Below are 144179 nucleotides of genomic sequence, written 5' to 3'. Positions count from 1 at the left end.
TTTTTATGTATGGAATCATCAAAATTATCAGAGGTTTCCGTGGTTCTAATTTTCCCTAAAATTTCTTGTTAATAGTTATATGTATAGAACATGAGGGATTTCACTGTTTATCAGAAGTGTTTCAGTGGGTATCAAAGTCAATTCTTAACATTCTTTTTTCTTGGCAGGGTCCCCAATATGTTTGTACCACTTTCTGGACTTTTGTTTGCACCACCTGTAGTGGCATACAGTAAGTGTTAGCCTTATCTTGAGTTTCTTAATTAAAATTTTCATACTTCTAACTATCTTCTCCCTAACAAGAAAGAGGTTCTAAAGGGATTGAAAGCAACTGCCTAGTTCAGTTCATTTATGTATTACCTGGTCCATGGATCTTCATATTTCAGTAGGGAATTCACTCATAGGGTGAAACCGGTATCAATGGCTAAATTTAGTGAAGAAGAAGTGAATGCTCTTCAAGCAGCAGGAAATGAGGTCTGTATGAATAGTCAGTGAGCGATGTGGTCACATTTCTTCATGTTTTCATTGCCTAACTTATTTCCCATTTTTTTGCAGCGGGCAAGACAAATTTATTTCAAAGCATGGGATCCTCAACGTAATTCTTTACCTGATGGCAGGTTACCAAGCATCTTTCATTTTTTAAGTTTTTTATGCCCCATTGGGAATGTGTCCCAATTCTCATATGTTTGCTTTCAGTAATCTTCATCGGCTCCGAGATTTCATCAAGCATGTCTACGTGGAGAGGAAATACGCTGGGGAGAGGCGTGATAGGCTTCCGAGTGTGAGATTGGTAATGCATTTTTAGTATGTTATCGTTACTTCTATCTACTCTTTTTGCCAATATTCACCATCTTATAATTTTAGAAGTGATTGGTTCGAGAAGGTTGGGACACATTAATTTTTACTTCTGGAATAGTCAAACACATTTTTGGGTGCTCCACAGTCAAAGGCCACTCCATTGTTTTTATAGATTCTTGTACATATTGTATAGGGGCACAGGGCGGGTTCCCCTGAAAGCAGGAAGGTCAGTGTGTTTAGTGGTATATCCAAAAGTCCACTTTATGAAGATAGACATGAATGGAGTTCTAATGAGGGATCTAGTCCTGCTGGAAGAAGTGATGCTGTTAGGGGTTACTATAATGAGAGAAGTAGTCCTCGATTTGCCCAAGAAGATTCAAGATATGGAGGTTTCCGTAGAAACCCTCTGTGTATCGAGATTGTTGATAACAGGCTCCGATCAGATGGTTGTGGAAGTGCCAGGAGACAAAATAAGCACATCTTTTCACATAGAGAACCTATGGCCCGAAGCGGGTCATCCGACCATCAAAAGAACATGGATAGGTCCGTTTCTCCAGTGGTGCGCCCAGTTAGAGATATTTTGGGGGAAAATGCTCCTACCCTACAGGTGGGTGAACATTCAAAAGCAAATGCTGGGAGGGATCCTGATGGTTCCGCTATAAACCAGGTGACGTTGTTGCTAACTTGGTATTTCCTTTCTATTTTAATATGACTTGCTAATGGTGTTCCCTTAGAGGCTTGTCGTTTATTATTATTTTATTTTGTTTTCAAAAAACATTATAGGTTTCTTTTACTTAACCACGTACAACGATCATTCAGAAGTTCAGAACTAGCAAGTGCACCATGTGAATTTGCAGAAGGCATAGTGACTACTTAGAAACTATGCCAGACCCTTGGTACTTTTTCCCTTATCATTAGAGTTTTGTTCTCTTTCTCTTGAAAGGGATGGATGTAATTTAGCTACGAAACTCTGCATAGGATTTCATTTATATAGTATATGAATGCTTATATAAATAGATTAGTGAAAGAACTTGTTTCATAGAGTAAAATTTTAAATTGTGCCCGTGAGAAGCCGTGGATTACTTCTTATTTGTAGTTTTGCAGTTTGAATTTTGTTAAATGCTTTCATTAATTTGGCAGCCTATCATATTCTATTTTCATGTGGCTGTTTAGAACATTCTTTGCAATTAACCTGTTATTTTGTTGCTTTGCAGAAGATTGCATCATCTGGTGGCATGGAAAGTTTGATTGATTTCAGTACGGATTCTGAGCCCTCTAATGCTGTGGCAGCACCAGATATGCAGCAAGTCCCTCCATCACATGACGCTGGTGACCAGTCCTCAGATGAACTCTCTTCAAAGGACAAAGCACCTCCTGCCTCCAGTGCAAATTCTCTGGAATTTTTACTGTTTGATCTGTCAACTCCATCTGTGGAACCTGTTGATAATGTGTCTGCTGTGCCAGGTACCACAGGTGCTCCATCTACTGCATCTGGACAGAGCATTTCAGTGGACAGTGTTTCTCCAGCAGCAACTGCAGAACAGATTTTGGCATTGACAAGTATTGGCTTTTCAACAATGCCACCAGTTATAAATGTCCTACAAAAACCTTCCAATGTAGGCCCTCTTCAAGCCACAACTCACATTAATGGTGACTATAGAGTCAAAGCTCCTGAGGGGCAGCAAAAGCATCAGTCTTCTATGTTCTCTGTTTCTGATAATTGCTTTACTTCACAACAAAGTAATACAACAGTTGAAGCATCACATAGCCAGGTGATCATTGGAGTTGATTAGAAGTTGGTGAAAACTAAATAAACATGAAGAATATACCCTGTGTTTTGTATTAAAATATGTTGTGAACTCCATTTCAGTTGCTAACCCTGTTGCTTGGTGTGCATATTTGCAGCTTGGTACTTCATTGCTTATGCTTAATGCCCAACAATCTTCCAATGTATCAATTGAACAATCATTTCAAGGCCCCTCAAAATCAGCTGAAGAAACAAGTTATGAAGTTCGAGCACGGTCTCTTTCAGCAGAAACAAAGTCTAGTGGAAGAAAGGAACTTCCGGAGGTGATGGTTTTCTCTTACATTGTCTCAGATATTTATTAATTCTCTTAACAATATATGCTACCATCTTTGCAGGACCTCTTTACTACAAGCTATGCGTCAGCCCCTGCAGCAGTTCCAGGGTGGCAATATGGTCTACAGCATGGAATGGGATTTGGCATGCAGTATTATCCTAATGCAGTGGTATCTCTAAGAATTCGAGTTCTGTAATTTCTCTGTTAATTTTTGCTCTTTTTTTGGATATGTTAAACTGTATGTATATGTTTACAGCATGCAGCAGCATTTCGAAGCACTGCAAAGGCAAATCCATTTGATCTTAACAGTGAAACGACTCCAGAGCAAGCCCGATCAGTAGGCACCACACATACAAACTTATTGCACACCTTGATTACTGCTTTTTTAACTTTTAATTCTTTTTTTAAAGATAAAAGTTGCCTCTGCTCCACTTTCTGCACTTTTAGTTCCCTTAATGAAGTGATTTCTATTCAGTTGATCATTATCATTTTATGAAAACAATAGTTTTATATAATAAAAGCTTTTTGATTGAAGGTTTCAAGAGTTCTTATTTTTGTTTTGATACAATGACATAGCTTCTATTTCTCCAAAAGTATTAGAAATATTTTTTGTATCTGAATGCTCTTTCTCTAGCCTTCAAATGTACATTTTTAATTGTTATTTGTTCTGTAGTTTCCTTCAATGGCATCTTTGCCAGGAGGCCTCCCTAGTGTTCAAGCTCCTACTGGCTTGTCTGATACGACCAGTTTTGATGCCCATTCTTTAGGAATGACATCTCATTCATCATATCTTGCATCTTTGATGACTCCGGAGTCACCTTGCACATTGGCTATGCCTTCTAGTAAATTCACTTACTTCTCTTGGAATTCTGCTAAATTTTCCTCTTAATATGGTTTTATTATGCTTATGATGAATTTATGATCTTAGATGCATACATGGGAGATCAACCACACATTGGTGTGCCACCTTCCAGGTGACATTTCTTTCTGGCTGTCTTATATTATATGCATGTATCACATGATCTTAGACAGAAGTTAAAAGTATGCCACTGTAAATAAATATTGGTAAGGTCTTAAAGTTGGATGATACTTTCATGTAACTGGATATCTAGGGCAAAAGCTTTGCTGACATCTTATTGCCGTTTTCCTCTAGCTAGCATGCATGTTATCTAAGCTTAATAAAATGCTTTTGTTCTAAATGTCATCAATAGAGTTTGTAAGTTAATAACTTTGGGAATCAGTCCCTTGCCCTTTCCCTCTCTCTCCACCACCCTGTCTTCTCTCTGCGTGTTATGAACTTTTCTGGCTACTTGTGATATGATTTTCTCTGTCAAAATGAAATGATGTTAAGATTTTGGATTGTCATTGTAGACCACAAGTAATTGGCAGTGATGAATTTAGTAGGGGCTCTGTCTGTACAACTCAGGAACCTACAGGTGGACACTCAGCATCTAATTCTCCACTCTCTTTTCCTAAAATGGGAGCAAATCCATTTGGATAAAGGAATAAAAAAGTACCGAGTCCTGCTTCCATTTTGTACTTTGAGCCTCCAAAATCCCAAAGCATAAGTCAGACTTCTTTCTGGTTGAAAAATCGAAAAGAAAAGTTGCATGATTGATGATGTCTTCTGACTTCTGTATCATGGATCAAGAGTATCAAAGATGATGTGAAAGAAGCATATGAAATTGAGCATTCTGGACCAGGATACATTCGCAAGAAGGTTAAATCCATTTTGTAAACTTCTCGTTGCCATTATTTCTTTCCTGCCTGGTTTGATCTCCCTGCTATAGTATTAGCTCCTTGTCCTTTTCATTAAGTGATTATAGTTTTTCAATTTTTCTATCTGCTGTAGTTACCAGTTTGTATTCATATAGTTTCATAGTGAATGTAATCCAGCTAGAGAGTATTGCTACATCACCAATGCAATCACTCTCCCTAAAATAGATAATTTAAAATCGCTGATTAGATGATCTCTGTTTTGTTTGTATAGTCAACAATGCTGGGTTATCAAAAAGAATACAATAGGGTCCTCAAATTTGTCAGGGGAAGGCGTACCTTTTTCTTAAAAAACAAAATAGATGTATGCTTACAGCTTAGATTGACTTTGGCACGATGAACAACCAGGGGAGGGCTGTCCCACGCAACATATAAACAGATAGGATCATGGAGAATATGCTGTGCATTGGTTTTGACTTTCATTCTCTTCTTGCCCTCATTCAGGGTTTGGATTTTGAAAGCCAACAAGGAGAAGGATAGAAGAAAAGCTTATTAAATAGCTAATAAGGAAATTCAATGAAACAAAATACGCTTCTAGAGTTCTTTCAAGCATTCTTTACACACAGCTTAACTTTACAACATGGTATTATTATGGAGTACCAGGCATGCACACCGTAGAACAGGGCTGATCTCTGCTCAGGTTGCGTAACTTAAGAAGCACATGCACTAGCATTCCACACACAAAGCCAAGTGCTGCACTTGAGCCCACAAGGGAAACAGCTGTGCATATTAGCATCACAAACGATTCTTCCTTTGAATTCATGTCCCTGCAAGTCATTGCTAGTTCAATCCCTGCAAACAACAGCAAAACACCCAAAAGACCAACGGGAAACTGGTGCAAAATCGTCACCAAAGAAGTTCCCAATATCAAACCCAAGACCAACTTGGCTGCCCCAAGAATGGCTACACACCCACCACTCCTGCCTCCAAACTTGTACTGCCCAGCTAGCCCACCTGCACCATGGCAGCATGGCATGGCACCAAACCAGCACCCCACCAAGTTCATTAGCCCGACAGTTACTGAAACTGAGGTAGCCGAGAATTCCCTTCCTGGAAAAAGATCTGATGACAATTTGCAGACCGCAATCACTGAGTTTAGTACTGATAAAGGCAGTTGAGGAATTGTACCCTTGATGAATCCTTCCTTCCATGAATGACTAGTTATTTTCACAACCTCTATAGAAGACGGTCCAAATTTAATGTCATTCACAACTTTAGGCCCTCTTATGAATGCCAAAACTACACCTAACAAGAATATGATAAAAGCTGAAGGAATAGTAGCCATTACTTTCCTGATTTTTTTTCTTCTCGTGTTCCTTTCTTCAGCAACATTAGCCTCTCCTTCATTTCTTTCTTCACCTGCACCGTTAACAACAATTATGAAACAAGCACAAACAATTGCCAAAACCAATCCATCCAATCCCAGCCAATGCCTATCCCCTTTAGATTTTGACTTGGAAAAATCCTGAACGTTTCTAATGTACTTAACAGCAGTCATAGCAAATGACAACCCTTGTGACAGCTGAATTCCCCTAACAACAGATAGAGGTATAAGTTTGTACACTAGCTGCATCAACCCCGTAGCACCCAAAACCAACAAAATCGCACCAGCACAGATTCCAGCTGCCATAATTTCCGGGATATTAAAATCGGAACCATTTGATATAGCTACCGCTGCAATCGCCTTCATCGGTTGGACAGGCATCGGAACACCATAAATGGCGCCGGTGACAATGTTGTAGACACCAGTGAATATTAACGTGGTGCCCAAGTTAAGGTCCTTGGCAAGTGTCAAGGCCAACACAATAGGAATATATGTGCCCAAGTCTCCCATGGCACCATTCAATTCTGCCCATTTGGATTGGAAAACTAAGTTTCTTTTCACTTTATCAACTATGTTGGTCGGTGAAGGGTTGCTGGGAGGGTTTTCAGTCAAGTGTTCAGCGGTTCGGCGAAGTGGGACTTGGGGGCTTCGAGACTCCATGGCTGTGAAGTGTATCTGTGAATGTGCGTTTTATTTATACAAGCAACTCGGTAAACGTTGACCATCCTTTTGGTTCATGAGAGGCCGATAGTGAACCGAAAATATGAGCCGCTCCTTATGGCGTGAAGCATCTTCTGAACAGCGGCCTTGAAAACCACAACATATTCTAATCACAGTTGTAATGTAAACGAGAAGACATAAATGCACGTGCGCGCCGTGCATAGGTAACAATTACGTGGATAACACCATTTCAGGTTGATTTATTTTTCGTTGAGGGAGATTTGGATAATTTTTGAGTTTAGAATGTTTTAACTTCAAGTTATTTTAAAATTGACACTTAATTATTTGAGTTTGTATCATTTCAAATTTAAATTATTAATTTTAAAAATAAAATTAGTTTAAGTTTTGAATTGTTTTCGAATAATCTTTTAAAACAATTTAAGTTTAAATCATTTTGATTTCAAATTATTTTAAATTTAAATAATTTTTTAATTAAGATAGTTTAAAATTCGAATTGGGGTGGATCCAAGTAATTGATTTTCTCTAGAAAAACCCAGTTAGTGGAGTGGAGTGGAGGCACTTCCGTTTATGAGAGTTTCTTTCCTTATGAAAAGAATTTCCATTTAACATAATATGGAATGTGATGCTCACTTCATCGATGGAGACATAACATGAAGCAATTCTATTCTTGTGAATTTCTCTTAAACAAACAAATAAAAAAAAAAAAAAAAGGTTCTCGCCTTTCATCTTCCCTGCAAGTGGGATTTCATTGGTGGGTGATGACGGCAATCAGAATAAACTTATCAGAATGTGTATGACCTCTTTCAATATTGCTTTGAATTTTCCAAGTGGCCCTTGGCTTTCAACAGAGTCGGAAATCAAGTGTCTACAGGGGAATATGCCAGTGCATCAATGACTCCCCCCAATGTGACATTTTCCAATAATTCACCAACTTTTATGAATATTAATATTTAATTTTTTAAAAAATTTAAATTTAAGATATTAATGTTTAAATTATTTAATATTATTAAAATTAAACAAAATTTAATAAAATCATCCAATATAATTTAATATTTTTATTTATAAATTGAATAAATCTTAATGATAATTAAATAAAAATATTTCAATCATTGAATACACATTTACAAATATACGTTTGGGATGTTTTACACAAATTGACTAATATTAATATTTTTATAGCGTTTTGGTAAAAAATTATGATATGTAAATCTTTTTTGAAAATTAGAGCTTATTAGTATTATAATATGTGGTTAAATGTTTGAAAAATATCATTATTGATATTTTTTTATTTTCATTTTCATTATTTATTTTAATATAAAATCAAATTGTATTATTGTTTTGTAATCAACTCCTATTTATCATTTTAATACTCAAACAACTTCATCATTGATAGTAGAAAATATTTTCCACGTGATAATTCAAACAATAAAAACAATTTTCGATGATTTATCTAAACAATAGAGAATATTAAATTTTACTATAAAATATTTTATAAAGAAAAAATTTTATTCTATTTTTCGATTACCGAACAAAAGCAATGGCGAGAAAAATTATGATTCAAGGTTAAGCTTAAATATTGGGCTAATTAAAATTATCTAGTTTATGTTTATAAATACATTTTTGTATTATTAATGCTATTAACAGCTTTTTAAAGATTTGGGGAAGGAAGATTCAAATTTTACTCTTTAATCTTGCATCAAACAATAAATTAAATACTCATGTGCAAGCAATTAAGTACAAGTGATTCTAGGAGGGATAATAGCAAAAAATTAGCTAAGGTTGGTGAGCATAATCCGAATAGTTTGGGATTGGAATCTCGGAATAGATTTGCTGATTTGACAGAGAGATTTTCGGATAGTGCTAACGAAGAAGTTACTGCGACCTCCAAGCAAGTTTAAACTTAAAAACGTTGCTAAGCCTAGTTTACAAAGGAAACAAGATCAACTAGGAATAGTCAACTTTAAGGTAGTGGAACCCGTGATCATAGATTCACATGGAGAATTGTCTAAACTTACCTTTCAGGCTGGCACTTCTTTGGTGAAAGCCTAAAAGGTGGTCAAGTTCGTAAGACTAGGCCCAAGAGTAACATGGGCTCTAATGTTAAGCAAGCTGGTATCAAAATGAATGAGGGTGGTTTATCATAAAAGCCTTCTGATATTAACTTTGGTGGTTTTAGTCCAATCCTCCATCGTACTAATACAAGCCCAAATTCTCTCCCTAAAAAATATCCACCGTCTTTAAAAGCAAGTGTAAAGAAATAGGTGGGTTTGACTGGAACTGATGAAAACATAATGATGGACTCTACAAGTGAAATAGATACAGCAAACTTGGCTATGAAGAATGATTTGGGGAACGGTGGGAATTTGCCACCATTAGTAGATTTACAGATGCTTTTAACAACGTTGGGAGTTTTTTATTTTCTTAACAGTATCTTATGTCCATATTATTTTGGAATTGTCAAGGTGCAGTTAGTGTTGAGCTTCTGCGGCATGTACAGTAACTGGTTACTGTTCATAGGCTTAATATCTTAGTCATAGCTGAGTTTAAGATTAATGGAACGGAAGCTGAGAGGGTCATTAGACAATTGAATTTTGATTTTTGTACTGGAGTGGATGCTAGAGGATTTTCAGGTGGTCTTTGGGTGTTATGGAAAAATAGCATTGGAGGTCTTTGAGAAAGCAGGGCAATTTATTTCTATCCTTATCATGGATGGTGGAGGAAAACGTTGGGCCTTTACTACTGTATATGCTAGTCCTACTCATGCTAACAGGATGTTTCTTTGGAATTATTTGAAAATATTTGATGAGTTTGATCAAAATCCTTGGTTGTTATGAGGAGATTTAATCAAATTATCTTTAATTTGGAAAAGCAAGGGGAAGTGTAGGAGAGCTCAGGAAGAATGGAAAATTTTTTAGATGTTTTGACTAATAAATGCCTTATTCATCTTGTAGCGGTGGGATGTTGGTTTACTTGGACTAATAACCAAGGCGGGGAAAATCTGATAAAAAAGAGACTGGATAGAGCTTTATGTAATACAACATGGAGGAGCAAGTTTCCTAAAGCTTTTGTGACTAATTTTTTGAGAGTCCAAAGTGATCATTGTCTGGTTTTGGTTAATCTATATAGAAGAACCCCTATTAAAAAAGGATTGAGACCATTTCGTTTTGAAATGGCTTGGCTATCTCATGTTTCTTTTTTAGACTTCATTAGGAGTATATGAAAGGAGGGGAACAACCTTCATGTAAATCTCAAGGATTTTGAAACAGTTGTCAAGGAATGGAATGTGTCTACCTTTGGCAATGTGTTTAAGAAAAAAAGACGTTTGTTAGCTTGTCTAAATGGGATTCAAAAGGCTTTAGAGGTGCAGCGTAATCCTTATTTATTTAGACTGGAGGAAAGTCTTACCTTGGAGTATAATACAGTGCTTTTGCAAGAGGAATTGATTTGGTTTCAAAAGTCACGATCGAACTGGGTCCAATTTGGTGATCAAAATACCAAATTTTTTCACACGACCACAGTAATTAGGAGGAGTCGAAACATGATTAGCACTTTGAAAATAGCAAATGATAGTTGGTGCAATGATCCTTTGGAACTTAATTCTTTGGTTATTAATTATTTTATGCAACTTTACCAAGAGAATTCGATTACGACTAATATTGATGATATTTGTCTTAAGTCTCGGTTTGACTTTGATGAGAGACAAATATTGGAGATTGTTCATATTCCACAAGAAGATGAGATTTATAGAGCTCTTCGTTAAATGGCCCCCTTCAAGGCTCCAGGCCCTGATGGTTTTCAGGCAGGCTTTTACCATGCAAATTGGGAGGCTGTGAAGGAGTCGGTTTGCAAGTTCGTCAAAGAAGCTTTTATTACAGGACATTTTGATGAATCTTTTAGTAAGGTGCTGATCGTGCTTATTCTAAAAGTGGATAACTGGGAAAGGGTATCACATCTTCGTCCAATTAGTCTTTGCAATGTCTCTGTGAAATTGATCTTGAAGATTATTATGGGTAGGCTTCGACGTTACTTGAAAGATATTATTTCTCCTACTCAGAGTAGCTTCATTCCAGGGAGAGGTAGCACTGACAATATAGTTGTGGTTCAAGAAGCTGTTCATTCTCTTAGGAGAAAACAAGGTAAGATATATGGCCTTATAATGAAAATAGACTTGGAAAAAGCCTAAAAGAAGATTAGTTGGGATTTTCTTCGTTGGATGCTAATTGATTTAGGCTCACCTTCTACTTTAATCTCTTTAATCATGTTCTTTGTCACTTTTACGAAAATGAATATCATATATGGACTGAGGAGATGACTTCGTGCTTTAAACCAACTTGCGGTCTACGTGAAGGATACCCCTTTCTCCCTATTTATTATGGGTAGGCTTCGATGTTACTTGAAAGATATTATTTCTCCTACTCAGAGTAGCTTCATTCCAGGGAGAGGTAGCACTGACAATATAGTTGTGGTTCAAGAAGCTGTTCATTCTCTTAGGAGAAAACAAGGTAAGATATATGGCCTTATAATGAAAATAGACTTGGAAAAAGCCTAAAAGAAGATTAGTTGGGATTTTCTTCGTTGGATGCTAATTGATTTAGGCTCACCTTCTACTTTAATCTCTTTAATCATGTTCTTTGTCACTTTTACGAAAATGAATATCATATATGGACTGAGGAGATGACTTCGTGCTTTAAACCAACTTGCGGTCTACGTGAAGGATACCCCTTTCTCCCTATTTATTGGTCTTATGCCTGCATAAGTTATCCATCATGATTGATGATGTAGTTGAGGATGGTAGTTGGCAACCTATAACTTTATGGGCCGTCCTTATCTCATATTTTTTTTGAGAGAAAATTGTGAGAAATGATCTTTCTTGATAAAAATATTTTAAAAATAATTATCAAAATAAATTTAACTGTTTTTAGTCATATTTAGTTATAACTTGACGAAAATACCATTTAAACTATTTCAAATAAATTAAACTATTTATCACAATTTCTCCCCATTTTTCCTCATTTGTGCTTCGGATTTCTCTCTCACCATCCCAATCTCTCAAATTTTATCGATTTCTCTATTCGACATTCGTCTGCTATGCTTCCGATTTCTCTCTCTCACGTTTTCAGATTTCTCTTTCTTACGCTTTCAAGGCACCAAGCAATGATTTTGACATACTTGGATGGGTGGTTGTTTGGAAAATTTGATTTTTAGGTATTTTGGATAAAACTAAAATGGTAGAAATAATCACAAATGTATGAAATAGCTTTTAATTGAATCAATTCAGGACCTAGATATCAATAAACTCAAAATTTTGAAATTTATAAATCTAAGTTTTCAAAGAATTTTTTTTATTTTTAGTCAAAGTGGGTGTTTTAGATAAAAAAAAACATTTGTATTTTGATTTATGAAAACATGTTAGAAACACTTTAATCGATGCCAAATTGTAAAAAAAAAAAACAAAAAAAAGAAAAAAGTTGAGAAAATTTGAAGTTTCACAAGTTTTTGTACATGGCTTGTCATAGGCTTTTGTATATGGTGTGTCACACGCTAACCATGACTTGTCACAAGCTTTTGTACATGGCGTGTAACACGCTAACCATGGCTTGTCACAAGTTTTTGTACATGGTGTGTCACATGTTTTTGTATATGACGTGTCACACGCTAACTATGGCTTGTCACAAATTTTTGTACATGGCATGTCACACATTAACCATGGCTTGTCACAAGTTTTTGTACATGACGTGTCACAGATTTTTATACATGGCGTGTAACGCGCTAACCATGGCTTGTTACAGATTTTTATACATGGCGTGTAATATCATAACGTGTAACTTCATTAAGGGTAATTTTGTCAAACTTGACTAAAAATAGTTAAAACTATAAAGTGGGTCATTTTTAAAAATATTTTATCTATAAGGACTACTTTTTAAAATACCTTTTTTTTTTTGCAAATGACCTTTGACTCTTTGGAGAGGGTTCAACTAAACAAGGCCAAATGATGATAAGTGTCTAAATGATTTTTGTTCCTTTTCAGGACAAAGAGTGAACTTATCGAAATCTAAATTTTTTACTTCAAATAATGTCCTTTCCTCGGTGGTGGAGGAAATGAAAACTGTTTCGGGCATGCAACATATGGATGATCTTTGTTATTATTTTGGAGTTCTTATTCTCTCTGAGAGGGTTGAGAAACATACTTATAACTACCTTTTAGAGAAGGTCAAAAAAATATTATCATCTTGGAAAGCTAATTAATTATCATTAGCAAGAAGAGCTAACTTGGTTCAATTGGTGACTAGTACAATTATTTTTTTTTTGAAAGGCAGTATTTATTAATCACAAGAGATCTCGCAAGAGGAGATTACAAAAGGCACTTCAAGAATGCCATGCAAAAGAGTAGCAGATTACAAAAAAAGAGATCTGCTACTTCCAGCATTGAGGTACAAAGCATGACAAACAGAGGATGAAGTGAGAAATCATATTCAAAAGAAAAAACATAGGGGTAGTTGAAGGTTAACCAAAATAATAAAGCCTTTGCAATGGATGAATAGTTCATGTGCTCTCCCCTTGTTGGTTTTGAAAGTAGGCTTTGAAGTTTGAGTCTCTTAATACCCCTGCTTTGGCCAATCCGTCTGCAACCTTGTTGGCTTCCCTCATTACATGCTTGAAAGTGACTCTTGTGCTTTTACGCAAGAAAGTTTCAATGGCATTCGAAATATTTTTCATCCGCCACGGGACTTTGCAGTGGTGTTGTGCCCAATTGGTAGCATTGGCAGAGTCGCTTTCCATAACTAGAGAATGAGTGGCAGCCTAGGGAGATGAAAAGAAGAAGTTGATTCCTTCCCGTATGGCATAAGATTCAGCAAATTTTGAGTCCTCGATTCCAATGTTTTCAGAGAATGTTCCCCGAATGAAGCCATGGTGGTCCCTAATCACTCCTCCAATACCAGCAGGTCTAGGTTTGCCTTTTGCTGCTCCATCTGTGTTGAGTTTAAGAGTTCCAAGTGGTGGAGTTGACCAATTGGTAGCCATTCTTTGGTTCTTCCTTTTAGTGTTGATGTTGGAGCAAAGAGGCTTCATGAGACATAGGTCAGCAGGAACATGGCCAAGTTCCCATTTCCCTTGACACCAAAGCATGTGGCGTAAAAGGGCGATGTCTCTCATTTTGTTTGGACTAAAGCTTTTCCCTCTGAAAATAACCTCATTTCTACAAAGCCAAAGTGTCCAAAGTGTTGCAAAAAAGAGCATTCTCCATGTATCTCTCTTGCCCGTAGGCATGGGAAGTTCAAACCATACCCTAAAAAAAGACAAAACATCACCAGGTTGAACCCAAGTGATACCCCATAAGCAACGACAAGAAGACCATGTTTTCCAAGCAATGGTGCAATCAAAGAGGACATGAAAGGGAGTCTCGAGTTGAGAGGTGCAGAAAGAGCAATTAGCGTCATCAACCGCAAGAACTCCCCGATGCATCAAAACAGATTTGGCAACTATTTTCCCATGGAGGGTTTGCCAAGAGAAAGTTTCAACTTTCGGGGGAGCGTAGCCAATCCAAACATTTTTCCAAAAACTTGTAGAGCTAGGGGGGTACCATGGCTTGCTTTAATAAAAGAGGAAGGAGTGTAAAGACTACTAGTAGTTTTCTTCCACACCACTATATCTTTGTCAGTGAGGTGAGGTTGAAAATTCTTAATGAAGGTAGTGAAATCTCTCCACTGATTTTGCTCCCAGCTAAGAGGCTGCCTTCTTAACTTAACATCCCACCTCCAAATTCCTTCGACTTAGCTTCCTAATTTAGCAATCGTGGCTTTCTTGCTTATTGCCAGTACATAAATGCGTGGAAATTTGGTGGCCAAAGTGGAGTCGTCAGCCCACAAGTCTTCTCAAAAGCGGATGGTGGTGCCTTTACCGAGGAGTGAGCAAACCCTTTGGTTACAAGTTCATGATATTTGTTTGCTGGGTCCATTGGCTTCATGATGTGATTCCAAAGGGAGGAAGGCTTGTGAGGTTTGTCAATAGGAATCAAACACTCCGGTTTCAACTTGTTTTTGGCAGATACAACTTGCCTCCATATCCTATTAGGCTCATTTGCATACCTCCAAAGCCATTTGTTGAGAAGAGCTCTATTTTTTAGCTCTAAATCAATGATTCCCAATCCTCCTTGAGTTTTTGGGTTACTAACAGTGGACCAGTTGACATAATGAATTTTCTTTTTCTCAGAAGAACTAGACCAGAGAAAGTTTCTTTGAATAGCTTTAAGTTTTTGTTTGACCATGGTTGGAAGACAAAAAATGGAGAGGTAAAAGAGAGGGAGGCTTGAGAGGACTGAGTTGATAAGTGTAAGCCTGCCTCCCATAGAGAGAAATTGTCCTTTCCAGCCAGCTAATCTTGAATTAAATTTGTCAATGATGGGCTGCCAAGTTCCCATTGAGCGAAGATTAGCTCCTAACGGTAACCTGAGATAATTCGTGGGGAGGGTTCCCACCTTGCAGTTGATCATTGAAGCCCAAGAACTCAACAGAGAATCATCGATACCAATGCCCATTAGACAGCTCTTAGAGAAATTGATTTTGAGCCCTGAAACTGATTGAAAAATTCGTAGAATCCTTGCAATATTTGTAATCTGATCAGAGTGAGGTTTACAAAAAAGTAAGGTGTCATCTGCAAATTACAGATGAGAAATAGCAATGTTAGAGCTCCCAATGTTGACTCCTTCAAAGACTCCCAAATTATTAGCCTTGTTAAGAAGGATGCTAAGAGATTCAACAACAATATTGAAAAGAAAGGGGGAAAGAGGACATCCTTGCCTAAGTCCTCTTTGAGTAAAAAATTGAGCAGTATGGGTGCCATTCACAAGGATTGAAATGCTGGCAGTAGTAACACATTGCCTGATCCAACCTCGCCATCTTGGACCAAAATTCATGAGCTGCATGATTAAATCCAAGTAGTCCCATTCAACACTATCAAAAGCCTTTTCAAAATCAGTTTTGAACATGAGACCGTTTTTTTTGGTTTTTTTCATATAGTCAATAAGCTCACTAGCTATTAAGCAACAATCAAGAATCTGCTTCCCTTTGAAAAAAGCAAATTGGTTTTCACCAATGACAGATCCGATCACCACTTTGAGCCTGTTAGCAAGAACTTTTGCTAAGATTTTATAGATGCAACCTATAAGGCTTATGGGCCTGAAGTGAGAGATCAAAGTAGGACTGCTTATTTTTGGGACCAAGGTAATAAAAGAAGAATTTATATTTTTGTTGAATTTTCCGATGCTGTAGAAATTTTCCATAAAAACAAAAATTTCTTCTTTGAAAAGTGGCCACTGTTTCTTAAAGATCTCCATGTTGAAGCCGTATGGGCCAAGAGCTTTGTTCCCATCACACTTTTGAATGGCTAAACAGACTTCTTCCTCAGTGAAAGGTGCTTCAAGGTTGCTATTTTGGTCAACACTGAGTTGTCTAAATTGACAATTAAACTTTTTAATTTTCAAGGTAACTTGCCTAAGAAAAAAGGTTTTGAAGTGACAGAGTACCTCATTTTTTATGCCGATGGGGTCATAGATAAAGGTCCCGTTTCTCTGTATCTGATGGATTGAGTTCTTTCTCCTTCTATTTGAGGCTGTAATATGGAAAAACTTGGTGTTATAATCACCTAATTTAGTCCATTGCAGTCGTGATTTTTGTAACCATGATTGCTCCTCTCGTTTGTACAGGTGCCAAAGTTTTGATTAAGGTTGGTGTGGTTGGCTTTTTCAGATACAGAGAGTTCCCTCTTTTCTGCTTCTTTTTCCAAGGTATCAATGTCGTTCTCAAGGATGGTGATCATTTTTCCATCTTTAGCATGATGTTGTTGTTGCCAAGCTTTCACTGAGAGTTTAAGCCTCTTCATTTTTCCAAAAAGACCACCAAAGCCACTATTTTCTTGATTGATCGAATCCCATGTGCTTTTCAAGAAAGTGACAAATTCCTTATTTTCGAGCCAGTGAGAAAATAGTCGAAAGGGTTTTAGACCCCAATTCCTTTGGTCAACAATGAGTGTGATGGGATTATGGTCAGAGAGGGATATTGGGAGTGCCTTCTGTAAAATCGCAGGGAAGTTGAGGATAATGTCGCTGCTGATAAAAAACGATCGAGGCGGCATTTGGTTGGGGCCTCCCTATTATCTATCCACGTAAACAACCCTCTAGAAAGGGGAATATCAATAAGATTCATATCATTGATAAAATTAGAGAATTGAGCCATACCAGTGAAATTCAAGTTGTCTCCTGTTTTCTCATCAACAGTCTTGATGATATTAAAGTCACCACAAACACACAGAGGCCCCGTTATTTGACTTTTGAGCTCTAAAATTTCAACCCATAGACTAGCTCTTTCCACTGAGCAATTTGGTGTGTAGATATTCAGAAACGAACATGGGAAGTTGACAGGTTTAATGATTCCGGAGGTAAGGATATATCTTTGTTGGACTACAACAGAAGAGGTCTCAAAAAAATCTTCTGACCAAATGGTAATGAGTTCACCTGCCGCACCTATGGAGGCTGCCATCTCATAAGAAAACCTCTCTTTTTGCCATAAGGATTTGACAAATAAGGGGTCTATAGTGTTCCTTTTTGTCTCTTGTAAGAAAAGTATTTCTGCTTTTTGGGAGGTAACAAGCCTTTTCACTACTTTTCGCTTAATCCTCGATCCTAAGCCCCTGATATTCCATGAAATAACATTAATCATGGTGGAAGAGTGGGGAGACGCTTATCACACTTGGCGAAATCATTTAGCCTTGTTGGTGGAGTCGACCAGAGACTCTGAAACGTATTGGATAGTTGTGTCATCATCATTTTCAAAGACAAGCCCCAGTAATGAACATATGTTGAGCGTCTTTCTTGTTTCTTCCAATACAGAGGAGTTTCTCTCTGTTTCACTTGTTGAACAGTTTTCCGGTTCTATAAGGTTACTTGTCTTCGTGTGGGATTTCCTCTTTTTCTGTTGTTTCCTCCCTCTGGTTTCTTTGCCTGGATCCCTTTTTTCTTTTACTTTGTTCTTTTCTGAACCAAGACACTTTTTGAGTTTTCTTGACTTCTTGAGTTGAAGAATGACTTTTTTGTCCTTTTTTCTCCCTCTTATTTTTGCCCGGAGTTTTGAAAGTGGCGTAAAGTCATCGTCTAAGGAGTGGAGATCCTGGGCATACGGGTTGAGTGACACTACTGCTTTATCTTTTACTGAGCTACCTCGTTGGGTTTTCAAGGCTGTTGTCTTTTTGGATTGCTTTGCTTTTCTGGTTGAGTTGGTTGGGTTGGTGGGCTTGAGCATTGGCCATGATACAAAGTTAAATATCTTTTGGCTTGAGTTGTGTGATGGTGGGTTTACTTGTGTGGGGCTATTTTGTTAGCTTAGTTGGTGATAGGGTGGAGACTGCAAACTAGAAGCATGGGTGGGACTTTTGTTTTGTAAGTTGATTGGGGGAGCCGTTGTGGTGCTACTCAGTGTTTTGATGGGCTCGAGATGGACAATTTCCCTGAGGCTATCAGTTCTTGTACAGTGTTCACTCTGAGTTTTACAAGCTGCTCTACTCGAGCCTTGCTGTTCTGACAAGTCCCATCCAATAGACCGTTGCCCACTGTCACTGTGCTGCTTGGTTCGAATTAAGGGGTGAGATGTCGTTGGAGCTTCGCCGAAGCTATGGGGTTTAGGAATGTCTTGCACATCTTCTTCTTTTACATGGACCTTGTAAACTCCTCCATTTGCTTTGAAAGTAACTGAGGTGGGAATAATAGTGGTTTTTTTGACAGAGATGAGCATTCGAGCAAAGTCGTATCGTCGACGGTGGTAGGTGTCCTCATCTATCATGATGAAGGAGCCACATTGTTCCCCAATTTCACTGAAGAGTGCTTCAGTCCATAGGTTGATCGGGACACCATCAACTCTTAGCCATGTTAGCCTCTCAGCATGAGGGGTTGCATTTTTTCAGGGGACAATGGATTCGAACCGGAGGTTAAGCCATGCTCTGTGTTCTTCGGTGCAAGCCTTCAGGTCTTCCTTGAGACAGAAGGTGAGTAGAACGTTTTTGCCCCCCATCGGCTTGCTCACACATTGATATCCTTCCTCTACAAAAATCTCTTGAAGGATCTGGTGGTGGACGTAGCTTGATAGTGTGCCTACAGCACTGCGGTTGAGCCATTCGAATTCTTCTTGACATACCTCAATGTAAAAGCTAGCTTGCTGTTGTGGTGGTTGTGGTGGTTGCGATTGTAGGCTCCTTTGTAGGACCTGGAGATAAGTTCTATCATCTCTTGGTGAGCTTGGCCTTGTACGGTATTTTGATGGTGATTGTGCTGGCTGTCTGCTTCCGTTGGCTTGGCTAGGTCGTCTAGTATGGCTTGGTTGCGCTCTTACCCTTCTTTGGTCCCATCCATACTCAGCTTTTTTGACAATAATATAATGCCCATCGAGTCTCCTTCATTTCCATGGGTAAAAGCTCTGTCCATCCCCCGTAGCTCTTTGTACCTGACAAAAGCGAAGGTGGTGACTTTGTCTTGGCTTTGTCTGTTGGAGATGAAGACGACCCTTACTTTTCCATAAGCATCAAAAACCTCTTTGAGTCCTTACCTGGTGATTCTTCGACTCAAGTTCGAGATGTAGATTGAGTGGAGAGATGATTGCCAGTCACGGTGGGTAGTTTTTAGTGGGGGGTTTATGGCTTCTGGGTATGAGTGTGCAGGTGGATATTTGAAGGCTTGGTTGCTTGGCTGCGTTGTTTGTCGCGGCGTTGGAATGGCATAGTTTTGCTGGAAGATGTTACCTTGGGGTGGGGCCGGTTGGAGGTGTTGGGTGTTCGAGAAGGATGAGTTCAGTGCATGATGGAAAAAGGTTGATGGGGCCGGTGTGAATTGGTGGTGGTATGGTGGGGCCGCGTAGAGTGGTGGGTGGTTGGTTTGTTGTCGGTGGATGTGGGATTGGTTTGGGAGCATGGTTGGTAAAAATGGATCTTGTTCGAATGCAAGGCTTTTGGTGGAGAAAGGTCTGGCTGTGGAAGTAGAGAGAAGTGACGATGGATCATTCATCGGAGCTGGTATAAGACTGGAGCTTGTTAGAGCAGGGTGATACTCCCTGAAGATGTTGGCTAGACCAAAGAAATGGGAAGTACAAGGGGGAGTCAATGAAACTGTCTAGGAAGTAGCAGAGAAATAACGCAGCTAGCCTTTGGCTGATTCCATCTTTTTGACTAGTACAATTGTTAATTGTACTATGCAATCAACTAAGTTGCCAATTGGAGTTGCTAAAGATATTGATGCCTTGAACAAAAATTTTCTATGGGGTGCTATAGATGATAAGAAATAATTCCTATGGTTAATTGGGATATGGTGTGTCGTCCAAAGAAAATGGGTGGCTTAGGGATACGAAAAACAGTTGAAATGAATAATGCTTTATTATCCAAATTGGGTTGGAAACTTGAATACGGTGATTAAGGATTGTGGGCACGAATTCTTCGAGCAAAATATTTGAACGGTGAGCCTTTTACTCGTTCAATCCCTAAGTCAAATGCTTCTTACACCTGGAAAAGCATTTGTTCAGCAAAAGAAGTGGTCAAATAAGGCTGTTCGAAACTAATTGTCAATGGGAGAAACACCAAGTTTTGGCATGAAAGGTGGTTAGGGACCAAAACACTAACAGAGGTATGTGAACTATCTATGAACCACCTATCTCATGAAGTTGTAAGTGATTTTATCGATGAAAATGAGAGATGGATAAATGAGAAGTTAAATGTTTTACCACAAGGTTTGCGTGACTAACTATCTTTGGTGCGTTTGCATCCCAGTAAAAAAGATTAAGTCAAATGGTCACTTTCTCCTGACATTAATTTTTCGATTAGTTCTTCATATTCATTGTTACAAAACCATGTTGCAACCTCTTTTGCTTAGTCTCAGATATGGACCACGGGATGGCCACCTAGAATTCGTCACTTTTTCTAGTTAGTTGGAAATAACCGTATCCTTATAAAGGAGGCCTGTCTTCGAAGAAAAAATTCAAACACTTCTCGATGTCCAACATGCGATGCTGAAACAGAAGATATATTACATGCCTTACGGGGATTGTTCTGAATCCTAGGCCATTTGGAGAAAGTGGCTCCATAGTGCTCACCTTGACCATTTTAATGGTCTTTCTTTGCAAGATTGGATCTTTTATAACTTTAATAGGAAGGATGTTCTTGTAGAAGCTAACATTTGCTGGCCCACTCTTTTTGGGTTTACTTGTTGGCATATTTTGAAGCTTAGTAATAAGTGTCTCTTTGAGGAAGGATATCAATGGACATCCAATGCTAGTTTTGCTCTAATTGCAACTACAAGGGGTTACATGGAGTTTCAAGTGGGTTATTGTTCTTCTCTTCTTCAATAGTTGAGCTTTATTACTTGGCAACCACCTAGCTAGAACTTTGTCAAGATGAATGTTGATGCAGCTGCCACTTCCAATCCAGGAGAGCTTAGCATGAGAGGCTTATGTCGAGATAACTGTGGATATTGGATTTTTGGGTTCACAAGTAGACTTGAAATGGGCACTATTCTAAAAGCTGAACTACATGCTATTCATATAGATCTTAAACTAGCTTGGGATCATGGATGTCGATGGATTGTGATTGAATTGGATTTTACAATTGTTGTCTAGAAAATTCATCAAATAATCCAAGACAAGGATCCTCTTTCACAAATTATTTACTTTATCCAGCAGTTATTAATAAGAGATCGGGTATGTTCGGTACATCATATTTATAGAGAAGCAAATTTTGGTGCTAACTTTCTTGTTAAGAAGGCTCAATTGGGGGCATTTGGTGTTGTTACACGGCTATCTCTTCCAAATGGGTTATCTCCTTTGCTTCAAGATGATTTAGTTGGTGTTGCTAGACCTAGAGCTGTGATAAATCAAACGGTTTTCGCTTGTATGTAAAAAAAAAAAAAAATACTCAAATGCAACTTGATATATACTTTAAATCATATAATTTTTAAAATATTAAATTTAATTTGTTAATGATAATTGATTTAGACTTTTATATAAATTTTATATTTAATATATGATGAGATATCACAATTGATTTTTAGCAAATTGAAATATTTATGGTCTATTGCAAATTATATAAATATTCAAAATTGTTTTTTGGATAAATAGTTTTATATTTTTTTTGGTGGAGACTTAGTGAAGTACATGCTGATACTTCCTTGTTGACCCTAAACTTGGACAAAAATTGAAAAAGAACTTTGATTCTTCCTCTTATCTGTCCTATAAAATATTATAGTTTTTTATATTTTAAATTTCTTTAATAGAACTTTTATTTACTTTTAAATCTAAAATGAATGTTTTACTTTTTATTTTCAAAAACAAAAAAAAAACTGTACTTAATTAATAAGTGTATATTAATCTAAGTATACATTAATTTACTAACAGATTTTATGGATACTCACTAAATTGATTTTCTTTTCTCACTTTTTTCACTGAACTTTAATTTGTCTTAATTTAATCAATGAATTTTTTAATTGTATCCAATATAATCATTTTAACAGGTTCTGTTTAAATGAATAATTAATGAAAATAAAGTAATTATTTACATAATCATGTCCTTTAAAAATTTATTATTTTTTTCTTTTTATTTTTTATTTTCTTCGTTATATTAGTAGATTTTTCATTTTAACAAAATTAAAAAAATAAAAATGAGTGGCAAAAATTAACATAAAGTTTTAAATGACATGATTGTTTAAGTGATTATCTATTATGTTATTATTTATTTGAATGAAATTATTTAGAATGATCCCATTTGATATATTTTAGAGTAAAATCTACTTACTTTTTAAATTTTGATTGAAATTATATGAAAATCTATTAATTTTTAAAATTGACACTTAATCTCAAAATAATATTTTTCGTTAGACAAGTAAATCTAACTGTTAATCAATCATCAATGTTTCTGTCTACTTACTGACAAGAAAATGATAAAATGTTATCCTTAATTAATTTTTATAATTATAATTATATAATTTTATTATTTTTTTATTAATTAAAAAAAAAAAAACTCTTCAACCCCTTAAGAGTTCCCCAAGGGAGCACTAATCTGGTGCTCCCCCGATGCTCCCGTTTCTTGGAGAGCTGGGAAGCACCGATATGTACTCTTTATTTTTTTTATTTTTTAAAAATATAATGATAATTTTTTTAATTAATAAAAATATTTTATTTTTTTATTATTTGTGTTAACAGTATTTATAGTTTTTGAGTGAAGTATCTATTTTAAAATTAATGAATTTTTATATAATTTTGATTAAAATTAAAAAAATAGGTTATTTTATCCAATATTTTTAAAAAATTAATGATATTGAGCGAATTAAAATTTAGCCAGTAAATTTAACAAAAAAGTAATAAATTTGATTACTATTCCAGGAGGGCCGGAGACAGGAGCCCCGACCTCGAGAGAAACAGAAAAGACAGCTTACTACATTCAACCGAAAAATCACAAAAAAAAAAAAAAAAAAATCCTTTTAAGTAGCTCTTACAAAATTTCCCTCACGATCACTCTCAAAGGTAAATTTCTTAAATTTTAAAACCAGCTTTTCATTTCCACGTTGGGTTTTTTGTGTTTTTGTTTTTGATTCAATTTTCTCCTCCTCTTCTTCTTTTCTTAAAGTTTTTTTTTTGTTTTTCTTTTGTCATTTTTATTGGTTTTTACCTTGTGGGTTCTTTGAATTTTGCCTTTGAGTGTCAGAATTCAAGCATTTTATTGGTAGGGTTCTTTGTCAAATAAAGTTTTTATTATATCTCCCTCATGGATCAAGTTAAGTTAATCTCTTAAATGCATGAGCTTTAGTTTCTAATTTATAGTTTTTTTTTCTTCTTGAATTTAGTGGAGGAAAGTAAAAGTTTGAGGAATTATTCAATCTAGAGGAAGCATGAAGGGCCATGAATCAAAGGTAATTATTCAATTTCTTACTCAAGTTACCACTGTTTACTAGCAATGTCTTCCAAAGGCCTTTTCGTTTTAAATTTGAATCCTTTTTTTGGTCTTAAATTATATCGTGAATAAGTAGTTTATTTGCTGATTGTAACCTGGCTACGCCATTCTGTGTGAACACATCTCACCCATGTAATCAAATCGAAAGGAAGTAAAAGTTTTCTTCTTCTGACTTTTATGTTATCCGAAACACTTACATTTAGTGGAAAGGTGTGGTGCGAGGCTGACATGAACACTACTCTTGAACAAAATAAGATGTTCAAGTGGAAGGATTCATAATCATTAATTGGTTGAGCGATAAATTAGATAGTGATGTTATAGTTTACTTTGTGAACCATTAGAAGATGATGAGTAGGATAATTAGATATGGATAAATTGCCTTTCATTTGTTAGAGTCCTGCTTTTATGCTTTTCCTTACATGAACTTTTTATTTGTTTCTTTTTTTTATTATTTTATTTAGATCCCAAGAATGGAGGACATTCTTAACCTTCCGGTGCAAGATCCTCCTTGTTCAGAGTTTTCTGCTGCTCACATAAAGTGGGTAAAAGTGGAAGGTGGTCGCCATGGTGGTGATGATATTGCTTTAATCCCTTTTGCTAGAGTAGATGATTTTGTTAAAGGAGAGTCATCTAATGCAGAATGTCCTGCTAGTTTCCGCATTGAGTCGAGGAGGAAGAGATCTGAAGGGAGTATCAGCAAACCAAGGGTTGATGGATATCTTGAGTATACACTGTATGTTGCTGATTGAACTCCATTTAGTAAACAAGACTGCTTGATTTTATGTTTCTTTGAAAATAACTTTCTGATAGTAGCTACTTAAAGTGCCTCTCTTTTTGAGTTTCGTGGTTATCTTCAATTTATATTATATGTTGTTTAAGTAATTTACAGCCTTTCTAGTCAAACTTTGTGCCACCAATCAATAATATACTTTATTTTTTTTCTCTTTAAAATTCTTTGTCAAATGAAAACCAGTTAATATATAATACTTCTTGAATTGTTTTTATGACAATAGTTCTTCAAAATACTCTTCCGTTTTTCATCATCAAAGGCTGCAGATGTTGTGCAAAACTTGTTCTCGTCTCATCATAGCAGTCGTTTCATAATCTTTGATTTTTTTCAGGCCATCTATGCAAAATATTAATATATCTCTAAGGCTAGCAGTTTTATTCATGCCGCAACAAAATTTATCAGGAAAATTATTTCAGTGTATCATATTTTATATGTGCATGTGTTGGTGGGTGTGTATCTGTGTGTGTGTGTGTGTTTGCCTTATCTTTTCTTGCAATAATGTTTTTTTTAATGCTAATAGCCCATCGTTAGGCACATTAAGTAACATAGAAGCTAGTCTGGTGATTTTGCAGATACTGGTGTTCTTATGGTCCTGAAGATTACCGAGATAGCGAGTCTGGTCTTGGGGATGTCTCAAACATGAAACCTGCCACAGGGAAGGGAAGCAGGCCAGGGCGACGCCACATGATGAGAGGTTGCCTTTGCCATTTTACTGTAAAACGCTTGTACACCCGCCCCCTCCTTGCCCTTATTATATATAATCAAAGGAAGCATGTAGATAAAACAGGGGCCCCTTGTCATGGGATACTTGATCAGGATGCGGTGGGGACAAGAGCTATGTATGCTCCACGAATCTCAGAGGAATTACGCCAGAAGGTGATATCTATGCTTTATGTTGGAATATCTTTGGACAACATATTTCAGCATCACATGGATGTGGTCCAAAGGCATGGGGGCCCACACAACCGAGATGATTTTCTCACACGAAACGATGTTCGCAACATTGAAAGAGTTATTCGTAATACATCACATGAACTTCATATTGATGATGAATGCAGTGTAAAAGTATGGGTACAAAGGCATCAAAAACATGTTTTTTACTTCCAAGATGCTTCTGGTTCAGAACCCCTTATTTTGGGGATACAGACAGATTGGCAGCTGCAACAGATGCTTCACTATGGACATAATGGTTCAATAGCTTCTCATTCTACCTTTGGCTCAAAGAAACTTAAGGTATTCTTTTAAATATACCTTATATACATACATATGTGTGTGTTTGTGTGTAAAGAGAATGATTCAAATCTGATTGCCAGTCTGAAACAGAAGTGAGATTTAAAGAATGATAAGAAGGGAAAGATCACGGCTTCACAAGATCTCTTTATGCTTCACATCTAGGATTATGGTTGTTTGGCACAATTCCAAATAAAACAGAACAGCTGGTATAATTCTCATAAGCTTGTTCGCTATTTAGTGAAAGTTGTTTCATGCTTATTTATACAGTTCTAGTAATCTTATTCTCACAAGGATCTAATATTCAATGTAAGGCACTACCAAAATTGACTTAAAAGAACTCTAAACCATAAATAAAACTTACTATATATAAGGAAAGCTTAAAATAAGTTCCTATACTTGATATCTGTAATTCCCAGAAAATCTAGAATTACTGGAATCCTTACACTTGTGGTTGAGGAAAACACCAAAGAAAATGAAACCTGTGATTTTCAAACCTAAAGAAATACAAAGGTAGGATATACCTAAATAAGTACAATATCAAGCAGAGATAATAATTTCAGATTTTTGTTATGCCGTTTAGGTTTTCTATTCTTTTATGTGTCCATTGTTGCAAATATATTGGTTGGAAACTGTTTGAGATAGACATGTTATATTCGTAGCCATTGTTGCTTAAACTGCAGGATGCATAACTGTGTTATCATACATATAGCTCAATTTCTTTATGTTTATTATTGTTTCAAATGATTAAGACCTTATACTTGGTGAAAATCCCCTCCATTGACAGTATCCCTTATCCACTTTACTCGTCTTTGACTCATCCCAAAATGCAATTCCTGTTGCTTGGGTGATTACCTCTGCTTTGGTTGGTCAAGATGTTCATAAATGGATAGGTTTCCTTTCTGAAAGAATCCGGGCAAAGGACCCTAGATGGAGAGTCAATGCCTTCTTAATAGATGATCCTTCTTTTGGGATTTCAGTCATAAGGTAAATTTCAATTTGACATTTCTAGTTTATTGCATAATTTTGATTTTATGAAAGGAAATGTGATATATATGTTGCCTATTCTCAGAGATGCTTTCCAGTGCCGGGTTCTATTGTGTGTCTGGCGTGTTCGCCGTGCTTGGATAAGGAGTCTTTTAAAGAAGTGCTGCAACATTGATGTGCAGCGAGAGATGTTTAAGCATTTGGGTTGGATTTTGTATTCCTCAAGAAGCGGGCCAAATGCTATGGATGCAGTTGAAGAATTCTTGGAAATATTTGTTGATCAATCTGCTTTTATAGATTATTTCAAGAGCCGATGGTCACCATACATAGGTGAGTGTCAATTGGTTGTTGACTTTTTATTAATCAGCAACAAATCTCTGTTCTGCTGTTTATACATGAATCTTAAACTATGTTGCTTCCATGAAATGCGTAGTAGCACTATATAAATGATCGCCATTTAGCATTAACGACGGTAATTGTTGACAAACTAGAATGTTTTGTGTTGTTATTTCAAATTTCTGGCTTAACATGCTTTCTTCTCTTGCAGAATCATGGGTTAGCGGCATAAGGTCCCTTCCGGTAGCTGGTCCAGAGCCCCATGCTGCCATTGAGTCCTATCACCGAAGATTGAAGTACAAGCTTTTTAATGAGCAACATGCTAATTTCTGGTCTAGAATTGACTGGTTAATCCACGCTTTGACCACAGAATGTCACTCCTTATATTGGTTAGAACAATACACCAGAGAAACAGGATATTTTCCAAATTTTAGAGATGAATCTTTCTCAACCAATGCTTGGTATCAGGCCCTCCACATACCAAATGTCGATGTCATATTGGATGAGCAGAATCTCCAGCTTGCAAAGGTCATCTCCCAAACAGACAGAAACCTGGCTTATGCAATTTGGAACCCTGGTTCAGAATTTTCCCTCTGTGATTGCGACTGGTCAAGTCTGGGAAATCTCTGTAAGCATGTCATCAAGGTGGCAATGATATGTAAAAACCGGCAGGTTGCAAGGCCATTGTTGTCAGCTCAAATTTATAGGCAGACCTTGCTTAGTCTTCTGCATAATCCCCCTGATGATCCTGTTATTCTTGATCATGCTATTCTGTGTGCAACTCGCTTGCAACAGGATATCAAAGGCTTGGAAGACTTGTCTAACAGTGGGCTACTCCAGCAATCGCCTCCTGAGATTAATTCTCAAGTAGCAGATAATACTCTCGCAGATAATACTCTCTTTTTTCCACGTTCTCATTGATTACAGCATCCTAAAAAGGCAATTGAACACTTTCGGTGAGGCTGTGAAGTTATAAGTTATCTTCTGACAATCTAGCTTCTGATTGAGGAAGAATGCATATTATCATGCTTGGAAAAGCAAACATGAAGTTTTAAATGTATGGCTTTCAAACTCCACCTACTTGAGGTACTGTATTTGCTCATGCTTCATGTTGCTTCTGTTTTTTTTTTAGTTTATATTGTTCTGCCTCTCCATAAGAAAAGGGTGAAGGGTGGCAAGGGAGGGGGGGGGGGGGGGGGGGGGGGGGTGGAGAAGAAGAAATGGGAGAATTACATTTTAGCCGACTCCCACTATTGAGCTTCTCATGCATTCTTTCATCTGGACAGGTTTTAAGCTGTTCAGCTGCCAAGGTCTATATTGTTCTCTATTCTCCTTCCCACAGCAGGTATTCTTTGGGATTTTCTCATCTTTTCTGCTAAAAGTTAACTTTTTTTCTTTCTCTAACCATACTGCAGTGACATAAAGTGGAGGGTCATTGGCGAATTATGTTTGTTTTGGAAATTTACTGGGACTTTCTCAATGGTAACAACTAGATTTACTTCTTCTTCTACTGAAACTGCTGCAATCAAATCGTATAATCTTTGTGTCTTAAATCTTTTATTCTGGCTTTGGTCAGAAAAGCGTATGAAAACCTTGCAGGTATGGTCGAGCAGTGTTCTCAGGTTTAATATGACAAACTTGCTTTATTAAGCAAAAATTGTCCCACAAAAAGTATGTTCTCAGGTCGTCCTGGTTTATATTCATTTTCATTTTGTTTTTTTTTTTTTTGAAAGGTGGAATATCAACTTTCATTACTGAGTAGGGTCAAAAAAGAGGAGAAAATTTAGTTGGTTCATGACAAGTTTAAATATCCAGCAAAATGAAATGAGAAGTTTCTAAATGTCAAATTTAACTCTTTTAGTCCATGAATTGGATATGAAAATCATTCCAAGCAACAGAGATGACAGAAGACTTATATGTTTGTTTAGTTAATCTGAGCTTATAAATATGTGTATAAGCTGAAGTTTCTGGCTGAACTGTATTGTTTTTAGATTGAAAATTACTTATGCCTTTTTAGACACTGTAAGGTTTGCAGTCTCATTCATTGAAACCTGAGGTCAGGTTGTTTTGAATTGATTATATCTAATCCTTGGTATTTGAAGGCATGTTAGTTTTTTGGAATTTCCATTGTCCTATTTGGGATATTTTCATATCTCAGATTCCTAATTCAAATATTACACTCAACCATGTGGGAGTGGAGTCCACTATTTTGTCCCAGCAAAGTTGATCCGGCTACCAACTGAGCAAGTTCCAGAGTAGGAATAGAACAGAAATTACTTGTAAGAATAAGTTTCTAGTGAGTCATGACTGTAAAAGTCTTGAGTGGTTTGAGATTGAAATTTCTGGTTATCTTATGCAATCAGACTTGCTTAGTCGGATTGAAATATGTAATTCGATATTCTTTAACAAGGACTTATCTCGGGTCGCACATATTTGCTGCTACATTTTCAACCAGGTACCCAATTATGGGAATATGTCACGGCTCAGGTCAAATGAGGATTAGGAGTGCATACTGGGTGTGCGCATGAGGAGTCTGAGGCCCATGGAAATTCTCTTTCCATTGGCCAGGTTGATGGGAAACCTCTATTCGTGCCTAGGGGCCCAAAGCACACAGCCTGGTTGTCCAGGCTCTTCAGCCACCCGCACCAGCAAGCAGACAGTCAGGCACAGAGGGCCAGAATTGTGAAACAACTACTGGGAGCCTCGTCTTGCAATTTGAATGCCACTAGCCGTAACTCACACTCTCCTTAGTCGTTACTCACATGGAGCCTCTCTTAGGTACATTTTTGACTTGTGTAAGTAGGGACATATGTGTAGAAGGCTTTGCCTGTATAAGCTCCAGCGTAAATCATTGTATAGCTGATGAAACACTTATAATCCAAAGGCTTTTTTGCCGTCAACTTTTCTCTCAGTACTTGTGTGGTTTGCTTGAAGGCTTAATCATTGCTTGCGTCTGTGTGTGTGATCTGTTACTTATTGTGTTATTTTCAAGTATCCTCGTGATCTTGATTGGTTTTTGGTAGGTTATAGGCTTATTTGGGCTGGATGTAAGCGTGATTCAGGGCCAGGGCTCAAAGCCGCACGGAGCAGCTTGTGACGAATACAAGAATCGGGGATTTTCACTCCAACATATTAAGCACATAGTACATGGATTTTAACCTTCTTTAAATCCTGTTGCTAATGATTTTGACGTGGGTCTCATATTTATAGAAGGTCAAGAATCAGACAGGCCATTGCAGTAAGTATAAGAGACATGGTCCCAAACATGTGCAGTTACACATAGGTGCATTTACATTTGTGCATCTAGACTTGATTACAAGCACATGTTGATTAGTTGTACTAGACAAATATGCAGCTATATGCATCAAAGCTTGCCGACACGGTAATGAATTTGTTACCAGTTTAATATAATCCTTTTCTTTTTCTAAAAAGTATCATTTAGCCTGTAACATTCGACACCCCCAACGTGGCCTCTTTTTATGCATGGTGGTGCTGGGTCCTGGCGTAAGGGCTATATATGTATATTTGCCGCGGTAGTTGATAGTGCTGTCAGTCAAGTTTAGGTGATGTCTTTATTGATTTTTGTCGCACTCCCATGGCCTTATCTTATGCTTCGTTCGATGCTCTCCAGGAGAACCATGGATGAGTCGACGTTGCGTGCTACGCTCCCCTGCCATCAGCCTCAAACGACAAGAAAAGAAGGTCCTGCCGTTCATTCTTTACTTCCTTCAGAGTTGTTTATATACATTGAAAATATTAGTAATTCTCTCGAAGTTGCGTTTTCGTTTAAGTTACCAGCAGTATGAGGTTCAAGTAGCATGGCCCATGCTTTCTGAAATTGCTGTTTTATTAGTCGACACTCGAATATATATTTGAGGCATTCATAGAGCTGAGGAAATTAATTTATGACATTGTGGATTAATTATGATAATAATTATTCTCACTCCTGACTGCCTAGGGAGACTTAAAGGAAACGGCAGACACTTTAGGGTGGTCGTGTTCTTTAGACGTGAGTACGGAAGAAAGTGTAATTAAAAGAAGGCAACTGTAAAAGCTTGCATGTATCAGCGGAGTGGGGACATACAACATCTTTCCAGTTGAATTGAAAGAAACAAAGAAAGGGCCATAAAGAATTAAAGATATATAACAGAATCAGATCGGATTAGAAGATCTTTGAGCATTGACCAATCCTTCTTTTAATGTTGTCTAACAGAAGAATGAAAAGGCTGTTAGCAACTACAATTCTCATTCTTGGTCTGCCTTTGCAGCTGGATCATGTAATTTTATGGGGGGTGAGAACTACCTGCTCTGCTCGTATGCATTTTTAATCTTAGCATTAACCATTGGTCACTTGCTTTGCAGACCTTCTTACCATCAACAGCAACAACCATAGTTTCAGTTTCAGAGATGAGAAGAAACAAAGTAACTAATTGGAATTCTAACAAGAATAAAGTTTTCTACATTCGAGCGACATTTCATACTTAATCTCGAATTAGCTGCAAAATAATATGACTTATGGAAGCAGCAATCTGACATTGAAGAATATTGCTACAATGCTAGAAGTTAGAGGTTCCTTTCTTTTAATCATCCTTCACGCTTCAGCTAATTAAGCATGCTAGAATCATGAGTAAACCGACAAAACAGTAGCAGCGATGGTGCTACCTACTGAATCTGCATGTCATAACAGTTCGACCATCTCATCTTTATAATTACATTTTCCTGCAACCTTCTTCTCTCTATATCCTGCATCTTATTAACAATAACAGCCTCCAAAACACACACTAACAATGCAGATTATCCTGGGAAAAAACGTTCTCCCTCACGCCTCTCTTTCCCAATTACTCTAAAACCATTTCCTAGACAGCAGCGAACACATGATCACAGTCTTTCGCTCTAGCTTCACGTGTCTTCTTCTTTGCATAATTAAACATGTGTCCATTTTTTGAAGCTCTCGAGAATAAGGTGCGAGAAGAAAATCTCTCAGAAAGAATTAGTAGAATGGAGGTGGTGGTGGAGAAGCATAATCTACCCCTTCAATTGGTGGCAATGGGCCATAGTACATGGGACTTAGCGGTGGTGTAGAGGGTTGAACTGGTGGTGGAGGTGGAGGTGATTGTAATTGCCAACATGGTGGGGGAGATGGAGGTGGAGGTGGGGTTACGCATGGAGGTAGAGGTGGTGGTGGTGGTGGTGGTGGTTGTGAATTCAGTGGGGGTGGTGGAGAGTATGTAGGAGGTGGTGGTGACGGCGACAGTGGCGGTGGTGGTGAATTAGTTGGAGGTGGAGGAGGTGATTGTAGGGGTGGAGGTGGTGAGTTGAAGTAGAATGGACTTGGAGGAGGTGGTGGTGACGGCAACAGTGGCGGTGGTGGTGAATTAGTTGGAGGTGGAGGAGGTGGTTGTAGGGGTGGAGGTGGTGAGTTGAAGTAGAATGGACTGGGAGGAGGGGGTGGTGGTGGCGGTGGAGAATTCTGTGGAGGTGGTGGAGGAGAGTAAATACAGGGTGTTGGAGGAGGTGGTGGTGGCTGTAGTGCAGGTGGAGGTGATGGCGGAGGCGGTGGTAATGGTGATAGTGGTGGAGGGGGAGGCGACAAAATTGGTGGTGAAGGTGGTGGTAGAAGAGGCTTTGGAGGAATTACCTGACGGCATTTAATGACACTACAATCTACGGGCCTAGAAAGAAACACTTTACATTGTAATCTTGATCTCTGAACTGGCCTGCCTCTTAAACAATTCCTCCTATCATCAAATTCTTCCAACGCCAGGCACACAGGAGGCTCCCCTGTGAAAAAGTTGTAAGCAAAACTAAAATTCCTCAAGTTTGGCAACGAACACACACTCTCAGGAATAGTTCCTGAGAACATATTGTGTGCCACATTTAGCTGTTCTAAGCTCACCATTTCTCCAATCGAATCAGGCAATTCACCCATGAGTTTATTATAGCTCACATCAAAAACTGTCAAATTCTTCAACAAGCCAATCTCTTTTGGAAAGCATGAATGCAACCCATTGTTCATCAGAATCACTTCGTTTAGAGTTTTTGACATGTTACCTAGGCTCATAGGCAAACATCCGTGGAACCTATTGTTGGCTAGAACTATAACCGACACAGGTGAGTTTCCCAGGTTATCAGGAAGTTCAAAAGCAAACCTGTTATGGTTTATGAATATGGCATCAAGATCTTTATCAAAGAGAGCTTCGGGTACCTTACCTTCAAACTCATTGAACCTAAGATCAAGAAACTTAAGGCTAGGCAAACGAAGAACAACGTAAGGAAACTTCCCTGCAAAGCGATTATTGCTGAGATCAAGCTCGAAAAGATGCTTCAGTTTCTTAAAACTCCAAGGGACCTTGCCACAGAACCTGTTGGAGTTAATATGAAACAATGCAATATCTGTGAGGAGTCCTAGCTCTTCTGGGAGGTAACCGGCAAGGTCCCCGTGATTCAGATCAATGCCAGCAACAGTTTGAATAGATGGGTCATCCAGAGCTGGGGAACAGAAAACTCCAGTGTAGTTGCACACATCGGATCCCACCCAGTTTGACGTCAGGTTCAAAGGATCTGAGATAATGGCCTGTTTCCATGCTTGTAAGGCAACGTAGGCACTCCTAAGCCTGGAGTTGTCAAAGGTGAGTTGAGAAGGAACTGAGTCAAACTTACCTCCAGAGCCAAACTGCTCTCTGTAATAAATCAGCTGTCTTTGTTTGATAAAAGAAGCTTGGGAGTCTGTGAGGGCTGTTGCATGGCTAGATGTAGAGATTTTATGGGCAGTAGTGAAGGAAATGAGAATGAAAGAAACGAAGGATGCAAGAATGTTACTAATGTTTTTCTTCATCAGACACAATTGAACATGTATGGGAATTTTTTATTGTATAAAAAGATTGGATGTTTCTGTCCTTTATCGTTTTGTATGCCTTGTTTGGATCTGAGAGAGAGAGAGAGAGGGAGGAAGGGAGAGAAATGGTGGAGAAGGAGGAGATCTTAGAGCTGGGAAAATGGGGTTGGTTAGATTTGAGAATTTTTGGAGAAGCCTTGGTAGTATGGGAAAAATAAATGAGTAGAGTCTGTCAAAACTTTATACAGCTAAATCACTGCAGAAAAGTAAGCATTCATATTTCACATGCTTAGCTTTCTCTCTCTCTCTCTGGATCAGTTTATTAAGAAGCATTTGGTGCTTTTCCCTTGTATCATAACGCGGCTTTCCCTCCTGGTCATGAGTTGAATAACACTATATTTAAGTTGGACTGGACACTGAGGACCAAGGATTTCACTTCCATATCCTTCCGTTCTTTATACCATCTTTAGGTCAAGTTGGAAGCCCACATCAAAATGCCAAAGTCCTATGTATTCAATGACTTTATAATGCAAAGATATCCAAAACGTTAACCTCTTCTTATAAATATTGGTTAAAAGTAGATTTGATAATTTTAGATACCATACATTACTACAACACAAGAAGACACAAGATTAAATAAGTTCGAGTTTAACCTTAATTTATTTCGTATCTGACACATTTAAAATTCATTTAGTTAATCGTGTCAATCGTGTTATCGTATTTAAACGTGCATACATGACAAGTTTATCAACTTGTTAAAAATTAATAATCAAAAAATTATTTTAGTCTTACCTAAATAATTTTAAATAATTATTTTAATAAGATTTTTAAATTGTATAAAGATAATAATGTAATTATGTCATACCCAAACCCTAATTGTAAATTTTGTTTTGTTATATTTAATATTATTGTTATTTTGTTTTGTTATAATTGTTTTTATAATTATTGATTTTAAATTTAAATAATAAAATTATATTTAATTGTAAATATTTTTATGTAATCGTGTTATTAATCGTGTCATGTCATATATTGATACGTTTAACAAAAAGTATTAATCGTGTCTTGTTATATGGTTATTAAATATATACGTGTACGTATTTTAAATTTAAAATACGAATAGCATTCGTGTCATATTTGTATTTAATCTTAACGTGTCTTGTATCTAATCGTATCTTACACGTTTAAGATACGAAAATATTAATTGTCAAATCTAATTAAAAGTAACATATTTATAAAAAAAAAAACCTTTGTTTTTAAATATAATATCCTCTTAAAACATTAAATGAAAAAATAATAGCACTTAAACTAGTGTACCCAAGATTGATGGGAAAGTAAAGGGCATTAAATGAAGAATAAATACAAAAAGATAAAGAGAGAAAACCCCCCAAACAAAAAAAAAAAAAAAACCAAAGAATATTGAAAAAAGGGGGATTATATTCAGTAGTAAATGAAATGTTAAAGATGTTAGGTGGAAATGTAAGTTAGCGAAAGGTCCCATCCCACGTACATGGTTGTTTTCTGCATTAAGGGCATCTGATAAATAAATGGTTGTAGCAACTGTAGCAGCGGGTAAAGCCTCGGCAAGTAATACTAGTGTTTGAATTTTCTCTGAGACTGAGCCAGTGGCAGTGAATGATTCATGGAGCCTTTGGGGCAGCGCCTTTTTCGGACAGTTGCCGCTTCTTGCTCCCTTTCATCAACCAAACTCCTATTTTTTTATAGTCTTTGTTCAGCATCTTAAAGGAAATATTCAATGATCCAGCAATATTAATTATTAGTGAGTAAAAACTACCCTTAATATACCTCAATATCTAGATACATTCCAAGTATGGCTGATTTTACCACCAATTTTCTCTGTGTGACAGGGCAGAGGGTCATATACTTTTGGTGCCGTGGTCCCTTCAAAATTTTTGAAAATTTTTATTTATTATATGTTTTTTAATAATCTTGAAAAAAAAGTATATTTATGGAATATGGTTTCTCAAAATTTTTAATTTTTTATATTTATACTATTTTTTAATGCTCTTTTCAAAGTAATTTTTTATTTAATAATTAATATAAACAAAAAATAATAAAATGATCTTACTAGTTTTATACTCAACTTTATTTTAATTTTTAAATTTCTCTTCCCCACCTCTCTTTTTTTTTTTTTTACTTTACTCTTTTCTACGTAACTTACATTGAAACACATTTTTTACTTTACTCTCTTTTTAACTTACCACTAAAACGTACCTTGTTCTTCAAAACGAATTTATGATCATCGTGCTTATCTCAAACATAAGCCATGTCAATCCATTTTTAAGAAGTATCTTTTATCAGATGATGATGATCTTTGTCATTTTCAAACTTTCTTTTCTTATTTTTTTTATTTACATGTTATATAAAATTATTATCTATTATAAATTTTTTGATTATTGATTAAATTTAACATATTAATTTCAAAATATTTAACCCTTTTTGTCATCTTTAACTCCTAATAAAAGTTGGCTAGTTTTACCCCTGTTTGTGTTGGAAATAGGTTAAAAAAAAAAGACAAAAAAAATGAAGAAGAAGAATATCAATATGGCTATGAATGACTGACCACTAGCTAGAAATATAAACCAAATTAAGGCTTCTTTGAAAAACCAAGTACAAATAATGAAGTTGGATATCACAAATTAGACTTTAGTTAGAGATATGTCCATAGAAGGAAAATTGCTAAAATTTGTTGGTTTAAAATATTAAGAGTCAACTACTTATATATCACAAATTTGTTGGTTTAAAATAGTTGTCCTCTCTAATATTGTATACACGTTCTTCACCAATACCTTCTTTGTCTTTTCTTTTTTTTCGAAAGTTTCAAGATATATTAACGTTGGCAATGTTCACTTGTTGTGTAAAGTTTTTATAATGTCATACGGTCATTATTTTGGTAAATTCTACAACAAGATTAACCTTATTATAAGGCTATAAATAATAGTCATTAGATTTAGAGGCTTTTATTTCGGTCATTGATCAATAAAAAAAATTGCAACATATTTACTTATCAAACAGGTTAAGCAAAAAACTTAAATAACCTTTAATAAACAAAAATAAAAAATCTAGTACATACTTAAAAAGAAGTTCTAAAGGGGTTTCCTCATTTTACCATGTGTTAGTTAAAAAGGTATCCATGCCGAGACTTGAAGAAAGGGTTTCAAAACTCTTGGGACATGCTTGGTTGGGGGGAATGGAATAACCATTCCTCCCCTATTCTCATTATTGCGATAAAGCTGCATTTGGTTTAATGGAATGGTTATTCTTCAAATAACCATTTCAAGAGAAACTTGAATAGCCATTACTAAGGGCCCCCTTGGTAATAGCTATTCCAAATTGTTGGAAATAAAAATGAAGTTGATTAGACAAATATACCCTTTACAATATAAAAATTACCTTATAAAAAAATACTAAACTTATTTTTTTTCTCTCTCTTCCTCACTCCTTCTCTCTTTAAAGCACAAAAGACACAATTTTTTACTTCATTTTCAAAAAAAGGGAAATGAAAATATTTAAATATTATTTAATATATTAATATTATTTCACTATAATAAGTATTATAAAGCATATTACTTAATATTATTATTTGAATATAATAAATGTAATAAAGAATATTATTTAGTATTATTTAAATTTAATGAAGAATATATTTTATCTTTTAATATTAAATATTATTTAATTATAATAAAAGGTTTAATTATCTTCTAATACAAAATATTATTAAATTATAATAAAAATATGTTTGTATTTTGGTGAAAATATTATTTAATTATAGTAAAAGTTATTTTGATTTTGTTGCTCAGAATATTTTTATCTTTTAACAAAATAAATTCTTTAATTTTAATAAAGAATATTTATTTCTCATCATAGTTTTTTTTTGTTTTTAATTAAAAAATCTTTAAATTTTAATAAAGGGTATTTATATCATTTACCCATTATTCTTTAACCATTCTTAAAATTAATCCTGCCAACCAAATAATAGAATAAGTAATAATAGCAATTTTTATTCTATTCCATTCCCATGAACTAATCTATATAATAGATATTCTTCCTCTATTCTATTCCCTTAGAATGACTATTCTATTCCCTTAGAATGACTATTCTATTATCATTCTATTCTTTCCAGTGAACCAAGCATGCTATTGGAGATTAAGCTAGGTGCCTAACATGTGATGGTTGGGAGTCAGAGGGTTTTATCATAGATTTGTTGGGTTTTCCATCTTTAGATAGGTAAATTATTGGCTCGTGTGCAACGTACAGGTCTATTAATTAAAAGAAAAGAATTAACAAAGAAAATAACAAAATTTTTATGAAAATTAATCCTTTACATTTATATTTTCAAGCAAAAAATATTAACCATTCAAAAATTTTTAAATAAATATTAGAATAAAATTTAACTTTAATAAATAATAATTTTAACTATAATTATTTTTAAATTTATTATTATTCATACATAAATTAAAATTCATAAACCGTAAAATACTTTAAACTCGATAATAAAAATTTAAATGTTTAAGTTTCACAAAAATTATATTTATTTTGACTAGTTATGTTAAATCTCACACGTTTACGTCAATATTTTGACATTGCTTGATTCAACTTTATAATTTTTCACGCTAATTCTTAGTGCTTTAAGTCAATATATTTCAACTACTAATTTTCGCTATAATTGTTTTTATCCTTACTATTATTCATTTAAAAGAAAATTTTTCTAACTTTTAAATACTTTAAACTCAAGAATATAAAATTAAATATTTAATTTTCAAAAAATTATATTTATTCGATATATTTGACTTGTTACATTAAATCTCACTAGTTTACGTTAATATTTTGATATTGCTTCGACCTTTATGTTTTTTTACATTAATTCTTACTGTATCAAGATTTTTCAACTGCTAATTTTCACTATAATTATTTTTATCCATACTATTATTCATTTATAAATTAAAATTTGTAAATCATTAAATACTTTAAACTCAAGAATATAAATTTAAATATTTAATTTCTAAAAAATTATGTTTATTTGACATTATTGACTTATTACGTTAAATCTTACATATTTACGTCAATATTTTGATAATACTTGGTCCACTTTTATAATTTTTAACGTTAATTCTTAACGATTTACGTCAGGATTTTTCAATTGCTAATTTTTACTATAATTGTTTTTATTCTTACTATTATTCCTTATAAAATTAAAATTTGTAAGCCATTAAATCCTTTAAACTCGAGAATATGAATTTAAATATATAATTTTTTTAAAAAAATTATGTTTATTTGATATAATTAATTTATTACGTTAAATCTCATATGTTCATGTCAATATTTTAACAATACTTGTTCCATCTTTATATTTTTTGGGTAAAATACATAAAGTTCTTCAACTTTTAGTCATAATTTCATGCGGGTCCATTAGTTTTCGAAATGAACATCTAGCCCCAAATGTGTAAATGTCGTTAACACTTACATAAGAAATGTCTAAAATATCCTTCTTCATTTTTTTACTCTTTATTTTTTTTCAATCAACCAACGACATTTACTTACCTTGGCTGTCACGACTCGGAACTCTCATAGGGCCCGTGACAACAGCTACGACGTCCCGATAGACACTCATTACCTCAAATGCCTATCGGAACCCCGCAAGACTTAGCATCAGCTTCCGCATCTCCCGGTAAGCAACAATTATTAAATCTCGCATTTCAAGAAATCATAAGTCATTTCCAAATCAAAACAATAAAATATTATTTTTTGACTCACAGGGGCATTTTCGTCATTTTTCTTCAAAAATACTGAAACTCGTCAAAAACATGGTGCAAAAGCTAAATATGTTCGTACATACTTTAAATCAGATAACTGAAGTATAAAATTACTTTTACAATGACACGTGAGCCCCCAACTGACCAAGAAGGTGTAGGGCTACGAACCCTTACTTTCTAGGATGCAACTCCGAGATTAATTTTCGTCTTAATCAACTATCAACAAACTGTCCTAAGCCTGAAAAATAGATAGGAAGAGGGGTGAGATTACATAATCTCAGTAAGTAAACAATTACCATCAAAAGCATCTAAAGCCGAGTAGATGGAGACAATATAAAAACGTTATATTTCAATAATGTTCATAGCGCAAAATTCGTTTCAATCTATACCAAACAATTTATTTTCATCAAAATTTCCCTGGCTTATGAGTTTCTTAAACTTGGCCCCTGCCAAAATCATTCTCTCGGTTACCTTCGTCAATGTATCCCACTGAGACCGCCAAGGCTGTTAAATGTTCCATACCCATAAACATGTTTTCGCATCTGATACATAACCGTTCCTTGACGTTGGTTGAGTCTCACTCTCACGTGGTGGTTCGAACGTGAGGTGCACTCAAATCTTACCTCAGGAGATACTTCATCCAACATCTCCCCTCGGAGGTAGGTATATAATTGGGTTACCGTGCCCCTTTCATAGGCAGTCCACGAAAACCCCCACCACTGCAGTGACCGTTTAATATACCACCAGACCCATAAAATTTTCAGTAGCATAATATGACAAATAAAATTTAATCCAGTCTATCGAGACCAATCCAAAATTGTTCATATATTTCATGCTAACCCTAAAAATTTAGCCATCATGCTACCATAGTGTCATAAGCCACAATTTCAATAACATATAAAATCATAAATTCAACACAGTCTCCATATACTCAATTTTTTCAAAACAATATTTGATTTCAAAATCAGTATAAATCTCATTTTTATTAAAAAACATTTTAATTGGAAAACATAATATTTTATAATTTAAACTCACCATTTAATAAAAGTATCAAACAAGTATAATTACTCTAGATATTTAAGACAATAAGTTGTCCACTCACAGTATTAGGAGTAGAAATACTCCTATTTTCAATCCGCGGGTGCAGTTCTTTACCCATTTTTAATGGCCCACCACTTAGCCATAATCCATGACATATATTCTAATTAAATTGTGTCTAACAGTCATAAGCTATTTCAGGCTTGATATATATGCATGATATGAAATGAAAGATGCACGGGTAGCCATCTAGACCCGGTATTGGCCTAAGTCGATTTTTTATTCGATAAATTGGCCAATGCGTCCAATTTCACTCCAACTTGCTCCATTTCTTTTCCAATCCCTCAATTCACCAAAAACTATTATATCTGAATCAAATCACCTAGAATAACATCCCATTCTTCTTCATTATTCACTTAGAGAATTCGGCTATTGATGGACTGTCACGACCCGAAACTCTCATCGGGCCCGTGACAACAGCCGCGACGTCCCGATAAGCACTCATTACCCAGAATGCCGATCAAAACCCCGCAAGGCTTAGCATCAACTTCCGCATCTCCCCGGTGAGCGACAGTTATTAAATCTCGTATTTCAAGAAATCATAAGTTGTTTCCAACTCAAAATAATAAAAATATTATTTTCTAACTCACTCGGGCATTTTCGTCATTTTTTTTTTGAAATTTTGAAATCCGTAAAAATGTAATATGTAAGTGGAAACACGTATTTCATGATTTAAATTAAATTTTGAAGTCTAAAACATTCGTTTAAAGTAAAATTATAGCTATTTGAATATAATAAAAACATTAAATAAAATATTCTATTTTCTTAAAACACAATATTTTCAAAGTCTACCTAAAATAACTCTTGTAGCGTCAGAGTAAAATAAATTTATTCATATAGTAATAAAGATAATTAAAGTATGAAATTTCGTTTACAGTGACACATGGGCCCCCAACTAACCAAGAAGGTGTAGAGCTACGAACCCTTACTTCCTATGATGCAACTCCGAGATTAAATCTCGTCTTAATCAACAATCAACAAACTGTCCTGAGCCTGAAAAATAGATAAGAAGAGGGGTGAGATTAAATAATCCCAGTGAGTAAACAATTACCATCAAAAGAATCTAAAGCCGAGTAGATGGAGACAATATAAAAACGTTATATCTCAATAATGTTCATAACACAAAATTCGTTTCAATCTATACCAAATAATTTCTTTTCATCAAAATTTCTCCGACTTATGAATTTCTTAAACTTGACCCCTGCCAATATCATTCTCGCGGGTACCTTCGTCAAGGTATCCCACTAAGACCGCCAAGGTTGTTCAATGACCCATACCCATAAACATGTTTTCACATCTGACACATAGCTGTTCCTTGGTGTTGGCTGAGTCTCACTCTCACGTGGTGGCCCGAACGTGAGGTGCACTCAAATCATACCTCAGGAGATACTTCACCCAACATCTCCCCCCGGAGGTAAGTATATAATTGAGTTACCGTGCCCCTCTCATAGGCAGTCCACGGAAACCCCCACCACTGCAGTGACCGTTTAATATACCACCAGACCCATAAAAATTCTAGTAGCATAATATGACGAATAAAATGTAATTCAGTCTACCGAGATCAATCCCGAAAATTTAGCCATCATGCTACCATAGTGTCATAAGCCTCAATTTCAAGGACATATAAAATCATAAATTTCAACACAGTCTCCATATACTCAATTTTTCCAAAATAATTTTTTATTTCAAAATCAGTATAAATCTCATTTTTATTAAAAAACATTTTAATTGGAAAACATAATAGTTTATAATTTAAATTCACCATTCAATAAAAGCATCAAACAAGTATAATTACTCTAGATATTTAAGACGATAAATTGTCCACTCACAGTTTTAAGAGTCGATGTACTCCTAATCCCAGTCTTCAAGCACAATTTCTATACTTTTACCAGTGTAATTTGCTCACCACCTATCCACAATGTACAATACATAATTCACCACATCAATGCTTGACCATTATAAAATCAATTCAGGCTCGGTATATATGCATGATATGACATGCAACTTATCCGACTACTGCTTAAATGCGGTGCTAACCTAATTTGGTCTATTACCCGATTAAATTACTAATACGTCCAATTTAATCTCAAATTAATTTTTTTCAGTTTCTATACCTCAATTGCACCCAAATTGACTTAATGTCCCTCAGTGTGGTGCAAATTATCAGTCTCGATAGCAAATTACGAAAATACCCCTAACTTCCTAAATATACAAACATTCTATCGAGCATGTGAATGACATTATAATTATTTTACAAAGCAGGGTTTGACAACACTACCCCTCTTAAAATAAAATTTTGTCCTCAAAATTTCACTTATCAACTCAAAGAAAAGGCGGGGTATTATCTTTTATTCGATGCTCAACTTCTCCTGTTATCTCCTTTATAGGGAATCTTAATTCACTAAAAATCATTCTTTATTTTAGTTAATCACAATATCAACCCCACATATGTGTATATGCTTTATAATCCCATTTATGCATCCAAGATCTATCTTGATTTAATCATCGCATACGATGCAATATCATAATTCCTCAGAGTCATCCCTTTGTCCTTAATCATCTTTCGTGCCTCTATATTGCTTTGTATCCTTCTTGTATTTCGACATCAATTTATTGCTTAAGATTTAAGTTCATTTGAACTTTGTATACCTCAAGTATTTTGAGTTCTAATTTCCACAATATAGTAAGAAATTCTTACAACCATATTCCATATGAACTCATTTACTATATTATTCTTGAAACCTTTATTTACACGTCCATCACTTGGTATTTACATCCCCTATCACTATTTTACACCTTCGTCTAACTTTTCACTCACTTTCTCCAGATCGGACTCGTGCTTCATCTTCCGTTACAACGAAAACTCTTGTTGAAGAACGAGTCAATGGCCTCAAAGGTGGTTGTGCTGGGGTGTTGCTACCCATTTCAGATCGTACAGGTACCCCCTGCCTCGGGTGTACTCTAGAGAAATCTCTCCTCTGCATATCCGTATGAGTTAATGGGGATGGAGCAACTACCGTAGCCCATCCTAACTGTGGGCAGTCACTCCTAATGTGGCCCGACTGGTCACAATGAAAGCATCTTATGCCCCAACACTCCCCAACATGATATCTCCCACATTTTTCGCATTTATTTGAACCTCCAAAACTCTTCTCGGAAGTACTACTCATCCCAGACCTACTAAATCTTGGAGGTCTCTGCTGTAACTGTGAAAGTGGGGGTCGAGGAGATATCACCGGAACAGAAACAGTACTCTCAGAAGCAGATGTGTCCTTACCTCTTTTGGGCAGTTGACTAGAGGATACATTCGGGTTTCTCCTCTTTGCAAACTCAGCTCGCATTCTCCGATTTTCATTCGTGAGTTTTTCGGCCCTTAAAGCCATCTGTACAACTTCTTTATAAGGCTCCCGGCCTGTCACAGTCATCCTCTCTCTGATCTCGTTACAGAGCCCTTCTTCAAAATAACTAGCTTGATCTTGCTCAGACTTCACCAGGTCTGGCACATATGACATCAGCTCGTTAAAACGAGCCTCGTACTCTTCTATGGTCAAATTCCCTTGCTGTAAACTTAGGAATTCTCTCTTCTTCTCTTTTTGATGAAAGTAGGTGTAGTATTGACCGTCGAATTCTTGTAGGAAGTCTATCCAAGTCAACGGAGTAATGGAACGTGATTTTACCGAGCTCCACCATGTACGAGCCCTCTTCTCTAGTAATCTTGTGGCCACCATTAATTTCATATCATCATCCAATTTCATATCCACAAATGTCTCCGTTACCTGAGTAATCCAATCTTTAGCTGCAATTGCATCCAAATCACCAACAAAAGAAGTGCAACCCAGCTGCCTAGCTTCCTTAAGCTTTTTGAAAATGGAGACATCTGGCACTGGTGGTGGAACAAGAGGTGATGGTGGTGGCACTAGAGATACTGCTGGGGGAACAGTATGAGGGACTTGACCAGCTTGAGCTTGGCCCATAATGACATTAAGAAAAGCGGCTAATGCCTGAACTGCCTCAAGAGACATGTCAGGAACACTAGGAGTAGCAGTAGGTGGTGGAGGAGGTGGAGGAATCTCAGTAGGCTCAGCAGAAGGTGCTGCTCGAAAAGTAGGTGCAACAGACTCCCCTTCCACGGGATCTGGCTGACTAAGTCTAGCACGGCCTCTTCCCCTCCCTACTGACCTATAGAAAGGTGGATGCCCACGTCGAGGAGGCATGGTACTCTACAATAAGAAATGGAATAGACTTAGATGACTTTAAATTCTATATGCAACTAACTCGATATAACCTAACTTAACATGACTTACTTAACTTAACTTAACTTGGGCCACGCAGTGTCAGTGTGGATTTCTTAAAACAACTCTAAAATAAAAAACTTTGAAATCCAAAGCTTTAAAATCAAAATCTTTGATCTTTAAACCATGCTCTGATACCAATCTAATTGTCACGACCTGAAACTCCCATTGGGCCCGTGACAACCGTCGCGACGTCCCGATAAGCACTCATTACCTCGAATGTCGATCGAAACCTCGCAAGGCTTAGCATCAACTTCTGCATCTCCCCGGTGAGCGACAGTTATTAAATCTCGCGTTTCAAGAAATCATAAGTTGTTTCCAACTCAAAACAATAAAAATATTATTTTCTAGCTCATTGGGGCATTTTCGTCATTTTTTTTTTAATTTTGAAATCCGTAAAAATGTAATATGTAAGTGGAAACACGTATTTCATGATTTAAATTAAATTTTGAAGTTTAAAATATTCGTTTAAAGTAAAATTATAGCTATTTGAATATAATAAAAATATTAAATAAAATATTCTATTTTCTTAAAACACAATATTTTCAAAGTCTTCCTAAAATAACTTTTGTAGCGTCAGAGTAAAATAAATTTATTCATATAGTAATAAAGATAATTAAAGTATGAAATTTCGTTTACAGTGACACGTGGGCCCCCAACTAACCAAGAAGGTGTAGAGCTACGAACACTTACTTCCTATGATGCAACTCCGAGATTAATTCTCGTCTTAATCAACTATCAACAAACTGTCCTGAGCCTGAAAAATGGATAGGAAGAGGGGTGAGATTAAATAATCCCAGTGAGTAAACAATTACCATCAAAAGAATCTAAAGCCGAGTAGATGGAGATAATATAAAAACGTTATATCTCAATAATGTTCATAACACAAAATTCGTTTCAATCTATACCAAATAATTTATTTTCATCAAAATTTCCCCGACTTATGAATTTCTTAAACTTGGCCCCCGCTAATATCATTCTCGCGGGTACCTTCGTCAAGGTATCCCACTGAGATCGCCAAGGCTGTTCAATGACCCATACCCATAAACATGTTTTCACATCTGACACATAGCCGTTCCTTGGCGTTGGCTGAGTCTCACTCTCACGTGGTGGCCCGAACGTGAGGTGCACTCAAATCATACCTCAGGAGATACTTCACCCAACATCTCCCCCCGGAGGTAAGTATATAATTGAGTTACCGTGCCCCTCTCATAGGCAGTCCACGAAAACCCCCACCACTGCAGTGACCGTTTAATATACCACTAGACCCATAAAAATTCTAGTAGCATAATATGGCGAATAAAATGTAATTCAGTCTACCGAGACCAATCCCAAAAATTTAGCCATCATGCTACCATAGTGTCATAAGCCCCAATTTCAATAACATATAAAATCATAAATTTCAACACAGTCTCCATATACTCAATTTTTTCAAAATAATATTTGATTTCAAAATCAGTATAAATCTCATTTTTATTAAAAAACATTTTAATTGGAAAACATAATATTTTATAATTTAAATTCACCATTCAATAAAAGCATCAAACAAGTATAATTACTTTAGATATTTAAGACGATAAATTGTCCACTCACAGTTTTAGGAGTCGATATACTCCTAATCCCAGTCTTCAAGCACAATTTCTATACTTTTACCAGTGTAATTTGCTCACCACCTATCCACAATGTACAATACATAATTCACCACATCAATGCTTGACCATTATAAAATCAATTCAGGCTCAGTATATATGCATGATATGACATGCAACTTATACGACTACCGCTTAAATACGGTGCTAACCTAATTCGGCCTATTACCCGATTAAATTACTAACACGTCCAATTTAATCTCAAATTAATTTTTTTCAGTTTCTATACATCAATTGCACCCAAATTGACTTAATGTCCCTCAGTGTGGTGAAAATTATCAGTCTCGATAGCAAATTACGAAAATACCCCTAATGGGTAAAAATTCGTATTTTTGCTCCGAAAATTCCCATTATTTTTCTAGACTCATAATTCATCATTATTCATCATAATTCCTCAAATAAACATCAAGATCATCAGCCAATATTCCCCTAGAAAATTCGGCCAATAATGTTAATGGAGGAAAATAAATTCTTTTCTTGTTGTTTTGTTCCTAAATATGCTAAACTAACTTAAAACACTAACATAACTTAAAATCAAATTAATCTAACAAGTTTCTCTCTCCTAACCCATTTTTCTAGAATTGAATTCATCCTCAAATCACATGATTCAACCATGAAAAATGATGAGAAATGCATGGAAATGATAAATCTTAAGCTAAGCTTGAAAAATCATACCTTTAAACACTTGATTCCTTGAAAAATCACACTTTTTCTTTGAATTTTCTCACTCTAGGGTTTGTTCTTATTTCTCTCTCTCTCCTGCTGGTTCTGGCTGACCATCCCAATGAAGAATTCTGGAATTTTCAAGCCTTTTAATAGGCTTAATAAAATATTATTATTTTATTTACCTTTTGAATATTTTATTATTTTATTTTTTTCTAGCCATCTTTTTTACTTTCTTTTTCTACCACTCAATCCTCTTCACTTATCCATGTCTTCCATAAAATTTCTAGACTTTTCCAAAATTTTGGTGAAGTAAATTTTTAAAAATTACACTTTTGCCCCTGTAAAGTGAAAAATTACATTTTTACCTCAAAAACTGAAAAATTGCCCATAGACATATTTTTCATCCCTTATACTCATACCATTCTCCAATTTGTCAAATGTGATCTAAATTCTCTCAAAATCTCAAATTTTGTCCGCAAGTGGAAAAATTACAATTTTACCCCTAGATAGTGAAAATTCCGGTTTGACTCCGAATTGATTCTCGAACTCCTAATTACCATTTTGAGTCATCCCTGAACTGTGAAACTCTTAATTTCACCTTAAAATTCCTATTTGAACTAGTTCGAGGCTTAATCGACTTAATGATACCATTAGGGGCAATATCGTCTTTTAATGATTTTTCAAACTTCCTAAATATACAAAAATTCTATCGAGCATGTGAATGACATTATAATTATTTTACAAAGCAGGGTTTGACATGGATACCAAACCTTTGGTGGTTTTCTTCACTTGTTTTCATGCTACACATCATCAATCACCTAAAAACACTAATATACCTAAAAATCAAACAAATCCAAGATCATTCTCTCTCCATACCCATTTTGACCAGCTATGAATTCACCATGAAAGCATGCTTTTCAACCATGAAAATTAAGGAAAAATGCATGGGTAAGGTAAATCACTAGCAAAATCAAAGAAATTTTACTTTTGCTTGATCAAATCCTTGAATTCCAACACTTTCTCTTTGATTTTTCCCACCTAGGGTTTGTTCTTCCTTGGTTTCTCTTCTCTTCTGGTTTGGCCGACCACTATGGGAGAAATGAGTTGATTTTTATGCCTTTTTATAAAGAAACAATAAAAGAATAAAAGAATGACACATGACATTTCCTTATTGGTTCAAATTTTGAATATTTGACTTTTAATTCTTTAATTCTCCACCACACATTTCTCATGTTTATCCATTTCCATGATGAATAAAATCCCTTGGTCTTGACAAGTGTTTGGGGTGAAAATTTACCATTTTGCCCTCCAGGTGGTAAAATTACCATTTTGCCCCTACACTATAAATTATACCGGAATTAAAATTTTTCACTTCTAAATCTCAATCAACTAATGTTTATTGTTTTAAAAAAAATTATATGTATTTGACATAATTAACTTGTTATGTTAAATTTTAGACATTTACGTCAATATTTTGACAAGACTTGCTCCACCTTTCTAATTTTTTACGTTAATTCTTGACATAATTCACTTGTTATGTTAAATAAACATAAATTAATTTCTTGGAAAATTAGACATTTAAATTTATATTCTCGGGTTTAAAGTATTTAACGATGTACAAATTTTAATTTCTGAAAGAACAATAATAAGGATAAAAATAATTATAGTAAAAATTAGTAATTAAAAAACCTTGATGTAAACCTATAAGTATTAATATTAAAAATTATAAAGGTGGAGTAAGCATAGTCAAAATATTGACGTAAACGTATAAATTTAACGTAAAAAGTTAATCGTGCCAAATAAATATAAATTTTTTAGAAAATAAACATTTAAATTTATATTTTTGAGTTTAAAGTATTTAATAGTTTACAAATTTTATTTTTTATAGGAACAATAGTGAGGATAAAAATAATATAGTGAAAATTGGTAATTTAAAAACCTTGATATAAAACTATAAGAATTAACGTAAAAAATTATAAAGGTAGAACAAACATTGTTAAAATATTACTGCAAATATGTGAGATTTAACTTAATAAGTCAATTATAGTAAATAAACATAATTTTTTGAAAAAACTAAAAACTTAGATTTATATTTTCGAATTTAAAGTATTTAATGGTTTACAAATTTATTTTACAAAGGAATAATAGCACGGATAAAAACAATAATAGTGACAATTAGTAATTGAAAAACCTTGACATAAACCTGTAAAAATTAACGTAAAAAATTATAAACATGGAACAAGTATTATTAAAATATTAATATAAATCCATGAGATTTAACATAATAAGTGAATTATGTTAAATAAATATAATTTTTTTGAAAAGTAAATATTTAAATTTTTATTATCGAGTTTAAAGTATTTAATGTTTCACAAATTTTAATTTATAAATGAATAGTGGTAAGATAAAATAATTATAGTGAAAATTAATAGTTGAAAAACCTTGACCTAAACCTATAAGAATTAATGTGAAAAATTATAAAGGTGGGACAAACATTGTCAAAATATTGACATAAATATTTGAGATTTAACGTAACAAGTAAATTATGTCAAAATTAACATAATGTTTTTGAAAAAATAAACATTTATATTCTCAAGTGTAAAGTATCTAACAGTTTACAAATTTGAATTTATAAAGGAATAATAATAAGGATAAAAATAATTATAGTAAAAATTAATAGTTGAAAAATTTTGACTTAAACCTGTAAGAATTAATATAAAAATTTATAAAGGTTGAACAAACATTATCAAAATATTGATATAAATATGCGAGATTTAACGTAACAAGTGAATTATGTCAAAAAAATTAATGTTTTGGAAAAATAAATATATAAATTTATATTCTTGAGTTTAAAGTATTTAATGATTTATAAATAAAAGTTTATAAAAGAATAATACGATGGATAAAAATAATTATAATGAAAATTAGTAATTGAAAAACCTTGACATAAACCTGTAAAATTAACGTAAAATATGATAAATGTGAAACAAGAATTGTCAAAATATTGACACAAATGTGTGAGATTTAACGTAATAAGTAAATTATGTCAAATAAATATAGTTTTTTTGAAAATTAAATATTTAAATTTATATTCTCGAGTTTAATGTATTTAACGGTTTACAAATTTTAATTTTTGGAGGAATGATAGGAAAGATAAAAATAATTATAATGAAATTAGTAGTTGAAAAACCTTGATGTAAAGTAGTAAGAATTAACGTAAAACATTACAGAGGTAGAACAACTATTGTCAAAATATAGACATAAACATGTGAGATTTATTATAACGAGTTAATTATGTTAAATAAACATCATTTTTTGAAAAAATAAATATTTAAATTAATATTTTCGAGTTTAAAGTATTTAACGATTTATAAATTTTAATTTATGAATGAATAATAGTAAGGATAAAAATAATTATAATGAAAATTAGTAGTTAGAAAACCTTGACATAAAGTAGTAACAATTAACGTAACATTATAAAGGTAAAACAAGTTTTTCAAAATATTAACGTAAACATGTGAGATTTAACATAACAAATGAATTATATTAAATAAAAATATTTTTTTAAAAAAATAAACATGTAAATTTATATTCTAAAGTTTAAAGTATTTAATGGTTTACAAATTTTAATTTATAAAGGAATAATAGTAAGGATAAAAATATTTTTTGTGAAAATTAGTAGTTGAAAAACTTTGATGTAAAGCAATAAGAATTAACATAAAACATTATAAAGGTAGAACAAGCCTTATCAAAATATTGACGTAAACATGTGAGATTTAATGTAGCAAGTGAATTATGTAAAATAAATATAATTTTTTAAATAATAAATATTTAAATTTATATTATCGAGTTTAAAATATTTAATGGTTTACATATTTTAATTTATAAATGAATAGTAGTAAGGACAAAAAAAATTATAATAAAAATTGGTAGTTGAAAAACTTTGAAGTAAAATAGTAAGAATTAATATAAAAAATTATAAAGGCAGAACGAGTATTGTTAAAATATTGATATAAATATGTGAGATTTAACATAGTAAATCAATTATGTCATACAAACATAATTTTTCCAAAACATAAACTTTTAAAGTTATATTATCAAGTTTTAAGTATATTACGGTTTATAAATTTTAATTTATAAATAAATAACAGTAAGGATAAAAATAATTATAGTGAAAATTACTAATTGAAAAACCTTGATGTAAAGTAATAAGAATTAACGTAAAAAATTATAAAAGTAGAACAAGAATTGTCAAAATATTAACGTAAACATGTGAGATTTAACGCAATAAGTCAATTATATCAAATAAAAATAATTTTTTAAAAATTAAACATTTAAATTTATATTCTTGAGTATAAAGTATTGAACAGTTTACAAATTTTAATTTAAAAACTAATAATAGTAAAGATAAAAATAATTTTAGTGAAAAATAGCAATTGAAAAACCTTGACGTAAACTTGTAAGAATTAACGTACAAAATTTTAAATGAGAACCAAGTATTGTAAAAATATTGACATAAACGTATGAGATTTAACATAAGAAATTATTAAGTTCAATAAATATAATTTTTGAAAAATTAGACATTTATATTTTTATTCTTGAGTTTAAAGTATTTAACGATTTATAAATTTTTATCTATAATGAATAATAGTAAAGATAAAAATAATTATAATGAAATTTAGCTATTGAAAAATCTAGACATAAACCTTTAAGAATTAACGTAATAAATTATAAAAGTGGAAGAGACATTGTTAAAATATTGATGTGAATGTGTGAGATTTAACGTAACTACTCATAATAATAATTTTAATTGAATTAAATTGCTTACATATAATTTTAATATTAAAAATAATAATATTTTTTTATTAAGGTTAAAATAGAATAAAAATGAAAATTAAACAACATTGAAAATAAAAAAGATAAGATTAAAAATTACATATATTGTTAAAATCAAATGGATAAGTTAATAAATTGGGATGATTTTTTTATCCCTAAAAAGTAAGTTATTTTCAAAAGTAACCTTTTTTTATTTTAATTATTTTTAGTTAAGAAAAAAAGATTTTTGAACAAAATTACTCTTAATAAAATCTTTTTATATTCAAATTACAGATCTGAAATTTGAATCGATTTAAAAATGATAACTGGAATAGCTCCTGTCACGACCCGGAACTCCCATCGAGCCCGTGACAACCGTCGCGAAACCTTGACAAACATTCTTCCCCCGAATGCCTTTCGAGACCTCGCAAGGTTTTTGTACCAGTTTTTCCATTCCTCTCTCTTTTTTCTTTTTTCTTTTTTCTTTAATAATAAAATAAAATAAAAATATTAATTAAAATAATATATTTTAATGTAAAACAATATATATATATTTTTGAAACATCAAAAATTAATTTTCTACACATAAAAAATAAATAAATTTATATATACTGTAAAATAGAAAATTGGAGTATGCAATTTAAATTACAATGACACGTGGGCCTTAAATAACTGAGAAGGTTTAAGTCTATAACCTTACTTTCTAGGATGCAACTCCGAAATTTATTTCTCGATGCAATTGACAGTCTACTGCCTATTCTGAGCCTGAAAAATGTATAGGAAAAAGGGGTGAGATTATAAAATCTCAGTGAGTAGACAGACATTATCAAAATAATCTAAAACTGAGTAATAGGAGACAATTAAAATAATTCATCCCAACTTATATAAATAATTGGATTTCATCCAATTACTCAACATGACTTATGTACTTTTCAAAAACTTGGCCCTTGCCAAAAATTCATTCTCGGGGATACCCCGCGAAGGCATCTTACCAAGACCGCCAAGGTTGTTTATTGTCACACACACAAACAAATTTCACCTCTGACAACACAGGCGTTCCTCGACGTTGGTTGAGTCCCAGTTTCACGTGGTGGCCAGCGTGAAGTGTACTCAAATCCTACCTCGGGAGTTATCTTACGTGCCTTTCCAATCGAGGTAAGCTCAATAATTGGGAACCGTGCCCCTCTAATTAGGTTGGCCCACGGAACTCCCGTCACTACAGTGCCCACTTTATAATCCACCAACTAATAAAATCACAATAATATGACATAGCTCACTTAACACATTCAAGGCAAATTAATGCAGTTCACATATTCTTTAAATCATAAAAATAACCAGTCATACCCACATTTATCATAAGCCATTTAATGTAAAATCATGGATAAACAACACAATCATAGTATAGGTCTCCAATTACTCTATTTTTGAAATCATTATTAAATTTTCAAAATTTTATAAAATTATTTTATAAAATCTCATTTTCCCATAAAACACAATAATTTTCCAATTAAATCATTTTTCCATAAAATCACACAATTAAATAAATCTACTCTAGATAATTAAGACGATAGTAAGTTTACTCACTATACTAGGAGTAGATATACTCATATTCTCGGTCCTCGGGTGTAGTCTTTTACCCGTATCAGATAGCTCACCACCTATCCACAATACATGACACCAAAAAATTCAATAATTTGTGTCAAATCAATATATATTATTTCAGGTTCTTATCCATGCGTATGCACTAGATAGGGTGTGAAATGTTTGGACAATCGCTTAATCACAGTGTCCGACCTAACTCGCCTATACACTGTGTAAATTTCTAAAATCTCCAATTCCATCCATTTCAATTTTAATTATCCAATTATATCCACAATACCTCAATGACTGTGAATGTGGTCCAATTTATCAGTTCGGATCATAAATTACGCTTTTACCCCTAGTGGGTAAAAATTACAATTTTTTTGCACCAAAAATTCCCATTTAATTTCCAACCTCATAATTCATCATGTTTCCATCTAATTCTCTTAAAATAAAGTCAACCTTATCCTCACACACCATTGGCTAGATTCGACCTAGAGAAATTCATGGAGAAAATGAATAGTTTTCTTGTTGTTTTACTCATAAACATGCTAAACTAACACTAAACACTAACATAGTTTAAAATCAAATTAATCTAACAACTTTCTCTCTCTAAACCCATATGATCTGATTTGAATCCATCATCAAAACACATAATTTAACCATGGAAAACAAGGAGAAATGCATGGAAATGATAAATCTTAAGCTAAGCTTAAAAAATTATACCTTTAAACACTTGATTCCTTGAAAAATAACACTTTTTCTTTGAATTTTCTCACTCTAGGGTTTGTTCTTATTTCTCTCTCTCTCCTGCTGGTTTTGGCTGACCCTCCCAATGAAGAATTCTGGAATTTTCAAGCCTTTTAATAGGCTTAATAAAATATTATTATTTAATTTACTTTTTAAATATTTTATTATTTTATTTTTTTCTAGCCATCTTTTTGACTTTCTTTTTCTACCACTCAGTCCTCTTCACTTATCTATGTCTTCCATGAAATTTCTAGAATTTGCCAAAGTTTTGGTGGAGCAAATTTTTAAAAAGTACACTTTTGCCCCCGCAAAGTGAAAAATTACATTTTTACCCCAAAAATTGAAAAATTGCCCATAGACATATGTTTCATCCCTTATACTCATACCATTCTCCAATTTGTCAAATGTGATCTAAATTCTCTCAAAATCTCACATTTTATCCGCAGGTAGAAAAATTACGATTTTGCCCCTAGATAGTGAAAATTTCGGTTTGACTCCGAATTGATCCTCGAACTTCGAATTACCATTTTGAGTCATCCTTGATCTGTGAAATTCTTAATTTCACCTTAAAATTCTTATTTGAACTAGTTCGAGGCTTAATTGACTCAATGGTACCATTAGGGGCAATATCGTCTTTTAACGATTTCTCGAACTTCCTAAATATACAAACATTCTATCGAGCATGTGAATGACATTATAATTATTTTATAAAGCAGGGTTTGACAACACTACCCCCCTTAAAATAAAATTTTGTCCTCAAAATTTCACTTATTAACTCAAAGAAAAGGCGGGGTATTATATTTTATTCGATGCTCAACTTCTCCTGTTATCTCCTTTATAGGGAATCTTGAGTTTCTCCTCGTATTTATTTCCAACTCAACTTGAATACTTCACTTATATCTATTATTACCCTTTAGAATTTGATTAGCAATAATCCTCTCGATCATGAGTCTTTATGTCATTTAGGATTATACTAAGTGGTTTCCAAGATAAAGAGTCTACGCAGCCTCCTGTCTATAATTGGTGCTGCAATCACTGACTATAAACAAGACTCTATGTCAACTCCACTATTCCGCTGTTTACCACAAGAGTTGCTTCATTTAGTCACTTTTCATTCAACTGAGTTAATACAAGAATTATAAATCCTCTTAGTAATCCTTTATAGTACTCATTTTCTATGCCACCGTCGTAATCCTTTATTCACAAATTGGTTACTTAACATTGATGTCCCTTCTCATTAATCTCTCATCCTCTTTATTTCTTAAGATTTGACTTTGATCAATACATTATTGATCTTAATACTCCACAAAGTAATTTATTTCAATGTAGTTGTTGGAATCTACTTAATCAAAACAGATCTTTTACTTTTGGAGTTACTACCTTAGTCATTCTCAACGGCTTGGCTCCATTTTTAGTCTATACCACAATTAGCAAAGTAAATTTTCTATCACAGATGCATGATCGGGATACTGACCCTAACATATCTATATTATCTATGTGATATGCCACCGTCATCCTTTAGGGCATATTTCATTACCAATATTCACATATCTTTACCATGATAATTTCTCAAATAAATTAAAACTTATTGGGGAAAACATACTTTACAATTTATATCTCCCTCTATAAGCACTCCAAAAATCCTTATGTCCTATGTCCCACCTTAGGATAGTCTTCCCATATGGTTCAATAGATCACAACTTCATCACACGCCTAATGATTCATTATTGATAGTATCCCACTATTCTCATAGTCATAATCGATTATATTCCTCATCTTAAAATTTTACGGTATAACCTTCAATTCCCTCCATACTCAAATTTATAATCCTTGACTTAACTCCGTTAACTGGTAATCAATTCATAGTACTGCAAGGTTTAATCGTTATTAAATCTAATAGTTGCTGGAACCATTAATGGCTTTTTATTTCAACCTTCAATACTTTTTAAAATAATCGATCTTGTCACTAAGATAATTATTCATCCTCAATACTTATATTACTAATCTACCTTTGTCATACTAAAAGATTTTTATACTCCTTCTAGATTATTAAGTTCAGGACACCATCGGCTTTCAGCAGTAAAATCTGTTGGTCCCTCACTAACACTCTGTGAAATATCAGAATCACTATCCCCCCTAGACATGTTAAGTGTAATCCAACACACTTTAAAACTTATATGAAATCAAATGAAAATCACTTAATCTCTTATACACCCTACAAACAAACAAGTCTCTATATGCAGACTCATGCATTCTATTTGACATAACTTAACTCGGGGATACGCAATGTCAGTGTGGATTTCTTAAAACAACTTTAAAATTAAAAACTTTAAAATCCAAAGCTTTAAAATCAAAATCTTTGATCTTTAAACCACGCTCTGATACCACACAAATTATCACGACCTGGAACTCCCATCGAGCCCCTGACAACCGTCGCGAAGCCTCAACAGACATTCTTCCCCCGAATGCCTTTCGAGACCTCGCAAGGCTTTTGTACTAGTTTTTCCATTCCTCTATCTTTTTTTCTTTTTTTTAATAATAAAATAAAATAAAAATATTAATTAAAATAATCTATTTTAATGTAAAACAATATATATATTTTTTTGAAACATCAAAAATTAATTTTCTGCACATAAAAATAAAATAAATTTATACATACTGTAATATAGAAAATTGGAGTATGCAATTTAAATTATAATGACACGTGGGCCCCAAATAACTGAGAAGGTTTAAGTCTATAACCTTGCTTTCTATGATGCAACTTCGAAATTTACTTCTAGATGCAATTGACAGTCTACTACCTATTCTGAGCCTGAAAAATGTATAGAAATAAAGGGTGAGATTATAAAATCTCAGTGAGTAGACAAACATCATCAAAATAATCTAAAGTCGAGTAATAGGAGACAATTAAAATAATTCATCCCAACCCATATAAATAATTGGATTTCATCCAATTACTCAACATGGCTTATGTATTTTTCAAAAACTTGGCCCTTGTCAAAAATCCATTCTCGAGGATACCCCGTGAAGGCATCTTACCGAGACCGCCAAGGCTGTTTATTGTCACACACACAAACACATTTCGCCTCTGACAACACAGCCGTTCCTCGACGTTGGCTAAGTCCCAGTTTCACGTGGTGGCCAGCGTGAAGTGTACTCAAATCCCACCTCGGGAGTTATCCTACGTGCCTCTCCAATCGAGGTAAGCTCAATAATTGAAAACCGTGCCCCTCTAATTAGGCTGGCCCACAGAACCCCCGTCACTACAGTGCCCACTTTATAATCCACCAACCAATAAAATCACAATAGTATGACATGACTCACTTAACACATTCAAGGCAAATCAAAGCAGTTTACATATTCTTTAAATCATAAAAATAACCAGTCATACCCACATTTATCATAAGCCATTTAATGTAAAATCATGGATAAACAACACAATCATAGTATAGGTCTCCAATTACTCTATTTTCAAAATCAGCATTCGATTTTCCAGAAAATTTATAAAATCATTTTATAAAATCACAATTTCTCCTAAAACATAACAATTTACCATTTAAATCCATTTTCCATAAAATCACACAATTGTATAAAACTACTCTAGATAATTAAGATAATAATAAGTTCACTCACTGTACTAGGAGTAGATATACTCTTATTCTCGGTCCTCGGGTGTAGTCTTTTACCCGTATCAAATAGCTCACCACCTATCCACAATACATGACACAAAAAAATTCAATAATTTGTGTCAAATCAATATATATTATTTCAGGCTCTTATCCATGCGTATGCACTAGATAGGGTGTGAAATGTTTGGACAATCGCTTAATCACAATGTCCGACCTAACTCGCCTATACACGGTGTAAATTTCTAAAATCTCCAATTCAACTCCAATTCCATCCATTTCAATTTCAATTATCCAATTATATCCACAATACCTCAATGACTGTGAATGTGGTCCAATTTATCAGTTCGGACCACAAATTACGCTTTTACCCCTAGTGGGTAAAACTTTCAATTTTTTTTGCACCAAAAATTTCCATTTAATTTTCAACCTCATAATTCATCATTTTTCCATCTAATTCTCTTAAAATAAAGTCAACCTCATCCTCACACACCATTGGCTAGATTCGGCCTAGAGAAATTCATGGAGAAAATGAATATTTTTCTTATTGTTTTACTCATAAACATGCTAAACTAACACTAAACACTAACATAGTTCAAAATCAAATTAATCTAACAACTTTCTCTCTCTAAACCCATATGATCAGATTTGAATGCATCATCAAAACACATAATTTAACCATGGAAAACAAGGAGAAATGCATGGAAATGATAAATCTTAAGCTAAGCTTGAAAAATCATACCTTTAAACACTTGATTCCTTGAAAAATCACACTTTTTCTTTGAATTTTCTCACTCTAGGGTTTGTTCTTATTTCTCTCTCTCTCCTGCTGGTTTTGGCTGACCCTCCCAATGAAGAATTCTGGAATTTTCAAGCCTTTTAATAGGCTTAATAAAATATTATTATTTATTTACCTTTTGAATATTTTATTATTTTATTTTTTTCTAGCCATCTTTTTGACTTTCTTTTTCTACCACTCAATCCTCTTCACTTATCCATGTCTTCCATAAAATTTTTAGACTTTTCCAAAGTTTTGGTGGAGTAAATTTTTAAAAATTACACTTTTACCCCGGTAAAGTAAAAAATTACATTTTTGCCCCAAAAACTGAAAAATTACCCATAGACATATTTTTCATCCCTTATACTCATACCATTCTCCAATTTGTCAAATGTGATCTAAATTCTCTCAAAATCTCAAATTTTGTCCGCGAGTGATAAAATTACGATTTTACCCCTAGATAATGAAAATTTCGGTTTGACTCCGAATTGATCCTCGAATTCCGAATTACCATTTTGAGTCATCCCTGAACTATGAAACTCTTAATTTCACCTTAAAATTTCTATTTGAACTAGTTCGAGGCTTAATCGACTCGATGGTACCATTAGGGGCAATATCGTCTTTTAATGATATCTCGAACTTCCTAAATATATAAACATTCTATCGAGCATGTGAATGACATTATAATTATTTTATAAAGTAGGGTTTGATAGCTCCACCAAGAGAAAGTGTAACCATAGTTGTAAGCACGAGGAGGAGAAGAACGACAAGTAGTGCAGCCTCCGAAGGGTTGCCAAGACTATGCTTAAGTTGTACACAAATGATGGACCCGGGCTTAAGATCTCCCCATATGTCTTGCTTGTCATGAGCATTGTTTTCATTGCTTTTGTTGCCGTTCTTCAATCTATTTATTTTCAATTTTGCTTTGATGGATTTGATTTCTCTATTCTTTCTTTATAATATTAGTATATTTTAATTTTTTTACTAAAAAAGTAAATAAAATAACAAAAAACTTAATTGTCCAAAATAGAGGATTTTGGATAATATATTTTTGCCTAAATCCATTTCATCCAAGCGACGTTGAATAATTTTTCAATACATATTCATTTTCATGTTAAATTCTTTTTTATTTAATCTTTGTCGTGGAAGTGTTTAACTTCGAGAGTTTATATTCTAATGAAATACAAAAATAGAGAACAAGTTACACGTTATATTTAAAAAATATTGTTAATATATGCCATGTTTAAAAAAATATTATTATAGTTGAAAAAAATTTGTTACATGTTTTAATTGCAAGAGTTTATGTTGTAGTGAAATACAAAAAAACAAGTTACATGCCATATTTTATAACAAAAAAAAAACAAAACTATATTGCAAGCCTAAGCGGATGTGACATGTTTTTAGTAGAAGATGTTACACACCAAAACTTCACTAGCAAGTGTTACATGTCAAAGCCAAAGCTTCATCACCAAATGTTACATGTCAAAGCCAAAGCAGAAGATGTTACACACTAAAATTTCAACAGCAGATGTTACATGTCAAGGTCAAAATTTTATCACCAAATGTTACACACCAAAGCCAAAGCACTAAGCCAAAGCAGAAGATGTTACACGTTAAGGTCAAGGTTTCAGTACCAAAGCTTCAACACTAGATGTTATATGTCAAAGCTTCCTCTTTTCTATTGATGTTACACGCCAAGGCATGAATAACTTTGTTACATGCTAAGGCATGTTCTACCAGACTTGAATCACTGAAAAACTCAACACCAATAAACTTGAGAACTTATTGTTACTCTCCATACCATGCTTTTTGGTTTGTAGATCGACGATAGAGGGTTTTGTGAATGTAAACTAATAAATCTAAGAATATGTTATTACTTTCTATATTATACTCTTTGGTCTATAAATCGATGAAGACTTGGCAAGATGATGAAAGATAGAGAGAGATTGTGATTATGGTAAAATTAGAGAAAGTTGGATAACGAGAGAGAAAAATAGAGAGCGTAGCTGAATGGGGAGTGCAACAGACTAATGGGGAGAGAGAAAAATTGGGAGCATTTAATTTGGGTTTGTTTGAAATAGTTTTAAAAGCATTTTTTTCATCTCATGGCTAAATTTGGCTAAAAATAATTAAATTTATTTTTATGGTTGTTTTTGAAACTGTCTTATTAGAAATGTTATTTCTTACAATTTTCTCTTATAAATTAGTTATGTTGTTTACTTGTTAACTTATTAAACAAGTTTTATTATATTTTTTAAAATTATACTAATTGATCGTACAATAAGCTTAGTCTTACTATAGAATTCAACATTTTATTTTACTTCAATGTGGATTCAACGTTAATAAGAAATTTAGTGTAATAAGATACAAATATTGAAGGCTTAAAGTCAAATTTATTACTATACTATAATTCAATATTGAATTTGTTACAACATAATGTTTAAATAAGTTTTTGATTTATTTAATAAAATTAAATCAAATTTTTATTCTTTTATTGTATTTAATCAAACTCTATATTTTTATTTTGAATTAAATAAAGTCTTATAATGAAATGTTGGCTAATTGTAATTAGTTAAAATATCAATTATTATTTTATACTTAAATGATATTAATATAGAAGGTGAAAAATGTCACATAATTATGTTATCATATTACATCATTTTCTATTATGACATATTAGTATGTCATATCAATACCATGAAGTATAAAATAACTAATGACATTTCGAATAACAATAATTACTCACATATTACTCATAAAGGCTTAGTTGGTTCAAAGTAAAATATAAGAGATTGATTGGATGTTATAATAGAATAAAGGTTTAGTTGAATTTTTCTAAATAGTTCAGTGGAATATTTTAATTTTATAATTGAACAATGCATAAATATTAAATTTATTTTGATTCTTTTAGAATTTTATATTTTTAAAATTAAGAATAAAAGAAAACTAAAAAAACTTGAGGAGAGCGAAAAATGAGGGGGGAGAAAGGAAAGAGAGAGAAAGAGAATGGGGAAGGACGAAGGGAGCTTCTTACACACCAACCAGTCGGTCTTAAGTAGATTAATTGATACATCTGGTTTGAAGTAGATCGATGTCGTCTACCTCAAGCTTTCCCTTTTTCCCCTTTTTCCTTGCTCTTTTCTTTATTCGCTCTTCCTTTCCCTAGCTTTCTTTTTCGTTTATTGACTCACTTCTCTTGTTTACTTTTATTATTTGTTTTTCAAATTTTGAAATTTTTGAAAATTTAGATTTTTTTTATTTTTTATTTAATTTTATGGTAAAATATCCTCATTCTCTAACTTTTAATCATAATTTTATACGGGTCTATTAGTTTTTAACGTGGACAATCCATCAAGCCCAGCCCTAAATTATCTACCATGTTACACATGAGACTGATAGAGTGATTGTATAATTGAATAGTCCCGAAAGAATATTTAAAAGTCGGTATTGTGCTTAGAAGTACAAGTAAGTCGATTTATACCTTGAACTAATTAAAATAGGAATTTTAAGGTGAAATTAAGAGTTTCACGATCCAGGGATGACTCAAAATGGTAATTCGGAGTTTGAGGATCAATTTGGAGTCAAATCGAAATTTTCACTATCAAGGGGCAAAATTGTCATTTGGCACCTGAGGACAAAATGAGATTTTAGAAAAGATTTTTTTTGCCCCATTTGACTTATTGGAGTATGATTTGAGTATTAGAGTATGATTTGAGGTTTAAAAGTGAAAAATTTTAATTTCGATATAAGTTGGAGTATCAGGGCAAAATCATAATTTTGCCACCTCGAAGGTAAATCGGTAAATTTTACCTTTGCTTGATCAAATCCTTGAATTTCAATACTTTTTTTTTTATTTTTCCCACCTAGGGTTTGTTTTTCCTTGGTTTCTCTTCTCTTCTGATTTGGCTTTTCACTATGGGAGAAATGGGTTGATTTTTTATCTTTTTATAAAGAAATAATAAAATAATAAAAGCATGACACATGGCATTTCCTTATTAGTTCAAATTTTAAATATTTGACTTTTAATTCTTTAATTCTCCACCACACATTTCTCATGTTTATCCATTTTCATGATGCATAAAATCCCTTCGTCTTGACAAGTGTCCGAGGTGAAAATTTACCGATTTGCCCCTGGGATGACAAAATTATCATTTTGCCCCTATACTCCACATTAAAGTGAAAATTAAAATTTTTTCACTTCTAAACCTCAAATCATACTCCAATACTCAAATCATACTCCAATAAGTCAAATGGGGCCAAAAAAAATCTTTTCTAAAATTTCCATTTTATTCCCAAGTGACAAATGACTATTTTACCCCTAAATAGTGAAAATTTCGATTTAACTCCAAATTGATCCTCGAACTCCAAATCACCATTTTAAATCATTCATGGACCGTGAAACTCTTAATTTCACCTTAAAATTCCTATTTGAACTAGTTCGAGGCTTAATCGACTTAATGGTACCATTAGGGGCAATATCGTCTTTTAACAATTTTTCGAACTTCCTAAATATGCAAACATTCTATTGAGCATGTAAATGATGTCGTAATTATTTTATAGAATAAGGCTTGACAACACTACCCCCCTTAAAGTAAAATTTTGTCCTCAAAATTTCACTTATCAAACTCAAAGAAAATGTGGGGTATTTTCTTTCATTATTTCCACATACTTCCTGTTTATCTCACAGGTATGAAATATCAATCTTCTTAATCATATTAATCCATCTCGTACAGTTTAACCATGCTATAGATCATATTTCCTTGATATTATTTCCTCGACTATTTTCCAGAGTCTATTATGTTCACATAGTTCAATTTCTGATAAAATTTCTTATCATTGTACTACCTACATCACTCATCATATATTAAGTTTGAATCTTAATTCACTAAAAATCATTCTTCATTTTAGTTGATCACAATATCAAACCCACATATGTATATATGCCTTATAATCCCATTTATACTTCCAAGATCTATATGCAAATGCATCCTATTCAATCTAACCTAACTTACCCTAACTCGGGGCCACGCAGTGTCAGTGTGGATTTCTTAAAACAACCTTAAAACCCAAAGCTTTAAAACCAAAATCTCTTATCTTTAAACTATGCTCTGATACCACTTTAATTGTCACGACTCGGAACTCTCATCGGGCCCATGACAACCACTGCGACGTCCCGATAGGCACTTATTACCCCGAATGTCGATCGAAACTCTGCAAGGCTTAGTATCAGCTTCCGCATCTTCTTGGTGAGCAACAATTATTAAATCTCGTATTTCAAGAAATCATAAGTCGTTTCCAAATCAAAACAATAACATATTATTTTCTCGCTCACAGTGGTATTTTCGTTATTTTTTTTCGAAAATATCGAAACCCGCCAAAAACATGGTTTAAAAGCTAAATATGTTCATACATACTTTAAATCAAATAACTGAAGTACAAAATTACTTTTACAGTGACACATGGGCCACCAATTGACCAAAATGCATCGAAAGCTGAAAACTTACAATTTTTGCTGATTCAAGTCCAAATGAAGGTCCTTATCAAAGTCAGCTAACTATGGAATTCCCTGAGCCTGAAATATGAGGAAATGAGGGTGGTGAGATTATAAAATCTCAATGAGTAAACAAATACTATCTAAACTATCTAAAGACGAGTAAATGGAGACGAATTAAAATATTCTTTTCCAATATATGTTTCATAACATGAATATTCAGTTTACTCAATTAATCAACATGGCTTATATATCTCACAAAACTTGGCTCCTGCCAAAATCATTCTGAAATACCCCATACTTTGATATGGTGATAAATAAAGTTGATCGAATGCAAATTGAGGTCAATTAAAATGTTTAGAAGTGATAAAAGACGAAAGGAGTAGTTTAGGATAAAATATTCCGTAAGTGAGAAAATAATAATAAAATAATAATAATTTTATCGGAGGAGAATTTGTGAGATAAAAGGCGATTTGGAAGTCAAGTGAGGCATAATAAGGTATTTTGGGTACCAAGGAGACAAGATAAAATTTTTAGAATAAAATAATATTAAAATATTAATATTTAGCCGGATGTCGAAGTCAATCAAGAAGAAGGATCATATAGTTGATCCAAGTGGGGGAGAAGATGACAAGCCCGACTCTATAAAAATATTTGTCATGACATACATGTGATGGATAGCATGTTTGCATGCTAGGAGAGTCCCGAAAAATTTACAAAAGTCGGTATTATACCTAGACGTACAACAAAGTTGATTTAAACCTCGAACTAGATCAAATAGAGAATTTACGATGAAATTAAGAATTTTAAAGTCCCAGAATGGTTTAATATGGTAATTCAGAGTTTGAGGTCCGATTTGGAGTCAATCCAGAAAATTGACCGGTTAGGGGCAAAATGATCATTTGCCACTTGGGGACAAAATGGGAACTCTTAGAAAAGATTTTTGGCCCCATTTGACTTATTGGAGTAAGATTTGAGGTTTAGAAGTGAAAAATTTTAATTTCGGTACAATTTGGAGTAAAAGGGTAAAATGGTAATTTTGCCACCCAAAATCAAAAATTTAATTTTTGAAAGGATTTTGATCAAATTTAATTATTTGGAGTGTGAAATGAGTATGAGGAGTGAAAATTATGCATTATGGAAAATTTTCAATTTTTGGGGTAAAAATGTAATTTTTGAAAAGTTCAGGGGCAAAAGTGTAATTTTGAAAAATTTGCTCCACCAAAACTTTGGAAAAATCTGAAAATTTCACTTAAGACTTGGATAAGTCAAAGGGAATGAATGGTGGAAAAAGTAAGACAAGTGGATGGCTAGAAAAAAAAATGAATTAATAAAATATTCAAAATATGAATAAAATAATATTATTTCATTAAACTAATAAAAAAGGCATAAAAAAATCAGCCCATAACCCATTCTTCTTCTTCAACATTCGGCCAAGCAAGAAACAAGAGAGAGAAAGGAGAAAATAAAACCCTAGCCAAGAAATTTAAAGGGAAAATAGGTGGAAATTCAAAAATCAAGTGAAAAAAAGGTAACATTTCTTAAATTTGTCTTGTGCTTTACCTTTCCCATGCATTTCCCATCATTTTCCATGGTTGAATCATGTGATTTGAGGATGAATTCAATTCTGAAAAATGGGTTAGGAGAGAGAAAGTTGTCAGATTAATTCGATTTTGAGCTATGTTAGTGTTTAGTGTCAGTTTAGCATGTTTATGAGTAAAACAACAAGAAAAATATTTATCTTCTCCATGAATTTCTCTAGGTCGAATCTAGCCAATGGTATATGAGGATGAGGTTGACTTTATTTTAAGAGAATTGGGTGGAAAAATGATGAATTATGAGGTTGGAAATTAAATGGGAATTTTCGGTGCAATAAATTGAAATTTTTACCCACAAGGGGTAAAAGCGTAATTTATAGTCCGGACTGATAAATTGGACCAAATTCACAGTCATTGAGGTATTGTGGATATAATTGGATAATTGAAACTGAAATGGATGGAATTGGAGTCGAATTGGGGATTTTAGGAATTTACATCGCGTATAGGCGAGTTAGGTCGGACACCGCAATTAAGCGATTGTCTAGACATTTCAAATCCTATCTAGTGCATACGCATGGATAAGAGCCTGAAATAATTGATGATAAATTGACACAATTTACTGAATTTTGTGTCATGGATTATGGATAGGTGGTGAGTCAATTGTTTTGGGTAAGAGACTGCACCCGAGGGCAGAAGATAGGAGTATTTCTACTCCTAATACTGTGAGTAAACTTATTATCGTCTTAATTATCTAGACTAGTTTTATACAATTGTGTGATTTTATAAAAAAATGAGTTTAAATGGTAAATTGCTATGTTTTAAGAGAAATTGTGATTTTATAAAATGATTTTATAAATTTTCTGAAAAATCGAATATTGGTTTTGAAAATAGAGTAATTGGAGACTGCCTGCTTGTGTTGTAAATTTATGGTTTTAAATTGAATGGCTTATGACAATATATGAGCATGAATGGCTAAATTGATTTTGGTGTCAGAATTATTTGTATTGTGTATTCAGCCTTGAGAGGCTAGATTGTGATAAATTGTCATGCCATGCTAGAATGAATTTTATTGAATTGGTGGAGTATATATTAATTATTTACTGCAGAGGGGGTTCCGTGGACCAGCCTATTAGAGGGGCACGGTAAACTCCATTATATTATTACCTCGAACAGAGAGGCGCGTAGGGTATCTCTTGGGGTAAAGCTTAGGGTTCACTTCACGCCAAACCACCACGTGAAGGGAACTCATCCAACGCCAAGGAACGGCTGTATTTTTCTCAAACTAAAAATATATTTTAAGTGTATACAAAATTTTAACAGCCTTGGCGGACTCGGTTGGATGCCCTGCGCAAGGTATCACCGAGTATGAGTTTTGGCACGAGCCAAAATTTTAAGAAATTCATAAGCCAAGTTGATTACTTGATTTATATGGATTGATTTTATTTGGTTGAAATGAACTGAAAGGTAATGAAATTACAGTATGATGACTTATTTTAATTGTCTCTATTTACTCGGCTTTAGATACTTTAGATGGTATCTGTTTACTCACTGGGATTATAAAATCTCACCCCTTCTTCCTATATATTTTTCAGGCTCAGGACAGTTTGTAGATAGTCGAGTAGGACGAGAACTAAGCTCGGAACTGCATTATAAAAAGTAAGAGTTCACAGTCTTACATCTTCTTGGTCAATTGGAGCCCACGTGTCAATGCAGATCAAAACTTATATTTTGGTTATTTGTATTTCTATTCATACAATTTTTATTTTACTTTCATGTGCGAAAAATTATTTACGAATATTTCTATAAAAATTTATTTTATGAGAAAATAGAATATCTTATTTATTATTTTTGAATAGTACTAGTTGTCAACAATTTACTTTCAAATGAACGTTTTAGATACTTAATTGTTTTTAAATCATTAAATATATATTTTCTGCTTACCTACTACATTTTTAGCAAGTTTTGAGATTTTTGACAAAAAATTACGAAAATACCCTTATGAGCCAAAAAAATAATATTTTATTGTTCTTATTTAAAAATGACTTATGATTTTTTTGAAATGCGAGATTTAATAACTGTTGCTCACCGGGGAGTCGCGAAAGTTGATGCTAAGCCTTGCGAGGTTTCAATCGACATTCGGGGTGAAGAATGTCTGTTGAGGCCTCGCGGCGGTTGTCACGGGCCCGATGGGGAGTTCCGAGTTGTGACACATTCTCACGGTTACCTTCGTCAAGGTATCCCACTGAGACCGCCAAGACTGTTAAATGTCCCATACCCATAAACATGTTTTTGCATCTGACACACAGTCGTTCCTTGGCATTGGCTGAGTCTCACTCTCACGCGATGGTCCACGTGAAGTGCACTCAAATCTTTACCTTAGGAGATACTTCATCCAACATCTCCCCCCGAGGTAAATATATAATTGAGTTACCATGCCCCTATCATAGGCAGTTTACAAAAACCCCACCACTGCAGTGACTATGAATTATTTTATCTACCACCTGATTTATAAAATCATTATCTGCATGACATGGTAATTTATCGCAATCAGCCTCTCAAGACTGAATACATAGTATATATAATTTTGATACAAATACCGACTTTGCCATTCATGCTCACATATTGTTATAAGCCACATAATTTAAAACACAATTTATAACACAAGCAAGTAGTCTCCAATTACTCTATTTTCAAAACCAGTGTTCAATTTTCCAGAAAATTTATAAAATCATTTTATAAAATCACAATTTCTCCTAAAACGTAGCAATTTACCATTTAAACCCATTTTCTATAAAATCACACAATTGTATAAAACTACTCTAGATAATTAAGACGATAATAAGTTTACTTACAGTTCTAAGAGTCGATGTACTCCTAATCCCAATCTTCAAGCACAATCTCTGAACTTTTACCAATGTAATTTACTCACCACCTATCCACAATGTACAATACATAATTCACTACATTAATGCTTGACTATTATAAAATCAATTCAAGCTCGGTGTATATGCATGATATGATATGCAACTTATCCGACTACCGCTTAAATGCAGTGCTAATCTAATTCGGCCTATTACCCGATTAAATGAAAATTGTGTCCGATTTGGATCCAAATTGCTCCATTTCATTTCTAATACCTCAATTCACCAAATATTATTCAAATAACACCAATTTCAGCATCAAAACCTTCCCATTTCTTCATGGAAAAATTCGGCCATTACAGTGCACTAACATCGTGATTTTTTTTACCTAATTTTCCCACCATTATTCATCATTTTCTAAGCCATTTCTCTTGAAATAATAACAATCCATCACCCACACACATTAAGGAAGATTCGGCCAATGAAGATACATGGGGAAAATGGATTCTTTTCTTATTGTTTTGCTTCTAAATATGCTAAACTAACTAAAAACACTAACATATCTTAAAATCAATTCAATCCAACATCTTTCTTACTCCTTACCCATTTTGACCACCCATGAATTCATCATGAAAACATGTAATTTAATCATGAAAATTAAGGGAAAATGCATGGGTAAGGTAAATCACTAGCAAAATCAAAGAAATTTTACCTTTGCTTAATCAAATCCTTGAATTCCAGCACTTTCTTTTTTATTTTTCCCACCTAGGGTTTGTTCTTCCTTGGTTTCTCTTCTCTTTTGATTTGGCTGATCACTATGGGAGAAATGGGCTGATTTTTTGCCTTTTTATAAAGAAATAATAAAATAATAAAAGCATGACACATGGCATTTCTTTATTGGTTCAAATTTTAAATATTTGACTTTTAATTCTTTAATTCTCCACCACACATTTCTCATGTTTATCCATTTCCATGATGAATAAAATCTCTTGGTCCTGACAAGTGTCTAAGGTGAAAATTTACCGATTTGCCCTCGAGGTGGCAAAATTACCATTTCGCCCCTATACTCCAAATTATACCGAAAATTAAAATTTTTTTACTTTTAAACCTCAAATCATACTCCAATACTCAAATCATACTCCAATAAGTCAAATGGGGCAAAAAAAAATCTTTTCTAAAATTTCTATTTTTTCCCTAGGTGGCAAATGACCATTTTGCCCCTAGATAGTAAAAATTTCGGTTTCACTCCAAATTGATCTTCGAACTCCAAATCACCATTTTAAATCATTCACGGACTGTGAAACTCTTAATTTCACCTTAAAATTTCTATTTGAACTAGTTCGAGACTTAATCGACTTAATGGTACAATTAGAGGCAATATCGTCTTTTAACGATTTCTCGAACTTCCTAAATATGTAAATATTCTATTGAGCATGTAAATGACGTCGTAATTATTTTATAGAACAGGGTTTGACAAATATAATTAACTTTTACGCTATAAGAATTATTTACCGATAGCTTTATAAAAATTATTTTACAAGAAAATAGTTTATTATATTGAATATTTTTATTATATTTAAATGATCAAATTTTCACTTCAAATGAACGTTTTAGATACTTAATTTGTTTTTAAATCACTAAATATATATTTTCTGCTTACCTACTACATTTTTAGTAAGTTTTGAGATTTTCGATGAAAAATGACGAAAATGCCCTTGTGAGGCAGAAAATAATATGTTATGTTCTGATTTAAAAATGATTCATAATCCTTCGAATTACGACATTTGATAACTATTGCTCACCGGGGAAGTGCGAAAGCTAATACGAGAGCCTTGCGAGGTTTCGATCAGCATTCGGGGTGAAGAATGTCTATCGAGGCTTCGCGGCGGTTGTTACGGGCTCGATGAGAGTTCCGGGTCGTGACAGCTCCCTAGGGAGAATCGATCTTGGTGGTCTTGGGAGAACTAGATTTGGAACTACCTGAGAAATTCGATCGGATCTGAGTCAAATTCGGCCACGGAGTGGGCGATCAGGGTAAGGAACATTGACTAGTCTAAAAAAAAAAAAAGAAAGATATTTTAGACATTTCAATTTAGATATTAACATCATTTAACTGTTTGGAGCGGAGTATCTATTTTAAAAAATAATGGACCCGTATGTTATTATGATAAAAAGTTAAAGATGATAGAGTATCTTGCCCTTAATTTTAAAATTAAAATTAAAATTTTATATTTTAAATTTTTTTCTATTTTTCATTTTCAAATTTTTCAAAAAATTTCCATAAGAAAAATTTTAAGAAAAAACTTATTTTTTAATTTTTATTTTTCAAAATTTCTTTTATTTCAATTTCAAAAATAAATTTTTAGAAAAAAATAAAAAGCAAGATTATGAGGCATTTTAGATATGGGGCTCAATTTTATAGGTTTCTTTTGCTAGTTGCGAACTAATTAAGGAAAGTACGTCTGACTATCCAATTTGAGTTTTTAAATTTTTGATATTATATTGACAATTTTATTATATTTCTGATACTCAATACATAATTTAAACTTATATTAAATTCTTGACCCAAAAATATTGACTAATAGGTTTTGGGTATTTGAATTAATGATGTACCATTTTTTTTTCCAGTTTGTGGAAAATATGCCTCAAAGCCTTTCTTTTTTCTTGTAAAAAAAAAAATTTACTTATGTAACTTATTTCCTGTTTAAGTTCATGATTATCATGGAAAGCATTATTAATTTTTTAATCAAATTTAATCCGTGACGGAACCAAATCATGATTTTGTAGCATTTTCTTAAATTTTAAAAATATCTGGCTGTGAATCTTTGCGTAAAAGTTAGAAACCACACAATGATGAGAATCAAAGATAAAAAAATTGGATTAAGTTGTTAATCTGCCACGTGTGATATGATTTCGTCTCGGAAAAAACCTAAATAATTGATGCAGACATGCAGTCTTGATTATCATACAAGTGCTTACGTGTCAAATTGCTATGAGTGCTTCAGTATTTTATAGTATCGACGGTCCGGATCAGATTGGAATCCAGCATGTATGTGTGTATGGTGGATGAGATAGCGTTGGAAAATTGAGGGACGGATCATTTTTACTAGATATTTTATGATGATATAATATCGTAATAATCTCTCCACGTCAGCCACGAGCATTTTTAGCCTAAAAATCCGATCACCAGTTCAGGTTGTCTGGCTGACGTACACGTGTCTTCAATCTAATACCTCAGCCATATTTATCAACACGTGTCCTAACTCGCTCGTTTTTGCAGTCACATCAGACCACGACCGTTCATTTTCCCTTCATAGTTGAAACCGTCCTACGGCACCGACAATTTGACAAACGCGTTATCCTACGCCCAAACTCAGAGTAAGCAATAAAATCCACCCTTCCTTCTTATAGAGAAACAATTTTCGTTTGTCCAACGATTGATAATTAGAGTGCAATTTTTATATAATGGTTGCCTTTGCACTTGATTATTACTCTTTTAATATTAAAATAGAGGAATGAGATATTTTGAAGTAACAGAGGGGTGTACACGTCATTTTGACGTGTAAGTTGTCGACTACGACAGCGAAGACAATGACGAAAACCAGTAGGCTAACAGCTATCGCTTTCGGATTTCATAAAGAGCAAAAATTTTCGAAGTCTCTGGAAATCGAAGAAACCGATGTTCTCTATACTCTCCAACAGCTATATAAAGGCTGTGCTTTGGTCACGTTTTTTTAACGTTCACATTATCATCATATTTCTGTAATAACCAAAAAGAAGAAAAAAAAAGAAAGACTCTGTTTGAGAGTCTGAAAGGATATATTTGCGATCGGACGTTCTCATCGGGATCACACCGTTGTTGTTAGTCGGATCGGGGCGATTCTCTGGAATTGAAAGTTCGTTATTTTATAAAAATTTGATTAAGTTAGCAATTTTATTTTTTGGTTGTTGTTGAATTATTTATTTAGGTAATGTGTCAGGTCAATGTTATTATTGAAAATAGTAATTTGTTCATTTTCTTTCTTAGGTGATTCAATGTCTGTTTGGTTTCTGAGAAAATTGGCTGAAAGAGAAGGGAAAGTTGCTTGAAATCATGCAATTCCTTTTCAGGAAGAAGAACAGAAATGTTTTCGAAACATTTTGGGAAAAAAATAATCTTGATGTAGGAAATTATGGTTTCACGTTTCTTTATCTTTCTCTTTAGATTACTTAATAATCAAGCAGAGTCATAGGATGAAGAGAACTGATTGGCTTAATATGATCTAATTGGGGATCAACCGTAGTGCACTAATGATAGATGATTGAACGAATGGCTTTTATTAGCATAAGATCGTGAATTTGTGATTGATTGTAAATTTTGATTGAATTTGCTTATGCATGGAATATGGTGTGTAAACAAATATAGTTGTTTTTGCTGCCTGATTGATTTGGGGTCATGGCTGTCTTGTTTTCGCTGCTGCTGCTGCTGTTTTCTTGTTATTGTTCGTCTTGTTACTGCTGCTAACTTCTGTTTGCAGTGCTAGGTAGGAATTTAAGTTTAGGCGCAGAAATTTTATCATATGCTGCTTGTTTTGACTGTATAGGTCAATTCTGTTTATTGGAGTGTTTTTTTTTCTGTCCCTTTGTGTGGAAGTTATTTGTGTCTTTGCCATGCTAATTTTCATTAAAGCGTGTAGTTGTTTATAGTGGTTATTCAAGTGTTTCCTCATATGGTGAATTATGTGACCGGCTGTTTAGAGCCTTTGGCATAAGCATAGCATGCTGGTTGCATTTGACTGTGAAGGGATTACGAGCTTAGATATTACTCGTTGCTAAGTAATACCATGGATTAACTATCAAATTATGGTTTTTTATTGTTATTATTGGTATATGGGAGTATACAGCCAACTCATGTGAGATGCATCATTAAGTCATCCTCATGGTTCATGTGATAAAAGCTCTTGAAACTTCTTCCAAAAAAGAAAATGATATAGTTTTGTGTAGTATTATGCCATAGGTCTGCAATAGGATGTAGAATGGGGAAAAACAAACTTACATTACTCCTTGTTGTTTCTGTAATTGACCTGCTATTTGCTTGGTAGCCAATTTTTCTATTGTCTAAAACATAGATGTAATTTCTTTTGGGGTTTGAATAACTTCGGTGTCTTCTTTGAACAAACAAGAATGATAATAACTTTACCATGACAGTTTAGGGGCCACTTTGGAAAGTTGATCTTCTGACATATTATGATATTTTCCCTGGGCAAGAAAGTGCCATAAAAGAGAGTTTTGAGATTGACACAGTTAGGTGTATGTTGAATCTATAATAAAACTTGTGTTTACTTCATCACTTGGAAAGTGTGTTTACTTCATCACTTAAGATAACCAAGGACACCTTCACTTTGACTTCTCAATTTTGAATTTCAGTTGCTCCTGCAGCTTATAATTGGAATTTGTTAGGAATTTGCATGCAGATATTTGTTTTTAACATTAGCTGCAGGTGTTGAAGATGCTAAAGGTCAGTAAACCCCTTAGTATTAGTTGGTTTGCAAGGCTTTCTTCTGCAGAGATTCACTATTTCTACAAGTTGTGGAATTTGTTAATCTACTCAATCGAGGGGCTTAAGTGTGTGGGTTGCTACACTCTTCTTTTATATCTCAGCCAAGAGATACCTCTCCAAAGTTGCCATTGTCTATTCATTTCTTCATCATATTTGAACCTTAACAGGATCAGCATGATTTTGGTAATGATAAAACACATGCTTTTAGGTGTATGGTCACTTCGCTGTTCATTCTAGGCATATTTGCCTTCTAAACTTTGATATTCGAATCTCTTGAAGTGTGGCAATAACATATAGATAACGTCATTGCTGTGTCCTTGTCCTAAATTATGGGGTTGGCCTTTTCGTCCCCTGAGCAACGATTCTTCTCCAGTCTCCGTAGGAGGGTGGATGTAAACTAACAAGAAACAACAGAGTCTCTTGTAGTGTGGCAATAACACATAGACAAGGTCAATAACCTATACACAAGGTCATTGCTGTGTCCTTGTCCAAAATTATGGGGTCAGCCTTTTTGTCCACTCAGCTACAATTCTTCTGCAGTATCCTTAAGAGGGTTGATGTTAACTAACAAGAAATAAAAGAGATTCTGCTAATAGGTGCTGTACTACCATCGCCCTATCTTCCTAGATATGAAGTATTTTAATTAGTGGTGAACTACCAGCTGGTTTACTCATGATTGCAAATCTTCTGGTAGTTTGGAGATCTCTGTCTAGAACTTGATTTTGGGACACAAATAGCTAAGTTGAAATGAGCTCAATTTTATTTGAAGATACACCTTCTCAAGTCCTAAGCAAGGGAAAGAATTAAGTGATGAGTAAGTACAATTGTCAGAGGAGACTTGTTGCAGAAATGCTGATGGAGGTAGGCTTGTCCTTATGGACAATAATAAAGCACGTTTTTGCAATCAATCACTCTCTTTCCCCTGCTTTATTTTGCATTATAGAACAAGTTTGATTCTGTGATCTATTGCTTTTACCATAGGTTGGGCGTCTATTGGTCGTTTCCAGTATAGTTGGATTTGGGTCCAGAACTTCAAGCAATCAAGTGATCATGCAATGCTATTGCTTTCTATTCACTGCTGGAGGCTCTGGAGTTCCTCAGTGCTGCATTATTGTTTTTTGTGTGGGATTGTAGTAGTTCTACTTGTTTTGATGAATCCTTCTCTTGGAGTAATGCTGATTGGAGCTGTTCAACCTTTCTTGGATTATTTTGTTGCTGATTTCGATTGGTCTGCAGCAGTATAGAAGAAAGCAACAATGTCATGGAGTGTTTGCTTGGCTTGTTCGAGCCACTAGATATGTTTAAAATATTAGGATCTTTGCTAAATGAGTTACTATCTGCAGGTTTTCTAGACTTATTACCAGCTGTTAGATAGATTCGGTTTGATCTGGAGATATCCTTTTCAATGGAGGAAGTGGAAATTAAGCATTTTGGATCTGAAGAGCTTGGCTGTCAGCAACAGAATGAAACCTGCAAAAATGAAGAAAAGGCAGGGGGGTCACACTCGCAGCAGTCTGGTGGACCTTGTATGCTCAAACAAGAATCAAATGAGGCAGAAGCTACTGAATTGCTGGAGAAGGGGTTTATGGAGTATGGGTAAGCTCTAATCTCTTGCTTCACTTTAATTGACTTTCATTCAGTTTTCATTCTTTTCTTTGTTGGTTAACATCATGTACTGTTATTTCCCCCCTTTTTTCACCAGCTGTTTACATTATCGAAGAAGGTGCCGGATTAGAGCTCCTTGTTGTGGTGAGATCTTCGATTGTCGCCACTGTCATAATGAGGCCAAGGTTAGTTCTTACCCTTAAACATTTTATAGTTAACATTAATTGTTATCTATATAAAATTGTTGTTTGAGAATGCTACTGTTAAGGAGGATACATGATGAGGATAAATTAAGTGTTTATCATGCAAATTTATTTTATTGTGTCATGATATCTTTTAAGGTTCATGAAATTTAGATATTGATGTGCTTTTATTGAAAATATAGTATTTGCTAGTTATGGCCATGATTCTTTTCTAATATGGAACTGGCAAGTTGAGAACTATTTTATCCTATTATCGAAAAAAAATCATTTCTTATTATTATTTTCAATAATATTAACATGTAAGTAATTTTTGATTATGTACAGAACAATATCAATGTTGACCAGAAGCTCAGACATGATATCCCACGGCATCAAATAAGTCAGGTATTTATATCCACAGGTTCAGCTTTGTTCTTTCTACCCCATGGTTCCTGCAACTCTTTTAGTTGTATTGGCTGACATCTCCATCTCCATTGTAGTAATGCTCCATGTTACTGACATTTCTTTTATTTTTCCCCCTTACCTTTTACCAGGTCATATGTTCACTCTGTGGCACAGAACAAGAGGTAATTTAGTCTCATTCATTTTATGGGTATTTCTTTAAGCCTTTTTTCTAGAGGAAATATGTCAATATTACTCCTTGAAACTTTTAAGGTATTCATGTGCGGGAGGAATGATGGTATTTCTGATGACAGGAAAAAGTAACTAGCACAATCTAGTGCTTCGTAAGCTTTTTATATGTAGTTTGAGTTCGCCTAAGCATGTTTGCTTTTTGATTTCAATTTTGAACAGGTCCAACAAGTCTGCATTAACTGTGGTGTATGTATGGGAAAATATTTCTGTGAGACCTGCAAATTTTTTGACAATGATGTAAGTGGATAAACAGTTATCTAGTGTAGCAAAAGAATGTGAATGTTGGGTTTTCAATCTTTAATGTTCTGCGACTTTTTTCCTGTTGTCTAAGCTTTTTATGTTTTTGCACAAACAGTTCATAGGATACAAGAACTGGTATACTAATAATCTTTTCACTATGCAGACATCGAAGAGACAGTATCATTGTGACGGTTGCGGAATCTGTAGGTATGGTGTTCATGCCGGTTTTGTACGCCTTTATGTTTTACGTGCAGTAATGGTTTTTTGTTTAAAAAAAAAAAATTCACCTAGAGCAGTCATTCTCATGTGGTATGTTGACTATTTCTTTATCCACAATTTGAAAATTGTAAAGTAGAACCTCAATGTGATTGGGAGATGCTGACCTTGCTTTTAAGCTCAAAGTGCCGTTGTTTTCTTCGTATTCTTTAGTTGACTGATTTAGCAAGATCGTTTGGAAACTACTCCCCATATTTCTCCCCTCCTAATTTCTGTTGACTGTTTTTGAATTTCTAACTGTTTTAGAAATTGTTTATGAAATTATTATCTGTATTTCTTCCCTTTTCACTGTTGCTGTTTTTATTATGTCACTGCATTTGTCAGTTAATCTTGTAATTGTCACAATTAAATAATAATGTTATTTTCTTCCAGAATTGGTGGACGGGAGAACTTCTTCCATTGCTACAAGTGTGGTAAGCTAATCTGAATTTATTTTATATAAGTTTGCGTTAAAAGCTGGTTGGGTATTTGATCATTACTAATATTCTTGTCTGGTTCTTTTTTTTGTTCTTTGTTACAAACAGGTTGCTGCTACTCAATTCTTCTGAAAAACAGTCATCCCTGCGTGGAAGGAGCAATGCACCATGACTGTCCTGTATGCTTTGAGGTAACTTCAACGAAACATTCTCCTATTAAGTGTGTGATTGGATGAATAAAAGTCATATTTATTAAGTATTAAATTGCTTTCATATAACTGAAACCCCAAATTTGGATGTGCAGTTTTTGTTTGAGTCAAGATATGATGTAACTGTTCTGCCTTGTGGACATACCATTCACACAGATTGCTTTAAGGAGATGAGGGACCATTTCCAGTGAGTTCTTCAGCTCAAGCTCAAGTTTAATTATTTTGGTTACTGCGTTTTAATGTCCTTGACTGCTATGCTAATCACTGCAACAGATATGCTTGTCCTCTATGCTTCAAGTCGGTTTGTGACATGTCAAAGGTTTGGGAGAGATTTGACGAAGAGATTGCAGCTACACCAATGCCAGAACCGTACCAAAATAAAATGGTTTGTAATCTCAATATCATTGTCTGTTTTACATAGTCTGTCCTTTTGTGTATAGTATGAGAGCTGAGAGTGCTGTCAACTAACCATGTGTCTTGTAATAAGAGTATCTCTCTTTTTTGAGGGCAAAGAATGACATCATGAAATGATTTAGTTGAGATTTATTTTCATGGAAGTATCTCCTTTTAGATTTGTTCATCCTCCAAATTTTAATTGTGATTAACAGGTTTCAATCCTTTGCAATGATTGTGGAACGAAGTCAGAAGTTCAGTTTCATGTCCTGGCCCGAAAATGCCTAAACTGCAAGTCATACAACACCCGGCAAACAAGGGGCTGAAGTGGCAAGAGAAGTTGCTGGAAATGACTTGCTGATATTTTTTCTGCATTGATGCATCATGATTGGGTTCTCATCAAGTGCTAAACATCATGGCCACATTCATGGAGAGAATTGTTGTCCTTTGGGCATGCATTCTATCGGAGTCATAAATTTTGTATTTTACTTCCCTTGCCACCATATTGCTTGTATGTTCGATGTCTTATAGATAATTGGCAACATCATTGCTGGTTCACATAGACAATATATTTTTCCTTTTGGTCCTTGTTAGATTTCCCTTTTGTAGGACAGATGGCTGTTTCATCCTATTAGGTAGCTAGTTTACCATTTCATCCATGGTCCATGGAATTGGTGTTGAAAAATCCATTCCAGTCATCTTAAATTTTGTCTAAAAGGGTTCAAATTCTCCTGATGTTGTGTGGGAGGAGCATTCGTTGTGAATCGTGATTGTCTGATAGTTATGGATTACTTTTTGAGTGTCACCTTTAAACCTTAGGCTTTGAGAGCAGAAAATTTGGGCGCGGGTATGTCTGAAAAGTTTAGTATGTTCATGTTACATGACAAATTTGTGACTGCTTGTTATCTTGCTGGTTGCTGGTATTGGTTTTCTGGAGCATGGGATGTTGCAGGCTGGTGTTGTGTGGCAGTCGGTTTCTTTAATGTCAATATTGTTGTGTTCGGATTTGAGGTTGAGCCCCATCAGGATGAGAACTTAGAATTTATTTTTGGTTGCATCAGGACAATGAACGTAACTTTTCTGTTTCATCGGCTGTGTTGGTCTTTTCTGAATTTTACGCTTTTTTTTTTTAATGTGTTCATCCATCTTAAGTTTTGTTTCTGCTAATAATGTGCTTCGGTTCTGAGGATTCCAAGAATTGAAGCAAGAGACTGATTTGTATTCTGGCGTTTATGTTTTTTAAAGGATACGAGTTACCTGATACGAGTTTCTAATGCATGATTTCTGCTTATACGACTAATAAGTTTTTGCCATTTGGATTTTGGCTTTCAGGTGCTTTACAGATCTGTAAATGGCACAAGTAAAGCTTCATGTATAAGCAGTTAACATTGCAGAGCTATGAATCTTGTTAGCACAGCACAGGAATGTAACCATTGATCACCTATAAGAGATTACTTGCTATCAAAGTTTGTCTAAATCTCTGACGAGGTACTACATTTTGAGGGTATTTTTGTATCTTGGGCCACATTTGAATAAATCCGGATTGAAGATTCAAAATTAAAAAGGGACAAAAGTAGAGAGCATGGTTTGGATTCTTTACAAAGAAACAAAATTTTAGTTGAACTAGATTTTGGGAAGGTAAAATCACCTGTTGGGACGGGGGTTCAATTCAGGAAGTAAACATACTGAACACCAAAAGCAGCTAAGCTGCTTTGAAATAGAATAGGAAATCCTCAAACTAGTCAAGCTGATTTCCTTTTCTGTAATAAAAGCTACAAGCAATTGATTTTTGATTGGCTTTTTTTGTTACCTTTTAAACAATTACTACAAATGTACTTGAGCTTTGCACAAAAACACAATAATATATGTTGTAATAATTGTATTTAGTTAATTTTATCAAATATTAAAAATAATTAAAAAATAATATTTATGAGACAAACATCTTACTTTTTGTTTCATCTTCCCATTTAAATCCCTGCAGCTTCCTTTCTGTTTACATCTAAGTGGTCTTTCTACCGACTACCAAATCTTTTTTTCCTATTTATGCAAGTACCATTACTTACACCAAGTTTTTAACTGCTTAGGTCGTTATCCTTCCACAGTCCGCCACGTGTCAACTAAAGAGGATCACGACGTGTTCTTCAGTATTCTCCTTAAATCAGTATCTTTCCACAACTTACCATGTGTCATCTAAAAAACGTTATAACGTGACCTACCTGAAAGCATCTTTGAATCTTCCTTCTATATATGATATAGACCACCAATTAGTACGAGACATACATGTTCAACTTGACAAGAAAAATCACATTCATCTTTAAATTTAGAATGGTACAACCACCGAGCAAGGAATTTTTGTATTGATGTTAAAAGAGCTTCATAATCCTTACCTAGGTGCCCTTTGCTTTTGGCATTCCCATCTCGGTCGAATCACGTCCTCTTACCTGCATTACCTTGATGACTAGTACAATCACAACACAAGCGTTGGCGTACAAGTATTTCTAGGATATTCTTCTTGGTCTTTCTATATAGTCTCATTTTCATCAACTTGGGGATATTCAGGGACAATCCTCTTCCAGAACCAATGTTTCCTCCACAGAAATATCATTTCTTCAATAGGAACTCCCTTGGTTTCAGGCAAGAAAACGTAAACAAAAAGGGTCATGACAGTGATCCAGGCCCCGAAGAATAGGAAGATCCCAAACTTGAAATGACAAAGCATGGCAAGGAAACACTGAGCTATGATGAAAGTGAATAGAAGATTCACAGCCACTGTAATGCTTTGTCCCGCTGACCTGGTTTCCAATGGGAATATTTCACTTGGTACAGTCCAGCCTAATGGACCCCATGACCATCCAAAAGCCAAAACAAAGAGACATATCACAATCACCACCAATATTGAGTAACTTTTTGATAGTTCTTGGTTTTCCCCAAACTTCAACCCCAAGATTATGGCAACTATAACCTGTTTCAAAGGGAGATAAGAGAATCATCATTTGTCTTTCTTGAGTTACTTTTATAGCTTTTAGGAGAAGTTGGAATTTATTATGTGATGACTTCAGTGAAGCTCAATTATTATATTTTCAAGGGCAGAATATTAAGATCTCTTACCTGACATATAATCATTTGTATTCCACCACTGATGAGTAAAACTCTTCGACCCAATTTATCCACTGTTGCCATGGAAATGAATGTAGATCCAGCCAGAACTGCTCCTGTGAGAGCTGAAGAGTAGAATGCAGCATTTCGTCCAAATCCCATGCTTTGGAATAACACTGGAGCATAAAAGAGGATGGAGTTTATGCCTGTTAGGATCTGGCATGTTGGCATGCAGATTGCCATGACCAATTGTGGCCTGTTCCTTCTCTCAAGGATGTTTCTGAAGGGATGCTTGATTGAATTTGCCAACTCACTAGCATCTACCATGTCTTGAAACTCTGCATCAACATTATCTGTTCCTCTAATCCTCACCAGGACTTTTCTGCCTCTCTCTTTTGATCCCCTTTCAATTAAGCTGTTAGGTGTCTCAGGAAGACAGAATCCTCCCACCGTCATCAAAAAGGCTGGTATTGCTGCTAGGCCCAGAGAGAGCCTCCATCCCCATGGTTCAAGCTTTTGAGTCCCATAATTGACCATGTTCGCTGTAAAGATTCCAAGGGTAGTTGCTAACTGAAACATCATGTTGAGGCCTCCTCGTAGATGACTTGGTGACATTTCTGACAGGTATAGCGGAACAGCCTTCATAATAAGCATGAAAAAGCATGGCTCAGGAATTCTCAGAAATATCTACTATACTATTATATGGTTAAATCTCTCTAGGATCAATACACAATAACAGACATCGAATCATTGCCTGCAACCAGAAGCAAATCAATGCTCCTATTCAGACAAGTAGACAAATCCTATGCTTCAAAGAATGGGAAGGAAAATTTTGGTCTTTCCAAAATCCTTAGTAAGTTCATTCTACAAGATGAACAAGGAAAGCTTCAAGTGAAGCAGGTTATTACCTGGTTTCCAAATCCTATTCCAACACCAAGCATGATTCTACCCAACAGGAGCATTGCGATATTGACAGCTGCGGCATTTAGAGTTGCTCCGATAAGAAAGCTGATTCCCCCACAAATTATACTTGCACGACGGCCGTACTCCCTGGTTATAGGAGATGCCACCAAGGATGCAACTAGACCAGCTAAGTATAGAGAAGAGGTGAATGCTGCCAGCCCTTGGTTGTCGTACTTGCAGTAGTTGTTTTCGTGGGCATGCTGCTTCTTTATGTACACCGAATGGAAAAACTTCCGCAGAAATCCATTCATGGAAGTCACTCCACCTGTGAATCATTGTCATGACATTAAATAGAATATCATTGACAAAAAGTCTCATAATATTTTGTTGGTTTCTGAAAAACTTTTCTGGCTCTGCAAATTCTTATACTAATAAGTAAGCACAAATGGTGCACACCCTTTGTCAGTTTAGTTTTTCTGGTCTATTTTCATGTTCACTCGGGAAGAAACAAAGAGGGTCATATTTTTTTAATTAACAGTAGATTCAAAGTGTGGAATTCAATATCAGAATTAATTGCGTGTTCAAGATGAGGCCAAGGACTGTTCAAGTTTTAATCTACTCCTTAGAAATTGTATTGAATTGAAGTTGCCTTCAACGCATACAGAGGCTGAGGTTGAAGTTTCATTGGCCTTTGGAAATAGAACAGGTTTAAAACATGAATTGCACGAACTAAATCAATTTTATGTTCAAAAGTCTATCTATTGTTTGATTCCTGATCACAAAATTATCTCCCTGGAAGTCTAGATGCTCTGTTGAGCTCCAGATATGGTTTTTTTTTCCGGTGCCTGGAAACCTAACAGGGTGAAACAGAACAATTGTGTTTCCATTCCTGCCAAAAGATGCAACTCTTGAATTTAAATATGATAGTTGATAGATAACGTTCTCCTTCACTTCTTTATATTACCATCGACACCAGATTTTCATTCTTTGATGATTTCTACATTTGCTTCTCGGTAGGTTCTTGGTGAAGTGTTGGTAGATTTTCTCCTTAAAATGAACGCCTGAACAACAATCTAAACAATTCTATCTATAAAAAGTTTGGCGGACAAAACGAACAGTACCTGAAATTCCAATGTCATATCCGAAGATTGATCCTCCAACAGCTGCAACCATGCATGCAATAATCACATGCAAGGTAACCCTCCCTTGGTACAGCTCTGCTCTCTCCTTGGCCACCCCGGTTGGAGCTAAAGACCCTCCAGCCATGTTTGAAAGCTTCTCTTTTCTTCTTCCCAGAGACACCAAAAAACCAGATGAAATAAAAGAGGATAGCCCTTCGAGCCTTGTGGTGTAAATTTTTCTGCCTGCCTCTTGTTGAAGATTTTGAAGCTGATTATAACGGTTGACTGAAGGGATACAGCCTCCCACTTGACCTTCGAAATCTAGGAAATAAATTACAAAGTGTTTATATCAAGTATCTATCAAGGAAATTATTTATTCATTTATTTAATGGACATGGCAGTATTATATATATATATATATATGGAGATTATGATCTACAAGGATATTTAGGTAACTTGCCGTTAAGTTTGTCATTTTACAATCTTTTTGTCTTTATTTGAAATTTCTATTTCTATTTCTATTATTTAGCAAAGAAGAGAAAGAAAAAACGTTCCCTGACAACTAAGGCAAGACTCATACCAGGCAAACATTCTATTTCTAAGAAACAAATTTCACGTGTAGATAAGATTGTCACAAAAGGTAAGAAGATATTATTAATTTTGGTAGATAGAAAAAATCTGACAATCATGGTCTTGATTGCCAAACAAGTGATCATTGGGAATATATCTATTTCTGGTAATTAGCATTCTTGTGATGCCAAGTGAAGCACCATGACCATCGTGCTTCTGGGTTTTTCAGTCATACCTTTCTCGACTTTCTGACTGAGATGAAATGAACTAGTTGGATCGAAAGAAGACGCTCTTCCTTGTATTTATCTGCAAAAGAAAAGGGTCACAGTAAATCTTTGTTTCATGGGTCTTTCAAGTGGGAAAATACAGGAGAATAGAGTGACAAACTTGAAGAAGAGAAATCTCTGGTTTCTCATAATATTTGTCAAATGTTGCCATGGAACAGGATCCTGTAAAACAGGAATATAATTTGAATAGTATTTATAGGCCGAGATGGAGATGGTTGCCTATGGTAGTTGGAAAGTTAGATCAGAGTTAGCAGATACACCAACATCCAACTCAACTTTTTTTTTTTTTTATTCTTAACATGATCAGATACCCAAATTCTTGATCTTATACCAAAAGAAACAAAGGACAAATATATACTTGTATGTATGAATAATCTCCCTTATTTGGCCTTTAAAGGATACTAAGAGAAGAGACTGAATCTGGTCAATCATGTTCATGTAAAAAACTAAAAGGCAATAAATATTATGAGTAGAAGTGAATATGGTAGCATCAGAATGACATTGATTTTTCAATGATTTTGACGGTTTGCAATGAACTGCCCGTATGTGTTTGTTTCATATTTGATTCGGATTCTCGTATATTTTGTCTGGATTTGAGCCATGTTGCAATGCTGCTGCCTTAGTGCCTATGCACTATAAATATATGTATACCTGCAAGTCAAAAGGGCACAGGCTTAACTTTCTCTTGCTTGGTAGAAATGCAATACATTGTCTTTGTTATTATCTCTGTGTCGTCTCGTTCTTTTTCGTTTTCTCACTAAATGCACGTAAAGAAACGCATCTCTTATCATCCAATCAGGCAATCACTGTTACTTTCATTGACAATGCAATGCAATGCACCTTTACTAGCCAGATGAAAGCAAAAGGAAAGCCCTTTTTCTAAATCCTGCGTAATGAACTGGCAATTGTACTGAATATCCGAGGAAGAATAAGTGGGAGTTTTAGACTTTTAGAGTTCACCGAATTTCCTAGCTAGAAAGAAAGAGAGACAGAGCACTTTATCATGTCTTGTATATTAATACGTCACTCTTAATAGAATCTTATTAGGAATTGAATTTTAACTCATTTAATTAAGGTTCAATATATAGTTAGTGCAGGATTCTCATTACTTTATACGTATTGATAATTTTATATAAAAAAACATATAACAAAAATTAATGAAAAGTATTTGAGTATTTGATTTATTAATTAATATATTATTTTTTATTAAAAAAGTTAAAATTTAAAATTTTTTATTAAAATAAAACAAAAGTTAATGAATATTAAGTTTGACCCTTTACTCGGTCATTAAAGACAATATTTAAATAGTCTAAAGTAGTGGGCCAACATTTAATAAGCACCTGAAATGGGATTGTATTTAGCTACACGCTTCACACTTTCAGCCGAAAAGGTCGCAGCGCTTACAATTATTACCACGACGTGGATTGTTAAAATCATTGAATAGTCAGACAAGTTGCAATCCAGAGTGGGTCCCTTTTTTTAAACTGCATTAGCATGACGAGAGAATTTCATCAGATTGGGAGAATTCCTACCTAAAGTCTCACTTCACTTAACCCTAATAGCATATTTGGTTGGGAGAATGACTAAGTCATTCTCACTTTATTTTTAATAAATTTTTATTTTTTTTGGTTGAAAAATGATCCAAGGAATAACCATTCTTATGAAATGGTTATTCTTCAAAATCTTTCAAAACCAAGGAATAGCTAATACCACCATATCTCATGGTATTAGTTATTCCATGATTAAGGAATAAATTTAAAATTAATAAAAACAAAAATATCTCTTACAAGTTTGAACATTTACAACTTTATTAATATAAAATATTATTTTTCTCTCTCTCCTCTTTCTCTCACTTGATTCTAACTTTTAATAAAATATTAATATTAAATTATAAATAAAATATTAATATTTAAATTATCAATTATTAATAAAATAAATTATAAATTATTCCTATTTAAAAACAAAATAAATTAAAAATAAATAAACATAATATCATTTAAATTAGATAAACAATATTAATAATTAAATCATCAATTATTAATATTTAAATAAATTACCAATTATTAATATTTAAAAAATAAAATAAAAAATTAATCATAATAAAATTTAAATTAAATAAAATATTAATATTTAAATTATCTATTATTAATATTTTAAATAAATAATCAATTATTAATTTTCAAAAATAAAATAAAATAAAATAATTTATCATCATAATATTTAAATTAAATAAAATATTAATATTTTAAAATATAAATAAATATTAATATTGAAATTATCAATTATTAATATTTTAAATAAATTATCAATTATTAATATTTTAAAAATAAAATAAAAATTAATCATAATAATATTTAAATTAAATAAATGTTAATATTTAAATAATTAATTATTAATATTTTAATTAAATTCTAGATTATTAATATTTAAAAAATCTAATAAAAATAAAATGTCACATAAATAATAAAGGGTGTTTTTGTCTTTTTATTTTCTATTCCTTTCTTATTTCAAAATTATTGTTACCAACTAAACACTACAATAAGTCATAATAATTATTTCTGTTCTATTCCCTTTGTCATACCAAACTAAGTAATAACTATTCTATTCTATTCCCACCTCATTCTATTCCCACATAATAATTATTCTATCTCATTCCTGTCTATTCCGCCAACCAAACGTGCCATAACTAGCCTTACTTTATTCGTTGTATTGTAAAGCAAGTCGTTTTTTTCTTTTCCTAATAATTAGGTAGTGTTGGATATTTTAAGATGTAATTATAAATAATATGATTATAAAAAAAATAATATTATAATGTATGATATATAATTAAAATATAAAAAATAATATTATAGTATTTAATTTATAAATATTTTATCAAGAATATAATATCAATTTTTAGAATTAGTTTTATTTATTAAAATGTAAGTTTAATATATTTATATTTTTTATTATTAATTTTAATAGAATATAATCTCTTAAATATATTTTTAATGTTATATATTTTGTTTTTATTTTTTATTATAATTTTATATGTTTTATTTTTATTTCTTAATATAATTTTCTATATTTAATTTTTTAAAAAAAGACAATATAAATTTTATTAATAATTACTATCCATCATTTAATAAAAAATTACGATGGAGAGTGATAAAGAGATATCTTTCGAAATTTATATAAAAAAGTTATAATATTACAAAATATTTTTAACAAAGTAACAAAATTAAAAGATAAAAATATCTTTAATAATATTATAAAGTACAATACAATAATTGTAGTAATTTTGAACTGCAATCACATTACATATATTGATTGTATATATATTCTTGCATTACAATTTATATTACAATAATTTATTACAAAATAATCACTTTAATGTAATTTAGTTAAACACATTAAAAATATATATTTTTACTTTTCTCTTACCAAATGTTACTTATGGTAATGTTAAAATTTGATTCTATTTTTCAACCTACACGGTAAGATATTCCAAATCCATATAAGAAGAGTCATAAAAATAGGGTTCTTTCATGGAAGCTAATTACCATATTTAAGGGCATATAAAATTACTTTTATGCCCATGGTCTAAAATATCCCAGCAGAGATTATATACGCAGCGTTGCCATTTGTTGCATTTGTCGATTAAGCATTAAAAGAGAGGGAGCATAAGCTTGTGAACGCAAGTTTCGTGTCCACATGGAGATGGAGCCCATTTCACGGTGAAGGCAATGCAGAACTCAGACGTCTTGCCAAATAGTAGTAAGTGCCAGAATCTTTAAACTTTGTTTAGTAAGAAAAGATGGAAACTGGCAATGGGTGGTGCTGGAGATGACTCAGCCTTAAGGGTTTCGGTCAATAAAGTCCAAATTGTTTCGGTTAAGAACGAAGAGTTACTTTTTGAGCAGAAAATATATATGTTCTTTTTATCGAATTAAATACTTCAGTCAACTCAAGTATTACAGCAATATTGACTCAAGAGTTATATTTCTTTTGTTAATAGCGCATGGGTATTCTTAGATTTTATTTGAAAATAATTTCCTTTCGAGTATTTAATTCGTTGATTAGTACATCATTACTGTTTTAAGGAGTAGAATTTGAATTCTTCTCTCAATTATAAAAACAAAATTTCTCTCAAATAATTTTAAGTATGTTTTTTTTTTTATCGTATTAACCTAATGAAGTTTTACATTCAGAATGTTTTCCGTAAACAAGAAAATGGAATCCATATCTTTCCTGCAATTTCTTCATTGTTTGAACTTCACCAAACCTACATTGCAAGACAATAATTTTGGAAATTTTACTGGTCTGCGGCTGTTTTTGTTTTGAGTTATTCTATACATTATTGTCCCACTTGGCTCTGCTTATTTTTTGAGCTGCATTCTTAACTTTCAATCTCCTCATCGTCATAATATTGATTACATACTAGTTAACCATTGTTTTTCCCTTTGACTCTGATTTCCTCTTTTATTATACAATGGCTCTGACAATCAAATTGCATGATTCTGCTAATTTTAATATTTAAAGAAAAGATGCCTTATTAAGTAGTGAGCAAGAACCCAAATTATTCCATGTGAATTCCTTGAATCTCAACTCCCACTTGCATTTCTTGCTTTGTATACCCACCCATTTCTTCATATGATTTGTCAATGTCAATGGTAGTGATAAGGTTGTTAATAGTATTACAGTAAAACTAATTTTAAGATATCTCATCATTCTAGGGATTGGTTATGATGCAGGTTTGATCTAGGACAGATAACCATTCTAAAATAATTTTATGTTACTAAAACCAAATGGTCTAGTTATCATAATTTCACTCAAGGTTACAGCCTGCCTATCATCAACCAACATACATATTTAAGTTTCCTCCTCCCAAGAATATAAAAAAGAAGGGGCAAAAGATAGCTGGACTGATATGTGTTAAAGCAAAACAACCGGCTTAACCTGTACCCTCAAGCATTTGTGACGTCCCAGCTCATTCCTGGAATGAAAAAATTGGAATATTGGATGGGATAGGATTGCAAGACAGTCCAAAGAGTATAAGTTTTTTTTTTTTTTTTTTTGTTCTTTTCTGTAATACTTACTACATATACAAACTTGCTTGTGATGTGTTGTACCTCAGGGCGTTGTGGTTAAACAACTTCTGTTGTACTCAGAATACACCACTCAGAAAACCCCTGCAACAGAAATATTTAGATTGGTCGATATCAAGAGATAGTAATTGCAGTTGATATACAGAATATGGACGTTGATCTTACCAAATTCCAGAGGCTTTCTTATCTTTATTCCTGCAGAGAGAAATCCAAACGAAATGATCACATTAGGACTAGTAAAAATAACAAAGACAATATGGAGCTGTTCCTACCATAATAGATCATGAATCTTACCTTGGTTTTCCAAGGAAGGCATCATTAATTTCATCAATGGTTGGCCTTGCTGTAAATGTTGATAATGGAATGTACTTCTCCTTCCCAGATGGTTCATCCACCCTCTTGTGCAGTTCATAAACAGATGGGTAAGTCATTCTGCAATTATGAAATGACAATGGTTTAATAAAGATATTTCCACTGAAATATTTCCAGGATAAAATGTTTGGAGATAAAGTAACATCCAGCATTTTCCTTAAAGCACAACAATGACATCAAATGTGCGCTAACAAGGGCCATCAATCCAATTGGAGAGCAGAAGATTGGATTTCTATATGCAGTCGCGCTGGCAAAACCTCTAACATAGCCAATATACTCCTGTCCTTTGTCAGGCAATGAGAAGATATGTCATAATAGGAAGAGGAGACGAATAACCCACCCAGTAGGAATAGAAGAACGCCATGAGATCACTTTCTCCATAGATTTCTCTTCCATTCTAAATTGTATACTTTCGACCAACTTGGAACATTCATCAAGAAAAAAAATACAGTTGAAGACTTTAAATCTCTATTGGAAAATTGCTCGAACCTTTTTCTTAATTAGAAACTATAAATTTCAATGTAAACAATGATAAAAATGCTGATTTTGTGCTTACACAATATGTTTATTTGCTATTCATCTCTTTAAGTGTCTAGTTTCATTTCACTAGAAACACAGAAGCAATGGAGAGAGACTACTTTCTATTTGAGCCACAGAGCAATGAAGTCCCCGTTAAAGGCTTTTATTCAGAGATGAGGATCTAGGAGGTATTAACACTCTCCAAGTGAGTTAGAACATTAAGATAGACCTAGCCCAATGCCAAGAATAAATTACACTGTTCTTGGATTTCTACTAGTTTTCATATATTATGCACTTTAATTCCAACAACTTACATAACAAATCAAGTCCACAACCAACTTCTCTATTCCATTTAATCAATTAAGCTGCTAAATTAGATAAAGCTAAAGCACATATCCAGATGATTATTGGTTTATAAAGCGAAAAAGTGCAAAGTAGAATATCCTTAGCACCAGATATTTATAGATATATCCTGCATACTGTGTCTTCATATGTTTGTACTGGCACAGTTCTGCAAGAAAGGTTAGACCAATCCAAATGGCCAAAAAATTCACCAAGCACCAGTCAAAAATCATACAGTGTAGAATAAGATAAATGAGAATTTGGCTAATAAATAACCCTACCTTATTGCACCCATAATTGGATACTGGGTTCCAGCATAATAAAGAAGCCTGAAAAAGTAGCAACTTTCAAAGGAAGCTGCATACTCCAGTCTCTTGTCCCGACCCATAGTCTACAAAGAAAAAAAAGGGTTAAAAACTCAACATTGGTTCCTGTTAACATGTCTCATTAAATATTTTGTACTACAATATTCAAAGAAACATATTCAGAACATATTCATGTTTTCTTAAATCCATTTGTTTTTATGAAATTTCAATCATTTTTCCTTTTAAATCCAAAAACATACTGATCGCAAACAGAATTAGAAAAGAATGTCTTTCTGGGAATATCTAATTGCAAAACGAACCCAAAGAAAGGTTGAACTTACTTGCATGATACCACTTGAACCTGGAAGATCCTATATTCAGAGAATTCCAAAAATACACAGGTCAGAAATATAAACGAATACCAATCACCCTATGCAGCCTATTCTTCATCTACTTTAGGAGTTGACCAAGATGGATTTTTGGTCTGGTATGGAAAAATGCAACAATATGTTTTCCCAATGAAATAGCAGATTTTGAAATTTGAAATGAAGTTCAAATACTTTAAAGTTGCGGGCCTAGCACTGCATACTGAAATCATTTAAATGATTTTTTTTTCCTCAAATCTGTAAGTCTTCAAAGGAAAATACAGAAATATCACACCACCTGAGCTACGGATCAGGTAATGAGGGTTGATGGTTTCAGACTTGCATAAAGATCTAAGGTTCAAATCCTTGTCTTTTTTGACGTACAAAATCATTCAGCAAAAATATTCATCTAAGATCATACGAATATCTGACCTTGAGTCTAGGATTGATAAGAATAACTGGCCGGTTCCCAGCAGCATCAGTCATAGCTTTTAAATCCTATACGGTTAGCAGCAACATTACTTAGAAACTAAAATGTCAAGTAGAATGCTTTTAGAACAGCATAGTAAAACAATTAGTCTCCAGATTCTTACATCTATAATGCAATTCCCTACGGCATTTTGTGGAGCCACTAAGATGAACATGTCATCTTGTTCATCAACCTCTTTGGCACCTGTCATTGCAAATAAAGAAAACATTAAAAATGAGAATCATTTAAATTGTGCATGTAGAGGGATACTCCAATTGATCTATAATCCTTCCTATATAGTATTCCACAATGCTACTGCAGAAGGGATGAGATAAGTTTTACAAATTATAGCAGATCTTATTGGTATGCTCATCTTTGTAATATTCATGGCATTTTACTATAAGTTGTTGCATTACATAAGGAGACTGCTACCTATTTAATTTCAGCAGAAATGCCATTCAAACAAATTGAAAAATGTGATTTAAGGACAATCAATCACTTCTGTTGGAACACAAGCATTTATGTATATCACTTGATAAACGCGAGTCAATGTAACAAAATGGTTACTCGTAATAAAGAGAAAGCATGGGTGGAAAGAATTTTCAAACGTTCAATGTGATTGTTGTCTACAATAAGTTTTTGCAACATAATCTGGAGAAAAAAAAAGCACGTCAATCAAAGATCAAAAAAATTAGCTAAAAATACCAATGCTCCTTAAGTATCTCTATATGATACACAATGTCTTATGGAGTTTAATATGTGCTAAAAATCTGACATATAAGGGCATATAGAGATGAAAAGTCTCAAGACAAAGACTCGGTTAACTTCTTACAATGATAGCCACTATGCATATTTTCAGAATTTGTGCAACCATAAGAGAGCAGAGGCAAATTTAAAGCATATACCAATTAACCGAATGACAGTAATATCCACAAGGGATCAAAATAGTCAAATGGATGGACATATGCGCATGCTCACTAAATCTCCTACATGCAGATTGCCAACAAGATGTGATCTCTGGCAGAAACATAGATATTTGCAAAACAATCATATAAAAATAGAGAATAAACCTTGGCATTGGCAAGGAGTATGTCCTCATACCTATTGAACCAATCTTGATAAATGTTCCCATAGCACCATAATCACCCCAATCCATGAATTCCAATATCTTCCGAGTACCAGCAAGTTGCAGGGGCATTCCTGCAAGTGCACCCTCTCCCATAGAACCTTGAACACAAACCTGAAAGACAAGGAGAAGTAGGAATGTCTGGATAAATACAAGAAACATTATCAGATTTATATCAGTAACTACAAAAAGTACCTTGACACGTTTTCCATCATCAGCAAATGAAAGAGCAATAACTCGTACTAGCTCCATTAGGGTACCTATTCGATACACATCCTGTGCATCATAAGATTGGTTAACCCTATAGAAACTGGGGAAATTAGAAAATAAAATATATATAAAGTTAACCTCTCACCATTTCTGGATTCAGCTCTGGGATATTAATCTCAACCTGTTGATATAAAAAGAAAATTTCAACAAAATTAATCAGCTCCTCTGGGATAGATTTCTGAATGCTAAAAGTACCAAAGGAATGTAAGTTCATCGCAATCTCTCTTCCATCAAAAGCTTCATCTCTTAGTTAATATCATGCTAGTCCAATAAACAGTTGCTCCTATATTGTACTGCCGGTAAGCTTTTTGTACATGGTATCAAGATGTCTTATGTCCTTCGAAGCAGACAAATTCTGGCTCTGCTTGCTCCTTTGTTCTTCCTGGACCCTTCCAGGTTTTCCTTACGGGATAATTAATAAAATTATTATTCTGATTAATCAAAAAAAAATATTGAAGAGCAGGAGTTATTAGTTGACTTTTGGTGATTTTGCTACAACAACAATCTAAACCTTTTCGCATTAGCTGGGGTTGCAAAAATGGATTCTATTGTGCCATTATTCTCTATTTAGAGCCATACATAAGAAGCTCAGTGAAAGTGAGGTCCTTCTTGATTGCTTCCACCGACGCCTTCTTTTGATCTTCCTCCCTCCTTTTTAACATGGTCATCCTCAATTAAGTCACACATTCTTACAGAAGCACTTATAACCTTTTTTTTCACAAGCCCCAACCATCTGAAAAATGTGCAGATGATTTGTGGCTAGTTTGAAGAATTTCTGCCAATGATGAATGCCCCTGATGTATCTCCCAAGCCCAAACCATATTAATCAAGTGGACGCATAATAGATGGGAGTTTCTTTAACTGGACAATAAATGATGCAGGAAAAATAGAAAACTATTTCACACCAACCGATATGGAGATGGGAGGAAAGTATATTATTCCATTTACAAAAGTAAGTACATCTATAGACAAATTCTCTATCAGTATTACTCAAAAACTAAAGTTGCTAAGCCTCAGGGTAAGAACCAGGACAAGCCATGTATAATCAATGATTATGTTTGCTATGCATTCACTAAGTAGGGAATCCTTATATATACCTTAGTTTTTCTCCTTGCAAAGAGAATAGGATTCAGTTGAACAATAAAAAGAAAAGTGCTAGTCAGGATTAAAAAATGTACAATTGAAAAGAACTGTTACTAGTCACCTGATAGTCATAAAAGTCGTTGTGATTTCTATGGCGAGGTAATTTAGTCCAAACAAATCAAGTAATAATATCTGACCTTTAGTCGAGTTCTTCCATCATTGACAGCTCTCTGTGTGGCTTGTAGCACATCATCATAGAAATAATTTCTTATTTCTCTTGAGTGAGGAATATTATTCAATCTAGTAGGAATGCCTCTCCATTTATCCTGTCAAAAGCTAAAGAAAGTAAGAAATGAAATTTCAATTTTGAGTGAAAATGATTCTTTTTATTTCTTAGCCCATGACTAAGCTATACAAGGGATATCCATCCATTTCCCATAACCTTCCCTTCCCTGGTGAAGGCAGGATTTGATTCCTAATTCTTAATACAAACAAGGAACCATTATACTAAGCTAATTTAAGTAGAAAATTTGGGATCCAGAAGTATTGATCACCACTATGTAAATAGTAATTATAACAATTTACCCTGCTTGAAGATGCCAGATTTAAACGGCTCTCAGTTTGAAGAACTGGTTTCACTGGAAATAAGAAGGAAACAGGAAAAAGTCAAGACAGATAACAGAGGCTTTTGTTAGTTAAAGGCACATAGTATGACTTTTCTATGATCAGGCTCAAACAAAAGTTACTCATATGCATGGTAATCATTAAGTGATCTACACATTAAAAAGTACCTGCAAACAACTTTCCTGGAATTGAAATTATATATGAGGAAATATGGTTAACATGTTGGTAATAAACTTATAGAACAAAATCATATAATGAAGTTGAAAAGTGTCAACAGTAGGTTAAGGTGTCAGTACAGAAACTGACATCAAAGGAGTAGAAGTAAACAAACAAGTATGACAAACATGGATCTCTCAGCATATATATAGAACAACTGGCAGAAGATATCTAGTTTCAACTTAGATAGCAGCCCAAATCAAGGGTAGAAAGTGATCCCATGGACATTAATCTCAATTCTAGCCACTGAGACACTGACCTACCTTAAACCATAGAAATCTCAGTATAAGCATATTCTTAAAGAAATGGAGGGACAAACAATGATTAAAAGCCTTATTTGCTATAAATACAAGTCCATGGATGAATAATTGATATTCAAGAAAATGCCATCTAACTTCTGATGTGATCAAGGTTAAATTACCCTCAGGTGCTTGGATATAAGCTTTGCAAAATTGTATCAATCCATAACAAGGAAACAGAAAGGTCAAAAGAAAACAAGTCTATGTAGACACACATGGGAAAAAACACCATCAATATTTTAGAAGGGAATTGAAAGGCCTCTAATCAATGGTTCTTCCAAACATAACAGGTGTATCCCTTAGTAAAAAAGATAGTGCTACATAGGTTGAAAATATTTCTGGCTTAATCTATAGGAATTGATAGTGTGATCCTAAGCTTAGCTCAAGCAAATAATGCACCTCAAATGAGAAATTCAAGAATCTATTGACAAAAATCTTTTAAATTATGCAAAACTTTTCATTTTCAGAAAGCCTTTGATAAAGCCTAAGAAGAGTAGGAAAAGACTCCAGCAAAAAGACAGTTCAAAGTATCATGCGCTTCAAAACCTGAAATTTGTTTTCACTTACCTGATTTTGCTGTTTTATCCTTCTGCACTTGAGACAGCAAGGAGTCTATATCTTCGAAAATGATCTCTTTTGAACGGTTTCCATCAATCTGTGGGGAAACGCAAAACTGATACACATAAGCATAATAAGCATAGGAGGAAAGTAATCCTAGAGAAAGTATTTGAATATCTCAAACCTTGTTCGTTATGCTGGTGTATGTGGATGAGATTGCTGCTGCATTTTTCTTGTATACTTCTAGTCGTGACTTCACCTAAATAAAAAAAAACAATAATGGAAAAAGGATGGGGCAGATATTAGGTGGCTAACACAGAGCATTAAGGTAAATTACGTTTCATGAAATGAAGCAAACATGTATTAAAGAAATAAAGTGCATGCAACAACAGCATTATCTTCAAGTAACTCAGTGCATAAAGGAATTTAGAAAAATTGCAACAGCATATGAAACTCTGAAAAGTAAGTACTTTATCGGACTCGATTCACTGGAAAGTTCTACAGTTTATTCACATAGTGATAAATGCAGGCATTACTTCTACCTAGTTTTATTCATAAAAGTTTCACGGTCAAGTCGTGCTCCATGTAGGGTTCTTCAGGTTTGTATTGTTTAAAATAAGCCCACAAGATTTCAACTTTCTCCATGTCCATGCAGTAGTGTGAAAATGATGCATATGTAAATAACCATCAGTACATGCTGTTATGAGTGCTTCTGCAAGTTCCCTTACAATGCATATAACAGACTTTTATGGGTGTACAGGGGAATCATTTAAAACTGAATAAGTTTTGTCTAATGTGAAGTGGAGTCCCTGCTCCAAGAATCTCAGACAAACCTCTTGAAATAATCTATGTGATGATGAATACTAAGCCAGATATATGTTGACCATGCAATAGTATGCGCCAGGTTGTACTCATACAACATCTTGACACTCTGCATCTAAGCAAATGAAAAGCAACAGACTGAAAGCATGTACATGACAACAGTAATATAGGATCATACTTTCTCCTCTGTGTCATCAGCACGGGTAACCAATCTTGCTTTAATTTCATCTGAGTCAGGAGGGAAATTTTTTACATGGTAAATTTTCCCTGTCTCTGGGTCTAGCCTTCTACCAACACATCTGTCGATTAGAATTTCATCAGGAACCTGAATATTAAGAAATAAAACAAATGTAAAAGGCATACTTTTTAGCAATAGTTGTCTAGCTAATATGAAATTCAGTAAACATGTTAGAGATTGAAAAAGATATGATCACTATTCACTGCTTGAGTTAAAATTTTAAGAGGCAATATTAATAAATTATATAGATGTAAAAACAATACCTCATAGCATTAGATTGAGATCTTATGCAGACAATTAGCCACTTCAAGAATAATATCACAATTACCATCAAGTAATTTGATGGCAAAGTAACAATATAGCACATGAGTGGTTGAGTGGAAGGAGGCTGTAAAATCGCTTGTTGGACCAAAGGTTTTCAAGCACTATGGTGGAAGCTTAGTTCCTTTCTTCGTTGTAAATGGTTGGACTTAGGTATGTCCCCAACATGGGACACTTAAGTCGTTTCTTCCTATCTTTTTTTTTTTTTCTAAATTCTCTACTACTAAGCCTTTGTGCAAAGTCCTATGGTGGTCAGTATCTCAAGAAACTTGCCATTGGTAGGATTCAATAAAGTTCAAACAACTTCTGACAAGTAAAGCAGAACCAACATGAGTGTATAAGAAACATACATCTAATACAATATAGATATCTGGTCTAACACTCAATTCTTCCAAAGCTTGTGCCTGCTCAAAACTCCTTGGATATCCATCAAGAAGCCACCCTTTCTCCTTAGCATCTTGAAGTGATAATCTGGCTGTCACCATCTACAAAATATAGAAGTATATATTCAATTCTTTAACCATATAAGGAAGGAAAGAATGATTTAATTGGGTCATTTATGTAGTACAGCCGTAACGATTTCATCCGGAACCAGCTTCCCAGCATTCATGAATTCTTTCACTTTATTTCCAATTTCTGTCCCAGATGATACTTCATCTCTTAAGAGATCCCCTGTTGATATATGCACCAATCCAAACTGCCAATATGAAGTAAGTAGAATAACTGTAACATTTGAGAAATTAAAAAAATGCTGCATACATTGTAAAAATTCAGTAAAATATTTCACTTAGTTTTCTTTAAATATATCATTCAAGAAATCCACACCGCAGGTTTCTTCTCATCAAAAAGTGCAAAGACAGCAATCTATATTTGCATATGGGAGATGAGGCGTCCAGAAGGATGTGCAATTGTCTTGTTAAGGGATTTTGATATTCTTGGGACAGGATATGTGGGTTGCTATGGGATTAAACTGAGTCAGGCTATGATGTGTCTTAGTTTGATTCAAAAGCAAACCTTGATTACTAGACTGTATATATGCAAGCCTCTCTGGAATGTATCTCCTTCCAGAGCAGTGTTGTCTACTACCATAATTGGTGGTTTTTGTAAACTTCTAAATGCAATGAAATTATTATTGACTTTCAAAATATAGATATATATATATATATATATATATATATATATTCCACCCAATTAGATGCAGAAGTCTTAACCACGTAGAGCTAACCCGATAGGCAAACAATATTATCTTCAATATAAGTCAAGAAAAAGAAAAGGCAATCATCAAATTTTATTGCAAGAGGCTGCTCTAATCAAGCCTTCACAAAAACTAAAATCGAAAAACATTAGAATAGACAAGGTGCGCAAAACCTTATTGTTTAGCCTTCTCAAAAACTAAAATCGAAAAACATTAGAGTAAGTTACCTTTTGTACAATCAATTCACACTGGGTGCCTTTACCTGATGCCGGGGCACCTGATATCATCACCTTCAAAGGTTCACTTTTTGAACAACTTACCCTCAATCCCTGCCGACAAAGGGAAAGAAAACGTATTAAAAAGAGAAGCAAGGAAAAGAAAATGAACAAACATGTATTTTTCTTTAAAAAAAAGAAAGGAAAAGAACCCATTTTTGTAAAGTGAAAGACCTTAAGTTTTGGGTTAATCCTGACATGGGTTTTGCTATGGAGACCAAAAGAGAGAGGGGAAAGATAAGAATAAGAAGAAGAATAAGAAGAAGAAGAGGAGGAGGAGGAGGAGAAAGAAAGAAAAGAAGGGTTGAGAGAGGGAGCTGGAATGGCATCATAGGTAAGTGGGTGAAGAGAAGGGAGCGAAGCAGTGGTAGTAGGAGTAGAAGTAGCCAACATTTTCCTTTTGCTGCTCCGCTTGCCAATGGAGAGAGGAGTGACAGAGAGACGAAAATACTTCGAGAGGCTTTGAAATGAAGTTGAAAAGTAGTTGATGCTAACGGATCAACGGACACCATACGTTTTTTTTCTTCTCCTTCTTTTTTTGCCTTGCTGGCGTGCCCCTGCCCGCCCCGGGCTAGGCTTCAGTGAAGAATTTTAAGCTACATCACTTTATTACTTAAATACATAAATCTATTTGAATTTAATTTTAAAACATTTTAATTGTTTTATAATACAATAAACTCCATAGCATGTTCATAATTATTTTATATTAAACTAATGTAATTTATGTGATGATAAACGACAATAAATCTCGTTAATAACAAACTTAGAGGTTAAAATACAATTTCTTCTTTTTCTTTTTCTTTATTAAATAAAAGGGGGAATGGATGCAAATAGTAAATCCCATTTATGAACAAAGCCATTTGATCTTTCTAAGTTAAAACAGGAAGCCTAAGACTGGAGAAAACATATGGCAACCTTTTAGACAATGAGTTGCAGAGTTCAAGGCTGAAAATGCCTAGATTATTCATGGATAGAAGAAGCAAGCTAGTTTCTTATTAGAGGGGCAGCAAGAGGTGATGATGAAGCGGTGGCTATCTCTTTCCACGGAGATTGCCTCATGCCTAAGCTAAGCAAGTTGAAGATATCAATCGCTGCTGTCAAACATTTCGGGCCAAATTGCTTCTCGTCTCTTCTTCGGACCTGAACTTTGTTATACTTGTCTTGGCCTCCATCTTTTTCTACCTTACATATAATTATCCTTTTCTACCTTAAATTGTTAATCATATCACATTAGGTTTCTGAAAGGTTGATCTAATGTAGGAATCTTTTTTTTTTTTTTTGAAATGCTAATGTAGGAATCTATTATCCATGTTTGTTGTGATTATTCAAGATTCTTAGGTTCGACTAGTTGAGGTACCGATTTGCTCATGTACCTAGATGTACGTAAACTTGTATATAAAAGGATTATGATCATTAAGTGCACTTCTTCATGAGGTGCCTTTGTGGCATCATCACCACAAATATGCCCACCAAGTTTTGTCCATGATGTTGCCATTAATTTTGGAGGTGACCCCATTTATTTCTTTCATGTTGATTTTTAGTTTGCAACTGCTTAGTTTTTTCCCATTGGGAGGTAAAAGCTATTGCCATTTTACTGGTTTCTTTTGTTTCACAAACATGGTTGGCGATCTTGAGTTCTTATTTATTTATCATATAATGTGAATGTCATAACTTTGTGACATTACTTCTACTTCTGCCCCCTCAACCCTGGCAGCTGCTTCTTTTAGCTCACAGCATACCAACCTACGTGTTATGAAGCTTAGACTTAGGCATGTGTGTTGTGACTGCAGTTTCTTTTCATTTCAGACACTTGCAAACTAATTAGTGGTAATTTACAAATACAGATCTGAATACTAGCAGTTCACGGGAAACCCCATGAGTGTCCCTTTACCAAGATCCAAGGGCAGTATTCCTATCTTGGGAAGTTGAAAGCATTTTAGAGTTAAGCCCAGTGGGGGAATGGAGAGTACTATAAGAACAAAAGAAAAAAGTGATGAACTGTGCTCATTGCATTCCGACTGATAAAAGTTTGGACATAGAAGTAAATAGTATAAGTACCACAGATAAAGTTACCAACACAACCTAGATAGGCCTCCAATACATCAAAATGCAAATACAGACTCGTATTGCATTATCATGCATCATAGAGATCTAATAAAGAATTAAGCAAAACTGGGCGAAATTATTGTTATTACATTTACCAAAGTCCCCTAACAAAATAAACGCTCAAAGTAACAAGTAAAAGAGGATTGACTAATGTAAAGGATGAATTCTTTTCTCCTGAGCCTCTTCAATGTACCATTTACCTCTTCAAATGTGCCAATTCTTGTGTTTGGAGAAGTTTCTTCAATCTAGCTTTACTGAAGAGAATAAATAATGTACGAACCAGAAAGAAGAAAGGAATCCAATTGTGCCTGTTGCAAACATGATTGCGAGGACCATGAAGAGAGAATACCCCAAGTACAGAGTAGCGGAGACAGGTCCACTCAAACTCTTAAGATCAAATATGAGATAGTTTATGGAGTACAAGAAGATGTAGATGGCAACTGAACCAGAAGCAAAGAAGGATTTCCACCACCATTTCCAGTCCTCCACACAGAGATGCATGTAGGTCAACACTAAAGATACTTCAGCACAAACCACAACAAGTAGGACCAGAACAATGAACAGAAACCCAAAGACATAGTAAACTCGCCCCATCCAGATGCTAGACATAATGAAGAAAAGCTCAATGAAAAGAGTACCGAAAGGTAGAGTTCCAGCACCCAGAACTAACAGCCAGGATGGGTACTTCTGGGCTGGAATTTCCCGAGGGATCTGGTTGGTTCGAACAGGGTATTCAATATGAGGTGCCTTAGCCCCAAAGTATCCACCAACTAGGGTGAGTGGAACAGAGATACAGAACCAAAGTAGAAGTAGAATAACAAAGAGAGAAAATGGAATAGCTCCTGTGCTGTGACTTCCCCATAACAGGAAATTCAAAGTGGTTAGAATCAAAAAGGCAATACCAGGGAAGAAACAAGCAGCCTTCCAAGCAACAGAAACCCATCCCTTGTGGTCACCGCAGCCAATTGTTCTCCAAAGACGAACTGCAACATAGCCAGCTACAATACCAAGAATCATGTAGAAAAATAGCATACCTGTAATAAGAGTTCCACGGGATGCTGGTGACATAAATCCAAGAGCAGCAAACAATATTGTCACAACTGCCATCCCAAGGATCTGAACTCCATCCCCAACCATAATACACAGAAGAGCAGGATTGGATGGGGCACGGAAAACATCCCCAACAACAAGCTTCCACCCAGATAACTCCTCATTCATCTGTGCTTGGGCCTCCTTGTCAAGCTCCTCATATCGGGTCAGATCCCGCCTAACAGTCCTTAAGAAGATTACAAGGACTATACCAGCAAGGAAAGTGATCACCATAAGAGAATTCAAGATTGAGAACCAATGAACTTTGGATCCCTCCATCTTCAGATAAGCATCCCAACGCGATGGCCACTTGATATCACTCTCCTCAAAGACAACCTCATAGGTGAAGACAATTGGCTCACCTTCCTTGATAGGCATCGACACAGTAGTCGACTCACATTTGATTGGAGATGGGTATTTTTCATACATGTTCAAGTTCTTAACAGAGTTACCATTATGCAGGACACTGCAAGGAACCACCTCAAACCCAACAACCATATATCCAGGCACATCCGATCCCCCATTGCCAACAGTGGGAATAACCTCAGCAGCATCCCCAGTACCCATCACACGTGCCACATTTGTTTCCTCATACTTATGAACAAGCACCTTAAATTTCAAATGATTAAACACATAATACACATCCTGAACCTTAACCCCAACAGGATACCCGGTCCACCTCAACATAAAACCTTCTTTCCTAGTATACCTTATAGCAGGCAAATTATCGAGAATCAAGTTAACCTGATACATCTCATCTATCCTCTTCTTCAACAACTTAAAATCATCAGCTGATAACTTGTTAGATTGACACAAGAAGATCTCGGTCTCATTAGTGTACATCTTAAACCTATACGGTGAGTTCTCAATCCGATCTCCCATGAGAAGCTCACCAAGATTCTCAGCACTATCCTTAACACCCTCTGTAGGCTTACAAAAGGGTAAACTGTAATAGCTAAAGGGCATTTCGGTGTCAATGGAAGTGAGGGAATTCACTTTGACAGATAAATAGTCCCCAACCACATATTTGTGAGGGTAACTACCAGGAAGATAAAACCCATATCCAGATTGAAATAGCAAGCAAATTGTCAACACCCAGATCCCAAAATTACCCATTAAGTCCAAATTTTGTCAGATCTGGGAAAACCCAGATCCAGAAATGAGTTTTCTGTGTGAGGGATTTTGTGTTAAAAAGAGGTTATAGCAAAAAAAAAAAACAAAATCTAGCAGTGCAACTAATATAGAAGAAATTGTGTAAAGGAAGGATGAATCTGACTGACCTCTGGAAAGAAATTTAGAATTGCCTGAGAGAAAGACGCGAAGACTCTCTATGAAGAAATTTCAACTCCAAACATAGAGATCTTCAAAATATTTAACCGAAATTTCGAGAGAAAGAAAGCAGCAATGGAAGGCACGATAACGGGTTTTATATGATTGGCTTTGTGCGTTTCGAGCTGACAACGAGTCACCGACACCGTATTGAAAGGTTTTTCATTTTCATTTTCTCTCCCCTTTTTTGGAGCATTCTTGGTTATTTGACTATAATGCCCCTATTTATGTATTTAGGTGCCAAATTAACTTCTACTTTCTACCATTAAACATTTCCATATAAATTAAATAAAAAAATCCCATTTTATTACCAATTTAGGAATGTTTAGTACATTTTCTAATCAATTTTAAAGTAAAAAGTAAGTAGAAAAAAAATTAGAAGAGACTAACAATTTCTTTGGTGTAAGTCTAAATTTTGAATTTTGTGGTCAATTAGTTTGCCCCATAGATTTGATCAAATATGGGCATCCCCATCCCCACTATGTGGACCAAACTTTTCTTTGTGGGACAGATTATTAGGGTGAATTCCATAATATGTCAATGTGTCATGTACGTTCAAAATCAATCAGCCAGCAACACATGCTTAGACAAATATGGTTGCTATGCCATTGACTAAGGCATTCATTCTTGTCAAATTACAATGTACTTCTCTCGTTATTATTATTATTATTATTATTATTATTATTATTATTATTATTATTATTATTATTATTATTGAGAATGAAAGGCATTTAATGACGCTAATTATGATGCAATTAATGGACAAAATAGACAACTTTTAGATAAACACAAGAATATAGAGGGAAGGTTAAGATTAGATATATGATTGTGTTAAGTATTGATATTTATTATCATGTGCATTATACGTGAATATTTATTTATTTTTAATAATAATTATATATGAATAAAAATATATCTTTTAAAATACAAAGTTAGAAATATAAATAATTCAAAATTTGTAATATCAATTTACAAATTATTCAATATTATGAGAATTCAATAAATATTTTTAATAAAAGTAATTTAATACAATCAAAATTCTTATTTACAACTTAGATAAATCTTATTAATATTTATAATAAAAATATTTAAAAGGACACTTTATAAGATTGAAATTTATCTCATTTATCAATTTCGCTTACATCTTAACTTGAATTTCAATCCTTGTTTGACACGACCATGTACACTATAGTTATTAAAAATATTTAAAATGGTAAATTGCAATTTATGATATAATGATTAAAAATATCTATTTTTGTCAATTAAATAAATTTTCAACATTCTTATTTTTATAGACATTATAATATAGATTATAGATTATATATTTTAGATTTTTTTTATCATTTTTCTAAGATAATAAGCACAATAGTGTAACACATTATCATGTTGACTCATTTCAGCATTATGTATATTGGATCTTTGGATTGAAGCTCAAACAAAGAGCAAAAGGATGAGATGAAATATTTGGGCAAGTAGCAATACAAAGTATGAAACAGAAGAAGTAAATATAGAGTTTAGAGTGAATTGTGTATGGAGATGTCAGGCTTTGCTGTTGGATCAATTTTTGGCTTTTGGTGAGATGGATGGCTAAGTTTTTCTTTTGCTTATCTTGGATAACCTTGACCAATGACTCCCAAGGACTAAACTTAAGATTAATGTAGCTTAGATCTGACTCTACCCACTTTGTGAGCAAAGTAAATGGGTCTACATTGAAAGTAACAATGAAACTTGGAGAAGAACAAACAATATATATGAGTAAAATACTTTAATCTTTTAATTTTTAATCATAATTTTATATTAATTTATTAATTTTCAAAATCAGCAGTCCATCTTAAAAATATAAACACTATTAACAAAAAATATAAAAAAAATTAAAATACCTTTTTTTTTTCTCTCAATTGCAGGTGCTCCTTAGGGGAGGGGAACACTTTTCCTTTATTTTTTTTTAAAATTATATAATAGTAATTTTTAAAATCAATAAAAGGTAAAATTATCTTTTCAATATTATCACATCATCAAATTAACAGAAACAATAACGATTGATTAACAGCTAAATCTACGTGTCCGACGAAAAATATTTTTTTAGAACGAAATGTTCATTTTGAAAATTAATGAACTCATCTAAAATTTTAATTAAAAGTTAGAGAGTCTAAGTATTGTACCCTATATATATACATAATGCAATTTCTTGTTATAGTTAAACAAATTTGATGTGTGTGCCCCACGAACCAAAATTGCAATGCGGTGATTGAGTACCAAAAAAAGATGATGATGATGTACAATAATCACATGGCTTGGAGGTTGGAACCAAGATTCCCACTTGTAGAGTTAAGTGAGCTGTTAATGTACATAGACTTGTCTTATGCTAAATCTTTTAGCTTAAAATAATATTCTGATTAAATGTCCCAAAGAATGAAAGGTATACCATACGGGCCATGATGCAGAGACCTCACCACGAAGCAATAAGAAAGGGCGAGCATGTAGCTGTGTGGTCCGCGTGAAACCCCCCGTGCAGACACGCAACCGGTCATTAGATGAAAGACAAAACCAAAGTTAAATCTGGAAGAATTAAACAAGCAAAAACGTGGACAAATGTAACTTGTTTGGTGTAATTCGTGATAAAGGTTATACATAGAAAAAGACAAAAGAAAGATGGCACATGTAATCTTAATTTAAACCGATATTTATAGGGTTATACAATTAAACACGAATAAATTATTTAACAAATTCACAAACACTTTTTACGTATGTTAATCATATTTCTTCACTTGCTTTTATTATTTTTTTAAATATGATATCTCAATCCACATTAATCTGTAAAATATTATCTATTTTAATCTATCGAGTTTCATGATTTTAGCTTACAAAAAATATTTCATAAATTGAAGATGATGTGAATATTTAAATATACAATTATACTCTAATATACAGCTAATTTAAGATTCACGATTCTTTTTTAAAACAGTGACACATAACATCACGAAGAGACAAAATTTTATATGCCGAATTCGACCCAACGTTTTATTAACTTGAACCCACCTTGCTTTGACATTGGATTTTACTTTTAGTATCTGATCCTAACTCGAAAAATATATATGTAACTTGATTCCGGCTTGTCTCATTTTCGAAAATTATTTTTGTTATTTTTTTTAATTTTGACAAAAATTTTATTTTTAAATGTAAATTACATTTTAATTACTTTTAAATATATGATAGTATTAACTTAATTTCTGGATAATAAAGCCATGAAATAGAACGGCTCATGCTCCAGGACCTCACGAGAGCGGAGCTCCATGTAGTAATCACCCACAATAAAAGGCTTAAAGAAGGAAGTTTACGTGATTGGATGGGGCAGTGTTTTTCACATTTCCTGATCGAACTGTGTCTTGTCACATGGGGAAGCACTCAAAACAAGACTTCTTTACAGCTCCCACCAGTCACAACCACGCCAAAAATAAGGCTTGAAGGGCTCCAAACACATACAGGCATTCATTTAATGCCTTTTGCAACTTTAATTTGTGGCTTCTATCAATACATCCTGGATATTCAGTGTCACCACCCTATAAACTAATTGAAATGGAAGGGCCTGACAGCCCCAACTAATGAAAACAGGTCCTAAACCAGGGAAATGATAAAGGAACTGACCGAATAACTGTTAGTATTCAAATGCTAGCCTCTTGTACATTCATTTAAGGCATGACATCTAATGTTTAGCACCCAATCCTCGCGATTTTGGGAGCCTAGCAGCAACTAAAGGATTCACCATGCCTTGTGAATCCTTACCCAAGCCCATTCCTTCAACAAAACCCATCTTGGCCATCATCTTGGATCCAAAACCTTTGGTATGCTTTTCAAAAGCTCCAAAACCTTTATGCTGACCCCTGGCTGAGTTACCAAATCCTTTGGTACGCCTTTCAGAAGCTCCACTGGATATATTTTGAACCATGTCTGAGTCACTACTTGCGCTGGGGAAATCAACACCCAACCCAAGTGACTTAGGCCGCTGTATGACTTCAATAGGCCGTGCCATTCCTTGACCATCTTTTCCCAAACCTCCACCATCGACAAATCCCATTTTAGCCATCATTTTGGATCCAAAACCCTTGGTGTGTACCTCAAATGCACCAAACTGTGCTGAGCTGACTATACCCTTATGTTCACAAGTTTCTGCTGTACCCTCAGGATCCATCGTTCTGACCTCAACAGTTTCTGATGACATGTGGCCACTTGATACAAATGACACAGGTTGATTTGCGTATGAACCCTTTTTCCCACTTCGTTCTTTCTCAATCAATTCACCAATGTAACTTGAATTGGCTTTCTTTAAGCCACTCCCTTTACCAACCTTCTCTGCTTTTGTTCTACCTGCAGCCACAGACTTTCTATTAAAGCCTTCATTAACAGCAAAGTCTGCATCCTCATTGCCAGCTCCAATTAGCTGAAATCCAGGAAAAAAAAAAAACATGGTTATAAGTTTGCTCAGTTGCCATTAAGAGACTGTCCAATTACATACTGTAACTTGAGACGGGCAATATAACATCAAATTAACAATTGGATAAAATATAAATGCACAATCCTCTGTATGCAGTGTATAATCATAAGAATGTAGCTAACAACAATTAGAACCTTTTCCAGGCGAAGTTTGTTGGTGGAAGATGGCAAGGATGTGTATTGTGTGCGTGTCACTGTCACGAACCTGTAAAAGGAAAGGGCATCAAGTTTAAGCATTAATTCCATTTCTAAATCATGCAGCAGACATACTAATTACCTTTTCTTGCCAGAACCTTGGCAGCCGCTGGACAAGCGATAAATTGCAGCTAATCTTTGTACCTACAGAGACATGAAGCACATCAAATATACTCCAATATCGGCAAAGGAGTCATCAGCTTGGTAAAACTGAAGATAAAAGCCTCACTTTTATGTTGATTTAACTCAGACCTCCACATTCAATTTCAAAACAGGATTCCTTAATTGGTTTCTGTTCCATTCAATGCAAGAGTTAATTTGGGTAACTAATATTTTCATCCTACAATTCATCTTCTTTGACACCGCTGATGACATTTGCTTTGCTAGGCCATAGATTTGGTTTAACAGAGTAACTTTTCAAACTGAACATTAATGAATTAATATTTTCAGCTAAGTTGATATAAAGAGTTGCAGAAAATTATTCTAAAAGCTCAAATGTACTTCATGAAAAAGAATGAGAACATCAAATAAAAAACCATTATGATGACTAAACAAGGCTGCCAATACCACAAGACATAAAGGAAATCACCAATTGGAAGCATTGAAGCATCACAACAAGCATTTGTAAACCATGAAATTAACAAACTCTTTCAAACTATGACCTGAGAATAAAAGCAAAGTTACTGCTGTCAATGTAAATGAAACTACAAAAACAAATAGAAGTATGCCTAAACACTATTAGATGAAGCAATGCCTCAGGTTTCCTGAGCATTAGCAACATTGTGTTGGGGAAAATGTTTAAGAAGACAAAAAAGTTGCCTCATGGCCGGTGGGTTACAAGCTATTGTGCACTATCCACCTGGCACCTGAAGGCTTACTTGGATAACGCACAAGAACTAAATAAGGCAATTCATTTTTCACTTCCTAATGACTATACCAAGGTGATGGGATAACACATTATGTTTCAAAACACTGATTAACTTTAAAAGCATGTCTCCTAGTAATAGAAGCTTCTCGTTCTTATTCTAACTGGAGTCTACTTTTATCAAATAAGTTCATAGATAATCCTCGTAGATAATCTGCTCTCCAGTACATACTAACATAATTCTCCAAGTCATAGCCTTATTTAAAACCAAATAAACCTTATCCTTCATTTGATACTAATGAAACAAGCCATTCAATTGCACTAAGATAAAATTGTCATATAATGATTGCATCTCATCATCTCATGGCAGAAGATGATCCACGCCTGTAAGATAAGCCGATAAGGTAAAAATGATGCAGAACAAACAAGAGGGGGAGGGGGCTGAATATGAAAATAAATTTCAAACTGCTAAAGTTAAACCATAGATTCATACCTGGGAACAATCTCGATGATGCATGGGTTGAAAAGCAAACATATCAACCCCATCCAAAACAATCTGCTCTAATTTCTACAATTCATCAAACCATGGAGCAGTTAAAGTCCTGAACCAGCCATGATAATACAATATTGATCTAATAATTACTTCAAAAGTTTCCTTCGTCTCAGAGCATTGCCGTATAGTGAATAAAAGAGATAGAATTGTTTGTTTCATCTTCAATAATCCAATCCTATAATTTCCCAGAACTTTGAATTTAATACACTTATATAAATACATTATCACACTTTATTTTCCTATTATTCTATTAGCCTTTTTTACATTGAAAAATGAATTATATAAGATAGTTTCCATGGAATATTCATTCAAGCTAAAGAGTGAAAGTCAAAATTTAAGCTTTCCCCAAAATCTCCACTTATACTTTAATATCATGTACTCATTCTTATTTCCTTGTCCACTAGTATTGTTTACGGAAGTTGTATAACTAATTAAGTTTACACATTGATCTCATAACAAATTCTTTACAAGGTTTTATTTTTATTTTTTTATGTAAGGCAATAATAACACTTATTTAATCCTGTGGAAATATCACAGGATTTCTGCTGCTAGTAAAAGTAATATCACAGGATTTGTGCTGCTACTTAAAAAACAAAGTTATACGAGTAAATAATGATGGACAAGCTTAAATCATATAAATGTACTGGTCATTCACCATTCATTTAGCATTTACTGTGCCTTATCCACTTGTGACAGAATAATTTTGAATCTTGCATCAAGATTACTAACCAAAATAACAAGAACAACCAGTCCTTTTCCCACTATGACACGTCAGCTACATAGATCAGATTTTGCCATTGTATTCTATTTCAGACCATATCTTGAGTAAGATCATTAAGAGCAAGGACTTTTTGTGCTAATTAAACGATTTCAGAATTTGTTTCTGACGCAGGTACATCTAGGATTCTATTTTATTTAATATTTTTGTTGGCATAGGATTTTATTTTCTTTAGTTTGAGATTTATTTTTCTATCCTTATTAGAATTTTAGTACTTTAAGTCTTTATTTAGGATTAGAATTACTATTTGATTAGGATTTATCTTACCTAGCATAAATAGGTGGTCCTAGATAGAGAATTATTATTATTTCATCTTTGTTATTCTGAATTTTTATTCAAGAGGTTTCTTTAAAACCCAATTATCTTTTATTGTTCCAAACACAATCAACCCCATTCAAGCCTAATTGTTGAGTTCTAATTGTCCTAAACCTTCTGGCTACATCAGTTTCTCTACTTAAAAACTGTAGCATTGTACTTCTCTAATCCTCCAAAGAGTGCAAAAGCTTATATGCTAAATTCCAATGAGAAGAAAATATCTGCATGTAAGTGGACTTGCACAATTATTCACTGACCTCTGATGCAATATCTCAACCTACTCTATCTTCACTTAATCAAATTAATAGATTGTTTTCTATCACCTTTATGTCAATTTGCTTTGTATTTATTGGGACCACCTCTGCTAATATAAACTATGAAAAGAAATGAAAAGAAAAAAAATAATTCAGTTCAATCCGGTAAGGTTCTCAAATAGGAGAAAAGCCTATGGAGCACACTATTTCGTCTAGTTGTTCCTGAACATAAAACTTTGTTCCTTGTCTTATACAAAGAGAAAAATGAAAGACTTAAATAGCATCCTTTTTTCATTAATTCTTCACAAGTATAGCTGTTCTAAATCTATTTCAAATATTTTCTGACCCAAAGGAAATCTTTAGGTGCCAGCATGAGGTGGGACAAGGTAGTTCAATTATAACTAGTAATAATGTCTAGAGATATCTAAAATCAGGGATTTTAATGAGGTTGCATCCGCGTTTTCAGTCACATAATGTTTATCATAGTTGCGGGTGTTGCATACACATTACCTTTGCTTGCAACTGTTGCAGTCGCAAATTTTCTTTTTGTTGCACCCCTTTCTCCAAAATTCTATAATCATAGCCCGACAACTCTTTTCCATAATATTTGAATTATTTATTGCACTTTCACTCCTTAAAAAATCATAATAACATCATAAAATTAAATATTATAATTATCTTTATATATTAAAACCAAGTATATAATATTGTTAATTAAAGGTCAAAAAAAAAAAAAAAAAAACTTCACGCTCAGAAATTTCTACTCTCCTCCCAAACCAATCCTTCCCTCTAAAGTCAAATTTTCACACAACCGATAATAAGCACACTGTCCTACAAAAAATTCTCTTTCTCCCTCCCACCAAATTATTTGCTTCAAAACTCACTCTTGGCCAGAGCCCTCCACCTTTCTTTTCTTCAATCTCGTTTTTGTATTTTCTTATGGGAACAAGATCCTAGCATCACATGGTCTGACTACCTCCTCTTCTCTCCCGCAAATGGAGATCCTAACTCAATCAACCTTGCCAACAGCCATCTGACATCCTCGAACAGTGGTCAAAGTGGCAGATTGCTTAGCTTCTTTCTCAAACGAGTATCATAGCAGGGTAGCAACCCATCTATCCTCAATTTGTAGATGCAAGTTTCCACCCCACAAAAATCAAGATAGGCTGCCATAATACTGCCAGTACACTCTCATGTGTTTATATAACAATTCTTCTATAGAAAAAATTTCAAAGAGAGATTGTTGAGAAAATTTTGCTTCTTCCCTCGAAAATTGATCTGTTTTCTTTTGTTTAAAGCTCAAATTGATTGTTTATGGTAATTTGTTCAATAATTTTAGATCTAAGGTTATTTCTTTGTGGGTATTAGGCTGTTTTCTAAGAAAATTTTCTTTAGAAACTGAAACAGGGGAAAAGGGGGAAACCCATGATAGGGATGGGAAAGCGGCCACTGTTAGTCTGCTATGGCGCGAGGGACCACTAAACCATTTTATTATGGCCATTACATGCCACTAAGAATGTGATTCAAATTAACAGATGAATAGCGGCCAAAAGCAGATGCAGAAGCTGCCACTACTGCAAAATAGCGGTCGCTACACCATGACAGGGCCACTATTTAAAACCCTGTCTAAAAGATACAAACAAAAGATTTCAAACTTAAATAACAGTTATAGAAACTCAAAATGTGGAAGAAGGAGAAGAAGAACATTAATGACATAGCAAAACCCTATGACTATGAGAGTGTGCTATAAAAAAAAAAAAGAAGAAAAAAGATAACTATGCTATGAGAAAACAAATCGCATCAATAATCATCACACATGCAATAAAAGGCACAAGCGGGTTGTTAAATCTCTTAAAAGTTTTTCGTTTTACCGAATTTATTTGCTCAAGATCAACTCCCCGGCGAAGCATTCTTTCACGACGCTTCACAGCAATCATTTCCTTACGATATTTCTTCTTTTCACCTGAATGGTAAAGCATGTTATAAGGATATACAACACGATTTGCATTCAGGATATCAATGTACCAGAAAGAACATGATAGCAAAATCAAGTTTTTTTAAAAAGGGCTGCAACCAATCTACTGCATTTGAATTAATAGTAACACTCCCCTTTTTCAAAATGAAAAAGTTGAAAATAATATATACTTGTTACCATTTAAAAACTAAATGCCCTCATATTGGAAAATTTCAGATGTTGGCATACCAAGGCCAAATCAAAAGGAGAAATACTGCTAATATAAGTTGAGAAAGGTTAACAAAGGAATTTATGGCAGTGAACCTGTAATATATTTTTATTAATACAATTCTCTGTTTTCCTAGTTTTCCTTCCAATAAATTTTCCACAATTCCAGACAAAACCTAAGAATTTCTGGACAAAAATGGAAAAGAAGCACCTAAAGAAGATGCTTTTACCGTCACACTGAAGACTAAATGCATATGGATTGAGATAACCTATGTAAACAAACATTACCTGGAAATCTTCTGGAATTTTTACTCTTTTGTTCCTGCAAAGGCCAAGACTGAGGAAATCTGGCAACATGCTTCTTTTTCGCAGATACAGTTCTTGGGTCCTTCACTAGCATAAGATCATCCAAAGCTGATGACAAAACATCATTAGCAACCCCAGAGTATTTCTTTCTTGACTGATACTTCTGCATGCCATATTCCCTAGACGCATCTTGGAGTGCAATCCCACCCAGCTTCTCTAAAGTCTCACTAATAGAACTGCTAGAAGAACTATCATCATTCGATTCATCCAAAGCCTGACCTACCAACCACTTGGTATCTAAAACACTATCACCCCCACCAATTCCTTCTATGTAATCTTCTGCAACCTCTTCATCAATATCTGAGTCATCATCAGACAAAATTTCAGAGGCATCACTCCCATACACTCCGTCTTGCTCCCCCTGATCGGTTGTCTCAGAGCTTTCATCATCTAGTGATTCTCCATCATAGTCCTCATCAGTTTCTCCATCAGACATATCTTGAGTATACAACTTCATGCCTCCAATTGACAAAAACCCTGAGTTTTTCGAGTTTTTCTTTGAGGATGATGCATCAGCAAACAATTCCTCAGTCACCTCTGCATCCACCTTGCTATTATTACCATGATCAGCAACCAATTCCTTCTCAGAGGACGATAAATCAGAACATGCGCCCTCTTGTTGTTCTATTTGCTTTGTAGATGACTCAATTCCACTGGGGTTTGCCTCAGATTCATCACCAAAACCCAATCCTCTATGAGAGCTATCACCTAGCACACAATCTGAATCGTATTCATAAGTATATTTTACATGGTGGGGCTTTGGAGGTGTGGTTTGATCCATGTAAGCAACAATTTGGGTCTCCTTTGAATCAAACAAAACAACAGTGTGTGACTCATCCATTTTTTTATCTCCATTGCACTCATGAACACCTGATTCTGGATCCTGCTAGAAATCCAAATAAAAAACTATCATCACAATCTAGTCAGTATAGTTAACTACGAGTTTTGGGCTAAATATCCTAGATAAAGCATTGATGCAAGTCATTTCTCAGAGCTAGAGAGGGATCCTCTTAAGGATGAAACTAACTAGGCAAAGTAGGAAGACTTTATCATTTACCTTCATTATACCAGGGGCAGGAAGGAGAAAAATGACTTTCAAATATCAGGATTAATCATCCCTCAAAACTCTCAAATACATTAACACACACAAAAAAAAAGAAAAAGAAAAACACAACTCTTAAAGAGAAGCAAAAGGGGAATAAAAGAGACCTTCGTGACAAAATAAAAAAAAAAAGAAAAGGGTCATCATGCTACTGAGCGAAACATCTTCACTAATTCAGGGCTAATATTACACTAAGTTTTCCTACTCACGTCCTTAAAAATGAGGGTATTATTTGCAGACCATTTGGAGCTACTTCCTGTAAAAAAAATGCACAAGGAAATATTGCTCTACAACAAATTATTTCAGTTCAAATAACGTATAGAACAAAAATAAAAAGTTTGTGACAACCAATATCTAACCTCTTACAGAACCTCCAAGTTTCATCAAATAGCAGAAACTAGAAACTAAGTAAAAATGCCAGTTTGATAGTGATAAAATTAGGATCAATTTCAACAACCACAAAAACTAGAATTGGGAAAACCACACATGAAAACAAACATTAAACCAATACCAACGAAGAGCTTCAATACGAAAACCTTAATTTAAATTGAATCAGTCTTTAACGCAATCAAATGTCACTAGTTCCCTCTTCACTCTATTTTTTCCCTGTGCTTACCACAGAGGGGAACAAAAACTCAACTTTATGAAAATACAAATTACATAAAGCAACCAACTCTTGGTATGCAAAGGAACATACTTGAAGATTGAGAGAAGGGTACTCATATCTTATAGCACTCCCACCAGACTTCCTTGATGATCCGTTTTTAGAAGCAGAAGCCTTTGCCCTATCAGAATTCGACCCCAAATTTGAATTCTCATTTCTATTCCTTCCTGCAATTCAACACCCCGAAAAGATTTTTCACTATTCCAACCCTACATCCACCTTCAAAGAAATTAACTTATTAACTAGAAAAGACAACCCACTTGATCTTACGATTCCTTCCTCCAACACAATACGGAAAGCAACCTTTTTGATTATTCCAACACCAACTAAGTTTCATTATAACTTAATAAAACATATAATCAACCCATTTGATTTCTTAAGTGCTTTAACAAATTCTAGATGAAGACAAAAAACAAGCTTCGTTTGTTTTCCCATTTTCATTTCTCAGCAACAAAACAGGCAGTTAAATAGGAAAAATAAGAGAAGGGGACCTCGAGAATCCAACTGCCAATCAGATAAAAGACCACCCTCCACAAAGAGAGAGTTCCTGATTCGAGACGATGAAGATTTGGGGTCCGTTCTTGATCTTCCTTTGCTACTCTTAGTTCTATTATGGCTGTTGTTGTTGTTATTTGATCTTCTCTTATTACCTCCTCCCATGGCTGCCGTTAAGCCTATCAATCAAATCAACCTTGGTGTTTTTTTTATCGAACATTCAAAGTAGAGGATGATTGAAGAGATCTTTACCTTCCCTTTGCTATTCTTTCTACTTAGTGTTCTGGGATCAATCTGGGCCGTTGATGGAGTTTTGCTTTTACGGGGTGTACCTGTTTAGGTGGGTCCGTCGTGATGACGTGCTTGGTACATAATGGAATCTGGTAAACGTTTCTTACTTGCAGGTAACAAGGTCGCACTCGTACGTAATTTCATGTACTGACGCGTGTGAAGCTGCAAATGCGGATCGGTCGTGTCACGCGGGTGAACCGAATATCCTCGTTCGGATCGGTCTGATTCCTTTGTTTTTCCCAATTTGGTAACCGACGGAGCTCCGACATGATGCAGTTTCAGTTAGGGGTGTACAAATACAAATCGAATCAAATTGAACTGAATTTGATTTTTTTGGTTTGATTAGTTCGATTCATCAAATAATTTGGTTAAAATAATTCAGTTATTAGTGTTAATTCCATTCAATTTCGATTAAAAATTTTCTTAATTGAATTACTTGAACTTGAATAAAAATATAATAAAATTTTCACATGAAAAATAAATCATAAATTATTTATTATTGTTTTTTTTATATTTTTAATTATTATTATTTGCATGAGTATCCATCGATTTATCTTAATTTTTTATCATCATTTTTAATGTTTTTGAAATATTGATTTATAAAAAAAAACAACATAAATAAACATACAAAAACACAAATAAAGAAATTTCTTAAGTTTAGGTTATGAAAATCGAAAAAACTAACCAAATTAATTTAGTTACTATTAATTCAGTTATTTGTAAAATTCGATTTAATTTCGATTATTTTTAAATATAAATTCGATTATTTCAATTATTAGATATTCAAAATCAAGTTAACCAAAATAATCATCTGCTCTGCTATAGTTGAAGTGCAGTTGGAGTTTTCAACTATAATACTTGTACTATATTTTTTTCTTTAAATATAAAACCTATAACTATATTAAAAGGATGCCTAAGAGGGTTTCAAAATTGTGACAAGTTTAGATTTTGGTGTTGCTTAATGTAGAGCTTTACTTATCTGACACATAGCTGATTTTTTTGCTATGGGTTTAAGATCATGGTTGATCTTCTGGACTATTCCTTCATCTTTTTGCTCCTTTTGCTTACTCCCACAGGTGATTGATTTTTTAGCTCTAGCCTTCAGATTTGATGGGCACCGGTTGATGTTTTTCATTTTTCTTTCATCTTTTTACTCTTTTTGCTTGCTCCTCTTTCAATTAAATTGATTACATTTTTGGGTTTCGGTTTCGTTGGCTATATATGGCAGCTGTTTTTCACTCTACTTGGGTTCCTTTTTTGGGGCTCGGCTATCAATCGCAGCAGGTGTTTTTGGCTCTACTTGACTTTTTATTTTTGAGCTTGGCTCTTAGCAAATGATAAATATCGGATGGCTTTTAACTACGCATTTGTCAGTTGTGCTTTGATGACGTGTTCAACTATTTGATTTTGTTGTATAGTGCCATACTGGATACGTGGTGAGGTTTGTTGAATTTTTTTAGAGATTTCAAGTCTCTTTTGCTCTTTTGAAATTTTTTATTTTGCTTTGCCTGGGGTCCTTTTGGGATTTGCAAAGAATAATTCATGCATTTTAGTATTTTTGCTCTGTTTAATCCATTCGAAAACCTTCCTATCTACTATTTTCCCTTTACTTTCTTGTCTTGTGTTGTGATTACTGTTTTCCTTTTTGTTTCTGTTGTCCATGTTGTGGTTAAGGTTTGGTTTTGGTTTGTTGTGCTTTGTTGATTCTTGTATATTTCATTTCTTTTGTTTGATTTGCTTAATGTGTTTGTCATCTCCACATGTTTTGGTCTTTTGTTTGTTGTTTGGTTTTGTTTTGTAGTACCATACTGCATCTGTGTTAAGGTTTGTTGAAATTTTTTAGTGATTGCAAACCAGAATGCCTTCTCCTTTTTGTATAAAGGCGGTAATCTTACACAGTCCCTGTTAAATATGCACAACTCTATTACCAATTTTTGAATCAACTTTTGTACATGACACTATCAAAATAATCTTACCAACTACAAAACAGTAAGCTTTTTCCTTTTTATATCAAGGCACCAACCTTTCCTCGACAATATAATCATCACAATTGTTTAAACATCGAATGTTCACATAATAACTACACTTACACTACATGAATTTTTTGTAAGAAAATGTTTTATATAGCCCAAATATTCACCGCAGTTTATATTATAATACAATTAACATTACATATTTACATGTCTATTATACCAACTGCTTTAAACTAAATTAAAAAACAATTAGCAATCCTAAGCGCAACGCACGGGCCTCAAATTGTGACACGTTCAAGCTTTGGTTTTGCTCCACGTCAAGCTTTAATCATCTGTCACATGGCTGATTTTTGTGCTGTGGGTTTGAGATATATGAGGCATGGGCTATTCCTTCATCTTTTTGCTCACTTTGCTTCCTCCCACACGTGGCTGATATTTTGGGCTTTAGCCTTCAAATTTGATGGACCACGATTGATGTTTTTCATTTTTCCTTCATCTTTTTGCTTCCTATTCTTTTAGTTCAATTGATTACACTTTTAGGTTTCAACTTCATCGGCAATGTATGGCAACTGTTTTTGGCTCTGCTTGGATTCCTATTTTGGGGGCTCGACTTTTAACAGATGATGAATGCCGAACGGCTTCTTGCTACACCGTCTGTTAGCGGTGCTTTGGTGACATGTTCAACTATTTGATTTTGTTGTGTAGTGCCATACTGGATATATGTTGGGGTTTGTTGAAATTTTTTAGAGATTTCAAGTCTCTTTTGGTCTTTTGAAATTTTTTATTCTACTTTGCCTAAGGTTCTTTTGGGATTCTCAAAAAATAATTCATGCACTTTGGTATTCTTGCTCTGTTTAATCTATTCAAGAACCTTCCTGCCTACTATTTTCCTTTTACTTTCTTGTCTATTTTCTTTTTTGCTCCTGTTGCCGGTGTTATGGTAATGATTTGCTGGTTCCTGTATGTTTCATTCCTTTTGTTTTGATTTACTTAGCGTTTTTGGCTTCTCTACATGTTTTGTTCTATAGTGTCATACTGGATTTGTGTTGGGGTTTGTTCGAATTTTTTAGCAACTGCAAAGCAAAATGCCTTCTCCTTTTTGTACGAAGGCAGTAGTTTTGCACAATTTCTGTTAAATATACACAACTCTATTGCAAGCTTTTGAATCAACTATTGTACATGACACTATCAAGATAGTCTTGCCAACTACAAAAAAGCAAGCTTTCTCCTTTTTATGTCAAGGCATCAGCCTTTCTTCAACAATATAATAATCACTTTGTTTAAACATCCAATGCTCGCATAATGGCTACGCTTATACTTTATATAGCCTAAATATTCATCAACAATTTATATACTAATACAATTAACATTACATATACACCAACTGCTCTAAACTGAATTAAAAAAAAACAATTAACAATCCTGAGCGTAATGCGCGAGCATGACATTAGTTATTTATTATAAGAGTAGTTTGTTTAAAGTGATGTAGTAGAGGTAGAGACTTGAATTAATATATTTTATTTTATAAGGTTATAATTGGGTCATTATATATTTTGAGCATTCCAACATAATTAATTAAAAGGATCACAATTTTGATATTATATGAAATAATATGTTCAGTTAAACCTATGAATTGTTAATATAACAAGAACTAACACAACATGAGACAGTCACCTTTAATTTAGTGAACGGATTACCACTTCACCAGAGTCAAGCCTTAGATTTGGGATCCAAAATTTTTATTTTTTTAAAAATAAATAAAAATAATATATTTAGATCAAAATAACACATTAAAATGAAATTCTTATAATATGATCTAATAAAATTAAAACATGACCTCTAAGAAAATTCCTGACATTCACAATCAAACTACTGTTTATTACAATTTTATAACATAAGAAAAAAATAATTGGACCAGGTTCATTCAGCTCAGCCCACAACATGGAAATTCTATGTGGCCCAGAAAGGTATTCAATTGGGCTTCTTTTAAGTCAGTTCAAATTTCAACATGCACTTTCCTCTTGGTATAAGGGCTGGGTAGCGTGGATTTTTGTCTGTTTGAAATGGTATCCACACTCCGGGTGTGCAAACAGTTCATTTGATGAAATGGGTTTTAAAAATTTTAAAATTGAAAAAATCGAACGCCTTCTCTAGAAAATTTAAAATTGAACCAAAGTAATTATAATAATCGAAAATTAAACTCTGAATATTTCAGTTAGTTCGATTCAATTGTGATTTTTTTCACAAGATCTCATATTGAGATTTTCTTTATTTTTTTAATTGTTGAGATTTTATTTTGTTTATTTTTTTAATTGAATAATCTCAAGGCTGACTTATCTTCTTTAAGGGCATGTTTGGTTGGAAGAATAGAATAGTTATTCCTCTCTTATTTTCATTCTTAAAATAAAATTATATTTGGTTCAATGAAATAACTATTATTCAGAATAATCATTTCAAGGGAAGCCTGAATAACCATTATTAAGATCCCCTTGATAATAGCTTTTTCAAATTGTTGAAAATAAGAAACGAAATTGATTAGACAAATATACTCTTTTACAATTTAAAAAATTACCTCATAAAAAATACTAAACCTATTTTTTTCTCTCTCTTCCTCACTTCTTCTCTCTCTAAAGCACAAAAGACACAAAATTTTTTACTTCATTTTCAAAAAAAGGGAAATGAAAATCTTTAAATATTATTTAATATATTAATATTATTTCACTATAATAAATATTATAAAGCATATTACTTAATATTATTATTTGAATATAATAAATATAATAAATGTAATAAATAATATTATTTAGTATTATTTAAATTTAAAGAAGAATATATTTTATCTTTTAATATTAAATATTATTTAATTATAATAAAAGGTTTAATTATCTTCTCATACAAAATATTATTAAATTAAAAAAAATATGTTTGTATTTTGGTTAAAATATTATTTAATTATAGTAAAAGTTATTTTGATTTTATTGCTCAAAATATTTTTATCTTTTAACAAAATAAATTCTTTAATTTTAATAAATAGTATTTATTTCTCATCATAGTTTTTTTGTTTTTTAATTAAAAAATCTTTAAATTTTAATAAAGGGTATTTTTATCATTTACCCATTATTCCTTAACCATTCTGAAAATTATTCTTACCAACCAAATAATGAAATAAATAATAATAGCAATTTCTATCCTATTTCATTTCCCTTGAACCAATTTACATAATAACTATTCTTCCTCTATTCTATTCCCTTTGAATGACTATTCTATTTCTATTCTATTCTTTCCAGTGAACCAAGCATGCTAAGTGTTACTCATTTCGGTTAATTCAATTGAAAAAATTTTAAACAAAAAATGGAATCGATTAAATCGTTCTAACCAAATTTAATTAACTAAAATAATTGAATACCGAACTAACGGAATAAAAAAAAAACAAACTCCAATTCAGTTCAATTTAAATTTGCACACCTCTAATTCCACACATAACATGCCTTGCAAAGAGCAGTTAGTCAAATTTAGATTCTTTTTATCAATAAGGAAATATACTTATAGATAATTAACCACATGGTATCTACAAAAACAATGCAAACTTGAATTAATGATTGCTACTCCTTCTAATTAAGAAGATTGTCCTTTCTTTTCTCATTAAACATTCTCAAAATCATCTTATATCCCTTCTTTTTTATTAAACCATAATTTATAAGTTAATAAATTGAATGTCATTTAAATCCCAAGAAATGGGAAATTCTTTTGTTTTTTGTGGGATACAAACTACAAAGTCAGGAAAGTTGATAGATATAATCTAGGCTAAAGCTCTCTCTCTCTCTCTCTCACACACACACACACATATATATATATAGCTTCTCTTAATTTCTAAAATCATCAAGCATTCTCTTGCTGGTGAAGTAGGTATGAAATATTGTAAGCATGCAGCAAATGCACACAGGAGATAAATATATATACTTGCCAGTTGCCATGCATATGGAACTTGTGCAGATTTTCTCTTGATTATTCACCATATCTTTCAGCTTGATTTTGAAGATACCAACATTTCCATTTATCTCCATGACAAGTAACCTCATACTTATCTGTTCAAGTAAGTTGACCATGTCTCTCAAGCCCAAACCAAAAATACACCAATAAGAATGTATTATCTGCAGTGCTACTCCTTCAAGGAGGTTCAGCAGATGAATCTGGCTGATATAATTAAACTTGGCAATGTTTCACCTTTTACTCCATTATTGTTCTAGAATTAATTAAAGTCCAGTACTACAGCTTAACTACTTATTTCTGGTCAGGTTTTTGCAGAATAATAGTATGCCCTTTGAATATGTCAATATGTCATAATTAAAATAAATCTTACTTATAGAAGCATCAATATCATATAGGTCGCCTCTATATCTTGTTTAGCTGTCATTATAATTTAGCCAGCTTAGTTAGGTATGAGTTATGATGAAGTTATCCTAATAGGAGATATATATATATATATCTTTATAGCTTCATAGTTGAAGAAAGAATATTTCAATTTTTCATCCCATAAACTCTTGAAAATGAATTCAAACACAAAATCTATGTTGAAATTTATAAATTCTTATGTGGATATGTTATTTTTTAAAAAATTATACATGTAATTAAATATTATTGGACTATGGCTCTCCAATACCATAAATATCCATCCCTCTCCTCTTACAATTTGAACCCAAAATTTTCAAATCGAAAATTTGAATATTGACATCACAAACATGTGCAAAACTTCTTACAATATATATGATCATACCGACAAATATATGATCAAAAAATTGTTTGATGTTATATTTATAACTCATTAACCATCCAATGGCCTTATATTAGTGAACACATAAAATGGTTAGATCTTAATTTCATAACAGCTTAGGTTTGGAGCACTATTAAACACTAGCATAACCTGAAGACAGTTGGTTTACCCGCATCAATAGATGAATATACACATGTTTACACCAAGACCTAGCTAGAAATGATGCCTAGGAAGCAGTCCAATTAATTCATGCCAAAACTAATGTCCCCATTCCGACGACCTAACATTAATCTTTCAAAGCTCTCTTGGTTTATCCCCTAAAAATCTTATCAATATCCTAGGACTAACCGAAAAGTAATTAACAAGAGCTATATATATATACTGAACAATGGAAATAGCGTATAGAATCATGCCAAACACTTGAGTTACTAAATTTTAGTCCATAAAGTAAGCCTGCATTTTGAGGCAACCTAAGAAGTTTCTTGTCGGTAAATTCCCCAATTCTGCAATTTTCTCTCCTAAATTTTTGCTTGTCTTTCCTCGCAACACAAATTAATGAGGCCAAAAGACTAACATGGAAATATGCAAAGTCTATGGACCGACCCTCAAGACACGGCTCCCACAACACTGATGGCCCACGCCATTGCCGCATATACCTCTCGCCAACAAATTAGGCCTTTGTCTTTTCGCCCTATATAACCACCATAACCACTTTCTATAAATGCCACCGTTGTTCCATGACATTGAAAGGTTACGCACATTGCCAGAAGCAAAAGGAGTTGTGGTTGTGCTAGCTAATTAAGGAACATGGCCACAGGAGCTGCTGATGGACTTTTCCGGTCGCTCTACGAAGGGTGTATCGCCGGCTGCGACATCGGCATCGAGCGCCGGCCGTACCACCGGAACTGCAGCTGTGCCCTCCACGACAAGTCACGTGGGAATTGTCCCCATGCATTCCCTAAATGCAAGAACGTGTCTTATCCAATAAGGAGAGCATGGAGTGAGGGATGCTTGGCCATGGCAGCAGCTTCTTGTCATTCTTCTCCATCTTCTTCACCGGCTTTTTCCGGGGTTCACGGGGCTGGGAAGCATCGATTGGTATCATATAAAGAAGAAGAGGAGGAAGATAAACTGGCACCGGCTACGGTGTGAAAAAATGAATATGAAAGGGAAATGAATAAATTTTGGCCTTTTCTGATGTTCTGGTTTTAGAATAAGTACAGATCATAGGGTGAGGCAAGGCAATTTTTGTTACTTGTTGATTGGAATTTGATTAACTGGCCTTGCAAATCCATCATGGCCTAATCAAATTTGGCTGCTCTGTACTGTACTTGGAGGTGAAAAGTTTGTTCATATATAATATCCTTTCATCTGTGTATATTAGAGTATACACTAAACAGATTGTCAATCATCTTGCCATGGTTTTTTCAATCTTCTTCTCATTTACACTAAACAGATTTGATTCATGGATGAGATTTGCAGAATTCCAGGTCGAAACCTGCAATACTGATAACATGTTAAGCGATCAACCATCTCAAAAGTTGAATTTCTTTATTTAAAATGTTTTTCCTTTTAGTTGATAAAAACCCAAAGCCAAGAAACGTGGAACCTGATTCCGAGTGGGCAGTATTTCTATAACACGTTTTTGGCTTTCGAGTTATGCAAGTTGATCACGGAATTGCATAAAAAAGCAAGAGGGCGTATATCTCTTAGGGAAACTTCCTGAAGTATCTAAACTCTGCTTACTGAAACTGTACGTCTCCAAATTTTAATTACCATTCGTCTTCTTTCTGCTGTTTTCTATAAGGTATCTCTCAACAACATTTACTAGAATGTGATGTGAAGATCAGATCAAGATTAGTATGACAAAGAATTAAAAACAGATAAATGGAAATATAAAAAATTAAAGGGGTCTTGGGAATGTAACTTAATCTGTCTTTTGGGGTTTAGGCTCATCCAAGTTTATAATCTTGCTGGTCATATATGGTCGGCTGATTAGTTCGATGCATCCCTTGCCTTGACTACTTAACTCTGTGTGCATTATGTTTTAAATTGAAGATAAGTTAAAAGGGTACTAAAATAAATCTTAGTGGGGTTCCTCAATTTACCTTTATCCAATTAAATAATGGAAAAACCGACCGAAATGCATATAAAAGATGCCCTTTCGTTTCACGGTTTGAAGAAACGTCAAAGATGAAAATGGAGGTGAAGCTGGCTATGCAAAGTGGGGGCACATGGCTGAGTGAGTGAGTGGTTCAATACGGCATTAGAGACAAAGAGGCAGATGACCCACTTTCAAAAGTTTCTCTATTTGGTTGCATTGTGATAGATCATAGGCAGCATGTGCAGCATAAATGCAGAGCACACGTTGGGCCTTGGTCCAAATACAAAGTACACTGTTCTTCCTTTTCCCATTTTCGGCTAGAATTCAGAGTTCGTCTTGGTCAAGAGCAAAGTCACTATTCCATTGACCAAAAAAGAAAAGTCACATTTTTTGGGGTTCCAAGAAAATGAAATTTAATAATTAGTTTTTCAAAAGTATTTTATGTTAATTTCGAAATTTTGTTTTTAAGCAATTTTATAAATCAAGCAAAAAGATAGTATTGTAACAATATATTTTGGTATTTCCTTGATTGGTTGATTGACAAGTTAAACTGATCAACTGATGACTTAACCTCATTTTAATATAAATGCTCATTTCAAGATTCAATTTATTATTTTGTTCACAATTAAAAATAATCTTTTGAATTTAACTATCTAAAGAAAATTGATAACAAAGTTACCATATATATTTAATCATACTAACCATTGTTATTCGAAAGTAATTCTTAATAGATATATATATATATATATATATATATATATATCCCTTAATTCAATTAATGGTAATTTGCTAATTTTCATCATCATTTTTTAAATGGATAAAATCAAATATCTTAATTTGAATGAATTGATGGATTGTATCATGAAATAAAAATTAAATAAAAAAGTAGATTTTAAAGTGAACATTTAACCTATTTCTAAAGGAAAAAAAGTTGAGAATATTAAAAAATAGCAAGAATACAAAAAGTTGAGCGACCCAAAGTATGTAAGTAAAAGATATATAATAATATATGCTACTAAAAAAATTAAAATTTAACATTTTATATCCATATTAATATATTTATTTATTTATTTTTAAAATTGTAAAAGTTTTTCTTGAAATGTCCTTGGGTTATGAAAAGTTGAGACTAATTGGCTGCAACCTTAGAGAAAAGAGGTTGAGAAGGTGGGAGTTAGGAGCTGGGAATCGACTTAGACGTGCTCTGAACATCAATGCAAAAAATGGGTTCAGAAATGCAAAAAGCATTTGCTTAGCTGGGTTGGTAGCCGACCCATAAAAGTTGACTAAAAGTCTTACAATTCAACTAAACCCAGCATGTGCTTATGATGATTCTTCTCAAAACCCAGCTGTCAATGGGACTCCTTTCCCAACTAGCTGCCACGCTATAATTGATTGTTCAACTACAGCTCACTAGCTCCTTCCATGAAGATTAATGCAAAAAAATAAAAATATAAATAAAGGAAAAGTTCAACATTCCATCACGGCCCAGTTGGAGATCGAATTCGTGCACCAATTTGGTAAATTCCACTGAATTTGAGTATAGTCACAAAATATAATAGCTATTTTATATTGCTCTAACTTTTTATTTTTTTTAATTCATGTTCAACATATACTCAACTATTATGAATATATAAATATGACTCTTTAACTGTATGAAAAAACAGGAAAAAAAATTAAATTTATCGTGTTAGATACATATTCAATGTTGACACTCATCCCGAATTCAAGTAATATAGTATAATAATACCTTAACAAACTAGTAATAGATTATTGATTATTATCAGCTCTATATTGAGAAGAAAGGTATATATATATATATATACACGAAAAGAGATAGGGAAAAAAATAAAATGTTGAGAAGAACATATATATATATATCTCTTAGTGGTTGCAGTGCCCACAAGGTCAGAACAAATAGATCAAGACCCAATCATGTAATATACAGATTACCTATGCCAAGAATCTAAAAGAGGAAGGGAAAACATGAAAAGCTTCAGGTTTGGAACTTTCAATATGAGGCCCTGATACAGCCAGCCTAAGCATCTGACTCTCTTTATGCTTTTTGATTCAAAGAGCGATCCACTTGTTTCGAGGCAAAAACAGAAGGGCCCCAAGGAAGTTGCACTTGTTTGCCTGTTGCCATTTATATTTGCATGAAGATGAGACTCAATGCAGCATTTAACAACGAATGAACAATAGAAACTGCTAGAGGTCACCTCTGCCGGCATGGGAAGAAAGTCAAAGTTAAAAAACAGAACCAAAACCATAATTGGTTGAACATTAGGCCTCCTTGAAGTACATAAAGACTTAAAAATTGGATAGTTTGTTGCATACATAGAGAGAGTCGAATGTCTCACAAACAAAAAGAAGACCGTTAAATATTCATTTTCAGTTCATAACCGGCTAGTCATAGGGACGTCTTAACTCCAACGGAAATATCAATGAGAAAATTACCCCAGCTTCATGCAATATAAGTTCCAAAAACAAGTCCTTGCCAACTATTTTAACCAAGCCAAGCCAAGCTAAGCCAAGCCATTCGTTTCCCTGTTTCCAAGGAGACCCTCTCTCTGCTCCGCATTAAAGATCGAACACAACTGAAACCAGCTGCCAATAGTTCCCTTTAGTAAATTTCTCCCACTTTCCCTACCCTGTATATATAAACACTCTAGGAACTAAGAGAAGGGAGATTTCGAAGAGCGGAAGATAGAGAGGAGAGAATGGCCACTGGAGCAGCGGCTGAGATGATGCTCCGGTGTGTCCTTGAAGGAAGCCTAGTGATGCAAGAAATTGAGATCGAGCGAAGACCATATCATCGCAACTGCAGCTGTGCCCTGCACAACTTAAAGGGTGTCTGCTCTTCCGCTTGTTCTCGTACAAGGAGTATATCGTTTTCCAAGAAAAAGACCTGGAGTGATTGTACCTTGTCCATGGCAACTTCCCATTTCTCTTCCCAATCTTCTCTTCCTGGTGGCTCTTCCGTTAGAAGCATGGAATCAAAGACATCAAGGGGGTTTTGCTGCACAGATGGTGAAAATATGTCAGAGGTTTGATACAGATAGAAGGTTAGGAGATTGATAATTTTTTTTCCCCATTTTTTAGATCAAGATTCTTTCAGTTCCATCCCTGTATATCCTATTGAATTCATTGTAGACAACTGTAGCCAAACCTCTGTGGTTCCGAACAAAATTATTGTTGTTCAAAAGGGTATTTCTGCCACCACATTTCTATATATCTTTTACAAGTATCATTGAACTGAAAAAAAAAAAAAAAAAAAAAGAGAAGAGTGACCATTTAATTTCCACATTTCTTCCGATTCTTTCATGTCCTAAACCATGTATAACAAATCTGAGGCACTATATGCATTGACAAGGACAGATGCGCATTCATTTTGATCTTCTGGTGAGATTGATCGAATTCAGAAAGAATTAAACAGATGGATCTGACAACTTTTGTGTCAATTATTTCCTAACCTAACCTGTCTTGAAAAACAAAACAAATGGGAAACAGGTGTTGAATCTGTCTTTTTCCTAGTTGTCAGAAGTTATTTCTGAATGTGCCTTTGGGGTCATGGATCTGGTTTCACAATACTTCCCACATTTTAAAGTCCCCTCCCTTTCCCAGTTCGGCAAGGATGCCATGGAGAATTCATTGATCAAATCTGCAACATTGTGAAATTACAAAACAACTGCAGGCAATGTAAAGGCCTATTACAGCGAATCTGATACGAAACAATAATTGTTTACAGTTATGAGTGAGAAGTGCCAACAATAAAGGTACTTCCCTCTCCCTGTATCAACACACAGGGGACAAGTCAGTTAGGCCTACTATCTTTTTCTGTTTAACTTTTTTTCTTTTCCTCCGTTACGACTACTTGAATTTTCAGATTTGTTACACACTGATTTTACACGGATACTTGAACAAATTTAAAAAATAAACTAAAATTCACTAACCGTCGGCATAAAACGACAATACATCAATCTCTTTATAAAAAGAAAAAGTGATTTGACTCTGGATTAAAGCAAGTAATTGGGACAGAAGAGGGGCAAAAGGATGGATTTCCTAAGCGTTAAGGTAACGGCTTCTTACTTCTTGTTGCACTTTTCCACAATAATGGAACAACGGCAAGTTTGATGAGCCACTTTTTACCTTCTTCCCACGCAAGTGCCAGTTGCACAAGTATTGGTGATCATGGATTAGGCAAAAGTGCGTTAGAAATTTTATTGGATTTTGCTCATCTCAAAAATCACATGAATATATACAAGTTGAGAGTCAAACATATGGGAGAAAAAAAATTATTTAACTCATTTATTGAATAATAATTCATGCTTTGCGTGGTCATCTGCAATTCATATTGTTTCATCTCCTAACTTTGATAGTTGTTTGCAATTTCATTTCAAATAAGAACAAATTATTTTTTTTTTTGGGGGTCACATACCAACAACAAAATTAAGCAGCTGATGAAATCGAAGACAGTTTCACATTCTTGGGACATTAGGTGAAAATGTGACCGTTGAGCATTGCTTTCCTCCAAAACAAAAAGAATACCGTCAAAGTTCCATTTGGGATCATTTTCAGTTTCCTGTATCATTTCTCCTATCATGAAAACAATCGAATTCCAGAACTGTACAAATTATAATATAGATAAAAGAATCCCGTACTTCATTCCAAATTCAACGGCGTGACGGTGCAAGAAACCCCAAGAACAACGCGTAATTGGTTGCGACCTTTTGAAACTTTGTAAATTTTGAACAGTTCAACGACTACTATACAGAATGATGATTTGAGTCTCCTGTTGTGTCTGGTCTGCAATTGGGTTTACATTTTGTTGCTACTTGAGGGTCCGTTGATTACCTCGCGAGCCATGGCATCTATATTTGTTTGTTTCGTTGGTTAGGCCATATAAGGGAAATGGAAATATTTTTTTTACCTTGTTTTTTATGGAATTTAAATTAGAAATTTTTATGAAAGCGTTTCAAATTTTGCACAATAACTGATGTGACAGTTGACGGATCAGATCGATTTATGTCAGATCACGCCAGGTTGAAGGAAATTTGGGTTAATTTTAGGTTTGGATCCTTTTTGGTTGAACTGTAGATTATTCTGAATTTGAATGATCCAGATTTGACATTTAAATTATTTAAATTTAAATACTTTAAGTTTAAATTATTAATTTTTTATAATCAAATCAATTGGATTTAGATAGATTATTTGAGATCGGGTCATTTCAAGTTAATGATTGGGTAAATTTTTCAGTAAGTTTAACGTTAATGTAAAGTTACGAATAAGAACCATTGGATTTAAAAAGTTTATTTTCAACCATTGATCAATAAAAAAAAGGATTTTTTTGAAAAATATCTTTCATACATAAAATGTTTGAAAATAGCATCTTTTATAATTTTAACTATTTTTAGTCAAAAAAATTAATTTTGAACAAAATTACTTTTAATGAAATCAACCCATATATTTAGGTCTGTACATCAAATTGACTCATATCCTTTAAACTTTTCTCACCAGATCATTCATTTTTTAAGTATTCATTGCAAGAAAAAAAAACTTTTAAGTATTATGAGTATTTTAGAATGAGTTTTGATATACGAAAAAAAATCTTCGAGCGTTTTGAGTATTTTGAAATATTTTGGAGTGATTTTTTATATATGAAGAAAAATTTTTGAGCATTTTGAGCATTCTTCATCAAGTAAGTATATTCGTTGATTATATTGTTAATGGAATTTGATGTATTATTTGAAGTTGTTGATTTTATTAAATGAAATTTAGTAGTTTTTATAGTTTTTAGGCATCGCGTAATCAGTTTTTGGGCACTGCATGATTAGTTTTTAGGTATTACGTTATTGATTTTTAGGTATTGTGCGAGTAATTTTTGTGTATTGTGTGACTGGTTGATATGATATTACTTGACTATTTAGTAAGACATTGCGTGACTAGTTAGTAAGTCATTACGATTACTAGTTAGTAAGGCATTGCGTGACAAATTTTTAAGTATTGTATGAATTAGGCATTGTCTAAAAATCAGTTACATAATGCCTAAAAATCAATTACATAATGCTTAAAAATCAGTCACGTAATATTTAAAAACTAAAGACGTAATGATTAAATCACTAATGCCTAAAAACTATTCTCACAATACTTAAAAATCAGTAATGTAATATTTAATGCCTAATTGATTTGCCTACTCGCAGCCAGATTTAAGTTGCCAAAGTCATACAATATTCTAATTTATAGATGTCTAATCAATTTTAGCTCATCAACTTTGAGATTCTATGAATAAACTAATAAATCTAAGAACCTAAAACACATATCTTGATGTCATCTCTACTCTTTGGGATGGTGAGAAAGAGATGGATGGCAAGATAGACAATATTTGGCAAGAGAGAGAAATCAAGATTTAATTTTAAAATTTTTGTCTGAATGACAGAATAGAGAAAGTCATGCCAAACATTGGCTAAAAATAGTTAAAATTATAATAAAAGATATTTTTTAATTAGGCTTATGAGGAGGGTTATTTCTCACAATTTCTTTTAAAAAAAATTGCAACTTGTTTACCTGACAAACATGTTAAAAAAAACTTAAATAACCCAAAATAAAAAAATAAAATGATAATAAAAAGGAAATAATTAACCAAAAATATTAATAAAAGCAAAAAAACTAACAAAGAGATTAACAAAATTTTTATGAAAATTAATCATTTATAATTATATTCTTGAGTAAAAAATTATTAGCTATTGAGAAATTTTTAAATAAATATTATAATAAAAATTTTATTCTAAAAATTTATATTTTAATTATAGTTATAATTATTTTTATTATTATTCATTTATAAATTAAAATTTATAAACTATCAAACTCTTTTAGCTCAATGATAAAAAAAAATTAAATGTTTAATTTTAACAAGAATTAAATTTATTTTGACATAATTGATTTACTACGTTAAATCTCATATATTTACGTCAATATTTTGACAATACTTGTTCCACCTTTATAATGTTTTACGTTAATTTTTATTGCTTTACGTTATGACTTTTCAACTACTTATTTTCACGATAATTTTTTTTATCTTTACTATTATTCTTGCATGGATTAAAATTTGTAAGTGGTAAAACATTTTTAACTTGAGAATAAAAATTTAAATGTTTAATTATTCTGAAAATTATGTTTATCTGATATAGTTGACTTGTTACGTTAAATCTCATATACTTATGTTAATATTTTGACAATACTTTTTTCACCTTTATAATATTTTATATTAATTCTTACCACTTTACGTCAATGTTTTTCAACTAAATTTGTCACGACCCGAAACTCTCCCTCGAGCCCATGACAACCGCTGTAATGCCCCAATCGACATTCATTACCTGGAATGTCAACCGGAACACTTCAAGACTTTAATATCAGCTTCTCATTTTCGTTCTGAGTAACTATTGCCAAATACCATGTTCTAAAAGATTTTAAACTGTTTCCAACTTAAAACAAATAAAATAATAATTTCGTCTCACATGAGTATTTTGGTTATTTTTCTCAAAAATTTCGAAACTGGCTAAAATGTAATATAAAAGTACAAAACACATAATTCATAATCAAAATGAGTTTAAAAGTCTAAAATCTTCATTTAAAATGAAATTATGCTTATTTGGATATAATAGAAAAATAAAAGAAATATTAAGTAAAATATTCTATTTTCTTTTAAAACAATATTTTTAGAACACTGTGTAAATAATTTTTTTACAGCATAAAAATAAAATAAATTCTTATATACAGTAGTACAGATAACTAAAGTATGAAATTTAATTTACAGTAACAAGTGGAACCCTCGAATATTCAAAAGTAAAGAGGACTGTGAACCTACAGTTTGGAAAATGCAATTCCAATGGTAGTCCTCTATGCGATCAACTATCTACAGTCTATTCTGAGCCTGAAATGGGTGGAAAGGAGGGTGGTGAGATTATATAATCCTAGTGAGTAAACAAATACCATATAAAATATCTAAAGTCGAGTAAATGGAGACAGATAAAATAAATCATCATACTTTAATTTATCATCTTTCAACTCATTTCAACCAAATAAAATTCAATTCATTTAAATCGAGTAATCAATATGGCTTATGAATTTCTTAAAACTTGGCTCATGCCAAAAATTATTATCATACTCAGTTATCAGAGATACCTTGGCCGAGGGCTATCCCAAACTGAGTCCACCAAGGCTATTAAAAAGTTATATACTCATAAATCATGTTTTTATTTAGAAAATATAGTCGTTCCTTGACGTTGGCTGAGTTCGCCTTCACGTGGTGATTTGGCGTGAAGTGAACTCTAAAAGTTCTACCTCGGGAGTTACCCTACTCGCCTCTCCAATCGAGGTAAAATATGTTAGGATTCCGTGCCCCTCTAATAGGCTAGTCTACAGAACCCAGCCCACTGCAGCAAGCAATACCTACCATACAATAAAATTTTGACAGCATGACGTGACTAATATTATACTACCCAGCCTGTAAATGTAAAACAGAACAATTCATACAGTTCACCAAAAACATAATCCAGCCAGTCATGCCAACGCATTAACATAAGCCATCAATTCAAATCATAAATTTACAACACATCAGAGGTCTCTAATTACTCTATTTTCAAAATCATCATTCAATTCCAAAACAATTTTATGAAATCATTTCACTAAATCACATTTGGTTTATAAAACCAAAAAATTAATCATTTAATTCCTTTTTTATAAAATTCACAAAATCGGATAAAAATCACTTTAGATAATTAAGACGATAGTAAGGTTACTCACAATGTCTAGAGTGCGAATTTTCAAAGTACTCTGACTACTGGTCGTCGGATGCAATTTCCTTGCCTTTATCGGAGGACTCACCACCTTGACATAGTACAAAATCGAAAAACTTACTACTTTGGTACTAAATCGAAATTAAACTAATTTAGACTATTAATGCATGATATGGAATGCAAAATGCACTGGTAACCATCTAATCCTCGGTATTGACCTAATTCATCTTATCACCCGATTAATTGGCCAATGTGTCCAATTTAGCTCCAAATTGCTCCATTTCTTTTTCAATACCTTAATTCACCAAACACAAGTCAAATAACCTAAAATTTGGCAAAACCATCTTTACTTTTCTTCTTAAAATTTTCGGTCACTAACAGTGCATTAACATCGTGATTTTTTCTACTTAATTTTCTCACCATTATTCATCATTTTCTAAGCCATTTCTCTTGAAATAATAACAATCCATCACCCACACACATCAAGGAAGATTCGGCCAATGAAAATTCATAGGGAAAATGGATTCTTTTCTTATTGTTTTGTTTTTAGACATGGTAAACTAACTAAAAACACTAACATAACTTGAAATCAAATCAATCTAACATCATTCTCTCTCCATACCCATTATGACCAGCCATGAATTCATCATGAAAACATATAATTTAACCATGAAAAATGAGGAGAAATGCATGGGAAAGAAAGATCTCAAGCTAAATTGAAAAATTTTACCTTTTTTTCACTTGTTTCCTTGAATTTTCACACTTTTTCCTTGAATTTTTCCACCTAGGGTTTGTTCTCTTCCTTTTCTTCTTTTGCTCTTCTTTGTTCTTGGTTTGGCCAGCCATATGAAAGAAAATAGGCTGATTTTATGCTTATTTAAAAGCTAAATAAATAATGGTTATAAACTTGACACATGTCACTATATTATTGGTCAATTTATAGTTTCTTAACTATTAAGCTTTCTCTCTCCACCACTTAAATTCCTTCAATTATCCATGATAATATTAGATAAAATTCATGTGTTGGACAAGTGTCGGTGGTGTAAAATTACAATTTTGCCACTAGGGTGGCAAAATTATCATTTTACCCCTATGCTCCGAAAAAATGTCAGAATTAAAATTTTTCACTTCTCAACCTCAAATCATACTCCAATAAGTCAAATGTGATCAAAATCTTTCAAAAAAATTTCCATTTTATCCTCGAGTGGTAAAATTACCATTTTACCCCTAGATAGTGAAATTTTCGGTTTGACTCCAAATTCATCATCGAACTCCAAATCACCATTTTAAATCATTCTTAGACTGTAAAGTTTTTAATTTCACCTTAAAATCTCTATTTGATCTGGTTCGAGGTTTAAATCAACTTTGTTGTACCTCTAGGTACAATACAGACTTTTGTAAATTTTTCGGAACTCTCCTAGCATGCAAACATGCTATCCATCACATGTATGTCATGACAAGTATTTTATAAGGTCAGACTTTACAAAATTGCACCATAAATCTTTTTATCCTCACTATTATTAACACATAGATTAAATTTTGTAAGCCATAAAACATTATAAACTCGAGAATAGAAATTTGAATGCATAAGTTTTTAAAAAATTATATTTATTTCACATAATTAATTTTTTACGTTCAATCTCACACATTTACGTCAATATTTTGACAATATTTGTTCTATCTTTACAATATTTTACGTTAATTCTTACTGTTTTACGTCATGACTTTTAAACTACTTATTTTCATCATAATTCTTTTTATCCTTATTATTATTCTTGTATAGATTAAAATTTCTAAGTAATAGAACACTTTAAACTCAAGAATAAAAATTTAAATGTTTAATTTTCTTAAAAATTATATTTATTTGACATAATTGATCGGTTACAGTAAATCTTACACATTTATGTCAATATTTTGACAATACAAGTTTCACTTTTAAAATGTTTTATGTTAATTCTTACCACTTTAAGTCAAAGGTTTTCAACTACTAAATTTCACCATAATTTTTTCTATCCTTAATTTTTTTCACTTATAGATCAAAATTTATAAGTTATAAAATACTTTAAACTCGAGAATAAAAATTTAAATGTTTAATTTTCTCAAAAATTATGTGTATTTAACATAATTGACGTGTTATGTTAAATCTCATACATTTACGCTAATATTTTGACAATGTTTGTTCCACTTTTATAATATTTTATGTTAATTTTTACGACTTTACTTCATGACTTTTCAACTAATAATTTTCACCATAATTAACATAAGAATAATAGTAAGGACAAAAAGAATTATTGTGAAAATAAGTATTTGAAAAACCTTGAAGTAAAGCCCTAAGAATTAACGTAAAACATTATAAAGGTGGAACAAGGATTGTCAAAGTATTAACGTAAATGCATGAGAATAATGCAACAAATCAATTATATCAAATAAATATATTTTTTGAGAAAATTATACATTTAACTTTTTATTCTCGAGTTTAAACTGTTTTACGGCTTACAAATTTTAATCTAAGTAAGAATAATAGTAAGGATATAAATAATTATGGTAAAAATTAATAGTTGAAAAGTTATGATGTAAAGTCGAAAAAATTAACGTAAAACGTTATAAAGGTGGAACAAAGATTGTCTAAGTATTGTAATAAATGTGTGAGATTTAACGTAATAAGTCCATTATGTAAAATAAACATAATTTTCAAAAAAAATTAAACATTTAACTTTTTATTCTTGGGTTTAAAGTATTTTATGGCTTATAAACTTTAATCTATGTATGAATAATAGTAAAGATAAGAAGAATTATGTTGAAATTTAGTAGTTGAAAAACCTTGACATAAAGTGATAATAATTAATATAAAACATTATAAAGGTGGAACAAGCTTTGTTAAAATATTGACGTAAATGTGTGAGATTTAACGTAACAAATTAATTCTGTCAAATAAACATAATTTTTTTTAAAAATTAAACGTTTAAATTGTTATTTTTCAGTTTAAAGTATTTTACGGCTTATAAATTTTAATCTATACATGAATAATAGAAAGATAAAAAGAATTATGGTAAAAATTATTAGTTGAAAAACCTTGATGTAAAGTTGTAAGAATTAATGTAAAATATTATACACTGGAACAAGCATTGTTAAAATATCGACGTAAATGTGTGAGATTAAACGTAACAAGTCAATTATATTAAATAAATATAGTTTTCGGAGACATTAAACATTGAAATTGTTATTCTCGAAATTTATAGTGTTTTATAGTTTACAAACTTTAATCTATACGTGAATAATAAAAAAAGATAAAAAGAATTATAGTGAAAATTAATAGTTGAAAAATCTTGACGTAAAGTGGTAAGAATTAACATAAAACATTATAAAGTTAGAGCAAACATTGCCAAAATATTGATATAAATGTGTGAGATTTAACGTAACAAGTCAATTATGTCAAATAAATATAATTTTTGGAGAAATTAAACATTTAAATTGTTATTATCGAGTTTAAAGTGTTTTATAGCTTATAAATTTTAATCTATGCATGAGTACAGTAAAGATAAAAAGAATTATAATGAAATTTAGTAGTTGAAAAACCTTGACGTTAAGTGATAAAAGTTAACGTAACACATTATAAAGATGGAACAAGCATTGTCAAAATACTAATATAAATGTATGAGATTTAACATAATAATTCAATTATATCAAATAAACATAATTTTCTAAAAAATTAAACATTTAAATCTTTATTCTCAAGTTTAAAGTGTTTTATTGTTAACAAATTTTATTCCATGTGTAAATAATAGTAAGGATAAAAAGAGTTATGGTGAAAATTAGTATTTGAAAAATCTTGATGTAAAGCCGTAAAAATAAAAGTAAAACATTATAAAGTTAGAACAAGCATTGTCAAAATATTGATGTAAATATGTGAAATTTAACGTAACAAGTTAATTATGTCAAATAAAAATAATTTTTGAGAAAATTAAACATTTAAATTTTTATTTTTGAGTTTAAAATGTTTTACGGCTTATAAATTTTAATCTATGTAAGAATAATAGTAAAGATATAAAGAATTATGGCGAAAATTTGTAGTTGAAAAGTTATTACGTAAAGCCGTAAGAATTAATGTAAAATATTATAAAGCTGGAACAAGCATTGTGAACATATTGACGTATAATGTGTGAGATTTAACATAACAAGTCAATTATGTCAAATAAATATAATTTTTTGAAAAATTAAACATTTAACTTTTTATGACTTTCAAGTTTTAATCTATACAAGAATAATAGTAAGGATATAAAGAATTATGGTGATAATTCATAGTTGAAAAGTCATGACGTAAAGCCATAAAAATCACGTAAAATATTATAAAGGTGAAATAAGAATTGTCAAAATATTGACGTAAATGTGTGAGATTTAACGTAATAAGTTAATTATGTTAAATAAGAAAATTTTTGGGAAGAATTAAACATTTAATTTTTATTTTCAATTTTAAAGTGTTTTACAGCTTATAAATTTTAATATATGCGTGAAAAATAGTAAAGACTAAAAGAATTATGTTGAAATTTAGTAGTTGAAAAACCTTAACATAAAGTGGTAATAATTAACGTAAAATATTATAATGGTGGAATAAGTATTGTCAAAATATTGACGTAAATGTATGAGATTTAATATACCATGTCAATTATGTTAGTTAAACATAATTTTTGGTGAAATTAAACATTTAAATTGTTATTCTCGAGTTTAAAATGTTTTGCGGCTTACAAAATTTTATCTATGCGCGAATAATAGTTAGGATAAAAAGAATTATGAAAAAATCAGTAGTTGAAAAACCTTAACATAAAGTGGTAAGAATTAACGTAAAACATTATGAAGTTAGATTAAAAATTGTCAAAATATTGACATAAATGTATGAGTTATAACATAATAAGTCAATTATGTAAAATAAACATAATTTTTGGAAAAATTAAACATTAAAATTATTTTCTTTAGTTTAAAGTGTTTTACGGCTTACAAATTTTAATTTATACGCGAATAATAGTAAAGATAAAAAAAATTATGATGAAAATTAGTATTTAAAAAGCTTTGTCATAAAACGATAAGAATTAACGTAAAATATTATAAAGGTGATACAAACATGTTCAAAATATTGACGTAAATATGTGAGATTTAATGTAACAAGTCAATTATGTCAAATAAACATAATTTTTGAGAAATTAAACAGTTAAATTTTTATTCTTAAGTTTAAAGTGATTTACAGCTTACAAATGTTAACTTATGCGTAAATAATAGTAAGGATAAATAGAATTATGGTAAAATTTAGTTGTTGAAAAACTTTGACATAAAGTGATAAGAATTAACGTAAAACATTATAAAGGTAGTTAAGGAATATTCAAAATATTGACATATATGTGTGATGTTTAATGTAATAAGTCATAATAATAATTTTAATTTAATTAAATTAGTTAGATATAATGTTAGTATAAAAATAATAATGTTTTTATATTTTAAAGTAAAAAATATAATAAAAATAAAATTATATATTATTTAAAATAAAATAAACTAATTTAAAAATTTTCTATTTTGTTAATAGAAAATGGATAAGTTAAAAAATTATTTATGTTGTTGACCTGTTAAGTAAATTTTTATTATTTTCTTAAAAATTATTTTAATTAACCTTACAGTAAGGTTAGCCCTATTGTAGAATTCACCGTTTTAATGAAAAATTTTATATGTTTTTTTATTTGGATAAATTGTAAAAAATATTTTTAATTGTTTGGATCAATTTATAGAAAATATTTTTCATTATCATTAATTTTCAAAAAAATTTCTATCTTAAAAAATAATGCATGCCTGACCCATTTCAACACCATTTCAATGCCAAAAATTTTAATACGAGATCGAACTCTCACAAAAAGAAAGTAAATTACATATATAAATCAAGCCAAAATTAAAAGAGTATACATATACAAATAATAAAAAGGTAAAATTCTTTTATATTTCGAAGTTTTAATCGGAATTTTAAGCAGATCCATTAGTTTTTGAAATAGACACTTTACTCCAAAAGTATAAATACCGTTAACAAAGATTATGAGAAAATTAAAATATCATTTTTCTCTTTATTAATTTAAAAAATTATTCTTATATTTTAAAAAAATAAAAAAATGGGACAGAGGAGAGCACCGGTCCCACAAGAAAGGGGAGCATCCACTGGTGCTCCCAAGGTTATTTGAGTTCGTGTTCAAGTTATTTTGAGTTTGGATACGAAAAGTTTTTTTATGTAAAATATTTTTATGAAAAATTTTATATTTTTGTTATTTAGATAAATTGTAAAAAAAATTTTTATTATTTAGATAAACTTATAGAAAATATTTTTCATGATCATTAATCTTCAAAAAAAATTTCTATCTTAAAAAATAGTACACGCCTGACCCATTTTAACACCATTTCAAAATAAAAAATTTTGGTGCGAGATTGAACTCTCACCTGATGAAAGTAGATTGCAGACATAAATCAAGCCAATTTACGGGATCAATGGGTCTTTTTCCCATTGACCCTTAAAATTTTTTCCATTTGAATCTCTTTATCAATCATCCAAACAACATTATATTCTGAAAATATTTTTCCAAAAAGAATTTATATTAAAACAATCAGACCTTTAGATGAGTTTGGATTGTCGACTTTTTTCAATCAAATCGAATTTGTATTGAATTGGAATTCAGACGGATCAATAGAATCTTTCGTGTTTAGGTCAATTTTGAAAATTATACAGAGTGTGATCATTCATATATATATAACCACACGTGAAATGCTTCGATGTTCCTTTGTAACACCTTTTATTTTGTCTTCCCATTACTACCCATATTATAAACATTTCCTATAGCTTTAGCACCAATTTATAACATCATTATATATCTTGAACAAGAAAGTAAGCATCCGGTACTGAGTCCTCTTCTGGATTTAGGAGTTGCTGGGCCCTGAGAGGTATCCCAAGGATTGGATTCAAAGGGTGGATTTGCCACTATGTTTACATCTTTTTTATTTTCCTCTACAAAATTTACTTGAATTCAAAAACAGGGAAGAAACGACTTTCCACATTTCTTCCAACATTCCTTTCATTTCCTGGATTGTCTATGGCAAGCTAAGAGCAGAATTTGGTCAAGGACTCAAAGCTATGTGCAGCAGAACATGCTGAAATTGTAAATGTCAGAGCCGATTCAGGTTAAGATATCAGGAAGTAAAAACTGAGTGCAATGGCTAAACATGGCAAGTAAGAATCTTGAATTGTTGTATTCTACCGTCAAGGTTCTCAAGGATTTGTATATCACCACAATTTTGTTGTTTTCTCAGTGCAGACCAGAATGATGGGGATTTATATCTTAGTAGACGCAATGGCTTAACCCGATGTTAATTTAGTCCTTAATATAATCGGTTTTATGAGTCCTAATTTGTTGGGTAGAAATATAAATTATGCTGGCTAGTCGTGCAAACAAAGAGAATAAAGAAGAGGTTTAAGTAGTATTAGGTTAACATGAAACAATATGTAGGCCCCTAACTGTGGAGATATATTTGTCAATGACCAATTAGCCAATTCTCCTGTGCCAGAACCATTTTTTTGAAAGGATAAACTGAATTGAAAAAAGTGGTTTTCCAGTAGAATTAGTCATCAGATTGCTAAAAACATGAATTAGAATTTAGATCACCTAAGTTCTATATTCTAGTTCAGATGGACAACGGCAAGCCAGTGATTCATACCTTCATGCAGATCAACAAAAGAAAAATGTGCAACATATATGGTAAAGCCACTGGCAAGTACTTGAACTGAAGTTGATTCTGAAATTCCAGTAAAAATATCAACTAAAACTGACAAATTTGCACTAAAATGCACAAAATGGAAGACAAATTGCAACTCAAACATTTCCTTCTTATTTTTTAAGACTGTCAAGTGAGAAATAAGTTCATGGTTTGCTGAAAATGACAGTGTAGCTGTCTTTTTCTTGACAAATAATGTGACTGCACTCTATTGAAGTTATGTTTGTTTTTTGTGTGTACAAAGTAATTGAATGGAGCAATTAGACATGGTGAAACTAAGAGCAATTGTAATCTGGCTTTAGCAAAAGTAACTTCTTTCAATTCATAGGCAAATCATGAGAATAGAAGATAAATCAACATCAACAGGATACAAAACGCCAAATAGACTTTGATAAATTCGATAATGAAATCTCCTCTAGAGAGCAAATAACTTTCTTGAGTATTCTTGAAGTGGAGAGAATTTTTTAGGACCATCCCACAAAAAATATTTTGAAAGACCTTTGAAAATCTTCTAATATTTAAATAATAAACTTATTAAAAAAGAGAACAGAATACATAATAACTAAGTGAAATTAAAGTAAGTATGAAAATTAAGAATTATTCATCAAGGTTAAAAACAGATAGCTTTTCAAAAAAAAAAAAGAAGAAGTTAAAAACATATAATATATGATTATCTGTTTTATAAATTGTAATCTATCATTTTTAATAAACTTATGTTAAGATTAAAATTTTATTATTAAAAATAAATTTAATTAGGTGGTTAATCACATGAGTGGTTCTTTGTATGTAACAAACACTAGCCAAGATGACAAAACATGTCAGAAGCTCAATACAGTTAGTATACAAAGACAAGTTAGGAAATGGAGAAGTTTTTCTTTTTCAATCTGTTTTCAGATTTATAGTCTCCAACACTTGGAAAAAAGAGTACAGGGGTTTTCTAGCTAAACTACCCCTGTAAAGTCTTGCATTTTTCTCTTTGAGAATTTTGTAACTGCACATGAACATCATATATGATACCAATTCATGCTCCTTTCCTTATTTTCCAGCTAACAATTTTGGGGGACCATTTGTTTTACCTAAGAAAAGCAAACAAGCAATTATTAAACCGGTGTTTCCCCAGGTTGAGATTCAGCACAGGAATCCCTCATTGAGCCACATCCTTCTAGATAAACAGACTCCAATTTTCCTGTGTAAACTGTCATTTTCATTTTCTCTTCTAATTATCATTAGCCTATTGCCTATTAGTCATGCTTTAACCATACATTTCAATTCAGCCTTGAAGTTGTTGGCTTAAGATGTTATCTGTCCTAATCATCAAGTAAACTGCCCGTATTAAGTCTCTCTGCACAGAATTTGGACTAGCATATCATAAATTAAAAGGGTCATTTGTCTCTATTTTTACGTTTGCCAATTGTAGAATGGCAAAGCCCTAAATATTATCGATGGTATTAATTTTAATTAATTTTGTCCTCTATATTCTGCGTTAGTCAGCTTCAGTAACAAGTTGGACAGAGAAAAGGTTAGAAAGATCTTCACCATGATTTGATAGGTGAGCTTGAGTTCTATGGAACCGAATATTCTTGCTCATCACTTTACCCCAGAAGAAAATCAAAGGACAAAAAAAGTGCTCTTACACCCCAAGGAGAAAAAAAAATCAAAGTGGAATAAAAGCTTGATCATTTTGCATAAGGTGGAATTAATTTGGTTACTAAAAACGTGCATCAAATTATGTGACTTATTATTGCATTTACACAGCTCAGTAGTAGACCTCAAAAGAGTTGCCAAGATAAGCCAATAAGATTTATCCAATCGAATGTGAATTTAATGAAATTCTATGTTAATTTTATATGATTTAATTATTATTTTTTCATAGATAAAATGTCATTTGATTGTGATTATAATTTTTTATTTGTAAATATAACATCATTATAAAATGTTGCAAGATGAAATGTCAATGCGACATATTACAATGCATTGAATACTTCTAAAACTGTTTGTCATTTTATTTGCTTACTTTCTAATTGCGGCATAGCCATATAATATCACAATCCTATAATACACTTATAAAAGGCATGCTTTGCCGTTGGCAAGAATGGAAGACCAAGCACATTTTTGCACAAAATGGTGTGAGACGACTTGAATAAAAGCAGTTTGAACCCCCAAAAAGAGAGTAAAATTTAGTTCTAATTAGAAAGAAATACTCTGTTCATCACTAGGATCCCAATAACATTTTGATCACCTTTTGTTCTTTACCTTTTTTTAATAAATATTAATTGCCAAATTTGCCTAGTACAAAGAAGGATCATAAGGAAAGCCAGTGGACTTTGAGAGTCAAATCAAGTGATCAAAACCGTGGTTCGCATCATAGATTCTAATCAATTCTTCATGTAGATTTGATATAGTTCATTGTTGGACTTAGGACTATAATTCTTGCAGCTTCCAAGTGTCCTTAATTTGACGGCTGGCCCTATGAGTTTAAGGGCTTATTGATGTAATATTCCGTTGGAAAAATTTAATTTTTGTTTTTAATCAGTTAAACACCTCTCGCTTTCTATAATCCGCTATAGACTCGTACAAGAACTGGATGCTTTTTGCTTAGCAAAGATCGCCTGCCTCAGAAAATGCCTTGAGAGAAACAGACGATACGGGGAGATCTATTATTTTAAGTTTCTACCGACTTTGTGACGACGACAACATCCACACTTCTTGTAATATTAAGTTCCAAAAATAAGTTTAAGGCATTGCAAACCTAGCCAGTGCTCAATTCTTTCCCCTAATTCCTAAGAATATTACTTAAGCACAGTACTGAAACTCCCATTGAGGAACACGTTTGACTTAATTTGTTACGCAACTATTGCAACAAGAATCCTCAAGAACAAAGTTCTCTTGAATTCTACGGTGTATCATTTTAAAGAGGTGAAGAGAGAGGAGCTTCTGTATATTATGTCTTTCTCCAAGAAACACCACTAGGGTG

General features: G+C 33.2%; 9 protein-coding genes, 2 long non-coding RNA genes and 1 pseudogene across 29 annotated transcripts in view; 5 read left to right on the top strand and 7 right to left on the bottom strand.

Annotated features, from left to right (window-relative positions):
• Positions 1–4846, top strand: part of LOC18588927 (uncharacterized) — a 5462-nt gene extending 616 nt beyond the window's left edge. Inside the window, exons 2-13 of one of the 2 annotated variants that reach the window (XM_088810070.1) lie at positions 168–229; positions 387–471; positions 553–614; positions 694–787; positions 989–1462; positions 2010–2567; positions 2701–2865; positions 2938–3045; positions 3133–3213; positions 3550–3718; positions 3805–3850; positions 4248–4846. In XM_088810070.1, the coding sequence (XP_088666196.1) occupies positions 168–229; positions 387–471; positions 553–614; positions 694–787; positions 989–1462; positions 2010–2567; positions 2701–2865; positions 2938–3045; positions 3133–3213; positions 3550–3718; positions 3805–3850; positions 4248–4377 (2034 nt within the window). In that variant the 3' untranslated portion in view covers positions 4378–4846. Of the gene's footprint in view, positions 1–167; positions 230–383; positions 472–552; positions 615–693; positions 788–988; positions 1463–2009; positions 2568–2700; positions 2866–2937; positions 3046–3132; positions 3214–3549; positions 3719–3804; positions 3851–4247 lie in introns of both variants that reach the window. The other variant, XM_018126741.2, reaches the window with a different exon arrangement.
• Positions 4847–5129: 283 nt separating this feature from the next.
• On the bottom strand, positions 5130–6751 carry MOT1 (molybdate transporter 1). The gene has a single exon (XM_007013663.3). It carries the CDS (start codon positions 6634–6636, stop codon positions 5242–5244), a length of 1395 nt encoding a protein of 464 aa, XP_007013725.3. The 5' UTR covers positions 6637–6751; the 3' UTR covers positions 5130–5241.
• Positions 6752–23024: 16273 nt separating this feature from the next.
• Positions 23025–31321, top strand: LOC18588923 (uncharacterized). Of its 15 annotated transcripts, none has more exons than XM_018127617.2 (12): positions 23025–23201; positions 23522–23587; positions 24090–24361; positions 24991–25651; positions 26436–26635; positions 26721–26965; positions 27183–28057; positions 28258–28281; positions 28387–28453; positions 29427–29749; positions 29995–30209; positions 30603–30893. In XM_018127617.2, the coding sequence occupies exons 2-7, from the start codon at positions 23567–23569 to the stop codon at positions 27890–27892; spliced, it is 2109 nt and encodes a 702-aa protein (XP_017983106.2). In that variant the 5' UTR covers positions 23025–23201; positions 23522–23566; the 3' UTR covers positions 27893–28057; positions 28258–28281; positions 28387–28453; positions 29427–29749; positions 29995–30209; positions 30603–30893. The 15 variants fall into 15 exon arrangements, with proteins under 15 accessions (XP_017983106.2, XP_088665996.1, XP_088665990.1 ...); XM_088809870.1 differs by having other exon boundaries at positions 28258–28316; XM_088809864.1 differs by adding an exon at positions 30930–31321 and having other exon boundaries at positions 28258–29749; positions 30603–30673.
• Positions 31322–31452: 131 nt separating this feature from the next.
• Positions 31453–34010, bottom strand: LOC18588922 (leucine-rich repeat extensin-like protein 4 pseudogene; annotated as a pseudogene).
• Positions 34011–65740: 31730 nt separating this feature from the next.
• On the top strand, positions 65741–67633 carry LOC148760679 (uncharacterized). Its single transcript, XR_016028546.1, has 3 exons — positions 65741–65854; positions 66510–66583; positions 67454–67633. It is a non-coding gene; the product is annotated as an uncharacterized LOC148760679 (long non-coding RNA).
• An 8033-nt stretch (positions 67634–75666) lies between these two features.
• On the top strand, positions 75667–79324 carry LOC18588921 (CHY-type/CTCHY-type/RING-type Zinc finger protein). The gene is made up of 11 exons (XM_018127243.2): positions 75667–75857; positions 75964–76051; positions 76394–76453; positions 76603–76635; positions 76862–76939; positions 77106–77149; positions 77591–77631; positions 77743–77825; positions 77939–78030; positions 78117–78228; positions 78452–79324. The coding sequence occupies exons 1-11, from the start codon at positions 75667–75669 to the stop codon at positions 78560–78562; spliced, it is 933 nt and encodes a 310-aa protein (XP_017982732.2). The 3' UTR covers positions 78563–79324.
• A 1137-nt stretch (positions 79325–80461) lies between these two features.
• On the bottom strand, positions 80462–84387 carry STP7 (sugar transporter protein 7). Its single transcript, XM_018127242.2, has 6 exons — positions 84314–84387; positions 84162–84232; positions 83357–83677; positions 82241–82560; positions 81345–81971; positions 80462–81198 (listed from the first exon to the last, which is right to left on the bottom strand). Exons 3-6 carry the CDS (start codon positions 83499–83501, stop codon positions 80758–80760), a joined length of 1533 nt encoding a protein of 510 aa, XP_017982731.2. The 5' UTR covers positions 83502–83677; positions 84162–84232; positions 84314–84387; the 3' UTR covers positions 80462–80757.
• A 4582-nt stretch (positions 84388–88969) lies between these two features.
• Positions 88970–99150, bottom strand: LOC18588919 (adenylate kinase family protein). 3 transcript variants are annotated; one of them, XR_001929568.2, is made up of 20 exons: positions 98874–99150; positions 98652–98753; positions 97798–97926; positions 97580–97714; positions 96849–96995; positions 96033–96107; positions 95858–95945; positions 94737–94789; positions 94349–94477; positions 93154–93189; positions 92994–93074; positions 92774–92912; positions 91797–91876; positions 91636–91701; positions 91180–91209; positions 90815–90924; positions 89595–89732; positions 89466–89495; positions 89292–89384; positions 88970–89188 (listed from the first exon to the last, which is right to left on the bottom strand). XR_001929568.2 is itself a non-coding variant. In XM_007013648.3 (20 exons), the coding sequence occupies exons 1-19, from the start codon at positions 99090–99092 to the stop codon at positions 89360–89362; spliced, it is 1812 nt and encodes a 603-aa protein (XP_007013710.3). In that variant the 5' UTR covers positions 99093–99150; the 3' UTR covers positions 88970–89188; positions 89325–89359. The 3 variants fall into 3 exon arrangements, 1 of the variants encoding a protein (XP_007013710.3); XR_016028389.1 differs by having other exon boundaries at positions 97807–97926; XM_007013648.3 differs by having other exon boundaries at positions 89325–89384.
• Positions 99151–100690: 1540 nt separating this feature from the next.
• Positions 100691–103315, bottom strand: LOC18588918 (Endomembrane protein 70 protein family). The gene is made up of 2 exons (XM_007013646.3): positions 103175–103315; positions 100691–103062 (listed from the first exon to the last, which is right to left on the bottom strand). The coding sequence occupies exon 2, from the start codon at positions 103008–103010 to the stop codon at positions 101046–101048; it is 1965 nt and encodes a 654-aa protein (XP_007013708.3). The 5' UTR covers positions 103011–103062; positions 103175–103315; the 3' UTR covers positions 100691–101045.
• Positions 103316–106556: 3241 nt separating this feature from the next.
• On the bottom strand, positions 106557–115769 carry LOC18588917 (D111/G-patch domain-containing protein). Of its 2 annotated transcripts, none has more exons than XM_007013645.3 (8): positions 115480–115769; positions 115022–115155; positions 113145–114108; positions 112546–112637; positions 109268–109342; positions 107992–108053; positions 107850–107919; positions 106557–107661 (listed from the first exon to the last, which is right to left on the bottom strand). In XM_007013645.3, exons 1-8 carry the CDS (start codon positions 115646–115648, stop codon positions 106927–106929), a joined length of 2301 nt encoding a protein of 766 aa, XP_007013707.3. In that variant the 5' UTR covers positions 115649–115769; the 3' UTR covers positions 106557–106926. The 2 variants fall into 2 exon arrangements, with proteins under 2 accessions (XP_007013707.3, XP_007013704.3); XM_007013642.3 differs by having other exon boundaries at positions 113145–114105; positions 115480–115768.
• Positions 115770–123229: 7460 nt separating this feature from the next.
• On the top strand, positions 123230–123915 carry LOC18588916 (uncharacterized). Its single transcript, XM_007013641.3, has one exon. It carries the CDS (start codon positions 123326–123328, stop codon positions 123668–123670), a length of 345 nt encoding a protein of 114 aa, XP_007013703.3. The 5' UTR covers positions 123230–123325; the 3' UTR covers positions 123671–123915.
• An 8531-nt stretch (positions 123916–132446) lies between these two features.
• LOC108663380 (uncharacterized) lies at positions 132447–134246 on the bottom strand. The gene is made up of 3 exons (XR_001929357.2): positions 134145–134246; positions 133422–133505; positions 132447–132549 (listed from the first exon to the last, which is right to left on the bottom strand). It is a non-coding gene; the product is annotated as an uncharacterized LOC108663380 (long non-coding RNA).
• Between the last annotated feature and the right edge of the window lie 9933 nt (positions 134247–144179).

This window comes from Theobroma cacao, chromosome 9 (assembly GCF_053813885.1).
Source record: "Theobroma cacao isolate CCN51 chromosome 9, ASM5381388v1, whole genome shotgun sequence".
NCBI lineage: Eukaryota > Viridiplantae > Streptophyta > Magnoliopsida > Malvales > Malvaceae > Theobroma > Theobroma cacao.
Note: the sequence above shows the minus strand (reverse complement) of the source record. Positions and strands in the feature narration are given on the sequence as shown.

What these genes read in the sequence shown, in the direction of transcription:
- MOT1 (XM_007013663.3), bottom strand. Translation starts at nt 6,636, where the DNA reads ATGGAGTCTCGAAGCCCCCAAGTCCCACTTCGCCGAACCGCTGAACAC.
- LOC18588923 (XM_088809864.1), top strand. Translation starts at nt 23,567, where the DNA reads ATGAAGGGCCATGAATCAAAG. An exon ending in TTGGCTCAAAGAAACTTAAG is followed by an intron (nt 25,652 to 26,435) that starts GTATTCTTTTAA and finishes CTCCATTGACAG; the next exon opens with TATCCCTTATCCACTTTACT. An exon ending in TTTGGGATTTCAGTCATAAG is followed by an intron (nt 26,636 to 26,720) that starts GTAAATTTCAAT and finishes GCCTATTCTCAG; the next exon opens with AGATGCTTTCCAGTGCCGGG.
- LOC18588921 (XM_018127243.2), top strand. Translation starts at nt 75,667, where the DNA reads ATGGAGGAAGTGGAAATTAAGCATTTTGGATCTGAAGAGCTTGGCTGT. An exon ending in AAGGGGTTTATGGAGTATGG is followed by an intron (nt 75,858 to 75,963) that starts GTAAGCTCTAAT and finishes TTTTTTCACCAG; the next exon opens with CTGTTTACATTATCGAAGAA. An exon ending in CACGGCATCAAATAAGTCAG is followed by an intron (nt 76,454 to 76,602) that starts GTATTTATATCC and finishes ACCTTTTACCAG; the next exon opens with GTCATATGTTCACTCTGTGG.
- STP7 (XM_018127242.2), bottom strand. Translation starts at nt 83,501, where the DNA reads ATGGCTGGAGGGTCTTTAGCTCCAACCGGGGTGGCCAAGGAGAGAGCA. An exon ending in GAATAGGATTTGGAAACCAG is followed by an intron (nt 81,972 to 82,240) that starts GTAATAACCTGC and finishes CTTATTATGAAG; the next exon opens with GCTGTTCCGCTATACCTGTC. An exon ending in TACAAATGATTATATGTCAG is followed by an intron (nt 81,199 to 81,344) that starts GTAAGAGATCTT and finishes CCTTTGAAACAG; the next exon opens with GTTATAGTTGCCATAATCTT.
- LOC18588919 (XM_007013648.3), bottom strand. Translation starts at nt 99,092, where the DNA reads ATGTTGGCTACTTCTACTCCTACTACCACTGCTTCGCTCCCTTCTCTT. An exon ending in ATGGAAGAACTCGACTAAAG is followed by an intron (nt 93,190 to 94,348) that starts GTCAGATATTAT and finishes TTATATCAACAG; the next exon opens with GTTGAGATTAATATCCCAGA. An exon ending in CAGAGCTGAATCCAGAAATG is followed by an intron (nt 93,075 to 93,153) that starts GTGAGAGGTTAA and finishes TATGATGCACAG; the next exon opens with GATGTGTATCGAATAGGTAC.
- LOC18588918 (XM_007013646.3), bottom strand. Translation starts at nt 103,010, where the DNA reads ATGGGTAATTTTGGGATCTGGGTGTTGACAATTTGCTTGCTATTTCAA.
- LOC18588917 (XM_007013645.3), bottom strand. Translation starts at nt 115,648, where the DNA reads ATGGGAGGAGGTAATAAGAGAAGATCAAATAACAACAACAACAGCCAT. An exon ending in TTGGCAGTTGGATTCTCGAG is followed by an intron (nt 115,156 to 115,479) that starts GTCCCCTTCTCT and finishes GTTGAATTGCAG; the next exon opens with GAAGGAATAGAAATGAGAAT. An exon ending in CAAGGTTCTGGCAAGAAAAG is followed by an intron (nt 107,920 to 107,991) that starts GTAATTAGTATG and finishes TTCCTTTTACAG; the next exon opens with GTTCGTGACAGTGACACGCA.
- LOC18588916 (XM_007013641.3), top strand. Translation starts at nt 123,326, where the DNA reads ATGGCCACAGGAGCTGCTGATGGACTTTTCCGGTCGCTCTACGAAGGG.